The sequence below is a fragment of the Pseudorasbora parva genome, chromosome 2 (assembly GCF_024679245.1).
Source record: "Pseudorasbora parva isolate DD20220531a chromosome 2, ASM2467924v1, whole genome shotgun sequence".
NCBI classification, from domain to species: Eukaryota; Metazoa; Chordata; class Actinopteri; order Cypriniformes; family Gobionidae; genus Pseudorasbora; species Pseudorasbora parva.
The window spans coordinates 45,176,443-45,320,621 of record NC_090173.1 but is presented as its reverse complement, the minus strand read 5'-3'; the positions used below and the strand labels follow the sequence as shown (position 1 = coordinate 45,320,621).

The 144,179-nt window shown below is 38.3% G+C and overlaps 5 protein-coding genes across 10 annotated transcripts in view; 3 read left to right on the top strand and 2 right to left on the bottom strand.

Annotated features, from left to right (window-relative positions):
* pbx4 (pre-B-cell leukemia transcription factor 4) overlaps window positions 1-23,153 on the top strand; it is a 49,595-nt gene extending 26,442 nt beyond the window's left edge. For 2 of the 3 annotated variants that reach the window (XM_067421666.1, XM_067421674.1), the window contains 6 exons: window positions 5,384-5,628; window positions 6,261-6,451; window positions 6,593-6,728; window positions 13,335-13,491; window positions 17,780-17,866; window positions 20,184-23,153. In XM_067421666.1, the coding sequence (XP_067277767.1) occupies window positions 5,384-5,628; window positions 6,261-6,451; window positions 6,593-6,728; window positions 13,335-13,491; window positions 17,780-17,823 (773 nt within the window). In that variant the 3' untranslated portion in view covers window positions 17,824-17,866; window positions 20,184-23,153. Of the gene's footprint in view, window positions 1-5,383; window positions 5,629-6,260; window positions 6,452-6,592; window positions 6,729-13,334; window positions 13,492-15,712; window positions 15,820-17,779; window positions 17,867-20,183 lie in introns of all 3 variants that reach the window. The other variant, XM_067421681.1, reaches the window with a different exon arrangement.
* Window positions 23,154-32,767: 9,614 nt separating this feature from the next.
* lpar2a (lysophosphatidic acid receptor 2a) lies at window positions 32,768-36,094 on the bottom strand. Its single transcript, XM_067429013.1, has 3 exons — window positions 35,937-36,094; window positions 34,595-35,503; window positions 32,768-33,197 (listed from the first exon to the last, which is right to left on the bottom strand). Exons 2-3 carry the CDS (start codon window positions 35,346-35,348, stop codon window positions 32,866-32,868), a joined length of 1,086 nt encoding a protein of 361 aa, XP_067285114.1. The 5' UTR covers window positions 35,349-35,503; window positions 35,937-36,094; the 3' UTR covers window positions 32,768-32,865.
* A 6,221-nt stretch (window positions 36,095-42,315) lies between these two features.
* On the bottom strand, window positions 42,316-81,604 carry LOC137049017 (epoxide hydrolase 4). Its single transcript, XM_067427416.1, is given in 13 exon segments — window positions 42,316-42,533; window positions 42,600-42,716; window positions 42,719-42,768; window positions 43,225-43,279; window positions 43,282-43,339; window positions 43,460-43,469; window positions 44,432-44,528; window positions 44,613-44,735; window positions 44,738-44,760; window positions 46,987-47,220; window positions 77,288-77,398; window positions 81,054-81,268; window positions 81,581-81,604. Coding segments are annotated over 13 exon segments (1,335 nt in total).
* On the top strand, window positions 49,102-138,568 carry brd4 (bromodomain containing 4). 4 transcript variants are annotated; one of them, XM_067421654.1, is made up of 20 exons: window positions 49,102-49,225; window positions 77,273-77,418; window positions 123,454-123,823; window positions 126,521-126,658; window positions 126,750-126,885; window positions 127,515-127,897; window positions 127,994-128,362; window positions 128,452-128,580; window positions 129,696-129,917; window positions 130,101-130,327; window positions 130,483-130,862; window positions 131,682-131,792; window positions 131,904-132,290; window positions 133,222-133,950; window positions 134,291-134,385; window positions 134,483-134,639; window positions 135,002-135,138; window positions 135,246-135,451; window positions 135,541-135,802; window positions 136,129-138,568. In XM_067421654.1, exons 3-20 carry the CDS (start codon window positions 123,584-123,586, stop codon window positions 136,195-136,197), a joined length of 4,377 nt encoding a protein of 1,458 aa, XP_067277755.1. In that variant the 5' UTR covers window positions 49,102-49,225; window positions 77,273-77,418; window positions 123,454-123,583; the 3' UTR covers window positions 136,198-138,568. The 4 variants fall into 4 exon arrangements, with proteins under 4 accessions (XP_067277755.1, XP_067277740.1, XP_067277747.1 ...); XM_067421639.1 differs by lacking the exons at window positions 49,102-49,225; window positions 77,273-77,418 and adding an exon at window positions 90,227-90,866 and having other exon boundaries at window positions 127,997-128,362; XM_067421646.1 differs by lacking the exons at window positions 49,102-49,225; window positions 77,273-77,418 and adding an exon at window positions 90,227-90,866 and having other exon boundaries at window positions 135,002-135,132.
* A 1,540-nt stretch (window positions 138,569-140,108) lies between these two features.
* Window positions 140,109-142,017, top strand: pet100 (PET100 cytochrome c oxidase chaperone). The gene is made up of 4 exons (XM_067429012.1): window positions 140,109-140,263; window positions 140,462-140,548; window positions 140,638-140,670; window positions 141,625-142,017. The coding sequence occupies exons 1-4, from the start codon at window positions 140,237-140,239 to the stop codon at window positions 141,712-141,714; spliced, it is 237 nt and encodes a 78-aa protein (XP_067285113.1). The 5' UTR covers window positions 140,109-140,236; the 3' UTR covers window positions 141,715-142,017.
* Window positions 142,018-144,179: the final 2,162 nt, after the last annotated feature.

Sequence of the window (144,179 nt, the reverse complement as noted above, 5' to 3'; positions counted from 1 at the left end):
AGTGTCGCCCCGCACTCGTGTGCAGCCCACCGCGATCATCTTCAACTCTTCCAAACCCTTCCTTTCCCGTTTTCTCTCTTTCTCGGCCTCCCTGCCCCCTCTATTTTTCCATCTCCTGCTCGTTCTGTCTGCTCTCCTCCTCGCTATTTTATCTCCTCCTGTGACTCCCTTTTGCTGTTTTCCCCCCACAATTCTCCTCTTTTCTCTCCTTACCTTCTCTTCCCCCCTTCTGCTCCCTCGCGCTCTCCCAGTGAAAGGCTGAGAATACCCAAGGGAGCTGATGCAATTAAAATGCTAATCCTGTCTGTCTACAGAGAGCGGTAGAGGGGGGGCTGACAGCATGAGGGATTGCGGCTCACATGGAGAACTCGACTGAAATGGAGAACAGAGGATGGGGGGAGGTGGCTGGGGGCACGGAGAGAAAAGGAGGCGGGGTATGACGGGAGAGCGGCCCAAGCCAAAGGAGGAGGGAGGGTGAACGAGAGAGAGAGAGAGAGAGAGAGAGAGAGAGAGAGAGAGAGAGAGAGAGAGAATGCGTTAAGAGGTACAGAGAAAAAGACAGACGAGGCCCGAGCAAAGGCAGCCAACACAGCCTTGATGGACTGTTTCTCTAGTAATGCAAAGAAAATGGCAGCATTAATGCACTGCTTCCAGCAGCGAACACAATACCTTTTCCTGCGCTTAACTCATCACCTGTGCCGTACCTGGCCACGTTCTGTGCCTGATTATGTATGCAGTCGAACCCAGCTGGGCACCCTGAATATTTCATACGACTCGCCAGCTCTGTCTGCTAACGCCTGGACGTCTGCTGGCTTTTTCCACTCGGCCCCTTTGCGTTTTTCCCCGCCTGCACGTTTTCACCGATCCTTCACAAATGAGGGAATTCCTCCCCGCGTAAGGGAGGGGCGTGCATCGGCGTCGATCATTCATAAATTTAATGGAAGGATATTAGTGCAACTTGGACAGATGCAGCGCATTAAAATGTACATTATCTCATTAGCATGGCGGTGTGTTTGTATTAATGAAGTGTGCTAATTGAAAGATTTAACAGGCTGGCTTTATTAATCTTCTTAAAGCCGTACAAACATTGAGCTGCAGTGGCTTTTCTGGTTAATATGGTCAGGATTCAGAATGTAGCTGTAAGCGTTTACCACCAAGCTATTATAAAACGTATCCAGCCGTGGCGAAATCCCCACTTTATTCATGGATACATTATTATGGGTTTCAAAATCAAGGTTGGTAATAAATTGAAATATAAAGGGGTGTTAGAAATTTAAAGGGGTCCATATCATCTTGTGTCGAATGCTGTGGGTTATTTGTGTAATTATCAGTAATCATAGCTTAATTGAGATAATTAGGCTGAAGAAAAGGCTGTATGCTTGAGGGATTCGGCTGGAGGCAGAGCTCGTAATGGATATTGTGGGTGATACTCTTTGGGGAGGTGGTAAATTTCACTCTATTGATTGTGGGGCTGCGGTCGTAAAAACAACGACCCTCCCCTCACCCATCAGAGTACACGCGCACGCACACACACAGACACACACACACACAAACACACACGCATGCATGCACGCACGTTGAGTCTGGGTCACAATTCAGGACAACAGAGGTCCATTTTGAGTTTAGGCCAGACACACTACATAATTTTAAGCGTACATTTTGTCAGTGCACTAAAAAACCTCGGCAGCACTTCATAACAGTGATGTCATACATGTAGAAATAAACCCGATGTGCAATTTAGTTAGCTAGCTATAAACATGTCAACAGTTTAACTAGGTTTCTCTGCATTAGTTTTTTTAAATTGTTGCTCCAACTCAAAATTGTAGATGTGAAAGGGAAAACTGAGAGGGAGAGCACTATAGCGCTCTTTGTGGCAATGCTGAAAATGCCTTAATTCAAATAATTATATTATTTTTTCACGTTTGTTAAATAATAATAATTATAATGTAAATAATAATAATAAAAAAAAGTAAATAGTATAAAAAGTAAAAAAACAGATTTGCCTTTCTCTCTTTTGTTTTACTATAATCATTTAAATACTTAATTAAATAATTCACCACAAGAATGAACAACTGAAGATTTGTTTTTCTCTTGTTTTATTACGTTTAAATATTTATTTAAATTTGAAACTGCAACTAGAATGAAACTGCAGTTTGATTTTTTTAAAATAAAAATAAAATATAACTCATATTTCAAATGTAATTTGTCTTTTGTTTTAAAGCCTAACCAGGGAGAGTCAAATGAATGCATGAAATCTTATAAAACAGTGTTTTTCTCTATTGTCCCTGTGAAATAAATAATAAATAAATAGTGCGCCTTCATAGTGTACACAACAGTTTGCTCACACTGTTTGTGTTAGTCACAGAAATATTGTATCATGAGTTCACGTTGAGTCATGATACTTTAGAAAAGAGTTCTTCCTTTTTGTTTGACTTTGGGGAGTTTTGCTGGCTGAAAAAGAGAGAGGTAAAGAGAGGGAAAGAGGGAGGGATGGTGAATCGGGGTCATTAGTTCAGGCGGCTGGGTCTGCTGCATTCCTGAGCTCGGAGAGGGGGAGAAATGAAAGATGGAATGTAACTTGGAGAGAAAGAAAGAGGGAGGACCTGAGTGGAGGGACCCTGAAGGGGCAAGAGAGAACAAGAAGAAGAAGAAAAAAAGAGCGCTTGCCAAGGGAAAGAAAGTTTTCAAAAAGTACGAGGGGGAAAAAAAGAGGGAGAGTTGGAAAAAAATTCTGTGCCGTTATTGGGGGAGGGTAAGAGCTGAAGTCATTAAATGTGTTATCAGTTAAAGGGAGGATGGGAAATACAGCTTTGATTTCAGTGGGGATGGTACAGTCAGAACAGCCACAGACGTAACGCTAAACGTTTCCAAAAGATGGCCTTTTATTTACACTCTTTGTGAAAGTTTCTCACTCTTTCAGTTCACAAACAGAGCGAACCAAATGCACTAATGGATTCTAGGCACCTTAGATCTACTCAAAGTTGAAGCTCAACTAGAGCAGACAGGAAACCCTAAATATCTACTCGAAATGCACATTGAGATATTCCCCTGAGTAATGGTAAATGATTTATTTACTCATGTTGTTCCAAATGCCTGTGACTTTTCTTGCGTGAAGTTCAAAATGAAACATTTAGCAGAATGTTTTTTTGGGGGGTGAACTATCCCTTTATCCTCTCGGAAAGGACAATGAACATCTTTACGTGGTCTCTTTTGAAATACTTATTATTATTTTTTACAGCTAAATAAAAAAAATTACGTATAGGACCTGTTTACACCTGGTATTAGATGTGTTTCGGTTGATCAGATCACAAGTGGACGACGCTAAATAAAGTTTTGAGCTTTCGACCAGAGTGCTGGAGACCTAAATGTACAAAGCGCAATGTTCTCACCATTCCTGATTTCTAACAATGTGTTCGCCATTGTCTTGTGGCTGGTTTTCTCCGATTGTGTTCATATGAAAATTGTGCGAGCTTAATTCGTCCATTAGATGGAAAGATCTGAAAAAACCCAATAGCCCATAGACCAGGGGTCGCCAAGTATATTTGGTCATGGGCCAAAATAAAATTTGGGCACTAGATGGCGGGTCAGAATATAGTCGAGGGATAATTTAATAAATAAATAAATAAATAAAAATAACTTTAAAAAAAAAGATAATTTGAATGAGCCCATTATTGGCATGTTTGAGTGCTCTTAAAGAACTATGTTTTATTATTTCCACTTTCCATATTGTGAATTATAAATGTATTTTAATTTACATGTTACACATGGAACCTATTGTAATAATTATTTGACGTCTCATTTCATACTTCTACGCTCATAATTATTCCTTGGCATCCTCACGTAGTAAACTGCATTTTTTTCAATCATTTGTGTTGGAGGTAGGCTAAACGATTATTATTACATCGAGTGCAGAGTGATGTTAACATTTAAGATGTTAAAGCACTAACAGCGAACTAACAGGGCATACAAAGAAGAATGGGAAGACATCTGTGCATGCATCCTACCTGGTTTTGTGAATGCAAAGTTGGTGCATCTAATCTGCAACAAAGCTGTCCCAAAGAATATAATATCAGACGGCACCACAAGTCGAAGCATGGCACTTTTTTACTGGTTCTTGTCAATATTTTTTGATAAAAAAGAAGCTGAATTTGAGTTGTTATTGTTCACATGTTGGTGCTGATGCCCCGCGATATAGGCAAACGTTTCAATATTTCACTGTTCGTTTTATCATCATAACCAGACATTTCATGACGGCTCTTTTAGCCGTGTCTAGCTGTCTTGTTTTTTCGTGTCTAGCGATCTATTCCACAGACTCTTGAATGTCTTTCAAAGCTTTTCAAATTGCAAGCTCTGAATTTATCCCAAAATAAAACATTGCTGCTAAAACGTTGCTGTATTTTTTTGAAGGCAAAATCACTTAAGACAAAATTGATTCAATGTTGATATAACTAGATTCGCACTGCCCACTCTGAGCGGGGCTCGAACTCCGGTCTTTTCTGCACGGTAGTCTGACGCTCTAACGATGAGGCTAAATGCTCAAAATTCTCTTGAAATGAAGGCAGTTTACCTGCACAGTTCTCATTAGCTTGCCTCCGTTACACTGACAGATATATTTCAGAACCAGCCGCTATCAAAACAATCTGCCAGATTCGGCAGATGCGGGCACGGGCCAGATATTATCGCCAGCGGGCCTCTTTCGGCCCGCGGGCCACCGGTTGCGGACCACAGCCATAGACCCTCCCATCGAAGAAATCAGGACAGAAGTGGTTTAAAGTGGACAAAAGAGATTAAAACGCCAGGTGTATGTCTCATGTCTACTTTTGATCAGATTGACCGAACACATCTTAATACCAAGTGTAACCAGGGCCCTTTACCTTTTATTTTAATTAATGTGGCATTGGCATTTCTCGCAAACCATTAAGAGTTCGTAAAACTGGTTTAGAGGAAAGACAAAGACCCTCTGGCTCATGTATTTCTGTCCCTTACCTTTATTACACTTTGCACTGGCCGATCCTACGTGTGCATATCTACAGGAGTGTAGACTGTGTGTGAGCGATAGGCCCATAGCAGGAAGTTGACAGAGGTCTTGTTTTAATTCAGTGCCTGAGAGGTGTGTACATATGGCTGCTTGAGCTTATAGTGACAGCACATGCTCTCCTATTATTGGGCCCGTGCCTCGTGCTCCAGCCTGCCACTGAGGTACCATGCTGCCCTCTGCTGGCTGAGACACAAATTGCATACTTAGTTTAGAAGTACTTTCAGTCTCTGGCATAGGGCAATAAATGCTATTAATTCTACATAGTGTGACGTAACCAGTTACTACTGTTAGCTTATTTTGAACTTCTCCAACTGACCTGTTTGTTTATCTTTTTTTCTTCTGCAGTGCTGAGCATCAGAGGCGTACAGGAAGAGGACCCCCCAGACCCCCAGATCATGCGTCTGGATAACATGCTGCTGGCCGAGGGGGTGTCTGGGCCTGAGAAGGGTGGCGGTTCAGCGGCAGCGGCCGCAGCTGCAGCGGCAGCTGGAGGATCACCCAATGACGGCAGCATCGAGCACTCCGACTACAGAGCCAAACTTGCACAGATCCGCCAGATCTACCACTCCGAACTAGAGAAATATGAACAGGTGAGAATCAGCACTTATGAATTGATTTCAGGAAATATTTGTAAGTTTGTGCATATTTTTATTTCACTGGTGGAGTGATCATGAATGGGAAGTCGTTTTTTTTAGAAATGTTCTTTCATATACGTATCTTTCCCTTCAAAATTTTGAGTCAGTAAGAAATTTGTACTTTTATTTGGCAAGGATGCATTAAATGTATCAAAATTGACAGGGATGACAATTATAATGTTACAAAGATTTCAAGTAAATGCTACTTTTGAACTTGATGCATCACGGTCAAGGTTTCCTCAAAAATATAAAGCAACGTTTTCAACATTGACAATAATAAGAAATATTTCTTGACCAGCGAATCCGCATATTAGTATTGATTTCTGAAGGGTCATGTGACTGAAGTAATGATGCTAAAAATACAGCTGTGTGTCACAGAAATAAATTGCATTTCAAAATATATTAAAATAGAAAACAGTTATTCTAAATTGTAATCTTTCACAATATTACTGTTTTTACTGTATTTTTGATCAAATTAATGCAGCCTTAGTGAGCATAATATACTTTTTTAACAAATAATAACAAACACCGAACATTTGAATGGCACTGTGCATCTGTGATGATCTTCAATTCTATTTATTTAACAGGCCTGCAGTGAGTTCACCAATCATGTGATGAACCTGCTGAGGGAACAATCTCGCACGCGGCCTATCTCACCCAAAGAGATCGAGCGCATGGTGGCCATCATCCACCGCAAGTTCAGCTCTATCCAGATGCAGCTCAAGCAGAGCACCTGTGAGGCTGTCATGATCCTCCGCTCTCGCTTCCTCGATGCCAGGTGCGTGGCTGTGCGCTTGTGCCTCTTTAGGATGTTGAAGTTCATTTTGTTGTGTTTTCCTGGTCTGTGGACTATTCCGCTAATTATTAACCTAGTATAAATGAAACTCTTACCTGATTTCTCCACTTACTGTGTCCTCAGACGTAAGAGACGCAACTTCAATAAGCAAGCCACAGAGGTGCTGAATGAGTACTTCTACTCTCACCTGTCCAACCCTTACCCCAGTGAGGAAGCCAAGGAGGAGTTGGCCAAGAAATGTGGGATCACTGTCTCTCAGGTAAGGGCACGCATGGTCTACAGCAAACCTGGAATTTTGTAATCCAGTTTTCCAATAATGAAGCATAAGAAAAATACCTAAATTTACCTAGTTTTCCTGCTCCATTTTTATTTGTGAAATTTTATTCATGGAAAGCCCCTTGAGATGCAACATCTCGTTTTCAAGGGGGACCAAGAACATACAACAGATACAGTACACTCAATACAATACAAAACAAACAAAACATTACAAGACAAATCTGCTCAAAAATCCCCCCTACCCTCCCGGAACCATTTCAGAGTCTGCAGGGTATACAAATGTTTATAAAGACAGCTGTTACAGGAACCATAACAATTACAAAAACTGACAATCAGTTTTCAAAACAAGATATTTCAAGGAACCATTACAATTAAAAGCATTTACAATCAGTTTTCAAATAGTTTAACAAAGAAGTTCTGAAGGAGCCTAAAGTAGTTTTAGATCTCACAGATGGAGGCAGATTATTCCAGTCTGAAGGAGCATTATAACAAAAGGACCTCCGACCGACTACTTTGCACATAACAGGGACTGTAAAAGTCAGGCATTGAGAATGTCGAAGAAAATAAGTTGGAGTATATTGTACAAAAAATTTTTTCAGATATGGTGGTAAGTTCAAATAGATGCATTTAAAAATAAATTGAAACCAGTGATACTGTCGTCTTTTATCAGGCAGCAACCAGTTAAGCTGAATATATAATTGGCAATGATGAGTTCTATATGGGCACTTTAAAATGAACCTACACAGATTATTAAATAGAACTTCTAATGGTTTAAGATATACATTGTACGTGTTTTGATAAACTATATCTGCATAATCAATAATTGGTAAAATTAATTGGGTAATTATCTTTTTTCGTACTCTAAATGTAAAACAATTTGATGACCTGTATAGAGGCATTAAACAAGAATATGTTCGTTTTATTATGTAATCAATATGTGGTTTGAAATTTAATTCTGCATCAAGCCAAATTCCCAAATATTTAACAGAGGTCTCTTTTGTCACTGGAGTACCATTATCAAAATACAAGTTAAGTTCAGCAGATTTAAGAGAATGATGAGTACCAAAGAGCATACATAATGATTTTTTCATATTGAGTTTTAAGAGGTTACCTTTAAGCCAATTTTGAACTGATTTAAGGTCTGTCTGTAATTTGTTCTGAAGAAGAAATGAGTTGGAACTTGAAAAATAGACAACAGTATCATCTGCATATAAATGTACTTGACAATTATTACACACTTCCGGGAGATCATTAACAAAAATTGAAAAAAGAAGGGGGCCAAGGATAGAACCCTGTGGCACACCTTTTTCCATAATACATTCGTCAGACTGTGCATCTTTAAATTGAACAAACTGCCGTCTGTTATGGAGATAAGCATTAAACCATAAGAGAGCATTTCTATCAAATCCTATGGATTCAAGCTTGTCCAGAAGCAAGTAGTGATCTACCAAGTCAAAAGCCTTGGAGAGGTCAAGAAATATAGCACCTGTACATTGGTTCTTGTCACAGGAAGAGAATACATCGTTAGTGAATTTAAGTAAGGCAGTTGTTGTAGAGTACCCAGAACGAAAACCTGATTGATAAGGAGATAATATGTTTAATTGATTAAGATATTTATATAATTGTTGATAAATAATCTTTTCAAATATTTTGGTAACTGTACAAATAATAGAAATTGGACGGTAATTACCTAAGTCTGTATTGTCACCTCCCTTAAATATTGGAGTTACTCTTGCTGTTTTCCAAACAATTGGAATGGAACTCATATCTAAAGACATATTGTACAAATTAGAAAGTGGATGTATTAATATACTGGATCCAAGTTTAAGAAATTTGGTTTCCAACCCATCAGGTCCAACACTACCATTTTTTAATTCAGAGATGGCTTGAAATACTTGAGATGGCTGAATTCTAGAAAATGAAAAGGATCCATTTGTTTGATTTGATAAACTAGAGGAAACTAAATAGTCAGAATATAGTGAACTACTAATTTGAGAAAAATGTGCATTAAATGCCTGAGCAATCATAAGAGGATCAGAAATAACATTATCATTTACAATAACGCCATTAATAGAGTCATTATTTGATTTATTAAGGAGGTGATCTAGATGTTTCCAAAACTGTTTGGGATTATTCCAATTTTGACTAAAGGCATCCTTATAATAATTAGATTTTGCATTCCGAGTTTGTGTTTTGCAGTGGTTCCTAAGTTGTCGATATTCTTCCCGATCAGTTGGGTCTCTAGATTGTTTACATTTTACCCACGCTCGATCACGTTTTTTAAAAAGGCATATTAAATCAGGACTAATCCATGGGAGATGTCGACCCTTCACACGAATCGTTTTAAATGGAGCATGTTGATTAATTACATTGTTAACTTCAGAATAGAAGAAATCCCATGCATTCTCAACAGAAGGAATTAAATCAAATCTAGTCCAATTAATATTAGCTAGGTCATTTATAAATTGTTCAGTATTTATGTTTTTGGATTGTCTGACTTTAATGTATTTAGGTGGTAGTTTGGGTATTTTGATTTTCCACACACAGAAAACAATTGAGTGGTCACTAAAGCTGTCAGACAATATGCCCGATGTACTTATCCTATCTGGATTTGTAACTAGTATCCAGTCGAGCAAAGATGACGAATAGCGACCAATTCTGGTTGGTTCTTTTATTAACTGAGTGAAATTAGCACCTGCAATCATATTTCTGTCACTCGAGGAGGAGCGGTGAAGCCAATTGCAGTTAAAATCACCAAGAACCACCATTTCACTGTTTTTTCTGAGAGAATTAATTGTATTAATAATTAACTTAATTGAATCAGATGAAGCAGATGGTGGTTTATAGATATTAGTTATAATTATATGTTTATTTTCATGGAATATTATTTTTACAACAAGTGATTCAAAATTAACCGGCTCAACAGTTGGAATGAGAAGTTCACCTGTTAAATTTGTAGAGACATATGTTACTAACCCACCTCCCCTGGAGCCTCTGTCAGCTCTAAAAAGAGCATAACCATCCATCTTAATTTCAACATCTGATATTTTATTATGTAACCATGTTTCAGAAAGGGTGATAATATGAGGCTTATGATAGGAAACCCAAACTCTCAGAAGATCAATTTTTGGTACTAGACTTCTTATGTTAAGATGGATTATTTTTAGACCCTTGAACGATTCTATTCCTCAAATTTAATAAATATGAAATGGGGCATAGGAGAGAAAGAGGACATAAAGCAGAAGACATACATTGACAAACACACAGACAAACAGGACATGACATACATAAAAGTGAGAAATAGGAGGCTCACTGCAATATTGCAGATAACAGGTAACAGGTACAGCCTGCTGCGTCTCAAATACTTTAATTAATTGTAGGGGTAATAATATAATAAGAAAAATCAAATAGACACATAAAAATGTGTATTAAATCGCCAGAGAAGATAAACTCAAAATAGCAAACACATAAAAATCACAATTTGCTCACTAAGTATTTCAGTGAATTACACTCACCGAGATCTTACGCCATTAGCATAGTAATGTGCGACAGAACACCGCAGAATACGGCAAACAAAACATGCTTATAGAGTCATTAGTATACAAAAAAAAAAAAACGTAAAGAAGTGTTTGCAGGGACATGACCAGGCATGTACAGTACTTAAATGAGAAGTTTAAAGTATTTACCGCATATGGTGTATCTTTCGTAATGTCAAACATTATTCAGCCGTTAGAAGAATTACCAGGGTTATGAGTTACATCATGGAGAAGAGACGAAATCCCGAAAAAAGTCATGCGCTTCCCCGGGAGTGCGAAAAAGCTTAGGTTTGCCATCGATAATGACTTTCAGAGTAGCAGGGTAAAGTAAAGAGTAACTGTTGCCTGCTTCACGCAGCTTTTTCTTGATGTCATCATATTGGCGGCGTCTTTTAAGCAGATCCATGCTGAAATCGGGATTGATGTATATGCGTCTACCTTGGAAACTAAGCTCTTTTTTCTCTCTGGCCAAACGCAAGATTTTGACTTTATCCTGGAAGTATAAAAACTTTACAAGGATAGGCCGTGAAGATCTCGCATTACTTGTGGAACTGTATGTGGGAGAACGATGAGCCTTTTCAATCACTGGCGGTGTGGGAAAGTTGTCACTGCCGAAAAGGTGGCATAGAAGCTGAACTATAAAGCCCGCTGTGTCGGTGCCTTCACTGTGCTCCGAGACATTAGTGAAGCGAAGATTGTTAATCCTGCTCCTGTTCTCGGCATCATCGGCTTTTTCCCTCAGGTATGTGTTCTCCTTTCCAAGCGCAGCAACTCGCTTGGTCAAATCTTCAATGTTACATTCAGTAGCACTTACACGATGCTCCAACTCTGTAATTTGGTCACATAGTGTAGATAGTGACCCTTGTATATTGTTTAAAGTAGTCTGCACAGGTAGAATCATATTGTCAATATGGGCAGTCGTTTCCATTTTGCTTTGTTGTATGGCACCCAAGATTGTTTGGAGGGAAAACTCACGTTGATCCATATTCTCCATTATGACACCGTTTGATAAAAATTCTTTCAATTGTTGATAGAACAGACTTTTAGGTTTAACTTTAGGTCACATGAATTTTATAGCACCTACTCAAGAAGTCAAGTTATTCGCAGCAGGCTGAGACCTTTTGTCACTCAATCAGTAGCGGCCATTTTTCTGTAAATCATGGACTTATTTGACAAGGTTTCCATAAAATATAGAAGTAATGTCATTAAAGTTAATGGTGCATAATTTACATAAGGCTGCTGATGAGTATCAGAAAACAACAAGAAAGTGTCAAATCACAAATCTCTCTCACAAATCTCTTCTTCAGCATCATTTCTGTTCCAATGAGTGGTTATTGATGGTAATTATTGATGTTGCACATATTGCAAAGATGAGCACTTTTTGCACACCATCATTTACTCCCACTCATATCATTCCAAACCATTTATCTTCAAAAAAAAAAATTAACATATTTTTAATAAAAACCTAAATTCTGTTTCTCTATTGGAAGTCTAAAACCCAGACGTCATAGAGAAATCTTAAAAGTAATCAAAATGATTTATTTGTGCGTTAATCCATCTTTTAATGAGAGACAATAGCTTTATACGATGCACATATAGGAATGGGCAAGAGTACTCGAACGTGACTGACGATTTATCATAAATGATGATTTCCCTGACTTTGAAAGATGTATCTCTCTTTTTGTGAAACTGAATTTGAAAGTGCGCACTGCAGTGATGCCTGGAATCACTTTGATCATGAAATGCAGTTAAGTGCAAGATGTGCAGCGCCACTCTGTCATATACATAGCATTATAATGAGCACAAGTCATTTTCCTATTTTTTTTCTTTTTTTGTGAACTAACCATTTAACTAAGCACAACTGCCGAATTGAGTTATGAACTTGTGCTGTGTTCTCATCAAGTCAGACTCACCGTAATTACAAGTTGGAAACATTTTATGACAGCTCTGTCTCCTCCCACATGACTGTTGTGAAGTCAAAACAACTAAACCAGCTACAGCTTTAAAAGTTTGAGTTAACAACTTCTACACTTTCCTGTTTGATTTGGGATTAGTGTAGAGATTCTTTTACTAACAAAAGAAGAAACAATCAGGAAACACTGCATCTAACGTTAGCTATAATTTGTGTGATCAGACACGCTGAATTAGATCTATAGATAGCTAGCTACATAATGGCACAATTAAATATTTTGATGAAACTAGCTAATAAATTATGGGTTTATTACGTAATATCACACAAAAGTTTACATAAAAGGAGTCGTAATAGAAATTTGGTGTCAAACTGTTCCCTGTGTATGCAGATATGATGGAAATAAGGCACAAGAAGCACAGATACAGGGAACATTGCAAAAATACAGTGGAATCCAAAAATATGAATAAAAACTAATAGTTTACTTAAATTATAATTTTACATTACTGTTTTCAAGTTTGGGGAAACATGTCAAAAGGTTTTAACATGTTTCTATTTTTGCTCACCAGGACTTTATTTAATCAAAAATACTGTAAAACAGTAATATTGTGAAATTAAAATAACAATTTTCTATGTTAATATATTTTGAAATGTAATTATTCTTCAGCATCATTGCGCCAGTCTTCGGTATCACATGATCCTTCAGAAATCATTCTAATATGATGGAAAAAACATTTATGATTATTATCAATGTTATAAACTGTTTCTTTAAATAGAAATGTCAAAAGAATAGCATTTATCTGAAATAGAAAGCTTAAAAATACATGTATACAGCAAGGATGCATTAAATTGACAGTAAAGACATTTATAGTGTAACACAAGATTCTAATGAAAATAAATACTGTTCTTTTGAACTTTCTATTCATCAATGGATCCGGAAAAACCTTTTTAACACAACTTTTCTTGAGCAGCAAATCATCATATCAAAATTGAATTCTGAAGGATCATGTGACACTGAAGACTGCAGTAATGATGCTGAAGAATAAATGACATTTATTAAAATATATTACAATAGAAAACTGGGTAGTGTTTTATTACATTGCTGTGATGAAAATGTTGTCTAATTGGAGTGGTTTCACCTCAGGTCTCGAATTGGTTTGGCAACAAGAGAATTCGGTACAAGAAGAACATTGGTAAGTTCCAGGAGGAAGCAAACCTGTACGCCGTTAAAACAGCCGTGGACGCTGCCAATGTGTCGGCACAGGCCAGCCAGGCAAACTCTCCAGCAACACCCAACTCAGGTAAAGTGCACAGCAGCCCCATCCCATCATCTCTAGCAGAGAGTAAATCCACACTGAGCACACTGCTTACCACAATCACACTCCTACATTTTATCAGACTATTATCTCAGACTACAACTCTCATTTTCACTTCTGTTATTTTTCTGTTGTCAAGTCTGTTCTTGTCTGTCCACCATAAGATCTCCCTTTACTTTCCAGTCATACAGATAATGCTTGTTTGTTGGTATTTGCACTATGCACTTGCCGGGAAAATCGGGTTTAGATGTTGTTTTTCTGGGTTGCACTGTAAAGTCAACCTGATTGTATCCAGGCAACAAATGTTTTGTAAACATCTGCAGGATAAAGCCGTCACGGTTCCATTCTGTCCAGACCGGGGCGGTATGACAGTCCACATCACGCAGCAGCAATGTTCATGAAGGGGTGTTGTTAGACACAACATGATGCAATGCTTAGTTTACGCTATCAAACAACGCCGGCACACTAATATAGAATTGTATAGATGGCAGTCGATGTGCGTTCACAGGTGTGTTTGTGTATTACAGACGCTTCAAATGAGACTGATTCAGGCAGAATTCATGCCAAAAGCGTTAATTTGTTATGAGTAATCTTTTCTTTTGTTTTTGCATTCATCATGTTACAAAGAAAAAAAGCAGGGTTGCAATCAAAATAAAAAAGCTTATTAAAAAGTTTACCTGCATATTAGAGAACCGTAAACAAATGGATGTGTGATTAAATTACTAAAATGTTAACTTAAAGGGATGGTTCACCCAAAAGTGGAAATTCTCTAATCATTTATTCAACCTAATGTTTAGGAAAATAATCGATTTCTTTAGGTCAATTGAATTGGTGCTGCTCATTTGATGCTTGAAAAAGCACACACGCCAATCGTGACGGTAATCCATACGCCCCCAGTGGGTGAATCAGTGTCTTCTGAAGCCAAACATATGGCGTGTGTGAAAGAAAAATGAACAAAAGTAATTGCTTACAGTGTAGTGTCATACAAGCTTTCACAAGGGAGACGTCACGATGCGTGATGCAAGTGTGTTGTGAAGTTTGGGCGAGAAATGGCGGTCCTCTGTTTCCACTTTACTTCTCACGTGAACTTCACTACACACTTGCAACATGTGTCAGAAGGTCTCTCATTCATTTTTGTATGACAGTAGACCGAAAGCAATGATTTGCTTCAGAAAAAGTTTTGCTTCAGAAGTCATTGATTCATCCAGTGTGTTCGTATGGGTTACCGTCATGATCACTATGTGGATTTTTAAGCATCAAACAAGCGGCACCCATTCACTTGCTTCATATGTACCTCACAGAAGATGGGTTTTTTCCCCTAATATTTTGTTTATCCGATACATCTGGGGTGGCATTAGGGCAGATAAAGGATTAAAGAATTAAAGCTTTTTGAGTTTCTCAAGCTATCTCTCAGAGGACACTTGTTTTAGGTCAAAAAAATGTTTTATCACAATTGGATTGTGAAAATAGACATGACCAAATTTCCAGCACACTATATAAAGTAACTAACCATACCCTGGTGATTTCGATCATACCGCCCACTCTAGCCTCTGACCATGTCAACATTCACTTTCATTTCTGGTTTTGCATGATTGTTTCCCTCTGAAGCTTTGGCAATAACCTCCAGGTATTTGTCTTTCCGTTGATAACTAACATAGCCTCTTTTCCTGGCTTTGCCTGAGTTATTGATGCTATGTTGGCTTCATGTTTGTCGTTTTATTTTCATATTCACATGTGACACATCCACACACACTTGGTTAGTGTAGTTGAACCTCTATTTGCTCAGGAAGCAGAATGGAGAAGGTAGGTGATTTAACTTGGTATTGTCACTTTTAACAATACTCCGTCCACCACATACATTTTTAAACCTCACCTCCACATTTCCTGTTTTACATCCTGCGGCCAGCTTACCAACAATGCTTTACGTCACTTAGAGGAAGTAGGATGTTGAATTGTATACCTTCATGAAAAGGACCAGTCCACAGAGCATATTCTTGATTGTTGCTTCCCATTGTTCACCTGTTTTGTTCTGTCGTCTCTAGTCTACGGAAACAGTTGAACTGATTATCATGGCTGTCTTGAATTTCGGAATGTGGCTTGTCCTGATTTTCATGCCCATCTCAGCCACACATGCACCACTGTAGGCTTTTCCAAAACCAACCCGGGCAAAGTTGCGTGCCTGATCGGCTGCATATATTGCCTGCAGGGTCATCTGGGTCGTACACCCTTTCTCACGCAGGAGATGCCTACCTCGGGCTGCGATCACTCAACGGGGATGGCGTCAGCGTCACTCCCAATGTGCAGCAGCAGCAGGTAGGCACTGAGGACGCCCCCTCAATGCCCTTCCTCTTCCGTACCTGCTCACAGTGTAGTGCTCTCTTCCCCTTTCCTCAAAGCTACAGCCCCAACCCATGACATCCACCTTAGCTCCCACCCCAGAGCGCCTCGGCTCAGTTGGACTCGTGGAGTCCTGAGCGTAGAGCTTTATCCTCCGCCATCTTCCCTGTGAGCGCCGCTCCGTTTCATTTCTTCATCAGTCATCCACAGCCACATCCTTATCCAATCCTTTATCTGTTTCCTATTAAATGAATTATTTTCATCAAGACCCCATCAGGGCTCAACAGTAAGGATGTACCGGAGCCACTAAGAGTGTTTCAGGTCACTCGTCCCATCACACCAGTATTCCATGTGCCTCACAAAGTCAAACTTTTGATGTTCTGTTATGCATAAATAAAAAAAAAAAAAATATGCAAATTGAAATAACACAGAGATGGATTAGGTGTAAGGTTTTTTTTTTTTTTAAGTGTTAAATCAGCTAAATAATTACCTTTTGGCATAAATATATATATATATATATTTTTAACACCAAATTTAAAACTGTAATTATCCTCTCTTTTTTTGGGTGGGGCGAGTACAAATAAAAAATACAAATAAATCCTTAATTTTGAGTCCTGTATATATTCTGTTGTTTTAGGGGCCGTTCACACAGAACACATTTTTGCATTTTAATGTACTTATGCCAGTTTTTCTGTGTAAATGTGTTTGACTGTTGCATTATTTTACAGCATTCGAAAAATGAGGCGCTCAAGTTAAGAGTAGTTCAACCTAAAAAATACATCTCATGGCCTTGCTCTTTTTTTCATTACACTGCCCTGCATCTCGCAAAAACATATTTTGTGTGAATGGCCCCTTAGACCACATTTACTCTTTCAGCAAGTTGTTTTTTATCAGAGGTGGACAGTAGTGAAGTGTCTTTACGTTGTACTCAAGGACATTTTTCAAGTGTCTATACTTTTATCAGTGGTTTTTCTTTGGAAAACTTACTTCACTACATTCCAAAGCGTAATGTTGTACATTTTACTGCACTGATAAAAGCATCTCTTTTTTACCTTTAATACTTAAGTACATAAAAAATTGAAACTTTGAATTAGTTTTTCTGAAGTAAAAAAAAAAGAGTGCAGTTAAAAAGTACAACCAAAGAAAAACACTGATAAAGTAGACACTTGAAAATGTACTTAAGCAGAGTAAATATACTTCACTACTATCCGCCTATGGTTTTTATAGTAGTTCTTATTTTTTATGTGGAAAGGATCGGACCTCCTCATGTTTAAATCTGATTTTGGCCACTTTCAAATGTGCGTATACCATTAATCCTTATCTGATACATGGTAATGTTGTTTACATCTGTTTCTGATTCTCCTGTTAATTCTTGATTTATTTTTTTCCCCTATCATTGCTGTGACACATTGTCCAGGTCTGGTTTTAGAATCAAAAGAGGCACGAATTTGCTAAGAGTGGATCGGTTTACATGATATTGCAGCGCAGATCAGATTAGACTAAAAGAGAGTTCACTCAAAAAAGGACAATTCTGTCATCATACTCACCCTCGTGTTGTTTTAAACCCATAAGACTTTCATTCATCTTTGAAACACAATCCATTGAAAGTCCATGTAACAACCTTCATGCTTCAAAAGGTCATAAAGACAACATAATCCACGTTTAACCCAAGTCTTCTGAACCGAGACTAATGCTTTATATGAAGTGAGGCTTGTGTTTACATAAATGAACATTTTGACAGAATTTTCGTTTTTGGGTGAACTATTGTTATCTGATGTCAGAAGATCAGATGTTTGCATTAAGCCTTGCAGTGTAAAAGTGTTTGGTGTAAGAAATATTAGAAAATGATGTAGATGAGGCTGCATTGATACATATATATATATATGTGTGTGTTTGTTTGACCTTTTGAGACTTATGTGAAGTATGTGTGCTACAGGTGGATATCCTGCACCGTGCTACACACCTGACGGCAGGCTATGAAGATCTGTCAGGAAGTCCTCTTTACACCCCACACCATTTAGACGTGAGTGCAGCTCTTACAAACATGCAACAAAACTTTTGAGAAATGAGAAGGAAACCATCTGGGGATGTTGAGTCGGAGTTAGGTATAGAGATTGTTTAAAGGCCTGCAAACTGTGGCTTGTGTGTTTCCTGTTTCAACATTTATGACTGCTATATGAAACTTCTAGTGGTGAATGCTTAACATTTAGCTGCATCTAAATGCTTTGTGTTTATACAGTAAAACAGTTTTAAATTATTTCCGTGATCTAAGCTGAATTTTCACCATCATTACACCAGTCTTTGGTCACTTGATCCTTCAGAAATTATTCTAATATGATGATTTGCTGCTTAAGAAACATTTCTGATTATTATTAATGTTGAAAAGCAGAAGAGTTGTGCTGCTTTATATTTTTGTGGAAACTGTAAAGTCACCTTTATTTAAAGAAAACTTCATACAATATTGTTTTAAAAGCAGGTTTACAGTGATAACAGAAATTATTAAAAGAAGAAAATAGTTTATTTTGACTGTACGGCAGCGCTAAAGAAAACAGTCATTGTTCAGCTTAAGTCAGTTCACTGTGTTGATTAATTTCCATTGTAAAGATCATCAATCATTAAATTAGTTCATTTCATCTATAAAGCGGTTCTTTTGAACATTTCAGAATGTCTCACTTAAATTCATCCTTGCATTTAAAAAGTTAATTTCTTTAATAAAAAAAAACCCTTTTGAACCATGGTGTATAATTTAAGTATAAATAAGCATATGATGCATATCACCATTTCCATATGGTCGCCGTGCCAAGTAAGATGCAACATATTTCGTTGATGCTGCAGCAATATTAATGTCGGAAACTTAAAGGGGGGGGTGAAACACTCAGTTTCAGTCAATCTTATGTCAATCTTGAGTACCTATAGAGTAGTATTGCATCCTTCATATCTCCGAAAAGTCTTTAGTTTTATCATATTTATAAAAGAAATATGGGCTGTACCGAGTCTTTCCGGAAAAAACCGAGCGCCTGGAGGCGTATCGTGTGGGCGGAGCTAAAGAATGACGATCGCGAACAAAGCGGTGACGTCCTCAAGCGTGGAGAAACCCTTGCTATGGATTTTAGCTAATAGATATGATCCAGAATCTAATTCGGAGACTGAATTGGAAACGGCAACAGCAGGACGTCCGTCTCTGTGGTATGTACTGTATTTACTCTCAGTTTATGGGGACATGATTCGGTTTATGGACTATTGTATGCGACCAAACCTTAGTAGCAAGCAGAACGGTTTTGCACGTCCGACTAGTGTAACGTTATAACTTGCATAGAACAGCAATGGAGTCCGTTAGCGCATTTGAATGACGAAGCACGCAATCGTGTCGTTTACTGATGTTTACATACGCGACGATAAGCAACAGCACAGACATTTGAAGCAGTTTTACTCACCAGCTGCTTCCAAAGCAGGACCGAACCTTTATCGCTGGGACGGCTCCGTCAAAAACACACTTCTTGGAGTGTGGAGATCCACTTTGCGATGCGACTGAAGCATTTCTGCGTTCGGTTCAAATGCAGCGGTGCCTTCCTGGAATGCTGTGCTGAAGCGTTGAAGTCGCTTAATGTCAAAGTGGAGGAATGAAGTGGAGCGCGGCGCGGACTGTAACCGACATAAGTGTTCACGGATGACTGGATCTGCACCTGAGAGACTGTTTACGGCGTGCATTTCCTCTCTCGCTCTAGTCACGCGCACACGCACCCTACCGGGAGAAGAGCCCGTACGGCCCATACAAGGACCTTCCGATCTATTAACGTCAAGTAGACCCATGCTCGAAAAAAACTCTGAAACTTGTGAGAAACCGGAAGGAGTATTTTTGACACAGAAATCCTCTATCAAACGTCCAACATTAGTTTTTGAAACTTTGTCTATGTTTAGGATGGGAATCCAAGTCTTTAATAGTGTAAAAAGAAGTATGCATGAAACAGCATTTCACCCCCCCTTTAAGTCCTAACCATAGTCCTAACTCAAACCAACCAGTCAGATGGAAATGCTAGGTGAATAACACTGATGTAGAAGCACCTAACCCTGGTTGTAAGCCTAAATTTGATGTAAACTTCTGATCTGGTTGATTGAATTGTTATTCCAAGAACAACAAAGATGTTGATCCAGGTACATGTTGTATATGATGAAGTCATGTTCTTCTTATCCAAGTGTTCTTGAGATAGTATATCAATTTTATAGTATTAAAAACCTGCTAAAAATAAAAATATATATATTTTTTTAAATTCATGTAAAAAATCCTTCAGTGTCATTGCATGTAACCTTACCTCATACTGTCATTGTGACTCTCTCCGCAGGCTAACAACAGCTGGCAAGACAACACCAACCCTTCCTCCATCACCTCTCCACCAGGACCACCTGGCAGCATCCACTCGGACACCTCCAGCTAATGTAGCTCACGCTACGCCACACATACTGACACATGCGCGCGCGCACACACACACACACAGCATCTCATCATTCAGTCTCGCCCTTTCACTCCTTTCGTCCCTCATTCTAGCAGATGTCAAAGGTCTTCCATAGTCCTCGTTCCACTTTCTTCATGGTGTGCCAGGGTTCTTACGTTGAACCAGACTGTCTGTAACACACACACACACACACACACACTCACTTTGAGCTGGTGCTCCTCTCGAGCAAACGACGCAGAACGTCACATCTGCTGAAGATCTTCAGCAGTCTTTGTGTGGAAAACACAAAGTCTGGACAGTCGACGCCCAACTCCACGTTACCCTTCCTGTTTCAATCTGTCGTGATGTGGATTACGCAACCACTCCCTCCTTGCTTGTACCAAAGTGCTGTCAACGGTTGTCGCACCTGCTTCCGCTCGTCGAAGAACAACCTCAGACAACTGAACCATGAGAACGCCATTTAATCTGCTTTTTAATATGGTTTCCGATCAATCGGTTGCATCGCTGCTTCAGTAAGCAAACCGACTTTGCGAAGCGTTTCTCACTAAACAATCTGTCCTGCATCGTTCAACGTTGTGTTAAGCACAAATCCTTACAATCTCACTTTGAGCTGGTGGTTGGATGGAGAGGAATCCATCTGTGTTAAAAGGTACGCCGGATATTTGAACACTAACTAACTGATCGCAGAAGAGTTCGCAGTGAAACGTGAAAGACCTTCAGCGGAGGAGTTCAGTGACGGGCGATTGACGTGTGGTCGGCGACTTCATGTTTCCTCACTACTTTCTCAACTGATGTAAAAGAGATGTTGACATTTGACCTTGTTTTTAATAGTTTAGCCACAGTATTTTTGTTTCCCTGCAGTTTTTTCGCCCCCCTACAAAGATGCACCAGCCACCAAATAAAAAGACTCGACGGGAACTTGTTTTGGGAAAGGGGTTGGACGGATAGCTGGAGTATTCGTTTGGATTGGGGCAAGGGTGGGTATTTAGAAATATTTTTAAAGGGAAAGAAAAAAAAAAAGATATTCCACTGTCTTCCATGCATGTAGGGTGTTGAGATGTTTAGTGATTCCATTTAGCCTAACGTTTCTTTTTTTTCTTTTTTTAACAAAAAAAACAAAATATACTATAAAAGGAGGGGGTGTAAGTAACAGACCAAATAAACAAGCGAACAACTCCGACACTTCATACTGCCCAATCCAGCATTTCCAGCTGGTGTTTGGTTTCTCTAGGACTTCTGTGGTATTTTCTCAATCGCACGATTTCATAACAGGCATCCGTGACACACTGACAACGTTACTCGAAAACCTTTCTGAGGAGGCCATAGCTAGCAGTTCTTTCTGACTAGGTAAAGCGTTACAGCGGATGTGAAATGTGCTTGTTACAGATATCAAGGAGTTATTTTGATTAGCCGTGTGTGCTATGGCCACTCATGTTACTGTGTTTGTGTGAACGGGTGTCTGTTTTATAAGGGTTGGGTTGTCTCGTCACTCACTCGTGCTTTTGAACTGATTGTATTGTACGTGCAATTGAAAGCACCTGTTCCTTGGTAAAGCATGCTGTCTTTTTTTTTGTTGTTGTTGTTGCCTACAGTTTCACTAAACAAAGGAACTCTTCTTTTTTTATTATCAGTTAACAGCCAAGCAACAAGGGCTTTTCTCCTTTCAAATTTAACCAAAAATGAGCACTGGATGTGTCGTGATTTGAAACCGATGGACTAAAGCAAGTAGAGGAACATCAAATGAATTTCTATTTACTTTTTCCAGACAAGTTGTTTTTTATTCCCGGGACTTGTGTTGTTGGTTGTTTTGTTTTTTTTCTCCTCTCCCCCCCAAGTTTACCTTTAGTCACGGAAGCACCAGGGCGTTTTGATATATGAATGGAAATTCTATATATTACACAAAGGACTAAATAACATTGAAATGTAAATTGGGGTTTTGTTTATATGTACACATGGAAAAACAAACTCTGAGGAGCTTTTCAAGCTATTATTCCCATCATTGTGTCCTCTATAGATTACTGTTAGTTATAAACATTTCATATGGGATATCTCCAACTAATGCTATTACTACACCAAATTTCTTTGTTTTTTTTTTCTATCAGTCATCTATGGATGTCACTGTACAGATTGTGGAATGTTTCAGTGTATTTTCTCTTTTTTGTACGCTTTTATTTTTTCGTTTTTGTTTTTTTATCGCTGGGGGTTTTGGATTCGCTCACGAGCAAGAGTAATATTTGTTAGTCTTTGTAATATTCATTTTAGCGTTTCAGTTACATTTTATTTGGATCGGGAGTCTTGAGTGTAATTCTTTTTGTGTGTGTGTGTGTGGTTTTGTCAGAGCTGGTAGCATTTGTTTGAGGTGCTGTGAAAATTCCCTCGCTCTACTAACTGACAGCTACAAAATGAACGGATGTTTTATTGGATGAAGGGATTAATGATCATTTTGAACACTACATATATGGTAGATCTGGCCATTGGCATTCCCAAATGTCTTTTTCCTAAAAGCGCACCCATGACCTGTTTGTCTATTTGGGCTTATGATCTGAGGTCAATTCCACAGCACCTAATCAAATGCCATCAGTGGGTTTTTTTTCTTTCTATTTTTATCATTATTTTACTAGAATTGTAGTACACACTTCCTTCTGTATTTACCATTCTCTCCCTCCTCTCTACCTCTCCTCTCTCCATTTCACTTGTATATAAACCCCACCATTTTCAGACTTGGTAGTCTGTATAAACTCCTTTTATACCTCAACTTTAGAACTGTTCTAGTGAGAGAGAAAAAAAGAAATATGAGAAAATTGTAGTGTTCCTTATTAGAAAAACAAAAACTAATAAAATAATCTAGTGTGCTTTTGAGCCTGTAGTTTTTCCTTGTTGCTGTTCATTAAGGGTCTATTTGCATGTTGCAATCTGTAAAATGATGTCGTTACAGTGGTTATGAATGAGTCTGCCATTTTCCAGCGTGCTAGCCGACTGTCTCGCCCTGCCTGAATATTTATGCGGCATAAGGACAATAACACGAGGATCACAATAAATCAGACCTTTATCCTCAACTCAACTTGATTATGTGCTCTGTAACAATTCGGTCTAGTGAAATGAAACAAAGCCCACATTCTGCATGAAGTAACATTTAGAAATGGCTAAACAAAACACCAGAAATCAAGATCATTGTTTTAGTTGGGGCCTTCTATATCAATATATCAGCAAGTCAGTAATTTATGTCCATTAGAACCGCAGTTTAGTATTACATTCAAGTTTCATCAAGAAAACAAGTAGTGCTAGCCTGTCACTTCCACAATGCCTGGGCATTTATATGTGGTTGCTAAGATTGTTGTTAGAAAGTTACTAGGCTTTTACACATTTGCATAATGCTTGCCTACTGGCTGCTTTGGCTCATCCGAGTGGGGTATTCTCCTGCAATACAGGAGGCTGCCATTTGCATTTCTTGGACCCAAGGTTTGTTGTTTATATTATTTTATAGCTCTTACTATTCAATTCAGGAATTACTTAGCTGTTTAATTGTATAGATTTAATTGATATATTGTCCAAAAACTTAGCCCTAAACATACCTGTTAGTAATTTACCTAATATGTTTTGCTGTATGACCCTCTATATTCTAGTTTTAAATTCCCTTCTCTTGTAAAAAGACGAAAGCTTTGCACATTTAAGTATAAAAATGGCCTCACCCATTCTTTGCATCTGTTTGAAGTTTGGATCTGGTGTTCTCTGTTGGAGTAGAATTAGATAGGTGGTGCTCTCTCACAAAAAAAACAAAATATAGGGTCCTAGGCTGAGTCTAATTTCATACATGCAATCAGGGGCATCGGACTGGGGGGATAAAGGGTACCGAGTACCCAGGGCCCGAGGCTAGGGGGGCCCTTTAGAAGTCAGTAAATCAGTAGTTTTCTATACATTAATCAGAGTGTGGCTTATTTTGTTGTATTTGGTACGGGGGACCAGCAAAATGGTTTGTACCCAGGGCCCACAACTTGGTGCTACGCCGCTGCATGCAATACATGTGAAATACACAGTACACCAACAGCGTAGGCCTATGTCCGAAAACATAATTCCCGGAAAAACAGTAACTGTAGCCAAAAAAATTCCCCAGATGACCTAGTTCTGGACCTACGAGATTCTGAAGTGCGCAATTGATGGACACTTTACTATCCCATGAGGTTACGGGAGAGGATTTATGAATGGAGGTAAAGCGACGCAACTGACGCCGGTAGGTCACATGATAATGACAACATGGCGAATGTGGTACATCAGGATTACATTCTTAGGCTAATGCACGCATTCATAATAGAACATACTTTTTTAATGGTCAAGAAGTAAGTTGAAATCTAGTTCCTTCTCAGACTTCACACAATTTTGGACGCAGCTCGCAAATTTCCCAAAGCACTTTATTCTATTTATTTAACCAGAAAAGAGTAGACAAATCTCTTTCACAGGAGTGTCCAGGCCAAAATGGGCAGCAAAACATTCATCACAATATATAACACAAACAGACTAAAAAACACTAAAAATAGTTACATCATGAAATCTGTGTCCATTTGTCGTTTTTTTTTTTTTAATTATCCAATGACAGCAAATTGTCATTTTAATTTTAATTTTGATTGCAGAAGATTCCAGTCAGTAGAAACTGTATACAAGCCTTTTTTCTTAATTCAGATCAAACAAAATGAACGGAGAATAAATGCCAAGATATTTATTTACTGATAATCACTGAACTTTGTAGGGTCTACGAGTGAGTAAATTAAAAAAATTTAACCCGAGTACAACATTATAGCCTACTTAAGTTTTAAATAGTAAATCTGTGACTGAATAACATCAAATGCTGACTGGAGTTTATAAACAGCTTGTTGTCCAGAAGAAGCACTAGAAGTATGACAGTCCTCTGCAAAGAAATAAAGGTTGGCATCATAAAATTTTATAATCAAGATTGTTTATGTAATGTAATATGTTTATGTAAATGGTGAAGAAAATGGGACCCAGCACTGATCCCTGGGAAACACCTTTAGTAATCACATATTAATCAGACAGTTTACCGTCAGCTTGTACACACATGTTCTTTCACTTAAATAGTTCTTAAACCCCTTGGGGGAATCCCCACCGTCATTATTAAGTGCGTTTAACATCATCAAGTGGGCGAATGAAATTTATTTGGACAGACCCTCGGCTCGACCCCTAGATTTTGACAGTGAGCGTGAGTTTACTTAAAATGTACACTGCAGGCAGATTCATAGCCCACAAGGCAACATGATTGTGAAGTCACGGCAGATCCCACTTAGTGTGTGATATTGGAGTTATTTTGACATGTAGCCACATTTAATCTTTTATGCTTGCGGTTTTACACAATCTTTTATTGTTAGTTGTGTCTTTTTTAAATTTTTAATATAAAAATATATTAATTTAATTTGTTTAATTCATGCTTTTCAATTATTTAACAGCCCAAGCGTAGGGTAGACCGAGTACAGTTGGTACACTTTTTGCTTTTTCAGTTACCACACCAAAACTAAGGGCTGAAAAGAAGTGATTTCTTCATATGACATTCCTTTAATTGTCTACTTAAATATTAATAATTATTAATATCCATAAGTAGGTCATATTTCCCACAATTAGCTCATAAACACAAGAAGCTTTTTCGTTCCAACTGTACCCATGTCGGGTACAGTTGAAACAGTACCCGAGTACAGTTGAGACACCCATCCGTAATGCAGTAAAACTGCCTAACCAATTCATTGAATTTGTAAAATACCTTTAAAAATGAGAATTCAACAGTTTTTATTTCCATTCAGTATTTTATTTCATTATTTGTTTAGTTAAAAGTAGTTAATTAGTAAAACATTGAACAGTATTTAACAATAGTATTCAACAATATTTAATTTCAGTTTAGCATTTAATAGCAGGCTAACAGTTTGTTTGAGTGACAGTAAAACACATTGAACAATTGCAAACAATCAAATGCAAACAATAACATATTAAACATAATAACAATAAACATAATAAATAAAACATAATAAAGATAGCCCAATAAACCAAAACCAAAACCAAAACAAAGGTATTTCAGTCACCTAGGCTATGCAATCACTCATGGTCACCTGTCACTTACAGTGGTGGCAAATGTAATGTTGGCTGTCATCAATGCATTCAACATGCGACCACATGCCACAGATGGAGCAAGATATCCAATGCTCCCCTGGCCGGGATTTGGAAAACCATTCCCCACAGACAAGACATTGAGTGTCCTCTGTGTTTTGCTTTTTTTGCTTTTTCCCACCCTCTTTTTGTTGCAATACAATTTTTCTTTTGACTGCTTGGGCACACTTTTTTTTTTCCTCTTCAAGGAGATTCTTTATGGGTGTGTCAGTGAGTATGTCACTGGCCCTTGTCCTCCGCCGTTGGCCACTGGCCTTTCGGGGACCAGCTTTGGGGAATGGCCTTACAGTCTCAGGCAAGAATTCTGGAACTTGCTCCTGCTGAACATCAAACAGACATACATGTATGAATATTTTATTTTCTAAATTTGTTTGGCATAAACTAGAAGTTAAATTAATTAATTTATCTTACTTCAGTGGTGATTTCCTCCTCTTGTAAAGAAAGAGAAACTAAAGTGAGAGTAAATTCCTCTAAACCCTCTGAGTTAAGGGTCACTATTGGCATAGGAATATCCAGGCATGGGACAGGATACTGTGTAGCAGTGGATGGCCCAGGGAGAGATGGAGGTGCAGCAGTGGATGGCCCAGGGAGAGATGGAGGTGCAGCAGTGGATGGCCCAGGGAGAGATGGAACCGGAGGGGGTCTGTCAGTCACTGATGCTGGGAGAAAGTTGACTTCACTGAAGATGTTCTTGTTGTATGGCCAGATCCCAGTGCACTGAAATCCTTTCTTGACATTCTGAGGTGATGCTGCCAGGAGCAAGATTTTTTCGACCATCTCTGGTAGGTCATAGATGGTGAATGTTGTTCCAGGATGCCTCCGGTGCCACTTGTGCATCTCACTGTTTAGGTGTTTCTTTAGTGGCCCTTAAACAGTTCTATCCAGTGGTTGCAGTTGGTGGGTGCAGTGTGGAGGGAAAGACAATAGAACCACGCCATTTGCTCGACAGAAATTGACAGCTGCAATTGATACGTGAGAGGAGTGGTTGTCCAACAGGAGCAAAACTTTGTTGTCTTCTGTTTCCCTGGTATACTGAACAAAATGCTGGAGGAAGACAACAAAGTCCTGCTCCTGCATCCAGCCACTACCATTGGCTGTGCCAATTGAGCCCTCTGGACCACCTCTGATGAAATGTGGGAGATACTTTTTCCTTGGAAATACGAAATGGGGGGGGGGGTTATGTTACCCAGGGCATTTCCTGCCAAGGATGGTAACAAGGACCCCCCTCTCTGCAGATGTTACACTCCCAACTCTTCTCTCTCCCTTAGTTGCAACAATTCGTGCAGGATTCTGGACTGTTGTTAGGCCGGTCTCATCCATATTCCAAATGTCTTTGGCTGTGAATCCATCCCTCGACAGAACTGTGGCTAGCTTATCGAAGAATGTTGCCACATTTGTGGGATTGAAACTGGTGGCCCTGCTTAAACTTGTGGCCTGAGGCCTCCTAATGGAAAGGTGTTGGTGCCTTCTCATGAAATTTGAGAACCAGCTCTCACTTGCCATGCCATTTTTAGCCCACATTGCTGGAAAGGACAACCCATAAAAACTGGCTAATTCAAAAGCCAATTTGCGTATCTGAAACAATAAAAAATAAATGAAAAATGCAGTTGCACTAGTATAATTAAAGTAGTTTCATTTTATGATTTAATAATTTCATATTTGACCTAGAAGTTTAAGACAGTAATAGTTTATTTAACAGTGCATTTAAATGCATAATTTCTCTTTGTGTCTTTGTATGTGTATGTTATGTGTCTTGCTGGCTCATTTCAGTATTAACATTGTGCTTAACCTGAACTTTTCCTATTGATGGTTTAACTTTTACTCTCCAGTGTATTCCTACCTCTTTTGGGGGGAGCCCAAAGTATAAAGCTGCTGCTTTCCTCACGTAAGAAACTAGTTTGATTTCTTGATCAGCAGTAAAAACTGCATTGCAGCCCTTAAAACCGACTGAGGGCATCAAACTTGAGCCCTGCTCAATAAGATCTCTTCTTTTCTTCACATATCGGGCCAGGGAAGCAACAGGAATGCTTAACTCCTGTGCTGCACTCCTAATTGACCTCCCTTCCTCGACACTTTTTGAGGCCCTCTCTAAAAGATCTGCAGCAACTCCCCTATCCGTACTCCTAACTCTGAAGCGGGGCATCCTGCAACAGGCATAGCACACACATAAACAAAACTCTACAGATATATTTTGTCTTGTTTCTAGTCCAAAAATATAGCAGTTCTTAAATCAAGAAATATTTACTAGACAAGTACAAATTGTCTTGTTTTTGGAAAAAAATAATTAAGATAATTGGCAGATTATTTTGCTTATTTTAAGCAAAAACTAATAAAATAAATAAATAACAAAAAAAGACAATGATTTTTACTTTTTACTTCTTACTTTAATTATTAATATTATTTTTATATTTTTATGTTTGGACTTGAAACAAGACAAAAATAATAAGAAAAGCATTTTTTTGCAGTGTATCAACTGTACCCATTTACCACCTTGCATATCTTACAACATGCCCTTATATCCTTATGTCCTTCATGTCAGAAAATATGTCAATTAGGACTACACAGTTCAAATATCACAAACATCAAAATCTGTTTTAATTTGCTTTGTGCATTGTCTAAATATGACTATTATGAATGCGATCTTACATCGTGCAACTAAACTGCATGTGCCGCAATAGGATTCTAGTGCGGGTACAATTGATACGCTGCGTCTCAACTGTACCCCGCTGACCACCGCGCGCATTTCTCCTGATTTTACGATGGCCTTGCATGACACACAGTCATGCAATATGCCAGTTTTCAGAGCACAGATTAAGATTTACGAAAATGTAAGTTAACTTTAACAGTCATGTAAGGATGAGAAGCTATTCAATGTGGAAGGGATGTGGTGAAATGAAAAACTTACCTTAGAAAAAAAAACTTTCACAGATATCTTCGGACTGGAGAAGCGCACGGACTTCAAATTTCCCACGATCAAAGAGGACGCTAATACGCATGTGCGAAGCAAATATGACAGATCAGACTTGTTGCGCACGCAAGTTATTTGAGGTGTCTCAAATGTACCCCTGTACCAACTGTACTCGGTCTACCCTACATATGCCTAAAGCATTGACGTACATCCGACTGAACGAGACGGAGGAAAGTTAGCGAGGGCATAAAAATTGGACTTAAACGCAACCTCTGAAATGATGCCCTAAAACTGCAACATCCGCTATATTGCAGGAACATAGTGGCTAAGCCACAAAGAACAGTTGGGTAAGTGATTTCACCATGTTGAGTGGACACTTAATTGCGTTTAACTCCACTTTCAGACATACACTCGGGAATTTTCCTTCTTCTTTCCATTTCTCCTTGGAGGATCTCCACTGCCATTTTGAAGTGCGTTCCACTTCGGCGAGTGGATAATGGATAAAAAGTTTATTTGGACACACTCGATTCTGACATAGGAGCAAGTTTACTCAACACGTACAATTCAGGCACATACATAGACAGCGGGCCCTGGGTACAAACCATCTTGCTGGGCCCCCGTACCATGTATGTGTATGTATAGAAAACTGACCTCTAAGGGCACTTACTAACTCTGGTCTTCGAGAGCCACTTTTCTGCAGTTTAGCACCAACCTTAAAACTCACCTGCCTGTCGCTTTCTAGTAATCCTGAAGAGCTTAATTAGGTACAGGTGTGTTTAATTAGGGTTGGTGGCGCTAAAATCTGCAGGAAAGTGTTTCAGTCAATCTCATGTCAATCTTGAGTACCTATAGAGTAGTATTGCATCCTTCATATCTCCGAAAAGTCTTTAGTTTTATTATATTTATTAAAAAAAAAGGGCTGTACCGAGTCTTTCTGGAAAAAACCGAGCGCCTGGAGGCGTATCGTGTGGGCGGAGCTAAAGAATGACAAGCGCACACAAAGCGGTGATGTCCTCAAGCGTGGAGAAACCCTTGCTATCGATCTCAGCTAATAGATAGATGATCCAGAATCTAATTCGGAGGCTGAAATAGAAACGGCAACAGCAGGACGTCCGTCTCTGTGGTATGTACTGTATTTAGGTGCCTGTCAACATTTGTGTGTCTTTACTCGCAGTTTATGAGGACATGATTCGGTTTATGGACTATTGTAAGCGACTAAACATTAGCAGTAGCAAGCAAAACATATGCGTTATACAGAGAACAACAATGGAGTAACCGTTAGCGCATTTGAATGACGAAGCACGCGATTGTGTCGTTTACTGATGTTTACGCACACAACGATAGCCAACAGCACAGACATTTGAAGCAGTTTTACTCACCGGCTGCTCCCAAAGCAGGACCGAACCTTTATCGCTGGGACCGCTCTGTCAAAAACACACTTCTTGGAGTGTGGAGATCCACTTTGCGGCGCGACTGAAGCGATGTTGTGAAGCTTCCCGTCATTTCTGCGTTCAAATCGGTTCAAATGCAGCAGTGCCGTCCTGAATTGCTGTGCTGAAGCGTTGAAGTCGCTTAATGTCAGAGTGGAGGAATGAAGTGGAGCGCGGCGCGGACCGACATAAGTGTTCACGGACGACTAGATCTGCACCTGAGAGCAGTGTTTACGGCCGTGCATTTCCTCTCTCGCTCTAGTCACGTGTGTGCGCACCCTACTGGGAGAAGAGCCCGTACGGCCCGTACAAGGACCTTCCGCTCTATTAACGTCAAGTCGACCCATACTCGAAAAAAACTCTCCGAAACTTGTGAGAAACCGGAAGGAGTATTTTTAACACAGAAATACTCCATCAAACGTCCAACATTAGTTTTTGAAACTTTGTCTATGTTTAGGATGGGAATCCAAGTCTTTAACAGTGTAAAAAGCTCAGTATGCATGAAACCGCATTAGTCAGTTAAGCGTGACTTAAAAAATGGTTTTCTGAAACATATTAAGCACAGATTACTAACACCTGGACTATGGAAAATAAACCTTATTAATTTAAAACCAACTGAATTAAACATGACAGAGGTTGCCTATAAAACATGGAATGGGTCTAGAAAAGCTTAAAATTGCATGGAACTGAGAAGCAAATATTAAAAAGAAAAAGACAATGACAGCAGAAAAGAAGAGCGAACAAGGGCTCTTAAACCAAATAGCAAAGAAAAACGGCACACAAGATGTGGAATGTACAAAGCCCTTAAAAGGACATGGTGAAGGATAACTAATATGAAATGGGACACAAATAATTTGTCAATGGTCACAAATGTTTTGAGTTTCCTTTATGTTTACAAAAATATTGTGGGCGAACGCACCGTTTCCACCTCTCCCCTTTCCTAGCAGGAGTTGAAGGACGCTAGTCTTGTGTTGCTCGCAAATGTGCCTCTTGAGGCCAGGGAAGTGAACTTTAAACACACAGCTCTTACTAGCTTGCCTCTGTTACACACACACATTATATACACGTGTATATATTGATCTTCACAGATAAATCCCAAGTAATACATGTCTTCTTTGAAACACGTTAATCTGAAGTTAAATCTGCCTCCTCTTGGTAGGTTTAATTTAAGACTCCTTGAGTAGCTCCAGTCGTCCTCCAGGAAATCAGTTTATTAACCTCAGAATTAGAGTAAATCTAGGACTATTTAAAACCATGAAAGAAAGCAGATTTCTGTTTAACAGGCCATTTTAGTCCATGACTAGGTTCATGACTAGGAAACCAGCCCTAACTCCTTTAAATGTATTCTAGCAGACCACTAAAATAAAATGACCAACTTGTTAATGAGCATATGATGGGCACTTTAAAATAAGAGTATGAAAGTCTAATTTGTTAGAAAATGTTTTAACTTTACAGTAAGGTAATATTTGTTAACATTAACCAACATGAACTAACCATTTGTTACTGTATTTATTTGTTAATCTTTTTTAACATTATTTGTTAACATTGTTTGTTCATGTTAGCTCACAGTGCATTACTGTTAAAACAAACCACTTTTCATTTAATAATTATTAGTATTAGTAAATGTTGAAATTACCATTAACAAATATTAGTAAAATGCTGTAGGGGTGCAGGTCATTGTTAGTTCATGTTAACTAATGTAGTTCTCTAATGCAAACTAACGAAACTTTATTGTAAACTGTTACCGAAAAAAATAACAGCAGCAAATTGTTGGTTCTAGACCTTGTGTTTTTCCTGACGCCTCAGATCTCATTCCCAACAAAACAAAATGGTCCAAAAAGGGCCTTTTTATGAATGTTAATGCTTGTGCTTTGGGGAAAGATTTCCTGTGGGCAGCAGAGCAACTAACTGACACAAAAGACCCCTAATACAGCTATTGTTAAAGAGAGACAAAAACACGTACCAAAACAAGCTATCAAAAATGAAGTATTATTTACTCTTTGTACACACTGTGATCATTTCACTAAGCAAATACAAAGACATTTATTTACAAAGAGAAAATCTTTTTCTATTAAGACAATAGGCTTTGTGCAGAAATGGGCTCTAAACTGGTGTCGGTATAGTTGTTTTTCTCAGAGGGTGCCCCTGTTTTCACAGACTTAAAGCGGATGTCAGAAGGCCCCTCATGTTGGCGCATTCTTCTCCAAGGGAAGCAGAGAATGCGTTTGAAGGTGTTCCTCATGTCCTTGTCCCGAAACGAGTAGATGATAGGGTTCACTAGAGAGTTACACTCAGCCAGAACCAAGCAGTACTTTTCATATTTAAGAACCTCACATTTACTGCAACTGAGACCATCCAGCAAGAGAATCACTAGACCCGGCGTCCAACAGATCACAAAGGCACCTGTAGAGAGAGAAAAAAGAAAGTGTTGAGTGCACCACAAGGTAAAAACCACTGCAGAACACAAAAGAAATGCAACATCTTGCAAAACGCTTTATACAGTAAATGCTGACTCATATTGTGAAGAATTAACATTTTGCATATTTCTTTTTGGGTAATGAAATAACATAAGGTGAAATTCCCAAACACACAGACAAACATGTGCCTAGTGTTTACATAGCTATAAAATAATAATAATACATTTTATTTAGAATTTAGCTTTTCCTAAACCCAAAGCGCTAAAAAAATGATAGCTATCAATGCAGTTTCAATTTTATGACTCAAAGGTAATCAAAAAAATGAACTGTAACACTTTGCAATAAAGGTCAATTGGTTAGGTAATGCATTAAGTGTCACAAAGTAACAATGACACATTTTTGCCAACATTTTATTTTTATTAATAAATACACAACAGGTGAATACTTTTATTCAGCAGTGGCGCATTAAAGATGACCAAAAGTGATGGTAAAGACTATTATGATGTTACAATTTTTTTTTCATTTAGCTTTGCCAAAGGAATAAATTACATTTAAAAATATTAAATTATAGAATGGTTGTTTTAAATTATCAATATTTATAATGCTGCTGCTTTACAGTATTTCTAATCAAATAAATGCTTGGTGAGCATAAGAACCTTCTTTCAAAAACATAAATATACCCTTTATGACTTTATTTCTCACTCATTCATTCATTATATATATATATATATATATATATATATATATATATATATATATATATATATATATATATATATATATATATATATATATTATTTACTTTGAATGTGTGCCTGTACACATCTTAAGAAAAATATGTACATTTTTATAATATTCATAAAATGATTACAATTATTATTAATGAATAAATGTGTCACAATGTGATGTTTGACAGCCTGAACTAATCTTTCCTAGTCATAAAAGTTAAAACCTAATTTTAAGGAATTTATTTTTAACTTTTACTTTTTTTTAATATAATTTCAATGTGTCATGTTCACTCCCATTTCAATATACTCTTTAGAATACTGTATTCAAATTATTCTTCAGGATAAGTGTGTAAATCACTACTATAAAATAAGGTTTACTCACAAACTCAAGGTTTACTTCGAATCAGAAATCAGAAGTCTCAGGCTACAGCTTAAGGGTAAACTTAAATAACTGATTCCGGTTTGAGATACAAAACAAGCAAATCTGTGCCAAACCAGTTTGGTAACTTGTTTTGGGGTTGACAGTTCTTGTTTTTCCTAAAAACAAGTTAAGTGTCCTTATACAGTTGGAGATACAGAAAGTTTTCAGGAGAGTTTCACACAGACGGCGTAATCTCTCAAACGCCTGGAGTCTACATAAGAGTCAAGGCCTTACCCAGAATCATGGACATGGTCTTCATGAGGCTGATAACAGTCTGATTGTGCGAGGGCTGATCCGTGTGAGGGGACATCATTTGACTCCGGCGACGAACATAGATGAAGATGTGTGTGTAGACGGCCACCATGATGAAGAAGGCCAGGAGGTTGAGGACCGCCCAGAACACTAGGAAGCTGCGGGAGTATAGCGGCGCTACCGTGCAGCAGGTTTTCAGGTCACAAACGCAGTTCCAGCCCATAGTGGGCACCAGACCCATGATGACGGCCACCAACCAGATGAAGACTATCAGCATCACCACACGCCACTTGGTCATGGTGCTGTGCAGCTGCATGGTGAAGATGGTCTGATGGCGCTCCACTGCCACGGCCAGCAGGTTGACCACAGAGGCGGTCAGGCTCATATTGATCAAAGCTCCACGGACGAACCACTCTTTAATGGTCAGAGTGATGGTAAATGGCCCTGTGTGGAACACAAGGTAGAGATACGAGATGCCGGCAAAGAGGTCCGCTGCCGCCATGTTCCCAAGTAAGTAATAAATTGGAAAGTGGAACTGTCGGTTTATGATGATGGCCACTATGACCAACATATTCGCCAGAATAATAAAGACACAAATTGGGAGCCCAAGACCAACCACCACATAATCATGCGTGCGCCAGTCACCAGTGATGTACTTTCCAGTCTTGTTGTAGAAGTAGCGCACCGAATTGTCATAAGCCTCGCATGTAGAATTGAATAACATTATTAGAGACATTCATGTAAATCCCTTGAGCTGTTCAGTTGGTGCCAGTTTTCTCTGTAATCCCAATGATGCGACCAGCCACCATTTGAAATGATGGCTTTTACATATCAAAAGTGTGCCAAGGTTGCTGCTTACAAGGCGTGCCGGTCTTTTATTGTTTTCCAACCCTAAAACACAGGAAGCATGAGGACAGCAACGTTACTTGTCTGTATAAGTCCAAGACAACTGAATAAGTTAATCTTTAACAAGAGAATACAGAGAAAAGATACTAACTAATCATCATAGTCCACACGACACGCTAGATCTGATTAGACGTAAATTAAAAACTGACCACAAAGTAAGTTAAACGGAAAAAAAAAGTTTTGCCTCATTGCAATCCCAACTGCATACTTTATAACTTAACATATCAGTTTTTAGAGGTAACCTTAACAGAACAGGAAATAAACTAGTTGTGGTTAATGAAACCTTGACGCAACAAATCTACTGCAGAAACACAAGGAATTTATTAGCCCCTGCAGGGTTACACTACAGTTTGGCTCGGTTGTCAGCACTAACACAACAGCCACAGTCTTCTAAAATAACACTAGGAAACACACTTACCTTTGCCAGAGCTTCAAAGCAAACAAAGAAAACGCATATAACCGCAGCTCGGAGTTGGCCGTGTATCGATGTTTTGGCACTCGGGCGCTCGCCGGAAACGCTCATCTGGCGGAGGGACAAATCTTCGCGTGAAGAACAAGAGAGAGCTGAGATCCGCCGAGATCCGCTGATCCCACCTTCCTGAAACCTGATTCGATATAATTCACTTGCCCGAAGATCCAATGAACACGAGAAAATTGTATAAAACATTTGACGACAGTTTAAGAAAGTTTTAGAAAGTTTAATTCAAATTCATCATTTCCCAGAAACTAGCAGAGATTGTATGGCAAGCCGTTTTCATATTATTCTTTAATCCTAGTGAGTGATTCAACACTAGATTTCATGTCACAGTTCCTAGTTATTTCATAACTATCCCATGTTGTATTAGGGTACAACGGGACTAAAAGCACAACTTAAGAGAAATTTGATTTCTCATAGTGTATGACTGCAGGAAAAACATTGAACAGTAATGGAGCACCAGGTTTTGTGTGAAAAATGTGGTTCATTTTGTTAAAAAATCCTATAAATGTATGAAGTTAATACTTGTTCAAAACAATTCATTTAGCAAAGTTTGCACTATTTTTGGTTTAATTTGATCAATAAAATAATACATTTTGTTCAATAAATATAGCTACTGTCATCAAAATATGTTGATATAAAAAAGGCAGCAGCTATTTGCGTAGTGTACAAAGCAACTAGATGTGTAAAATAATAGTTAGATGCTATTTTTACTGCAGATACTATTTTCACCGTAGTGTTGTTGTACATTAAACAGTATAATAATATAACATAGTGGTGTAATATCATGTACATTTATTATATTTATTTCAATTATTAAATGGATGCCACCTGGTTTGTACAAGCTACACCTAAATGTCAGTTTATTTCCACTTTTCGAACATTTTCTTAATTTTTATAATTTTAAAATTAATATTGACAATAAATGCCTTTCTGATAAGTGATGGGATAAGTGTGTAGAGCAACTTCGGCAAAAGGCAGATCACAACTTTCTGTCACGCACCTTACTCCTATACACTATGCTACAATTTTTCTTAATTTTGTCTGGCTCAACCAGACATCAATGGTTGGAATTAGTGTAAATAACCATTCTGTATAAAGAAATAAAATAAATAAAAAAGACTGAAACTAAATTATAAAAACAAAATAAAAAAAAAGATTCTGAAAGCATTGAAAGAGATCCCCGAATTTACATACAGTGTGGATCGACAGTTTGGGCACCCCAGGTAAAAAAAATTATAATGTGCATAAAGAAGCCAAGAAAAGATGGAAACATCTCCAAAAGACATTAAATGACAGATTAGACATTCTTATAATAAGTCCAAAAAAAAAAGTCACATTTTATTTCCATCATTTACACTTTCAAAATAACAGAAAACAAATAAAATTGTGTCTGCAAAAGTTTGGGCACCCTGCAGAGTTAATACTTTGTATTGCCCCCTTTGGCAAGTATCACAGCTTTTAAATGTTTTTAAACGCTTACGCCGGCTTCACACTGCACGCGTAAGCAGGGTGTGTGTACATTCTATTTACCGATCCATTTTTAGTTGTTCGTTCGTGAGACAACGAAAGATTGTCAAAAACACTTTAAAATGACTTACCATTAGCACCAAGAGCCGCTCACACTCACCAACTTCCTCCCATGCTTTTTCATTCACTTGCAAGTCTTTATAAAGCAAATTGTGTGGATCATAGAGAACTGTGTGCTTCTCAACCTCCACGATGAGACGAGTGTCGTCCATTGCTGTCTTTCCAGGAGCACTCTGAAGAACACTGCCTGTGACACCACGTGCTTTTGTTTATCGTTTCTGTTTTTATGCCAGCATATAGTTATAATAATTACATATTTTAATTCATATTTAATTCAAGCTAAACTGGCATACACTATTTAAAATTAGTTTTGTATCAGGCAAAAACTTATGGCAGTGACTTCGGTTTTTGTGTAGAACTTTTTTTTCCCCACAGTGCCGGATGTCATATGGTGACCGAGAAACACATGGAACACACGTCAAAAATAGAGCCGGCGCCGAAACGATCGCGGCACTGACGCTTCTGCTCTACTCCTGCTACCCTCCGCTGCGCTGCCTCTGCTGCCGGTGTGAATGCACTCATCTGTTAACATGAGCGCCGAAAAAAACACGCGCTGCTTACGCCCTGCTTACGCGTGCAGTGTGAAGCCGGCGTTACACATGGGGGTGAATCAATCATGTTTTGGGTTGTATTGCAGCCAGTGGCAAAGGGAACATTTCACGAGTAGAAGGAAAAATGGATTCAATAAAATTTCTGCAAATGTTTTTTTTTTGTCACATGTTTTTGGATGTTAACTTGATGCAATCTGTGAAAAAGCTGAAGTTAAAGAGAGGATGGATTCTACAAATGGATAATGATCCTAAACACACCTCAAAATCCACGGTGGATTACATCAAGAGGCATAAACTGAAGGTTTTGCCATGGCCTTCACAATCTCCTGACCTCAACATAATTGAAAATCTATGGATAGACCTTAAAAGAGCTGTGCGTGACAGAGCTAACAGTTGGACAGAGGTTCTTTTCATTAAATTCTGTGCCCTTTCTTCTCCAAACATACCTTTGCTCATTCCGGCCAAAAAGTTCTATTTTAACCTCATCGGTCCACAGAAATTGTTTCCAAAATGCATCATGTTTGTCTATATGTACATTTGCAAACTTCAAACACTGATTTTTGTGTTGAGGACGTAGAAGAAGGACGTTTTCTTCTGATGACTCTTCCATGAAGAGCATATTTGTACAAGTATCTCTTTATGGTGGAATAGTGTACCACAACTCCAGTGTCTGCCAGATCTTTCTGGAGGGATCGTGCAGTCAAACGTGGGTTTTGACTTGCTTTTCTCAACAATCCTGCGAGCCGTTCTGTCTGATATTTTTCTTGGTCTTCCACATCTTGCTTTAACTTCCACTCTTCCTGGTGACTGCCATTTCTTAATTACATCCCGAACAGAGGATATTGGCATCAGAAACCCTTTACTATCTTTTTATAGCCGTCTCCTGCTTTGTGAGCATCCACTATTTTCAGTTTCAGTTTTCTAGACAACTGCTTAGAAGAACCCATGGTGCTGATTGTTAGGGCAAGGTCAGATGAGTCTGGGCATTTAAAACCTTTGAGATGGACATCACCTGGTCTATCCAGACGGTGATTGAGAACAATCCATGACACTGTCAGGTCACAGCTTGCCAAAGGGGGCAGTACACGGTATTAACTCTGCAGGGTACCCAAACTTTTGAAACACCATTTTTTGTTTTCTGTTATTTTGAAAGTGTAAATGATGGAAATAAAATCTAACTTTTTTAAATATATTATAAGAATGTCTAATCTGTCATTTGATGCCTTTTGGAGATTTTTCCATCTTTTCTTGGCTTCTTATGCACATTAATACAATTTTTTACTTGGGGTGCCCAAACTTTCAATCCCCACTGTATATAGATGATAATAGATTTACAGTAGTAAAATTAATGGTATTTTATATGTTTAATGTATTTTTTTTAATTTATTTTGTATATGATGGTTTCATTATAAATTTGGTCTCTGAGGTGGACACCCAACTTAATATAATTATACGTGACTCTTGCCCCAACCGCAGAGGCGCCTTTTACTTAGCCTGGCTGCGGCCTCCTACTTCCACTCAATTTTCATTTTCTTTCTAGCCTGGGAAAACCCAGACAACTTCCAGCTAATTTAGATTTGCACTGCAAGTAGTCATTTAAACCCATTTCTAATTCGTCGAAATCACGGCACCAATTAGAAACGTTGGGACAGGCTTTACACGATGACGACAGTGCGTCCGTTTTAGGCGATTTAAACATTTCCTTTTCGTTAAAACCCAAGCAAAGAACAACACTCGTCTACCAGATGTGGATTACACCAGCTACTTTGATAAGGAGGATGGGGAGTGTGATCATGTGCTAACACACACAGCAGCTCTATATAGCTGGCCTTTCTGTGCTTATTTCCTCAGACTAGGTCTGGTAATCATATAAAAAATGTAAATAATTGTAAATAAATAACTAGAGTATCTATGTTCTAACTCATCTGAAATTACTGATTTTGAATAAAGTTTGTGAGACACAATTTTCCAACGACTCCTCAATATTATTTTATTTTCAAAATATTGCAAAACGCATTCTAATCGTAATTCAAATGCCTTACAATGGGGGCGAATGCAATCGACCGTAAAATCTGAGATGCTGATAGGTTTTCCTAATTTTGCAAAAATGTTGATGGAGTGGCGGTGGTTACCAGCTATTATAATATTTATTTTATAAGAACGGCAAAAGTTGTCAGAAGCCATTGCAACATCTTTCTCAAAATCACAAACAGAGAATGTCTCAGATGATTCTCCGTCGCTCTGCATAGTCCGTTGGGGACACCCCTTTGGAAATGATTTGTCTCTGACTCTGAAGCTTTGCCACACCATAACTCAGTTACTACTGAGAATGGTCTGGTTTTAACCAGGCTATTTTCCCTCAGTACTCCGTCTGGGATTGTAGTATATTCTCTGGTTTTCCCGGTCAAATTTTAACTCATCGAACAGAGGCCACTCCCTGAGATAGTTTGAGATGATATACATCACGACCAAACATTAGCAACTGGTTATGGCAGATCCAGAGTGGCTCTGGGCAGATCCAATAGTTTTAAACCTCAACAGAGTTCCTGCCTTCAAGGAAGTTAACACTTGTCAATGGAGAGTGGCCAGACTCTGTACAAATGAAACATACGAGTCTGGTAGAACCAGGCTCTAGAACCTTTTACCTCAAATACCATACCTTTACTTATTTTTCCATTACTGAAAAACTGTTGCTTTAATTAACTTAATCACTGCCCCATATCACGCGCTTCAAGCGTAAGGCCAAATTTCCACCCAATTCCCTACTAATCAACTATTTATTAGACAGTATAATTTATTTGAAATGAAAATGTCACTAGTTATATTTAAATTAAATTATAACAAGTATACATTCTGACATAATGACAAGTAAAATGGCACAAGACAGGTAAACAAAATTATTATGAGCAACAACATGGAAAGATTATGTCTCCTAATGAAACGTTAATATAAATCAGATCATCATTTGGAATAAGTGGACAAATGTTAATAGGTGATATCTGAACCACAGGCCTTCACAATTCAATTGCAAAAAATTAGCACTAATTGCTACCAGTAAAATCTATATATTACCTATAAATATTTGGATAGGGATTTCTTGAATATCATAACTATTGGAATTAGTCCTAATAACATTAAAATAGATGACAGTAAAGAAACATTTGTTAAGTAGCTTGCCATATGAGGTGAACACATAATGAAAGTGAAAAAACAAAACTATTTAAAAAGGGGACTGTACAGGTCTTATTAAAGAGTTCACAAGAAAATGTATAAATATATTTTCATTAAAACATTTTTTTATTTTTTTACACAAACGATATAACACAAAATATACATTTAGCAGAATGTCCTGTTCAGACTGTCTGGCTCCAAAATAGTCATAAAAACATCATTAAAGTATCATATAAGTACCATAAAAGTATTACAAAAGTAGTCTGTATGACTCATGCACTATATTCAATGTTTTCCCAACAACATTTTATGAGTGATAAAGACTTAAAGTTTGAGCTACTTTTATAAATAAATGTTAGCAATGACAGACTTAAAAGGGCCTTGAAAGAATGCTAATTGTAATGTGTGACAAATGTTTCTGTTATTAACTATGACTTATCATTATCATATGTTCAGTATGCATCATCCTCAATAAGCTTTGCTGTCACTAATGCTGGAATAATTCAACACACTGAGCAGTTAACATGCGATCCAATACTTACAGGAATACTAAGCCAAAAAAAAAGGAACAGGCATATCAAGCATTTTGATGTAGTTTAGTCACACTAATTTTAAACAGATTGTAAGAAGTAACAGGCTGCACATGTTTGATAATTATGTTGGATTTTCAGTTAAACAGCTCGCAGGAAGGACACCGTATAGCACAGTTATGATATTTAGCAAAGTGTCTTGAACTGAAGATCTCCTAAATGGCATTATTATTTACAAGGAATATATATGTAAAAGCTGATCTGAAACTTAAAAACTTTGCATAGTTTCAAATATTTACTGACATAAATTGTACAACGCACACATTTTCTCTCTCACGTTTGTGAGACATGGTGTAATGAACAGATCTTAATCCAGTCAGATTTTACGTTTGCTTGTTTTTAATTAATATAAGACAAATCAGACAAAATGCAAGTAGATGTTTTTGAGTGAAAACATTGTGCCAAATGAACAAAAGGCAATCAATGATTGAGTTTTATGATGTCTTTATCTAGAACAAAGTTCCATATGAGTTTGTTGACTATCTCTTGTTCCTGCTGAACCCAGTGGCTGCATTTGGGAATAGTGTGAATGATGACCGGACCCCTTACATAAGGCTCCGTTCCGCCAGACATGCCCTCTATATTGTCTGCCTCACCCCAAATTAACATGCAGGGCACACCAATATCCTGATGCTTGTGTTACTGTAGAAAGAGAGGTACATAGTAACCAATTTAAGCAATTCACTTCAGTTTAAGGCCATGATAAATGGAAGAATGATCTGTTTTTATCCCGAGGAGAGAGCAGAAGTAGTTCAGAGGGGCTGTGAGACCTCCGGGCTGGGACAGCCAGTACAGGTAACCCTCCAGCTGGGACTTGGTGCCCAGTTGTTCTTGATGCCCAGATTGTTGCCACAAAACAGACTTCGAAACCAGCTAGCACATGACCAGTATTGGGGAAAGTTACTTTTAAAAGTAATGCGTTAATATTGCATCACTCTCTTAAAAAGTAACTATTTGTGTTAGTTACTTTTTATGGAAAGCAATGTGTTACAGTACTCTTGCATTACATTTTCCTACCTGCTAGGTTTGCTTGTTTGTTTTTATTAATATCAAGGCATTAGACCAAAAGTTAAATTAAATGTAAAGTTCAAAAGCAATGTGTTACTTAGCTATTTGAAAAAAGTAATCTAATGATAATGTAACTCACATTATTTTCCCCCCAGCACTGCACATGACAGAAACCAGCTGTAACTAAGGGCAGTAAGTTAACCATAACTATTCTGGGTTTCCTGTTACAGTGAAAATAAAATATCAGTAAGCAGAAACTGTAAACCACAGTGTCGGACAGTGGGGGCTGTTAAAAGATCTGAAGTTTAAAAATGTTGGAACGATACCTTAAAATCTTCAAGAGACAAGGGCAGCAGCGAAAACTGAAAGAAACATGTCCTGAGCGCAACAGCTGATAGGGTCTTCTCAAACGGCATCTGGGTTTTACAGAAATAGGCTAAGCATGAATTGAGTTCCAATTATAACATGATCAGTCTGCCAATTCAGAATAAGAGAAGTGTCTAGAAACGGTAGTGAAACAATGCCCTGTCAGACAGAAAGCAGTAGAAACTCTCACTCTCACCCAGCTATGAAGCGGGGTGAGGGGTGTAGTGATATCTAATTAGTGAGATCGCTACTGATCTCATACCCCGTTCACACTGCAAGTCTTAATGCTCAATTCTGATTTTTTGTTCAGATCCGATTTTTTTTTTTGTTTGGCTGTTCACATTACCTTTTAAAATGTGGCCTATATCTGATTCCAGTGTGAACTGTTTGAGGTTTCAAACTAAACCGCATGTGCAAAAGAACAATATCAATGACATCAGACGCAGCACGATGTTGCACTAAAACTCGGGAGGTTATGGAGGAAGTATTTTTGCTTTTATTTAAAAACGTTTGTGTAATAAAAGCCATAAGAATTTGAGCAGGTGCTGAAGAGGAGAAGAACGAAAATAAAGAGAGCAAAATTGATTATTTTGGCCTTTTGTCTGGGCACTGAAGCCACGCTCTTCTGTGTTCCCGTTCTTTCATTTTGTGTGCTATTTTTTCAAAAATGGAGCGGTTACGGTAGGATCCTTCTAGTTTAGCTTGAATTAAAGTATCTCCCCATATACTAATTAGGTCTAACACCTCACTTTCCCTCCATTGACCCACTTTTGAGGCTATGTCTAGGGCTAACTCGCTGGCGCATTGTGACAAATGTCGACATAGATTGACGTAAAAGTCGCATCAAATCCGCCTTGGTTCACCAATGTTGTTCACAAATTTACCAGCATTGATAAAAATCAGATCTGGGTCTGATTCAGGACCACATATGTATGTGGTCTAAATCTGATTTTAAAAAATCAGATCTGGGCTAGATTTGAGTGTTCACACTACCTCTGAAAAAGTCTGACCTGGTCACTTGACCCCCAAAAAATCAGACTTGGGTCACTTTTGCCTGCAGTGTAAACGGTGCCAATGAGAAGCTGTACCATGCCAGGCTAAGGCCAATGAGAAGCTGTACCATGCCAGGCTAAGGCCAATGAGAAGCTGTACCATGCCAGGCTAAGGCCAATGAGAAGCTGTACCCGGTCGCCCCAGTGCAAAATGCCATGCCAGCAACACATCCCAGTCATGGCCCACCAATATACAACTTTTGTGACCTGTAATTAAACAAACGTCATTCAGTGCTTTTAGTGTCTAAGGCAGTCATGTCTCACACTGATATATTCAGTAAGCAGGTCTACCCAATTCATCGATGGTGTCATATAAGAGTGTCTCCAGTGAATATTCCTCCAGCTGGACGGGTGCATCAGAATCTCCACAGCCACGCAGATCTAGCGCCACCGTGTGGTAATGACTACTGAATTAATTTAATGGTATCGCCAGGAGTACCTGCAGGTCATAATTTATTAAAGGGATAGTTCAACCAAAAATGAAAGTTATATCATAATGTAATAATGTACTCACCCTCAAGTCATCCTAGATGTATATGACTTTCTTCTTTCAGACGAATACGATCAGTTATATTAAAAAATATTCTGGCTCTTTCCAGCTTTATAATGGCAGTGAATGGCTAGAAGCTATATATTTAACTTTATAACATGTTAAATATGGATAATTTTCTTACACAAACGCATTGTTTTTTTTCAAAAGGTCTTTATTAAAAACCTAGAGTCATGTGGATTACGTTTATAATGTATGTATACACTTTTTTTGGCTGCCATTTACTGCCATCATAATGATTATATTAAAACTTTAGAGCATGATGAAAATGTCCAAATGTTTCTTCTTATTTTGTTTAAATATCAGGTTTTTTTTCTTCCATTTAGCACTGCCTTTCAGAATCAACAGAAGACACATACATGTTTCCCAGAAGATAAATTAAGCACAGTTTAACTTAATCTTCATGTGTTTCCTTAATGAGGATCAGTGAATGTTTGAACCTTAGTTGTGTTTGAGTCCCTCAATGTCAGTAAAGATGGATCTCAAAATCATACTGCTGGAGAGGGTTCAAATATGCAAAAGAAGCTGGAAAACCGAAACATTTTTGGGACCTGAAGGATTTTTTTGAAGAACATTGGGCAGTTTAACTGCTTAGGACAAACAAGGGGCTCAAGAACAACCATAAAAACACAGAAAACACAGAAACAGTTGTGGATCATCCAGGGAATGACAGTATTAAGAATCAAGGATACTTAAACTTTTGACAAGCAGTCATTTTTATAAAGTCAGCTATTTATGAGACTTGTAGATGAGTCTCGATTTCTGTTGAGACATTCAGATGATAGAGTCAGAATTTGGCGTAAACAGAAGGAGAACATGGACCCATCATGCCTTGTTACCACTGTGCAGGCTGGTGGGGGTGGTGGTGGTGTAATGGTGTGGGGGATGTTTTCTTGGCACACCTTACCCTAACGAAACAAAAATATATTGCAGTATATTGGAAAATATCATGTAATAAATTAGGCAATATATTCACATATATGGGATTTAATATTTATATTCGCCAATATATTGCAATATATGAAAGCGGCAATCATTTGTATATTTTGCAATATATTACAGGAATATATAATATATTGTATAATACCATCAATATATTATTCCATATATTTACAATATATTATGATATATTTTGAAGAAATATATTGGTAAATATATATTTTCGGGTAGGCCCCTAAGTGCTAATTGGCCTACCTGAGCATTGTTTCTGACCATGTCCATCCCTTTATGACCACCATGTACCCATCCTCTGATGGCTACTTCCAGCAGGATAATGCACCATGTCACAAAGCTTGAATCATTTCAAATTGGTTTCTTGAACATGACAATGAGTTCACTGTACTAAAATGGCCCCCACAGTCACCAGATCTCAACCCAATAGAGCATCTTTGGGATGTGGTGGAACTTGTTGAATCAATGCCTCGTAGAATTAAGGCAGTTCTTTTTGAATTTGGAATGGTTATATAAGGTATGGGTAAATAACAAGCTTTTTGCTTCATCCCGCTCCTTTTCGGACACATGTAATTTAATTTTTAGATATTGTTGTGTTTGTTATGTGGTAACATAGTTATTGTATGTTCATATTTTGTACTTTATTTTTTATTAGTTGTTTGAAATAAAAATAGAAAGAAAGAAAGAAAGAAAGAAAGAAAGAAAGAAAGAAAGAAAGAAAGAAAGAAAGAAAGAAAGATGTAATAATGACAAAATAATTGGTAAAATGATCTGAAATTACTATATATTTTAACCTATAAGAAAACTATTTTTCCATTTACTGCTACATACTAATTTACCATTTTAAATAAAAATAAAAAGACGGAGAGGAAGTCACCAGTTCACAAAACAGTCACATTAGCCTACTGGATACAGTAATGATAGAAAGAAAGGCCATCATTTTCAGCAATACTATATGGGCTATATGTGACACGGGGGCATTATAAACAATAGATTGCGAACGCCGTGTGTTGTTTTTAAACACAGGTGGCGCAAGAACACCATTATTTGGCCGTTCATTCACCTTCTTTACAAAAAACAGAACATTAACGACCTCGTACATATTACTTTGTTTAATGTTTTTAAAGACATTGTTAGTATTTTTTTCATTATGAATCCTCTCACCATGCCCTTAGATATGCATGGTGACAAAGAGCAGGCCGGGCATTGGAGGCAGTCTGGGGGTTTCTTACGGATATGGTCCATTGAAAAGTTCTATATGGATCCCTAAATACAGTTCAGGAAATTCGGATGAAAGCCAAACCAGCAGTGATTCCTGCTGTGCCATACACAAGAAGGTATACCAAAGAGAGAATACATACACTTGATGGTGATAAAAGCAAGTGCATCAAATAATTTCTGATGATTATTGTAATGTTAATGAGAGATGTGTCAAAACACTCGGCAACTGTCCCTCGTCATTGGTTCACCTTTTAAAATACACCCCATGTGACTGTGTGGAAACAACAGCCGCTGAGTTATTTTTGAACCACAATTAAATTGTCTGGGAGCTTGGCTTAAAGTCATCGTGAACCGGATGTTGCGACCGACTTCAGTAGGCTACTATGATATTTCAGAGTCAAACGGAATATAATGAGAAAATAGAGAGCGCTGCCTGTTTTCGTGTTTTTTTTCTCCTGCTGGGAATTGAATGGACTTATAAATGTTCCAAATGTTCCATCCCGTTCCATAAAACTCTGTCAAAGCTCGGCGCAGACTGACAGTCGGGAATGTTCTACTACACAAGCCGTCACACTGACGTCATCAGAGAAGAAATGCCATTATCCAGTGAAAGGACATTTTCTGATTTTGATCAAAGATTAAAAATACTATTTTGTGTGTGCGTGTGTGTGTGTGTGCGTGTGTGCGTGCGTGTGTGTGTGTGTGTGTGTGTGTGTGTGTGTGTGTGTGTGTGTGTGTGTGTGTGTGTGTGTGTGTGTGTGTGAATCAACTTGTATGGATACATTTTTCACCACAAGTAGGCCTAATGTGCACCAACAAAGTAAAAGTGGCATATTTAAAAGTAAATTCCTTGTGATTAAAGTGCTAACTTTAATGGCAAGGGATTATAATTATGTACCAATAGAACACAACACTTATAGTCCCATCTTTGTACCAATAACTGTAGGCTTTTTTTTTTGTTTTTTGTTTTTTAACATAAGCTCAACTTCTCCTTATAAAAATAATCGTGGGTGTTATTTTCTGTAGCCTACATGTTCATTTATAAATATACTTAATATTGTTACTTTTGAACTAAACGGCAAACATGATTCAGTGGACAACGAATAAACTGACAGTGCAAACAATCCTAAACTAACTTTTCTTCGCTAAGTATTAAAAAAGTATTCTTATTTGGTTCATGATGTGTTCACTTGTGTTTGAAGGCTCAGTGGCTTTTTTCTTAATCAATTCTAGACATTTATGCTATATTCTTGTTCCTTACATTCAATAAATTCACGTCCTTAAAGGGATAGCCCCCCCCCCAAAAAAAATAAAAAAATAAATATCATATATTTAAGAATAGGTGGGTAACCAACCAGTTGATGATAACCATAGTAGGGGAAAACAATACAGTGGAAGCCAATAGGGACCATCAACTGCTTGGGCATAGCGACATTCTTCAAAATTTCTTCTTTTGTGTTCAGCAGAAGAAAGACATTCATCCAGGTTTGCAACAACTTGAGGGTGAGTAAATTATGACATTTGATTTTTTGGGTGAACTATCCCTTTAAATAATCAGGGTTTTCTAGTGTATGCCTAGCTGCTCAGGTAAAGTCAATGTCATGAGTCATTTCAGGGGTTGCCAAAATTATTATTTAAATTACGATTTTAAATGAAATAAGCTGTACAGATATTTATATTTCTTATAGGTATATTTTAATAGGTCAGACCTCCTTCACATCCTTGATTTAACAGACAGACAGACAGACAGACAGACAGACAGACAGACAGATAGATAGATAGATAGATAGATAGATAGATAGATAGATAGATAGATAGATAGATAGATAGATAGATAGATAGATAGATAGATAGATAGAACATTAATTTGAGACTTTATTTCATACTTACACACACATAATAAAGGTAATTTTGAGTGGATGAGTTTTTTAATTTCAATATTTAATCACACCACGTTTTATTGTTCTGTTACTTTCCGATATTGTTTAAATGACACCGATTAAAAACGGAAGAGCTCAGAGTTGAGCGGTTTTAAGTGATCTTTCACACGTGTGACAGCAGCGCTCGCTGTCCTCACGTCCTGTGCGTCCTCCGCGCGCATGACGTCATCGACGTCTCGAGCTGTTTGTTCTGGATTGTGGGAGAGAAAGAGCCCGCGCGCCCTCACAACAAAATAAAGAAGGTAAATAAACAAGCAGGCTTTACACTTATGCAAACCGATTATTTCTTGTTAACGGTCCCGGCATGTGCTGCGTCTTTTTGTGTAACGGTCAAGAGCGCTAATTAGCGCTGAAATGATTGTCTGGTGCGCGCGGTGAAAGCGGCCTGTGTGTCGCCGAGTGCTAACGCTAGCTGTTAGGAAAGACAAACTCACTCATGATAACGGGTCAGTCTGGATATTATTTTAATCTTGGGCTCGTTGCATTTGTGTTTTAGTGCTGAATTATGACATCTTCATCGCGTGTGCGTCAAAGAAAGCGAGTAATGTAGGACCCTGGGGTTGTTTATTAGCATTAGGCCGTTTGCTGTTCAATGCTAGCACAGCATCGCATCCCTGCTCTGCGCAGCTTCGCATAAAATCTCACGTTTCCCTGTGTGGGAATGCTTGTGGATTTGACGTAGATTTGTACGAGAATGTGCGTACACTAACGCACGGTCAGATTAATTAGCTCGAGTTTATTTGATCTGTGCTCGTTTCAAGCGTCTGACATTGACAGATGTGTATTAATGTGGGCCGTGGTTGTTTCACGCTTTTGGTCTTGGGTGAGAGTGTGTGTTTTGATCGTGTGCGCGCACACACACATAGAGATACGTGCACGACGCCGGACGAGTCCGTGTCACACCGCTAGCATTGGTAGCGGGTCGGAGGAAATGTGTGGCTCATTTTCTCGCTCTTGGGGCCTATCACAGTGCCCCAACCTCATAAAATCCCCTAGTCAATGTTTTGATCATACACGCACTCGTTTAACGTCAATGTGACAGCATGGCCTTGGTGTTCAGCGACTTTTCGTGTAAGGACTCAACCGAGCTGCCCGCAGTCGCCATTTTGTCTCCGTGTAACGGTGATACGCGCAACCTTTACGTTTTCATAAAAATGTGAGAGTCAATTGGCATATTTTAATTCTCCTTTTCCGTGGTTAGTAGTATTACTATTGTTCACATTAAAGTGTATTTTGTTGAGATCTGTCAGTTTAGAGCTCTTGCCAGTTTCGTTATTAGCCTCGCAGCGCTTTCGGTTTGCGCTCAGATTTCCTCGAGTAAATCCTCAGATTTTGTGGCAGAAATATCAGCTATATGATTATTGGGTGGTTTAGATATTTAGAATATTAAAAAAGTAAGTAAAATCTTTGTTATACACCTAAACTCGTGCGAGGAGCAGGTCTTAAAGCAATGTGTTTATCTGACATCATAGCTCTGTGATTGACAGCTGATTGGTGACTGACAGGTTTCCTTTTCTGATTTACTTATGTCTAGGAGTGATTTTTATTTACTTAGCAGTTTCACTCGCCTATTTAAGTCACCATGAAATCGAAATTGTATTTTTTATTTAATATATATTTTGTGTGTGTGTGTGTGTATGTATGTATGTATATAAAATATGGTTTATCTTCAGTTTTTATATCATAGTTTCAATAACAAATTTATACTCCAGTTTGTTGTTGAAATATAAACTTTGAACTGACAATAAACTATAACAACTTGCTTCCATGACTTTAACATACATTAAATAATGAAGACACCACTAACTTGTTAAGTAAAAAAAAAAAAAAAAAAAAAAGAATCTAAACAATTAAAATTACACTTTAAATATTTTTTTTCACAAAGTTAGTTCATGTCATTGAAGGCAGTTATCATCACAATGATTTCATTTTTAAGTGAATGCTATAAGGGGGGGGGTGACGTCATGATTGACAGAGAGATCGACGTCTACTCTGAGTGAAGTTGTCACTGAGGCACTAACAGACTTTTTTGGGAGCAGATTGTTTAATTTAATTTAATTTCTACATTTCCATAACTGTTTATTTCACACCAATATAATTAATTGTTCTGCATCTGTGAGAGTATGGGCGGGCTTTTGATATCGCCGTTGTTCTTTCTACTCTCTACTGCGCAACTCCGGTCCCAAACTTTTTTTATATTTACTGTTGCACTAAAATCCAAAAGTGAAGAATTTGTTATTTATTACTTGATTGTTCAAGCTACCTCACAGAAGTGCTCTGTTTGTTAACATAGTTGTTGAATGTGAATTAAATAAAAATAAGAAACATCCTGGATTGTTTTTTTGCTCTTTTTTTATTCTTTTTTTTATGTATTATAGAAGTATCGGATCAGGACTCGGTATCGGCAGATACTAGAGTGCGGATAGGGCCGCATTTTTCTGTCCAAGCCCGGCCCGCATCCGACAGAGCAGTAACCGAACCCAACACGAGCCCGACAGTCATTAAGATATTTTTCTGACCCGAGCCTGACAGTTAAAATCATTTTATTTTTTCTCATGTACTAATGACACATGTAACTACGTTTGTTTGTGTGTAAAGCCCGCTTTTATTAAGCAACTGTAGGAAGCCATTCTTAAATGCCTTAAGGTTAGGTATTGTTGGTTTATACTGTTATACAGGGTTTTTCCTGCATAGAGAATAACGAGACGGCCGCCTCTGTCTGTCGATAAAACTCAGACAGGCAGACAATTGCTCAGATTCAGCCTGTCGTGATAATCAGAATATATATCATCACATGATCCTTCAGCAAAGCAATCACTCTTATACTATGATTTGCTGGTACAAAGTCATCTAAAGCCATCCCATAGCTGAATGTGCAGGACAAGTATATTATATTAATTTTATTTCCATCGTTAAATTAAAGTTGACGGAAACCCGTCTTCCCTCCGCTGCATCTGTCAATCATCATCTCCGTTCAGCATTTAAACTGCGCGTCACATTCGGTTACAACAGTCAGCAGGTAAAACTCTCTCGAAGATCATATTCCCATTAGCCTATAATAGCTACTTGATCTGTAAATAAAGGGCGGCGGTTCATCTCACATCTGATGAGGCATCTTTAAAATGGGTTAACTTGAAAATAATGCTTTATGTATGTTTCTGTCGATGGATACAAGTGCTGGCTCCTCAGTGATACACTAAAACTACAGCCATAATAAAAGAAAAACGTGGGCAAAACGGCCTCTCTTTGTAAACTGTTCAGTGCATGCGAGTGCTGCCATATGACCAGTTATTTTTGCCGTCATCATCATCACCCGCGTATATTCGCCAGAAGACTTGCGTGAGAACTCAAGCGCGCTGAGAAGATCTATCTCTGTACACTCATCTGAGAGATTCTTATTCAAAAGATGATTCCTATAATATTTAGTCCTATTTGTTTTACTTGAAAGAAAAAACTAATGGAGTACTTTCATTTTAACTTATATCAACTAATATAATGTTTTTCACTGGAAAGTTTTAAGTTCATAACCATTAATATTTTGTGACTTGAAGTGCAGTGTTATGTGGCATCATGCAGTATTTGTCCTGAAAAGTAAATGTTATGTTTGTTACCTCAATAAATTTAAGGTCATTCCTTTGTTTTTTTGTTCTATTATATTAATATTAAAAGCACACTCTTTTCTACGACAAAAATGACAAAAAAGGGTAAAAAAACATTTAAATGGAAAAAAAGGAATTCTCAATTTTAAACAGAAAAAACGGAATTTGCAAAAATTAAAACGGAAAGAACGGAATTTGGGGAAAAATAAAACAGATTCTATAGGGCCCTAGGGATGTGCACACACAAGACTTCTCACACAGCGTGGGAATAGCGAATGAAGTTCTTTGTTTTTTGGAGGATACAGAGGATAGGACTAGATGGAGGCAGATGATTCGCTGTGGCGACCCCTGAAGGGAACAGTCGAAAGTATTAGTCGTAAAAGTGCGTGCAAATGATACATTTTTGTAGCACTGGCCCGATCAAGCAAGTGACAGTTCCGACAGCTCTGTCCTTATGCTGCGTTCACACCGCACGCGAATGACGCGATTCGCGCGAGTGATTTACATGTTAAGTCAATGCAGAGACGCGAATAGGCTTTCTGCGGCGCGATTCGCGCGAATGAGGCGGCGCGAATGGCGCGATTCGCGCGAATGAAGCGGCAATGATCACGCGAATTGAGCGTTTTGAACGCGTGATTCGCGCGAACCGCGCGAAACACGCGAATCGCTCAAGTTGAAAAATCTGAACTTTGGCGGATATTCGCGCCGCGTTAACCAATGAGGAGCCTGCTTACTGCTGTCACGTGGTGAAGTGACGGATGGGAAACCCATAGGGGAACCCCGAGGCCAGAGTAATTTAAAAATACTACTCTATTGTGTCACAAAATGTACTTTTAATAGTTTTTCAGGCGAGAATGTAGTTGTTTAAAGCTCAAAAATGTGATTTATTTATTAAGAGAGCTCCTATTTGAAAATTTGATCTGGTGTTTTCGGAGGTGTGAGACCCAGGCGAACACCGGAGCTCAGCGCTCATCAACCCCGGTGAGAGCAGCCTTAACTCGGCTAGTCTTTCTGCCGACTGCCGCTGCCTGGCAGAACCCACTCCCATGACGCGAATTTGCGTCTGTTGTGTAGTGAATGTCACACGCGAATGAGCACTTTTTGTATAAAAAAAACACAGATTTGAGCATTAAACAACAATATTATCGCCTGAAAAAGTCTTCAAACTACGTTTTGTCACACATTAACAGTAGTATTTTTTACAGAAAAGAAGTCAAGTGACCCAGTCAAAATGACTAGCAGAACCCCCTCCCATGACGCGAATTCGCGTCTGTTGTGTAGTGAATGTCACACGCGAATGAAGCGAATTGGACGCGCGAATGAAGCGAATGGATTCAAAATGTTCACGCGTCCAACTTCGCGCGAATAGCGCGATTTATTCGCGTCATTCGCGTGCGGTGTGAACGCAGCATTACTGTTGAGCCCTGCATAGACTTTGGGTGGTACTCAGCAGGAATCAGGGTCTAAATGAAGTCTCCCTCAGGAAGTTTTCAAAGTTCAAGAACTTTTGGGGGTGGAACTTGAGGTGCTTAGCATGCTGATTGGTTAAATTCATGCACAATTTTGATTGGTTGACTCCACAAATTTTCCACACATTTTATTTCAATCATCATTTTTAAAAGCAACCCACTATGCCACCTTCGCAATACAATCGCCATTTGCTAGTCAGTTTTTATTTTTTATTTTACTCGCCAGAATGATATACCATGGGCGTAGGTTTAGGGGGGGGGAAGCTAGGTACTAGTCCCAGTCAATATTTTAAGATGGCAAAATTGTCCCCACATTTTAGCGTGCTGCTTAGTGTTGTCATGATACCAAAATTATGACTTCAATACGATGCCAGACTAAAATACCTCGATAATGATACTAAATCGATACCACAGTAAAAAAAAAAAAAGATAATATAATATGACAACAGAACTTGTTATTATTCATTGTTTTATTTTTTTTTACTAAAAATTCACGTGGACAGCATGTTCCTTAGGGTTGGGCATCGTTTTGATTTGAACAATTATTGATCAATTACTATTAAAATAATCTCACACAAATATTTGCTAACACAATGTATTTTTTACAACGGGGTAATTGTGTTGCAATAGCTTACACACAGCACAAGGAATCTTAAAGGGTCATGAAACCCCCCTGCTGCAGCGGTGTTTTTTCACACCTTCGATTTGAAAAAGCTTGTTAAAAGGGGAGTGGTCGACTGTGAAAAGGTGGGATGGTATTGTGTGGAAAGAGGCAATGTTTGCAGAAATAGGGGAGTGTCAGTAGGTGCATTAAGATTAGCGATACCAACAGCAGCAGTTACAGCGGTTCTGAGACATGTTCTTGGTTCACGTTGGCATTGTTTACCACAGTGAGATTAAATGAGGGATGAGTACAGCGAATGAGAGAGCTATGAGTGGCGTGCAGCAGAGATCGCAAATCATTCAGCTCTTCATATTCAAACCAGCATAATTCAGTGAGAAATGAAAATAAATGTTATTCTGCATGATGAAATATTTTGCAAACGTGATAAAACTATATTTGTCCAAATATGCACGCTGTTTGGCAAGATGAACAACGCGCCGACGTGATAAGAGAACGTGAACCACCCAACATGCGATGTGACAGAGATGTGTAATTCTAGATCGGGGTAAAAGCGAAGGGGTTTGAGGCTAGTCTCGACCGCGCATCTGAAGCAGAGCGACGCGCGCTGGGTTAACGTGACGATCCGCGCTGTCTAACTCGGCAGCTAAATCTATATTTGTCCAAATATGCAGCACGCTGTTTCACTAAGAGCCCGAACACATGCGGTTTAGTGCATGGCTGTGACGACAAATAAAACGGAGAGGACGTGGCTTTTGTTCATTAGCCTACAGATTACAGATTGGTTATTTTGCACTCCTGACATAGATAGTCAACGCTTGCAGGTTCGGCGTGCGATTCCTCAGGTGAATTTTACTTTACCGAGCCTTTGTAGCAAAGGCTTCCACAGACGGCGCCGGTTACAGCTCGCTCGGCGCCCTTTACGTTATTTCGTATCAGCACAACGCCTAGCTTTCCTCCGTGACTTTTCCGCACGCTGCTTCCACAGGGTGTCCGCGGGGTTTTAAAAAGTATTAAAAAGTGATAAATCAAAATTGTCAAATTTAAGGCCATTAAAAGTGTTAAATGTGGTCTCATAGGTATTATTTTTTTTCCAAATTAGGTATTATTTTTTCAGACTATCAGGTGTCCTATTCTGATTGAAATTCTATCTCCGTTCGCGTTAGTTCGTTTAGATATGGGCTTCAGCATATCTGGGCACATAATCAAAGATCTTTCGTCTCCGTCTCGACGTATGTTTGATGCTGACGTCATATTCAGTGGTCGTTCGGCATCATCTCAGAACACTGCGCGCTCAACAGAAGGGGCTGCATGGCTTACGTTTTATTTTAAACTTGCTTCAAGGCATATCTTCAACGACTGTCCCCATAAGAGCAATCTTAAACGATTTATATAAAGTCTAAAATGAACAAAAAGAGTTGTGAGAGAATGAGGCGCGATCCATAGACAGTGAGATCCGCGTGTCTGTCTGCTCTTAAAGGGGCAGCAGCCAATAAAGCTTCCTGTCAGGGAACAGAGAAAATGACTCGCTGCTCTTGACTAAATAACTTTTGTAGCTTTAATAAGGATTAACTATTTAATTTATAGTTTATGCAGTGCAGACTGCATATAACTTTGATAACTGTATTAAATTTCTGTATATTTCCTAACTGTTAAGACAGGAAGGGCAGGAATAAACATGACATTTATTATGGGTTTATGTTAGCATTGTTTTAAGTTTACTTAAATTAAAAACTGTTATATTTTTGAAGCCTAATAATGAATGTAAAAAAAAAAAAAAATCAGTAGCTGTATTAATATCAGTAATACTGGCCTTCATTCAGAAAAAGATGCCATTTAAACAAGTATTTAAAATATACTGTCTTTATGTTGTTTCTACATTAATTTGATTAACTGTGAAATTATTATATTAAAAAATGTATTAAAAACGTACAAAAACTTTTTTTTAATTGCGATTAATCACAGAAAAAATGTGTGATTAATCTAGTTAAAGTTTTTAATCGATTGACAGCACTAGTTTTTAGTATTTTGTTTAATTCAACAACTTATCACAGTTATAGAAATGTAATATTTGGCTCAGGTTTTGTTGCTGGAAAAAAACACTAAATCATTTAATTGCTGAATTACCAATTATTAATGTAAATCAAATGTGTATGCAGTAATGCTTCTCCTGAACCAACCTTTGTGAATGTTGAGATGTATTTTACTGTGTCTGAATGATAACTTATAACAGATTTCCTCCTGCTGTCGATTCTAAATCTATTCTTTTTTGTATGTTATATATGTCAAAATCTGTGTAAATAATAGAAAGGTCGCTGATTAACACTTGCAATTCAGTGTCGTGATGGTTTTAAAAAATATTCTGAAGGTAGTAAAAAAGGTATTAAAAAGTAGTAAATTTAACTTAAGGATTGCTGTATATACCCTGTTCCAAAACTTCCCCACCATATCTCTACAATAATGATGGAAGACGAGCCTGACAGAAGTGACTGTCTCATGCATATTAACTAAATTATCTTGTATGCATACTACAGCGCAGGGATTGGACTGAATGAGCTTTATGTCATGAATATATATCGAGAATCGCTCGGAGCGGTCGACGTCAGCATGTGCCCAGCAGCCCATACATGGACCGAAAAGGCCGCGCCGACGTCAGCATTTGTGACGTTGCTCCGACTAAGCTTTTCAAACCGGAAGACAGAAATCGCTCTGAAAAATGCAAAAATAACTATTTTCACATATGAATACCATTAATGAGTACCCTTAGTGTTTTCAATGATGTGCAGCCTATACATATCTGTTTACATCTCAAAAAAAGTGTTTTGGGGTTTCATGACCCTTTAATGTCGAATGGTAAATTAAATTTAAAAAGACGAGTAAACAGTATTAAAACAAGAAGAAACAAACAGATTACAAACAACATCACAAATAAATACAATAGAATAAAAGATACAAATGAAATAGACTGCTTTATTTTTTCATGTATGTCATTACATACATTCAAATAAGAAACTGAATTTAAAAAAATGCAAAGTAATTACATTTAAAATGTTCTTTGTAAAAAATTAAATAACCTACAGATAAAACCATTTAAAGTTACACAAGTTGATCAGTCAAGAGCAGAGTGATTGTTTGTCATTTTGTAGTTTGAATAATAAATAACTGCTGTCCCTTCAAGACCTGACGCCTGTATGGATCCTAAACAATGTCCCTGTTACTCATTCCTAATGAACTGTTTATAACTGTGTTTACATTAATACTCTTCCAGATGTGCACTGATCTTTTTTTTGTGTATTTAATCAATAAAACGCTGGGAAAAAAAGCATTTTATTGTTTTTTCAAAATAATAATATATTTATGTAAAACATTATCAAAGCTTGCAGACGTATTTTTTTAGACATTAGACTGGTTAAATAATAGATTATAGCCTAATTAAAGGGGGGGGGGGGAATGCTGTTTCATGCATCCTGAGCTTTTTACACTGTTAAAGACTTGGATTCCCATCCTAAACATAGACAAAGTTTAAAAATCTAATGTTGGATGTTTGATGGAGTATTTCTGGGTCAAAAAAACTCCTTCCGGATTCTCACAAGTTTCGGAGAGTTTTTTTCGAGTTTGGGTCGGCTTGACGTCGACAGAGCGGAAGGTCCTTGTACGGGCTCTTCAGTTACCCAAGAACTGTTTTTGACGGAGCGGTCCCAGCGATAAAGGTTCGGTCCTGCTTTGGGAGCAGGCAGTGAGTAAACCTGCTTCAAATGTCTGTTGTTGGCTATCATCGTGTAAGTAAACATCAGTAAACAACACAATCGTGTATAACGTTAGTTCATTTATCAATGGAGCATGCGATCTATGGTGTGTGTTTAAATACATTTGTTTAGCTGACCAATATAGGTATCAGTTTGATTATTGTAAAATCCCCCAAACATAAACCTAGCGTTCTCACAAAGCGTGCTTTGTCATTCAAATGCGCTAACGGTTACTCCATTGTTGTTCTATGTATAACGTTACACTAGTCTGATGTGCAAAACCGTTTTGCTTGCTACTGCTAAGGTTTAGTCGCATACAATAGTCCATAAACAGAATCGTGTCCTCATAAACTGCGAGTAAAGACACACAAATGTTGACAGGACACTAAATACAGTACATACCACAGAGACGGACGTCCTGCTGTTGCTGTTTCTCCTGTTCAATTTATTTCAGCCTCCAGATCTGATTCTGGATCATTATCTATATTAGCTGAATCTGATTGATAGCCAAGGGTTTCTCCACGCTTGAGGACGTCACCACTTTGTGTGCGCTCGTCATTCTTTAGCTCCGCCCACACGATACGCCTCCAGGCACTCGTTTTTTTCCCAAAAAAGACTCGATACAGCCTATATTTCTTTTATAAATATAATAAAACTAAAGACTTTTCGGAGATATGAAGGATGCAATACTTCTCTATAGTTACTCAAGATTGACATGAGATTGACTGAAACTGAATGTTTCACCCCCCCTTTAATGTTATTAATTTATCATTTAGCTATAGTCAGACTATATTAATAATAAATAATCCTGTCATAAAAAGTTTGACATATGATAAAAATGGGACAAATACATAATAATATAGTCATAATAGTAAATTAATAAAGAAAAGTAAACATTTTTGAATTTTAGAATTGTCAGTAAAAGGGTTACTGCAGGGCTCTACGTAGCGGCCATGTTGGGCGCATTTGCGTCTGAAAATTACTGCGTGCGACTGTGAAAACATATTTAGGCGCACCGGTGCGAGTGACCCGATCGATTCTCATGAATGGATATGTAATACAATCAGAATAAAAACTACAACTCCCAAAGTCCATAAACACTGAGAAACTGTTACGCCGACTTCACACTGCACGCGCACTTTTTGCTTTCACACAGGCAGCGTTTGTCGCGCACAGTTGTGTACAGAGTAGGGATGGGCAACAGTGGTCGAGTATTCGATTACTCGAACGTGACAGCGACGATCGATCATGAAAACGATGATCGCCCTGACTTATATAAAAAAATATATTTGTATATTTCTCGGATTGGTTATTGCGGCATTTTGGATGGTAACTGAGGTCTGATTGGTTAGCATTAGACAGCACGCCTTCCAGACCGCGAAATAAAGTGAAACTAAAGCGTGCAGTGATGCCTGACACACTGTGAATGATCATGAAATACAGGGCAATATGTGTGACGCCAGTCTGTCACATACACAGCATTATAATGAGAACACGTTTGTCATATAATGTTGTATTCTCCGTGCTTTAGTTCCCCGTGGATCAGCGCGTGCTGTTAATAAAGGAAATCCCCAAGCAAAGCGCGGTCAAGTTCATCTGCGCATCCGCGTCCTTTTCCACAGATGCAAGTTGTAAGATTAATCAGTTATAGACAACATATAATCAAGTATAAAACAAGTAATCTCATATAGGACGGCGTTTGGTTGAGTTGAATAACCAGCTTGCAAAGTGCTGCCGTTTCGGCTGGTGTTCATTCTCTTCAGCTTCAGCTCAAATGCAAACAGCCCGACATTATCGACTCTGGGTTATTTGAGACGGTCATATTATTTTTAGATAGGCTATTTCTTTTTCAAAATCATTGATGATATTAATAATGCAGCAGTGTTGCTCATTTTTTTGAACAGTCGATCTGTTTTAATGTTTCTCATGGATTCAAAAACGCGCAGTGATGCTGTTCTCACTTTGATCATGAAAAATAAAATGATGTGCAGTGCCAATCTGTCATGTAGGCTACACAGAATTATAATAAGAACCCGATTAAAATGTTGTAAATTATTTGTGGTTTCATTGCCCGTGTTTTAGCGTTGAAGACCGCATTCAAAAAGGAGTTTCATTTTCAAGCCTTGTAAGAGGCATATCTGATTATTCTCATATAGGATGCGTTTGACGGAGTTTATTAATTCTCTAGCAAAGTTCTGCGGGATGGTGTATTCACAGTTTCAGCTCAAATACAATGCCCAATATCATTGACTGGGTTATTTGAGACAGTTATTTAGTGCATCATAATCTAATAGTTATTTTTTTATAGTCATATGTTCATATTTGCATAGACATCTCATGTCTTAAAATAGTTTCATATCTCCATAACGGAGACGCCCCGCCCCCCACACAAGCCCTGCCCATGGTTAATCGATTACTCGTTTTTGAGATCTATCGATGATCGAAATGAAAAATGGACAAAAATGCCCATCCCTAGTACAGAGTACTCTATAATGGATAAGTTTGCATTTCTCTTTAATGTATTTGATATGGAAATAAAGCAAAGATTTATCATGGAGCTAATTTTATTTTAAAAAATCGTTTCACTTGTTTCTGATGTTTTTTATTTCGTTTAGTGCAAGTTTTTGATAGAAGAAAGGCCATCGCACTATGTCCATTAAAAGCACACTGCTAAAAAGAGAAACTTCAGGAAATTGTCTTGAAATATTGGATAGGCATCAAATTTACATGCATTACCCATCATAAACCTCTTAAAGATAATTCATAAATGACTGTACTAACTAAGAGGAAACTTCTTAATTATAAATTGTAGGCTAAATAAGCAAATTATCTAAAAACGTTTTTAAAAAAATTACAAAATAATGCACATAGTCTATCTACATGTCTATACTGTATGTGTGCTATATTAATGTGTGTATATTCTATTTACCTATCCATATTTAGTTGTTCGTTCGTGAGACAATGAAAGATTGTCAAAAATGCTTTAAAATGACTTACCATTAGGGCTGGGCGATATGGTCAAAATTTCATATCCCGATTACGATATACATAACGATATAGCAATTTTTCTGTTAATTCAGTTTATGAATAGTCTATACAAAATTGCATTGTGGAAATGCAGTTTGAAATGATATACAAAACAAATAAAGGTAGTATGGACTACATTTTTATTTTATTTAGAACCTTTTTTTCAAGCAAGTCTGTTGGTAAAGTTAACACCTGCCTAGGGATGTTAACCGATGACCGTTTGACCGATGGTTGACCGTATCAACATTAACCGATCAAAGTTGTCGGTTAAAAAAAAAAGAAATGATTTCTAGATTAGGCTATTATACAGTGGACTAAAGGCTACTACAATTAGCCATCTCATTCCAAAATCTTTTTGTGTGAAGTGAACATATCCCTCGCACTCAATTTTTCATAATTTGCCTGTTTGTACTTTATAAAACAATAAAAACATTTGGCGCAAGGTCACAGCGTTTGGGTTTGCGCACTCACAAGGTTTGCAAAAAGTACACAGACTTAAACACTCGAGGTTAGAGCCAGGGCAGACGACAGTATGAAGCGTCATTCCGCATAAGATGCTTATGTGGAATGATCTTACATTTGGAAATATATTATTACATCTACATTTCAGTGGTAACACATAAGGTGTTGATCATCATCTTTCTTTATTATTGTTAGCACTACCTCAAACTAAAGCGGCGTCTCTTCGGAGCTGTCATTTTCTTAAATGAGCCGCGGCAATGTTTCAAATGGGCTTCTAACGCTAGACAAATGCCTTTATTTTCAACGCGATCACCTTGACCAAACCATTTCGAAACTAAGGAGCCATTGTCCTCAGATTACAAACAAGCTCCATCGGCGGCGCGTTTGCGGGACTCATGTTTCGTGCTGTGGGGGATTTAAAAAAAGTGACGTGAGTGGAAGGGAGGCGGCAGCCCTGGGACTGTGTGTGTGTGTGTGTGTGTGAGAGAGAGAGAGAGTGCGGCTCGCGGCTGCTATTTCAAATGCATTTTAAACTAATCGGTTAACCGGTTTCAACCGGCTAATGAGGCTCGGTGGTCGGTCAAAAAAATGTTTAGTTTTCGCCATGCCATTAAAATATTTCAATATATGGTGTGCCACGCGTAAGAGCCCGTTGCAGCGTCTGTGTCTGAAGTTTGTTTTGAGCGCTTATGCCACCACGCTGGCATAATTACTCTGAGAATTACCCATGTCTGAACCGCGTCTACTACCGTCTTCCTCCATGTTTGTTTATGTATTGCAGCGTGCATGGGCATGCCGTGGCGTGAGGTGCATCTTGACGTAAAATTCTGCAGTAAACGCCTTATCGTGGCGTAAGCGATAGAGCCTTCTATAAAACGATAGACATTTTCTATCGTCCAGACGATATATTTCGTCATATCGCCCAGCCCTACTTACCATCAGCACCAAGAGCTCACCAACTTCCTCCCATGCTTTCATTCACTTGCAAGTCTTTATAAAGCAAATTGTGTGGATCATAGAGAACTGTGTGCTTCTCAACCTCCACGATGAGACGAGTGTCGTCCATTGCTGTCTTTCCAGGAGCACTCTGAAGAACACTGCCTGTGACACCACGTGCTTTTGTTTATCGTTTCTGTTTTTATGCCAGCGTATAGTTATAATATATACATAATTTAATTCATATTTAATTTAAGATAAACTGGCATACACTATTTAAAATTAGTTTTATAGTTCAGACAAAAACTTATGGCAGTGACTTTGGTTTTTGTGTAGAACTTTTTTTTCTCCCACAGTGCTGGATGTCATATGGTGACTGACAAACACACGGAACGCTTCACGAAATTATTTCATGGTTAAATGTGTTATTTTTCATGTTAACCAGGTTAATTTTGATCAGAACAATGTACTGTGGCTTTCATTTATCGTGAGCAGCGCGTCAAAAATAGAGCTGGCGCCGAAACGATCGCGGCACTGACGCTTCTGCTCTGCGCCGCTGTGCTGCCTCTGCTGCCGGTGTGAATGCACTCATCTGTTAACATGAGCAGCAAAAAAATTTGCCCTGCTTACGCGTGCAGTGTGAAGCCGGCGTTAGGCTACGTTTCCTACTTCAATCCACTGCTTTTCAGTCAGCAGAATTGAGTGAAAAAAGTGAAAAAACATGTGCGACGCACAGACTACACTTCAAAAAACGATTGTTTACAAAGTGAAACAGGTGTGATGACACAGCCCAACGTCCTGCAACGGGTCATAAAAGTGGCTAAAACGGGTGGATTGTGACATGTATAAAATTCACGGGCGGGCGGATAATTAACTCGGATGAAAAATGTGCAATATTTCTGTGGCGAGGTGAACGAGAGAGAGAGAGCAAGCGAGACCGGGGCGTGATTGTGAATGAGTGTCACCTGCGAGCCACACCGGTCTCGAGTCCTCTGAGGGAGCTCGGAGGCATATAAGGACGAGAGCTCACCAGACCTGGATTTGACGTTGAGTTGTGTTTATGTAACCCAGAAGGAGCAAGCGTTGCAGGAGTAGCAATGGATGAAGTAAAAGTAAAGTGGGTGAGTGGAGTATATGAAATTGTTAACAACGAGTCTTTTAATGCACCTTTGCCTGTTTCATTAGCCCATTCGTGACGCTGTTGTGATGTTGAGAGAGGTGCAGGATAAAAAAATAAAGCATTTTAATTTGAATTATTTTTGCGTGTGTGATTTATCGCGGGCACGGGTCGGGAAACGGGCCAAATATTGACGGGTCTTTGCGGGTGTGGATTTAATTTTGATGTATATTTTCACGGGTCACGGGTCGGATCTGGTACTAAACCTTGCAGGTACGGGCGAGGGGCGGGTCTCCAAAAATGGACCCATGCAGGACTCTGACACAGCCATGCACACTTAAGCTACCAGATGCCTCGTGCTGATGATTTACAGCCAAATCAAAATTAACTGGAAATACCACATTTGGATTACCATAAACAAGCTCAGAAATGAACGGATGCTTGGGGCAAACACGGGCGCATAGGCTAATTGCAGGCTATATAGACCACAAACAAATTGAAATATTTGTCAAAAACATGTTTATTGCATAAATTTTAGGTGCATTTATTAAGAAAAGGTTCCAACCACCAGCTAGCTGTCATTGACTCATAGCGGTCAACCCTCCCTTTTTTTCCAGGTTTCTCACGTATTTTAGCTTTTTTCCCGCTGTCTTCCCGTTTTAGTATTTTCCCTGATATGTTCCCGTGATATGTCTCTGAAGTGGCTTGCACTTGTTGCTAGATCAACGTAGGGCTGGACAATAATTCAATATCAATATAATCGCGATATAATTTTTTTCAATAACGGTGATATGATTTTTAAACACATTTCTGATATTTCGATATGACTGACGTTCAGGGCGCAGCCATCAGAAAGAGCAGAACACGATTGGCTTCTTGCGTGATGACGTACACCACAGACACGCAGCCAGTGCTCAGCAGTAGTAGGCTGATAGATCCAACGCGGCACGTTTTAGCTACAAAAAGAGTTTCCCTGACCGCAACACAAATGTGACTGAACGAGCTTCTACTCCCTACTCTTTACTGGTAAATATTACAGTAAACAAACATCTAGGGCTGCAGCTATCGATTCTTTTTGTAATCGATTAATCTACCACTTAATCGATCGATTAATCGATTAATCGGGTAATAATTACTTTTTCTTTATTAAAGAGCAATAAGAGACAATAAGACGGGTATCTTAAAATTAACATCTAATTTGTTTTCTTTTTAGAAAAATTTAGTTTTATTGCTGAAATTGCATGCATTAATAACTGTGAAACTAAACAATTTTAATGCATACAATTGCCATATTATATTAAATACAAATCTATTTCAAATTACTTTAAAAAGGTAAACATGGTTCAATCTAAAACTAAACCTACAACCAATAAATCTAAATAGTAGTAATATAAATAACAATAATGCCAATATAAATAATATAAATATTCTATAAATTCTATATAATATAAATATTCTAATATTCTAGGCCTATAAATATTCTATAAATAATATAAATAACTAAACATTGTATTTATGTTGTGCAACTTAACTTTCATGTTTCAGCTTCAGCTCAGGCATGACATAAGCATTTACTGTCTTATTTACTCCTTTACTGGAGCAACATATTGGACAGGTTAACTTGGAAGAAGAGATGTGCGGATCAGCTCTACCGTCACCGAATCAGCTGTTAGAAGCAAACCATCCACCCTCACCCGATCGTCACAACTTCAAATCCTCCGTGTTAAGCGCGATGCTATCGTCACATATTAGCTACACTGAAGAAGGTTGCTAAACAAAACAAAAACACTTATTTACATAAACCAGGGTCGACAACCTATACATCACACAGAGGAATAACCGCTAGAACGTGATCAAACGCGAGATATGTTTAATTCCGTTAAAGTACATCACGCATGCTGATCTTTTGAGCTAATCATTCATCATTGTAACAGAGCTTGTTTTAAGTTAGTAGCTATAAATATGATTAAAGTGTGATATTTAAATTACACAAATCAATGAAAGCACGCAGCTCTGAGCTCTGAAAGCACGAGCGCTGCTCATCACACACACACACACACACGCGCGTTACAGTTTGTTCTGATGTTGCGCCTAGTATTGAGAACATAATGGTGCATTTTTTCGAAGATATTATCAAGTAGGATATATAAAGTCTCATTAAAGATTTCACACACATCACAATGACGGTGATCCATGTGCAAAGCTGCAAACTCCATCGAGTTCGTGTGTTTGAAGTTGCTCGTATCTCCTCAGCTGACGCGTGAACTGCCGCAAATGAAACTTAAATGTTCAGCGTCGGATCCTGAAGCTCAACACACAGTTTTCTTCATTTAAAAACAGCGATATTAAATGATATTACCAGTGCTGATGCCCGGCCACTCTCTCTCTCTCTCCAAATTGCGGTCTTTGATCTCGACATGAGCTGAAAACGAAAGTTAAAGAACGACACGCATTCATTGCGTTTTAGCGTGATATGAGAGTTCTGCGTCTTTATTAAAATCAACATATTAACGATTTCTCTCATCCACCTGCAATGTTTGGGATGTTTGCGCACCTGAACCGCGGATATAACCGCAATCCGCTCATACTCCGAGTCCTTACACAAAAAATGTCTTTCTGCAATATGTGTGTGTAGTTAAATGGACTAAGCGAAGCATCGAGGCAGATGATTTTGCCTCGAGGATTTTTTTGATTCGATTAACTCGAGTTACTCGATGAATCGTTGCAGCCCTACAAACATCACAGACAATGGCAGACCATTTTTTTCCCCAGACGTTATATTATATTTTTAATATTATGTATTTTCTCAGTTTTTTTGAAGAGACACTGCCCCTCTTTCCTCCTCCTTGACAGCCTATATTTAGAATAATAGCTTTGATTAACGTTAATGATGAAAAAGGTTTAAAAATGGTGATTGTTTGGATTGTTTTTCCTGCCATCGAACCACAGCTGTTCACTAAATCAGTGTTTGCCAACCTTTTTTCAGTCATGGCACCCCCATAAATATGTTACGCTAGGGGTGTAACGGTACAGATTGCTCACGGTTCGGTCTGTATCACGGTTTTAGGTTCACGGTTTCAGTACGGTTTGGTATTTGCCATGCTCAAGAAAAGAAAGAACTACTGTCAAATAAAAATAAAGAAAATAAGAACAAAAAAATTAAATACAAGCAGCAGAACAAATAAATACTATTGAGCAAAGATACTTATAAAATAAACAATGCTTTTCAGATTTTTCAGGTGGGTCTAATGTTAGTTTTTAGGTAGAGAAATTTAATAAATTAATCAAATGTAAAATAACTGCACATTTAAAAATGAATCCTTATTAAAAGCTATTCAATCAAGAGCAGTGAATGATGTCCTTATCTTTTGTTTGACATTAAACAGACAGCAGTAAAGGCTACTGCCCCTTTAAGACCTAATACAGGGATATGCTCGTCTTTCTCGACTATAAAGTTCACTTAAGGCATATTCAGACTATGTCTGCTTGGATACTCATTAAGATCAACATGTTGACATACTTTTTGTGTTAGTTTGTCCATTCAAGTGGAAGACTTGAAAGAGAACTCCATATTTGCGCGCTGTGAGACGTGTGCACGCTTTTGGATGAGCGCAGAGACAGATCTTCACACTGCAGAGGGTTCTCATTCGCCTCTTCTGGCGAATATACTGAGTGATGATGGCGAAAATGACTGGTCATATGGCAGCACTCGCGTGCATTGAACACAGTTTACAAAGAGTTACAAAGAGTACACCGTTTTGCCCACGTTTTTCTTTTATTATGGCTGTTGTAGTGTAGCCTATCACTGAGGAGCCAGCACGAGTATCCATCGACAGAACCATATAAAGCATTATTTTTCAAGTTACAACCAGTGATTTGTCATGACACCACCGCTCCGACCACGCGCTGCGCGTAGTCAAGCAAAACACGCTACCCATAGCAACGCGTTATGACAACGACATTTCAGACTGACAGATACAAGATAAACTTTTTTTCCGCCATTTTTTTACTGTTTTGTACACGTTGTTATATTAATTATAATTCAAATTCTGTTTTATTGGCCACAATATAGTAATGATGAATGTTGAGAGGGGGAATTAAATCATTTTCAAAAAGGGCAGGTGCTCAAACCCCCAAAGCCCTCCCCTCTGCAGTGCACTTCCTGGTGTGTGTAACGTGTCCATGGTCCTGACTCCTGTCACAAAATGCAGCGAAATCTGCGACAGGGCTTTAATAGTCTAACGTTACAGTGAATGAGAGTATGAGCCAAAACGAACGAACAGGCCATAGTGTGACATCCGTTAACCTTAGTGTAAACATAGATGACGTCACCGTTTTTTTCTATAAAAGAAAGAACGCAGCCTTCGTTTGTATGTAGGCCCAGGCAATTCATTCTCAATTATTTATAATACTTACTAAAATATAATTCATATTATTTTATTACTTTTGTATTAGTTGTTTGAAGAGTAAAAAAAGAAATCGGTCGGTCTTAAAGCAAATTTACAACTGGCAAGTCGGTCGGACTAAAAGGAAAAGAAGAAGAAAAAATTGAGTCGGCCCTAAATTGATGGGGTCAGTAGGGTTACGGCAAACAAGAATATTTTTAAGGATGGCCTCACTGGTACACATAAGTGTTTATATTCCCGCTGCGGATTAGCACAGTATCTGCGCGACTCGCCATAGAAACAAACAGAGAGAAGTAGATCCGGCTGAAATTTTCTTCCGCAAGACGCATGCGGTTCTGTTTATAGAGCGCCAAAAGTCACGGTTTAATTGCTATTGCTCCGAGTATTGGCATGATTGCATATGTGATACCGATCTTGTACAAAAGTCCAATAGACAAGTTGATATTAAGTGACAACATTTTAGCCACAACAATGCCTATTTGGTGAAAATCAAAGCCACACCAGTCCAGAACTGATTCGCATCTCCAAGCGATTCGATTCAAATGAACCTGTGTTTTAAACTATTGACTGAATGATTTCCCACCACCTACTGGCGCTTTTATTTTCATATTTATACTTTGCATGGACTTTTTATTTAAAATATTAAACTTTTTATATCTCATATTAAAGTTTAATATGTACATATTTCTAATGTAAATATGTAAATGTGTCTAAATCCCACTTCAGATAGAGCTTCTGTGCCACTTCTGCTGTGCAAAGACGGATCTTTTGATGCATATCTCATTTGATTGGAAACAGTCTGATTGTGTCTAATTGTTCTAACTGAAATTATTGTTTAAATTAACATTTTAAAAACAACTTTTCTATTTTAATAAGAACGACATCTGATGACATCTGATGCGGTAGACAAACTGAAAGCTGTGATGATAGTGGCACTTCATATGGATCAAGTTGATAACCTGCCGTTTTAAACATTAACAATTTATTTTTCCATACAGGCTGTGGCCTGAGTCCTGTTTATGACTGTCAGACTGTTAATGCATTTTTTATTCAAGTTGTCCTATAACAGATGAACATTACCTAAACCCCCCCACCCCCGTTATGACGACGGTTATGTTACGAACCGCCACATTTGACTCTCATCATAACCGTCATCACCAATTCTGAAACCGGCACACCCCTAAGTATAACAACACCTTTTGCAACATATTTCAATGCCGTGATAATACTGTATACAGTGATTAAAAGCTTCAGAAATTAATCAATTTGTGAAATTGTGACAGGCCTAGTTGGAGCTGAACTCTGCAGCGCTGTGGCCCTCCATGAACTCTTGAGACCATTGTGTCTTAATTCTATATCTGAAGCATGTTTATTACATTGTGCTTGCCTTAACCCTGTGAGAATCCTGAAATGCTTTGGAAGGAAGTTTCCTACAGATTATAGTTTGAGTTAAGCAAAAATAGATTTTAAAAAAGATGATATATAATCTGATATGTCGTTTTACTCACCACATAAACTGGCATTGTGTTAACACACAAACAAACTCTTTATTTAAAGAATCAAAACATCAAGTTAAAGCACTTGCATTATAGATTGCTTTTTTGTGATTAACGCCCCATCATAGACTGAATTTCTTGGCTTCTGCATTGTATCCGTTTTGAACATGCAAAGTGCAGAGAACATCTTATTTCTTAGGAGAGTTTTGTTTGGGTTTATGTAATGGGTTTAATTGACTGACTTCTTCAACTTCAGTATCACTAACACTTTAACCTCTATACCTTTCGTACTCTTGCTGTGAGTACATCGCCCTGAGGCAGCATAAAGTGCACAGAGATAGCAGTGAAAAGGTCAGTCTAGGTGCTGGAGGTTACACACAATGGCATTAGATGTGTCCTCTTAATGTACAGATGACTAGGTCTGTTTTCTGCTCGGTTGTAATTTAACAGTAATCTTGTAGATTTTTTTTGAGTGCTGTTGTTGGGTGGAGCTCCTCTATGTGTGTGCATGTCTGGTTGTTTTCTCTCCTCACTGTTTTTGTTGCCATAGCAACTCCATCATTGGCCTCATTTAGAATGTGACCTCTGAATGAAGGGAGCAGAAGTAAAGGGATAGGAGAAGAATTAAACAGAAATGTTCTTTTTTTGCACAGTGTACATTAGAAATGGCAAATTATCCAGTATTTGATGATGGTTATAAATCTTTTTGGGAGGATGTAGTTGTAACAGTGTTATTTTATTATCACTGAATAAGGTTGGGTACCAGTACCTGAAATTTGCTACCCAATGATGTCCTTTTTTTTTATTGCTTTAGGGATGTTTTCATCAATAGCTAGCTTTTGAGAAAATGATGTTATTGACATTATGCCTTAAGGTGACTGGGTCTCTATCTGCCGTTGTCTGTGATGTCTGTTCATTGTAATATATACTAGTGTTGTCACGATACCAAAATTTAGACTTCGATACGATACCAAATCAAAATACCTCGATACCGATACTAAACCGATACCACGGTAAAAAAACAAACAAACAGATATGACAACAGATCTTTATTATTCATTGTTTTATTTTAATTTTACTAAAAATTAACTTGGCCAGCATGTTCCTGCCCTGGTTTTTGCCCATTCCTTCTTTTTATTGCTATAATAACTACATGCCATTGTGAACATCCTCACAGAGATCACATTATCAGTCATGTTATCATTCACTAACCTTTCACTTCTCAACAGGTTGAGATGACCAAAATCTTACTTCATGATATGAGTAATTTAATATTTTTTTAAGTGTAATTTTATAATTATAATATAGATTTTAAATTGTTTTTTTTTGTGAAAAAGCAAAAATGCTAATTACAAACAATATGACAAAAACAGTGCTTTATTTTTCAGCTTCATTAGGTCTAAAAAAGTCACAAAAAAAAGTCAAAAAAAGAAATTAAACAATCAAAGATAAAACTGCTTACTTAGTCTTCACTCTATAATTTAACTATACACTGATTCTTAATAAATATATTTTAGTTATTTAGCCAAACGTGGTGGTTTTCTATTTTTCATTGTTTGCTTAACATTAATCACAGAATATTAGGTCTAGCTTAAGACCTGCACTGATCTAATTACCTCAGTTGTAGGCTACACATTCACTAAAGACATATCCGATTGTGTTTACCTCAATACTTGCCAGACCGTGCATTTTTACATATGTTTGACCATTCAAACCCAAATAATAATCCGCGAAAGAACTGAATCGCGACCGCATGTTGTCTGAAAGGTGTGTGTGTGTGGGCGCGCGCTTCAGTTCAGAGTAACTTCTCAGTTCAGAGGATTCTCCTCATGCGCGCATATTTCTGTTGCTTTCTTTATCATGCGCTGCGCGTATATATTTAACTCTTCTACTTCCCATGTTTAGTGAACGGTGAAAGCAGAGTTCCGCACATGTGTCCTGACCATAGACCGTAAAAAAATATGGACGACTCGACATCATCCGTTTCCGCTTGTCATATTTGAAGCTTTCAGGCAGCCTTGCACGGCGCGGACATCTTGGGACCGAGTCTGCGCAGTAGCGATTTCGGGACCGGAGTTGCGCAGTAGAGCGCAGGAAGTAGAGCAGGAAGTACAGTCGCGATATCAAAAGCCCGCCCACACTCTCGCAGATGCAGAACAATTAATTATGTTGGTGTGAAATAAACAGTTATGGAAATGTAGAAATTAAAGCTAAAGCTCTAATCTGCTCCCAAAAATTTCGAAAAAAGTCCGTTAGTGCCTTCACTCAGAGAAGCTGTCAGTCTCAGCTGTCAATCATGACGTCACACACCCCGTTTTTATAGCATCATATAACTAACTCAAACTAAACTTATTTTTAAAACGAACACCTGAAATGAAATCATCGTGATGATAACTGCCTTCAGTGACATAAACTAACTTTGGGGGAAATTTTTTGAAGTGTAATTTTATTATTTAGTTTGCCTCGCGTCCATTAGAAATCACAGAGGGGCGGCTATACTGGGACCGGTCACCGGGGGGCGATAGAGGCGCGAAAGCTTCAGTAAATGAGAGGGAGACTGCAGGCTTGGTCCTGACACCTGCTGTCACACTTCCATGCAAATTAAGAATAAAGTTCATATTAGCGCTGTCCTCCTTAAAGTACCGGTACTAATAAAAGTCCATATCGTACCGTTTGTAGTAGCAAGGTATCGCAATACTTTTCTAGTACTGGTATATCGTGCAACACTAATATATATACTAGTAAATAGTGGTTGGTACTAGCTACTTAATTAACTGAAATTGTAAAAATAACCATAATAATTCAAACATTTAAAAAAAAAATTTTTATTTCTATGAAATTATTTCCCACAAATTCTGTGTTGTGTATTTTCTGGTAATCAATTGAAGACATACAATATGAATTTAATATATCTTTTAATTAAACAAACTTTTGTTGTCAATCAAAGTGCTACATAGCTAAACTTTATACTGTTAAATTTAAAACATCGATTTGTTGTTGTTGTTGTTGATTTTATTACTTAAAGTTTTGATCATATTTTTACATTTAGAGTAGGATTATCTAAATTATCGAAATAGCGCAATATGAATATCGCAACGCCACATGACATCTGAATGAATTTAATAGGCTACTTCAACATTGTGAAAAGTGTACGTTTTAGGTTGACACTAGGGATGCACGATATTGGATTTTTTTCTCTATATGCCAATATTTTTCGGCTCATTTTGGCCGATACCAATGCCGATTTATGTTTATTTTTACCTTTTAATTTTTTTTTTTTTTTATATATGTTTGGAAACAACACCATTTTGAGCAAATTTGATTATTTTATTCTGGTTTCAGATTTCTAAGGTCTCCTTGCTAATAGGATTCTTGTTGAAGATAAATCAATATTAATAGAGTTCTTTTTATGATAAAAGTATATTATAAACCCTGAAAATAACAATAATAAAGCCAGTCATTTTTCACTCCAGGTGTAACCTAAATATTGTATTTTTGGATTTAACGTTTGTGCACATGAATTGAGGGTGGCATGACATCCGTCGATGCTGTCTTTCAATTCTACAATTATTGTAGAGCTCCTTGGATTATTTTCCTCCATGGCTCCTTGGACAAAACTATGGCAAGTTTTTTTTCCTGTTTTTATGTTTTTATGAGCAAGGACCAATCCGGTTTGTTTTTTTTCTTCTATAGACTGTACTCATAATAGGGCTGTCAGCGAATATTCTAAATTCGAATATATATTTTAATGGTTTTTAAAAAACAAATTTCGAAGGTGAAAACTAATATTCGAATTAAAAAAAATAAAAGCGGAAAAAAACCCAGCCGCGGTAGTAGAGGCGTGGCTGTCTGCTTTGCGAGTGAGCGCGCACCTGAGGGTTCAGGGACAGGTCACAGGAGTCGCTGCTGAAAGTGAACGCGTCTTGTAGTCAAGATGCCAGAAAGTGCAGAGCCCAACTCGACCGCAGCAGAGGAAGAGATTTTAACCCTCCAAAATCTAAAAAGCCATGTCTGGAAGTACTTTGGATTTTGGTCGGTAGGAGTTTAAATTGTTGAGCCGCGAGATAGTTATATGCAAGCTATGTAAGATACAGTTAGCATACCATGCCTCATTTTATTTAATGGTAAACAGAAACATTACTAAAGTGTAGGCTACTGTACTGACTTAAGAGATATTGCATGAATAAAGGATAAATACACTAGTGTTGTCACGAAACCAAAATTATGACTTCGATGCGATACCAGACTAAAATATCGATATATCGATACTAAATTGATACCACAGTAAAAAAAAAAAAAGATAAGATGCTTAATATGACAACAGAACTTGTTATTATTCATTGTTATTTTTTTACTAAAAATTCATGTGGCCAGCATGTTCCTTAGGGTTTGGCATCATTTTGATTTGAACAATTATTGATCAATTACTATTAAAATTATCTCAAAGTATTTTTTACAATGGGGTAATTGTGTTGCAATAGCTTACACACAGCACAAGAAAGCTTGATTTCGAATGGTAAATTGAATTTATAAAGACGAGTAAACAGTAATAAAATAAGAACAAATAAACAGATTACAAACAATAGCACAAATAAATGCAATAGAATAGAAAATACAAATTAAACAGACTGCTTTATTTTTTCAGGTAGGTCTAACATTCAGATAAGAAACTGAATAAAAAAATGCATAGTTATTACATTTAAAACAACATTGGATAATGTTCTTTGTAAAAAATTCAATAGCGTACAGATGAAACTATTAAAGTTACACAAGTTGGTCAGTCAAGAGCAGTTGATCGTTTGTCTTTTTGTAGTTTGAATAACAAATGACTGCGGTCCCGTTAAGACTACCGGACGCATGGATCCTAAACACTGTTCCTGTTACTCGTTCTTCCTGAACTGTTTGCGACTGTGTTTACGTTAATACTCTTCCAGATGTGCACTGATAATTCTTTGAGTGTATTTAACCAATAATAAGCTGGAAAAAGAAGCAAATGTTTGCACTTGTATCATGTCAGAGGCGGCTTTATTACGGTAGGCTATGTATGTGCGCTTCAGATGTGAGCACGAAATCTGCAGGGATTAGTAGAATTAATTTATGTGCAATCCCGTGCGAAATTCAGACTGATCACACACTAACAGTAACACACTGTCATGAGGAAAAAGTCCAGCAGAACGCGCGTTCGCCGTGCTCAGAGGTTAACCGGGCTGAGTGAGAATATGCTGGTGTGTGTCAACTTGCTTTCGGTCGGAGAGGAGAGCGCAGCTGGTATCGATACTGTAAAAACTAAGAATCGTATCGTTTCAGATATTCCAGTATCGATAAATATCGAAATATCGATATTTTTGACAACACTAAAATACACTGCTTTCACTTGATTATTCACAGTTTCATCTCAAGGTAAAGTTCCATGTTTACCACAGCAGAGCTCACTCAGAGCTTTCAAAATGCTGTAAAACTTCAATTAATATTAATAATATTTGTTTCAATCACTGAATGAAGCCTGCTATATTTGGGACGAGTCTCGCGACCTTAAATCGCTTGCACAAAACTCTTGATCAGCACTCAAAGTTTGTTCATTTAAACCGTCATCTGCAGAGAGCGTGAGGGAGAGAGAGGTCTGCGCTCTGCGGTCTTGACCATTAGTTGATTTACTTGTTTTTGTGAAGGGTTAGGTAATATGTTGGTAATATGAAGGTAATATGTTGTCAAATATGCATAAACTTAAATAGACAAACTATACAAGTAATTGTCTCTTTGTATTAATGTGTGTCATTGACACAATGCGCACCTAGATGTTCGAATATTCGTGTTTGTTTTAGAGGGAATATTCAAACGTCATTTTTGAGCAATTTTGACAGCCCTAACTCACAGATATAATGATCAAGATAAACTTAAAAATTCACCGGAGTTGTCCTTAAAGATCACAGACATTCACTGCAATTATTACAAATCACCAGAGGTCCCCAGATAATACTAGTCCTGTGAGAATAGGGCTATAGACTATAGCATTTAAAACAGCATATATGCATATGCTGTTATATATAGTTATACTCTCAATTTAATTTGCAGAGCAATCCCAAATTTTTTAACCTTTTAGTTTAACTACAGAAGAGGATTAGTGTTTGTTGCACTCACTAATCTCGCAGACTCACAACGGAGGTATGCCATCACAATGTTGGCGCTTCATCAAGTTAATTCATAATACACACCCAATTGTCAAAATGTGTGTCAATAATGTGTATCAAACTAAATGTGTGTATATATATATATATATATATATATATATATATATATATATATATATATATATATATATATATATATATATATATATATATATGTGTGTATATATATGTGTATATATATGTGTATATATATGTGTATATATATATATGTATGTGTATATATATGTATGTGTGTATATATATATATATATATATATATATATATATATATATATATATATATATATATATATATATATATATATATATATATATATATATATATATATATATATATATATGTATGTGTATATATATATAATATATATATATATATTTAAATCTTTATTAAGAACATTAACCTGTTAATAAACCATTGCACCTAAAAAAACCTTTTTGTTTTTTTTAAAACTTATTTTTAATAACAGAAGTGAATCTAATTCAACCTAAAATGAAATTTATAGTTTATTCTCCCTTATAATGTTCCAAACCTGTTTGTCTTTCGTTGGAGGGAGGTATCTTTTTTGCAATGCAAGGAAAGTCAATGTTGTTTTGTACCCTATGGAATTTCATTGCATTTACAAAAATAGATGCAATTTTGTGTTCTGGGACAACAACAAAAAGCAGCAACATGAGTGTAAATGATGGCAGAATCCGAAATCGCCCCTATACCTTCAAATAGGGCACACAACCATAGTGGACGTTATCGCAGTCGTTATATTCAGTCCCACATTGCACCGCATTAACGAGTGTACAGCCGACTCTTTATTCACTTCTTTAAGTGAACTGTATTAGTGGACTAATGTAAGGAATAGTAAATGAGGGTTTTTTGAGGTGATTTCGGATTGAGCTGATGATATTTTTTCTAGATGGACAATGAAGAAAAATATCCCTTTAAAACCATTTAGTTGATTAGTCATTGGTGACCCACCAACTAGTCAACTTTTGAAAATGTAGTTTTGCACACCCCTTTGTGATTTGTAAGACACATCTTTGAATTTACTATCAGAGCTAAAGTTGCCTTTTTGTAATAAGTGATTTCAATTTTATTAATAAAAGGCATGATAGAAGCTGTAGCCAGTTTGATAGTGTGTATCAGTGAGTGAGAGTTTGAGGTGAAGAGTGCTTACTGAAAGCGAATCAATCAAGTCACTTATCCCTGTCTCTCTTATGTCTCTACAGTAGTGGCCCTCGTACCGCGTGGTCAGCTTTGCCTGCATCTGAGCTGGTGACTTCTCTCTGGACCGCGTGAAATCAGCTCTTCTGCTGAGTGCTTTTGGGAAGATGTGTGCGCTCAGATAAGAGACTCTTCACACAAGACAAAAAATGTGAGTCAATAACCTGACAGCTTCTTCCATTCAGTCCTGTCATAATTCCTTCCGGGTAATAAAAGCTTAATGTCTAAATAATATCTTCCAAATAGGCTTACAGCTTTTTGTTAGATCATGATCATGTCTCTGTAAAAAAAACACACACAAAAAAGCACAGCAAGAGTATTTCCTTTGAGAGGAGGTACTTAAATTAAAATGTGGTGATTTTGTGTCACAAGATTGTCACAATGCATCAACAATATATTAAATTTATAAATGTATTAAAACATTGACAATGATATAAAGTGAAAAAATGCACAAACAATAATGCAAAATAAATCTGCATAAATTGTTGTATTTATATTTTACATTATTATTATATTTTATTGTGCATGCATTTTATTTGGCTGTCCTCACATCAAGATGTAACTTAATTTGTTTGACTGTTACTAAATCAACATTCAAGTAATTTCGAAGATCCAACATTATCTATGTTCTCCCTTTTCTAACAAACATATTTTATCGGTTTTAAATTTCACGTTTTTATTTAGTAAGCTTACTTGAGGTCTTAAAGAGCTTACCAGAAAAAAATGTATTTGTACATTTTGTGTATAGCAATTTACAATTTTTGTGTATATATAATAAAAAAGTGTGTGTATATGCCTTTTTATTTTTTGTTACTCGTGTATGACTTGTAATTGTTAACTTGGTACCAATACCAAACTATGGGAAGTTTTAACATCTATATTTTTTAGAACAATGTTTTCCTATATGATATCAAGGAACGTTTCTGGCTGTGTCTCGTTCCTGCCTTGCTGCACATCTTTCTGAGCATTCCCAGCTCTAGAAACAAGTAGCAGAAGTTTATTTTTAACTGTGCCCCTAATCTTTTCAGACTGATCTTAATCATTTGTGTTTCACATTTCAGCAAGGATTTTTTTTTGATGGGTCGTGTTACAAATATTTTATAAATAAGCTCTTTTAGAAGTTGAAAAGATGCATTTTAAATGACAGTGAATTTGCAGCTTGGTGTGTGTCAGCGATGAGCTCTAAATCTGCTCAGCTTAAATCTTAAGGATCAGAGAGAGGGTCCAAAATGGTTGGAAAAAAAACTAAAATCTCACTCTTTTTAGAGCCAAAATACTTACATAAGAGGGATAAAAACGGTATTATAATGAATTTAAAAGCTTCAGCATGCGAGGACCAACACTTAAAGATCAAACTTGAAAACATCACAATTTGTGCATGTCAGAATCTTAATTTAGCACAGTAGAAAATAAATGTATTCGTCAGTGTCTCTGTGTATAATGTGGATCAGTGGTATGTTTGTTTGATACACAGTAACTCTTCAGTTTCAGAACTTTGCTGCTATTGAGTAAAACTCTTTCCATCTTTTCAAATCCTTTGATCCCCCTCTTGTTTTAGAGGCTTTAGTCTGTTTGGTTAATGTATCCTCAGTTAACAAAAGTGCACTTTTAAATTGTATGGCAAATAAAAAAGGTGTATTCCCATTACAAAATAGTAATCATGCTTCAAAGGGACACTCGTTCTGTTATTATCTTAGGCGGATGATCTCTAGGTTAATGCTTGGTAAAATTCACAGATAAACAGTAGGGCTGAATGATATATCGTTATCGTATCTATATCTAGATATGAACTTTCAAGATATTACTATCGAAAAAAGCAACGATATAGATTTCCCCTCTCCGTGCTTGCCCTGCATATACAACTCTGGCAGTCGCAACAAATATCAGTTTTACGAGTGCCCTTGAATACACCACTAAAGCCAGCACGCACACACTACCAGGATGTGGGAACTATATTGTTAGAGGGGGGGCGGCATTTCCATGGTGACACGTCATTGCTTGTCACGTGACACACCGCAGCAGCAACAGCGCTGAATGAATGATGATCTGCTTTTGTCATTTTTCCTTTTTTATTCAGAATATTCACAAATGTGTTCGCTATGGCATGAAATATCTGATATTCCGATTGTCAAATACATGCAAGTGGAAGTATATTGTTGTTTAAACACCTTTATAACAATCGCGTTAGTTGAGCGGTATACGCGATGGGCGCCACCGTGTTAGTTTGTGACGCAGTTCAGAGAATCGGATATGTTGGATTTACAACCTCTGTTTACAACACGTGAATTCATCCTCCGGAAATACTTAAAAGTAAGTGGCTGGTAAACTGGGAATAAAATAAAGTAAACATTGAAGTTACTTACACAATGTGTATCTGATATGAATATAACGTGTCGAATTATAATGGAAAGGATTATTATTCCCTCTTCCATAGACATCAGTGTATATTTTACAAACTCTAAATATATTGTTTTTTTTAGTACGTATGTGAATTTATGTGTTTAAAACCTAAAATAAACACTGAAAAGTTGTGATGTGACAGCTCTGAGCGTGCCTGTCTTTGGCTAAATTCAACATTTGAATTTAGCAGTCGATCATGTGATGCACTTGATCATTCGCTCCAGGGACCAGCCTAAACTGATTAAACCTGTGTGATCGTATGCGCGAAAGGCTTAAAAACAATACATTTTCTGACACAAATTTTTGAAATGTAGGCTTAAATCTTTTTATTTTTCTGAGAAATGCTTGGTTTTCACCGAACACGTAGTCATATCGTATTGTATCTATCGAGATAGGAAATGTTGCCCAGCCAGTAATTGATGTGTGCCAAAGACTGTTATTGGTATCACCTTTTGGAGTTTTCTCTCTTTTGCACCTTGCTTTTAAATTGTTAATTCGCAAAGCAAAAGTAAAATGTGTGCAGGCATTCACAAGTGTTTTCAATTAATTTCATTGGAAGTTGAGCTTCCATATGAATGAACTAAAAATGCTCGTTTTACTCCATGCCAGTAAACACTCTTTCGGCTCACACTGCATTTAAAGCAGACACGTTGAGTTTTTAACTGTCTTTGCTCACTAACTAAACCAAATGATTTTTAGTACTATAAAAAATTCAATACAACAGTGGGGGTGGTTCTGGGTAAGCGACGTAACCGGTGTTGCGGCTGAACACTGTCAACACCAGCTATAGCAGCAAGCCTAGTCTAAACTATCGCGTCTGTTGTGTGAATTCAGATGTTATGGGATCTTGTGCTCTGGTTGTTTGCCATAAAACACACCCTTCCTTTTGGGTTTTGGGCTCAGTAAGAGATCTTTTTTTTAAATTATTATATATATCATTTTTGTATTAATAATTTTTTAACTATAATCATTGGGCAAACTTAGGGGAGAGTAGATGCCTCTTGCAGTTCATACAAATGGCAACAAATTCAAGCTCCTGACATTTCTCTTTAAAGTTTCTCGTTTTAGACCTTTGTTAATAAATTACATTTTAAAATAAAATACAAAACCCTTATTTTAAATTATAATACCCAAGTAACCCCAAGCTTTTGAATTATATATTAGTATATTTCAAATCAAAAATAAAATCTTTAAAATGCCATAAGAAATTAAGGTAATAAAAAAGAAATTCTCCCTTTAAAAATAAGACAGGACTTTATGTTGAACATTGATTTATCTTATGGATACATTTACAAAACTACATCAGGCAGCAAACATTTTCATTTAGGCTTTAGGCTGTGTGCATGAGTGTTTGTTTGTATCACTGTCATAAATAGTTGACTTCACCTTGTGCCCTTTTTGAAGATGATCTGTCCTCCAGAGGACATGTCTGCTGCTGTGAGCGTGTACAAGTTGTGACTGCGTGCAGCACAGAGGCTGTATGACAGGAGGCAGAGAAGGGTCAAGGTGTCTGCTGGCGCTCTTTTGTGCCATCGTATGGCTACTGTGTCAGCACAGGGCACACTGCCGCAAACGACAGATGTCCCGTGTGCCACAGGAGGCTTACGTTAGGAGCAGATGGGGAGAGACGAGAGTTCTTTTTGAGTGTGTGCTCCCTCTTCATTTCACTCTGTGGGTCACATGAAAGCCTTTCATTGTCCTGTTTTTGTGTATCCTGTACTTCCCTCTTTTCTTCATGAGCTCACTCTCAACTGCTTTACCCTTTATACTCCTCCCTGTTACAGACACACGCGCACACACCTGCAGGCAGAGCAGATTACTTGTCCCTGTTCTCTCCAGCCAGGTCCCTGTTGGCTCTGCTTCTCAAATGTTCAGATGATTAATGGGCTCAGAAGTCTGAAGGCGCTCTCTACCGCCTTCTCATCCATTCCTCCCATCCCCCTTGTTCTCCTCTTCTCCTCTCCCCAACCCCATCTATGTTTGAATGCAGGAACACACACATGCAGGGAGAGAGAGAGGGAGAGAAACAGAAACAGTCACCAAATGCTGCTGAGGGTCGTCCCAGCCTCTCAGAGTTGTGCTTTGTCACTCAGGCAGCTGCTGTATTGTCTCAGGCGGTGTTTGGAAAGGCACGTGCTCTCTGGGTGGGGGGAAATGCCACTGGTTGGCCAGGCTCTACTGCTCTGCTGCAGAGGGCTTTCTGACAGAATGTGAAATTGGAGGATGTCTCTTCCTCCCCCCAACAATATACACAGCCTAAAGACACGGAAAACGTACAGATCTCACACACACACACACAGAGGACTGGTTGAGTCTTGTGATGGGGCAGTAAAAGTGAGTGCAGATGGTCGGTCTGGATAGGTTTACCTGGAATGTGAGTGATTGAGGTCAAAGGTTAGGGTTCCTGTCCCCTTTGGTGGTCAGGAGACAGTTTAAGTGTGTGTGTGTAGGTTTTGCTATACTTGAGGGACAAATGTCCTCCGTAATATAGAGAAGTACCTTGATAATCAGTTTGTGAGAACATTTTGTCTCTTCACTAGTTAAAATGCTTAGAAATCAGCCAAATATTTTGATGTCTAGGTTTCTTTGACGTAAACTTTAGGAGATTAGGGTTAAGACAGAAAATATTGTTAACCCTGATATAAAAACATTGGAAGGCTAATGTGTCCTCACTAATATAGTAAAACAAACCTGTCTGTAGGGCTGCCTGATAAATCGAAATAAAACCGTGATTGCGATTTGTGGCTTGGCACAGTTATCGATTGCTAAAGCTGCAATTTAATTACTGTTCTAGATCTGCATGATTCTGGATACATTTAGATCATTTTATTTTTTTAAATCGAGATCACTATTCTCCCCAAATTCTCAATGAACATTATTTATTATAGGTTCTGACAAAATGTTCATCACACATCACACTCTTGAAAGTCATTTATTTCAATAAAATGAAGAAAATATTAGAAAAGTGGAAATAAGCCCCCCTTGTCCCACCCACATGCAATGGTTCTGCCTAGAGGTATTCACGGCTCCAAAAATTCGTACCCGAACCCGAAGAGATCCGTAATATGCTACACAGAACCGACCTGGACCTGTCTGCTATTTCAAAAGCTGGACCCGGACACGTGCAGATCCGAGAAATGCCAAAAATGTATTTTATTTGATAGCTGGAACCAAAGCTGGTGAGAAGACACAGACCCGACTGGACCCGATTGTCTCATATTCCACAATAAACTGTCAATGAAGTCAATGAACAAGCTGCGAAAAAACAAAAAAAAACAAGTTCAAGTTCCTTGTACCTGATTGTGATGTATTACAATATATTCTCTCTTGTTGTTCCAAGCATGTTTAATTCACCGATCATTTCAGCTGTAAAAGTCCACTTTGTCACGGTGACGGATTTACAGATCTTTGCAGATTAGCATTTCAACTCGAGTTAACTCGCATAATAACTGATTATTTACCCGTTTGAACAACTAACTATTGCTCGTTCAGTGCCATGGCCGCTGACGTTAGCATTATTTATTGTGAGCCGAGTCTGACCACCAAAACTTAAGTTTAAACAAGACTGTTCGTTCGTATTATTTTTACAGTCACTGCAGAAGCTTGGTAGCCTGACAAGCCAGACCCCCATCAAGATGTTTGGTCTGGAAACTCACCATTGACAGCTCAATCTGACGGGCGGGATAAACGGTTGTCTTTCAAACTCCCTCTGCACGCGATAGGAAGGCGCTACAACCAACCAGAGCAACGAAGGTGAAGCAGAGCTTGTTGATAGATTAAACATTCGCCATATCCGGTCGGCAAAAAACTGAACACATCTTCCCTTTTTAAGAATGACTTCAGTGCCGTTCTTTTCTCAGAGAAAAGCTTAACTCTTCCAGAGTCGTGTGTGTGTGTGTGTGTATGTGTGTGTGTTTGTGATGAGCAGCGCTCGTGCTTTTAGAGCTGTGCTTTCATCATTGATTTGTGTAATTTAAATATCACATTTTAATCCTATTTATAGCCAACTTAATAAAATAAGCTTTGTTACAATGATGAAGGATTTGCTCAAAATGTACATCTGTATGTGCTATGTAGTTTATCGGAATTAAATACAAACACATCTCTCGCATTTGCTCACGTTCTTGCGAAGATTGTATAGGATGTCGACCCTGGTTTAGGTTAAAAAATGTAATTTTGCCAAATACGTTTTTTTTAAAGCAACATACTTCAGTGTTAATCAAACAACAAAATAAAATAGAAAATCACCGCATGCTTGACTTTTATTAAGAATCAGTGTCTCACTAAGAATCAGTTGTCTGACAATGCAGATAATGCTTTTTTTTTTTTTTCTTTATTGAATGCTTATTTTGGCTTATTTAAAGGTGCAATATGGAGGGCGCCTATTCAAAACAAATCGTAGTTTGATGACGCAAAGTGTGAACGCAGCATCTTGGGAGATGTGGTCTTCTCATCACAGCCGGTGGAAAATAGGACTCGGGCAGAAATCACGTTCATGCATGCGGTTATTAACGTTACTGTAGTATAAAGCAGAGCAGGACCGAGTGTTATGGACCTGAGCACAGCTGCTGGAGCGATTGTTAAACAAATACCCGCCTCGCGAATACCGGGACTTTTATTATGACGGGACGGGACACATTCGCCGGGCGCCTGCACAGAATCCGCTCTTCCAATAAAAATTATTTAATAATAATAAAATGTTTCAGTACGACTGGTAAACTAAAGCCGCACCGCGTCTCTACAGTCACTATTTGAATGAAGGCAACAGCACTAGTACGGGGCATGAACATCGATGAATTTCGAGGCGGTCCTTCTTGGTGCTTTCTTTTTACGAAAAGACGTAATCTCTCCATACGCAAACGAACTACCGTCTCGCAGCAACTGCCAAAAGATTACCAAGGCTGGGAGATATTAATTATGCATATCAACGTTTGAACAACGTTACCATGGGAGTGAATGGAGTTGTCAGAAAGCTTAATAAAGTTTGACTTAAGCCCTATTCGCATGGCATTAGTATCTGGGACTTCAATGATTTAGAAATTTCTCCCCCACATCTGAGTTTTGCGTGGCAGTGGCACATTCGCACGTGATAAGCAAACCCTGTGATTTTACTCGAATTTACTGACTTCTCCCGGATATGATGTCAGGACTTGTAAATGTTTTTTCGTTAAAGCTGTATTAAATCATAAACAGTCGTATCGTTATCGTCAATTAAAAACTGAACTGAGCACAGACCAGCGGCAGGAGTCAGATTTCATTCATGACGAGTGAGAAGTTGACTATACGGCGGAAGATTGAGTTTCAAAGCTAAATGTAAAAGCGCCCATTTAAGCGAGCTTGTCATTGTACTGTTCTATTATGTTTTTCATTAAGAATAGTATTGATGTTAATATTAAACACACCATTCAATCAATTTGCTCCCAAATTGGTACTCATTCAAAAGTGAAAGTATAATCCGTGCGGGAATTCATAACGGTGCGCATAATGAATGCAGCCTCCATTCTTCTATAACTCAAAGAGAGAATTATGCCAAAATGTCCTTTTTGTATTAACGTATCAAATAACGTCTTAAACGAACTTAGAGTTGTGAGAGAGCGTGTCAGTTCTGCAGCAGCAGATCTTAGTGACAGCAGCCGTTAATGTTAATCACTAACTGATCTTGACTAAAGAACTTTTGAGCTTTAATAAGGATTAATCTATATTTAATTGATAATTTATATTGTTTGACTGTTTGATAACTTTGTTCAATTTTAGGAACGCAATATGCGTCATCCGTCTTCCCATACATGTAATATTGCCTTATAAACCGGCTGATAATTAAAAAAAAAATCTAATTCAATTGATTACATGTAATGTGTATGCATTAGTTTTAATTTTAATGTAATTATAGTGTAAAATGAAATTATGTAATTTATTTTACAGTGAAATATTGCAAATATTAATAGTATATCTAATTTTGTAATTTTATAATTTTAGTATTAGATTTTTTGTTAATTATTATTCTCAATTTATATTACACTGAAATATTACAAATATTAAGAGTAATGGCTTATTTTGTTTGTCTTTATTTTTAGTATTCATTATATGTGTGTGTGTGTGTGTGTATATATGGAGATTCGTATCGCGATTTGAAGTTGTTGAAACTATTTAAGGAGCATATTGGTTCATTTAGAACGATATGATCCGAAACGACTCAGTGACTTGAAATCAATTCAGTAACTTTTTAGCCAAAAATTTAAATCAGTGTGACTTTTATTTCAATCGAATCGTTGTTAAAACGAATCGTTACACCCCTAATATATATATATATATATATATATATATATATATATATATATATATATATATATATATAAGCAAATATTATGCAGTTCAAATCCTAATTCTGTGTATTCAAATTTGTCACAACATTCTATGCAAGATGCTATAGCATCTTGCATAGCATGTTGTGACAAATTTGAATACACAGAATTAGGATTTTAACTGCATAATATTTGCTTTTGCAAACACCGGTAATTAGCAAGTTTTAGAAGCTACATTGCATAATGGTTAAACGTAATATTGAGCTGTGCTCATATCGTGTGATTTTGAACCTAACTTGCAATTTCCCACCACTGTACAAAAATGAATGAAAGTAGCAAACAATGTAAGAGACAAAGGTGACTGAATGTGCTTTTATTTTTCTTGGCAGAAGGCGAGTAGGGGTTTAGAAAGAAGCTTACACGGGATTCTCTCTGTCACATCTGTTCTTCGACATTGTATCTGCTGTTGTGACCTCATCTCTTTAGAGATCTGTCACTCTCACATGGCCAACATGACACCTTTTTTTTATTCTCACTGGTATTCAATATGTGATAATTGCTCATTAGCTTTTGATATAAACTATTCTAACCCAAAAGGAAGATGGATTTATTAAGTGTCCTTAAATGAGGCAGAATAAGACTTTGAAGGATATAACGATAGTCTTTTCAAAAGGTCCTAGGAAAATATATATATATTTTTTTCAGGGTTTAAAATATTAATACATATGTAATACAAGAATATTAAAATGTATGTTTTGACCAAAAAAGGCTTATACATATTGACATGTGGGTCTATAAACCCTATTTGTAGATGATCAACTGTTGACTTGAGAGTATTCAGATTTGACAGTCCCTAGAGTGCCCATTCATTTTGGCATCATTTTTTTCCCTCAGTGACCTTCTACCAGTTACAGGAGCTCACAAACCTTTGCTTTTCCGTTACACTGTTCTTCTCTCTCTTCCAATAGTTTCCACTCCACCGTGTGCTGACTGTCAGCATGTGTGACTGTGACCACTGTGTAACTGGGTGGTCCTAAACTGAAAATGATAGAAAGTGAGGTAAAGGTGGCAGAGAGGGAAGACGGGTGAACGGAAATTAGCCTGAGTCATCATGATGATGATGAGGTGTGTGGACAGATGGTGGGTTGATGCCATCAAGGGAGGAGACAGTTGAGTCTGTAGGTCTTTAGGGGAATGAGAGCTTGTCTCACTCTGTCACACAAACATTGTGTAATTCTGTTCTTGTGTAAAACTGAACATTGTCATATTTACTCTCCCTCCTGTCCTTTCAAACTCCTAATTTTCCAAACAGTGGAAGCCTGCAGTAACGCTGTGCACTGTATATAAATAAAAATAAAGTGGTCTTAACTTAAAATCCCAAGGCAACTTGCTATACAGAAACCAGCAGCATAAACTTTTTACATGAGATAGGAACAATGTGAAACACCACAACCATACTTCTTAACTATAAAATTAATACACACAAAATCATAAGTACTCAAAGTTCAAAGCAAAGAGTTTAACAAGGGTAAGAAACTACATTTTAAATGTCTAAAGCATCTAATCTTTTAACACAATAGCAAAGTTTGTGACATTAGGCAGTGACGCAGTGTGCTAGGTACGTCATCTAAAGTTAAAACAAGAATCTGTTCCTCTGGTCTTTCTGTCATAAAGTGTCATAAAGAAACAAATGAAATGCCAAAGCGCTTTGATAAATCTATATTTTAGAGTTAACTTTGCAGCATGACTGTCATTAATAGTTTACCTTTTGATCAAGCTTAAGGAGATCTTCCATGTCTTGTCAAAAAAGATCCATAGAATGTTGGTATGTTGTCGTGTGTTGAAGTTGCTGCACATCTGAAGATAAAAAGGTTTTGGCTGTACAGTTGTTGTGTCAGGTGTATTTCTATAGGTTTGTCATAGTTCATCTTGAATACCAAGTCATATATTCAAACTTATTTATTATAGACAGGGGTGTGTGATAATCACGTTTTTTTTTTTTTAATTGTGAATGGTTAAATGTAAATGTCTCAATAAAAAATTTAAATAAAAAAATATATATTGTAGTATTGAGCTGCAGTGCAAATATGTGCAGTTTTGGCACCTCCTTCCCAATACTGTACAATGTGGCATACATTTGCATCACATAAACGCAGAGGAACCAGTAGGGTTACGCTCCTGTGACATTGCAGTTAATCACAATCATGGAAGTTTATTATTTTTGTGAGTTTTAAAGACTTGCCGGTTAAGCATTTTATTTGCACGCTATTCTGACACATGTTTTTCTGAGTGTGCACACTAAAAGCTTGTCAAATAGCGCGTGAGTACTTAAACAAAGTTAACTTTCATGTCTTATTGTGCTTAAACTTTCAAATACACACAAAGTTAACAAACGCTGTCAGTTCTCTCAAGTGAATGTAAACAGTTTGGGGGGATGCATCATACACTTTGCATGAGGTCTTAAAGTGACAGCAGCCTAATAAATCTGCTGCCACTTGTCATTTAATGTTAATCAAACAACAAAAGACAATGGCTGAATCCGAAATCACTATTCCATATACTATATATATGTTAGTCCACTAATACAGTTCACTTGAAATAGTGAATGAAAATGAGCAAAGTGAATTTGGACAGCCGTTGTGTGTGCATCAGTTATTGCAGTTCAATGTGGGATTGAATGAGTACCCTCGATTATGTCCACTACAAATTGATGTCCCCTCAAATAATGCCATATTTAAGGGGACATCATACATCATAACACTACAACAATGCTGATATGTTACAAGCTTTTAAACAAACAACTTCATTATAAATGTTCTTTAAAAATATATAATTTTGCTGACTTCTGAATCACAACATTGTGCATGCTCCAACTTCCAAACCAGCCTGTATCCTTTTCAAGTTGCATTTTCAAATCTAGTTAACAATTAAAAATAAGTTGGTACAATTTTTATTTTTGAAAATGATACCGCAGTCTATATTCCAAGTCTTCTGAAGTTTTACAATAAAGTGACACTTTACAATGAGGTATGTGAACAATTACCATTTACTAGTGTAGTTAACTAATGCTAATGCATAACACAATGTAAGGTGTTATCTACAATAGCTTTGTGTGATATAGACTGAATTAAATTGCATCTTTTCTGAAAATCTTCTCAAATGTAATTTGCAGTTGCGCATGTTCAAACATCAGTGAGATCAACAGCCTTTAGTTCTCATGGGTCTCGTTTGAATATGCAAACCAGTTGCAGTGAATTACAAATGAGAAATGAGAGCTTTGGAAAAAGGAAATATTTTTAGTGAATAATGACTTTCTCTCACAAATCTACTGCATGGCTGCAGGCGACTTGTAATATAGCACAAGTCATATGAATGGCTTATGCTTTTCCATGTTTCATGGAAGACATCGTCATTCAGACATGATGACAAAAATGTTAAGAAACACGCAGAACAGTGAGGAGTTTTTATTTTGGGTGAACTAACCCTTTAATAAGACAAAATGGCTGAAACTGCTCCGGTCTAGACTCAACATGAACTCTGATGCAAAAAAAAACAACAAAACTCATAATTTCCACACCAAACTTGAGGCTGTCTGTATTAAAGTTTGTGAACCATTCACCACTATGGGAAAGCGATGGCATAAATACTCTCCTCAGTTTTGACACTTCCAAAATCAACATCCTCTCTCACTGAATGGTGTCCAAGGAGGATTTTAATGTGCTTTATGGAGGTGTATTCCTGTGTTGTCCTCTAATTCATCATCCCGTGGGTCTACTCACTCACTGTTTCCTTGTACTCTCTGTAAACCCTCCCATCTGAGCTTCAGCGTCTCGAGCATCCGTGTAGTTTGGCACGGAGGGCCGTTTCTGCACGCTGGTTGGGCAGCCCCAGTGTGGCTTGTTTTTTGTGCCCGTGCAGTCTAGACATGTGTGAATGTGTGCGGCGTGTGGAGAGGCAGCAGATAAGGCGGCCTTCAGTGCAGTGGGGGAGGCATGCAGGAGATCGGTCTGAAAAGAATGAGTGGGGGAGGGTGAAATGGAGGGAGGAAGGGGGTGGGTAGCTAAAGGTGTGTGTGTGTGTGTGTGTGTGTGTGTGTGCTGAGGAGAGTGAAAGAGGCAGGCAGGAAGAGCGAAAGAGAGAGAGAGGGAGGGTGGAGAGTGCTCGAGCTATTGAAGGGGAAAGAAGGGAGGGGTTAGAGAATGAGCAAGCGCCTGAGAGAGCCGAGGGAGGGGTGTGTGGGTAGAGCCTCTTCTCAATGAGGAAGCGCCAGAGCCATTTTCACTGTTGAGTAAGAGCACGCTGCTCTCTGCGAACGAGTGAGAGAAAGAAAGTGCGCATTCTGGCTTTTACTTCGCTCGTTCTTGCTCTCCCCCGCTTTCTGGCGCCCCGCTGGAGGTGGTTTGTGTGAGTGAGTGAGGCCTCGGGTGGACACAATGGGGCGAAGTGCCTGTGGCAACTGGGCCGTTGTGCTGCCGACGGGGGGAGGGTGTAGAGAGCCGACCGGCGCACAGAGCTAACAGATCCAGCCGGCCTCAGGCCTCTGCGCCTCTCTCTGACTCGCCAGCGAGACTCCGATTAGAGGCTTCTCAGGAACCACGAAACCTTTCTCTCAGGACTATGGTGGACTAACTATGGATTAACATGTATTTGGCGCAGTGGATTTTGGGAAACATACGTCACAACTGGAGATTTGAGAGCGAGAAGTTGCTGTGTTTTGGTATCGAATGACGAACTTTTCTTGCCTTTTAGTTCCCTTTCTGTTTTGATTTTGCTTTTGGTCTGAGAGGAACTCATAAATGGATTACAAAATGCATTCCAAGTCCAATGATTTGCTGGATTTTCAGACGCTGGATGCCCTTTTGGAAAAAATTGCTCATTGCTCCGTCCCTGTTAAAAGGTAAAACTGATAAGCTTTTTGTGAATTAGCTTTTCTAAACATTACACAACTAATCACCATTGTTGTTTGCTTGTGCAGTATATATTTTAGTTGCTTGCTAGCTTGTAGTTTCCTCCTGATTAAGTTAATATTCATAGATTCTCAAATCTCATGGTAGTCTTTCGGTTTGAATGGCTCTTTTTAGATTATTCCATAATTATTGTTTAACTTTGTCACATCAGTAATATTATTTTATATATTGTCCTTTTACTGGGAGTTTTCCCCAGAATTACTTCAAAATAGTGTTTTAAAGGGTGGCATTGTTTGTAAGAAAGCTAAAAGCTCCGAATAGGCAGCCTCCCGGAGGGAGAGAGGGGGTGTGTGAGTAAGCAGGGGGAGGGGGTGGGTTTTTCAGAGGAAGAAGGGGGTGGTGTATTTGTTGTGGCAGAAGATGGTTCAGTCTGCTATGATTTAGCAACTTTAGTGAATGCTCATCTTAGCCTCGCTGTAAATAAGCATGTGTAAACGATGATTACGTTATTTGACTTTAAATTTCATTGCGGATATTTCACTGAAACATCTGTGGGGCAGCTTGTAGATGTTTCCCAATGCTGGAAATATATAGTTTTTAGTGGGCTACATTTCAAATGGTCCGCATTTAATATAAGGCTACTTTTCTCTTTTGTCCTCAAGTTTGTCCTTGTTTATTTAATCTATTTCTGTGCTGTTCTTAGAATCGACTGTTAAAGTTCCCAATGTCCTTCGCTTGTTTAAACAGACACAGTCCTTCAGGTGTACTTAGAAAAGCAACTCAACTTGCTTAATATTGTTTAAATGGACAATCTAGCTTGGGTTTGCTTATCAATGTTGCATTTTGGTAAATGAAAGCGACTCAAAGCTCGCATGAAACTGTACCCGCTGAATATTCTGAATTCACCTACTAAACCTCTTAGCATAACAAACAGACTTGACACTTGTCAATGTATGTCACATGCGAGCTGGACATTCGCACCCTGAAGTTTGAGTCGTGAGAGGCATGTGGAACAGTTGCAGTCTGAGAGCTGCTGCAGTGGAAAAAAAGTTCTCCAGTCACATTGCGCACATGCCTTCCGTGTGCTGCGCTGCCAGTGCGCTCCTGGCTCCGTTCTCCAATAGACATTTGTTAGACCCTGTTCGGAGTCGTTGTAGGTCACTGATCAAAGCGCTAGAACAAACACAACATGGCACAGCAAATGTTCAAGCAAGGAAAAAAACACTTCTGTTTTGCTTGTCAGAGGTGCCCATGGAGTCCTTGCTGATGTTTGTACAGATTAGTTCCCTCCACGTCGAGAACAGTTTGTAATACACAAACACAACAAGTTTGACTTATTTCTACTAGCAGTTGAAGCTGCTATGAAGCCTGAGATGTAGGGAAGAACATCTCCCAGGAGTGCTGGCAAGACAAAAGTGTGAAAGAGGAGAAGGGAGAGGGATGAGGGAGGTGGGACTCTTGGCCTGAGCAACTGACTCTGTACAGATTCATTTATTATTTATTCATATGCTTTCAAGCAAATAAACCTGCTGCCCCGGGTCCTGTACCTAGACCTCCACTGGGAGCCTGGAGCTTTCTGTCCTGAGAAACTCCCAATAAGCATAAATGATTAATTGTTTACTTTCGTTATGGACGCAGCCATTTTGTTTGCTGTTGGTTTTTACACCCTCCCTTTCATGCGTCACGTTTGAGCTTGGCCTGCCTGTAGAACCAGATTTCCTGGTGTGTGTGTGCGCTCTCAGGTTCACAGTAACCAGAGCTACTTCCTTGCTCGCACGCATTCCATAGTGGTGTGTAATGGTCTGTGTCCAGTTCAGAGGTCAACTTTTATTCCACAGGGTGTTTGGGGCAGGAAGTTTAACGCGCCAGGACTGACACTGCTGCAGTTATTAGGTGTGTTAGACTCAAAGTGGCGCTGCACAGACTTATTGGTGTATGACATCAAATTACAGCGAGAGCGATTTACAGCACCGTTTCATGTCAAACACTTCTAATAACCCTCTGTGAACACCTTGGCAATAGAATCGCTATTGGCCTGTACATTTTATTTGGTTTACTGACCAGACTGATATACTATTATTTATTAGGGGTGTGACGAGATCTCGCAAGACTAAACTATGACGAGATTTCTCATTGAGGTGAAAAGCTGTCTAGTCATATTCTCATGACCTGGTCATAAGAGTGTGAGTGTGAAGTTTATATTACGCCTTCACTCTAGTTTAGTTTTTTTATAGAAATAAATACAATTAAATTCAGGTGGATAATCAACAGCCGTTTCAATTCGATTAGCTCATCTAGAATGAGTCGTTCATAGCACTGATCACAATGAGAAGATGAGTGTTACGTATTATTAAAGCCCTCGCATTGAATGTTTGTTACGAGTGTGTTACATGTTAGTGCACCACCGCTTCCTAATCACAGAATATATGTACGATTGCGAAATTGAAAGTAAAAGGGAAACCACATTTAAATGTGATTTCAATACGTTACCGCTGTTTGAAAGCAGCTCCCTGGGGCATGTGAATATCTCCCCAATATGAAAACTATCTAGTTATTACAATCTATTAGCTCTATATCATTCTTAAAGAAAAAAGTCTCCACTTGCACTTTTAATGTTGTGTACTTTGATTGTTTGCACTTAATAACTATGTTCAATTTGTAAGAAGGAGTTCAGATAGGAGGTCAAAAGAAGCTCATGTGCATTTCTTAGGTCTGAAGCATAGACCGTAAAAAAAATATGGACGACTCGACATCATCCCTTTCCGCTTGGCAGATTTGAAGCTTTTAGGACGCCTGCACGGCGCGGACATCTTGGGACCGAGTCTGCGCAGTAGCGATTTCGGGACCGGAGTTGCGCAGGAAGTACAGTCGCGATATCAAAAGCCCGCCCACACTCTCGCAGATGCAGAACAATGAATTATGTTGGTTTGAAATAAACAGTTATGGAAATGTAGAAATTAAAGCTAAAGCTCCAATCTGCTCCCAAAAATTTCGAAAAAAGTCAGTTAGTGCCTCAGTGACAACTTTACTCAGAGAAGCTGTCAGTCTCAGCTGTCAATCATGACGTCACACCCCCGTTTTTATAGCATCAAATAACTAACTCAAACTAAACTTATTTTAAAAAACGAACACCTGAAATGAAATCATCGTGATGATAACTGTCTTCAGTGACATAAACTAACTCTGGGGGAAAAATATTTGAAGTGTAATTTTATTATTTAGTTTGCCTCGCGTCCATTAGAAAACACAGAGGGGCGGCTATACTGGGACCGGTCACCAGGGGGCGATCGAGGCGCGAAAGCTTCAGTAAATGAGAGGGAGACTGCAGGCTTGGTCTGAAGAGACAATCATACAGGAAAGAATACAGTACTGTCTTTTACTGTATATGAATTCATACTCCGATAGTAGAAATTAAATGACATTCATTACAAGATGATTAGTTAAAACATTTTAAATGAAACCTGCAGACAATTTTTAATTTCTGGTCATGTGGATTTCTTAAAAATACTATGTAAAAATCTTGTCTCGTCTTGTTCTCAATGACCCGATCTTGTGTCTTGTCTCATCCTGTGAGATTAGTGTCTCGTCACACTGTGTATATTATATACAGTGAAGAAAGGAAGTATTTGAACACCCTGCTATTTTGCAAGTTCTCCCACTTGGAAATCATGGAGTGGTCTGAAATTGTCAATGTAGGTGCATGTCCACTGTGAGACATAATCAACAACAAAAATCCAGAAGTCACAATATATGATTTTTTTAAACTATTTATTTGTACGATACAGCTGCAAATAAGTATTTGAACACCTGTCTATTAGCTAGAATTCTGACCCTCACTGACCTGTTAGTCTGCCTTTAAAATGTCCACCTCCACTCCATTTATTATCCTAAATTAGACGCACCTGTTTGAGGTTGTTAGATGCATAAAAGACACCTGTCCTCCCAAAACGATCAGTAAGAATCCAACTACTAACATGGCCAAGACCAAAGAGCTGTCCAAAGACACTAGAAATAAAATTGTACACCTCCACAAGGCTGGAAAGGGCAACGGGGAAATTGCCAAGCAGCTTGGTGAAAAAGGTCCACTGTTGGAGCAATCATTAGAAAATGGAAGAAGCTAAATATGACTGTCAGTCTCCCTCGGACTGGGGCTCCATGCAAGATCTCACCTCGTGGGGCCTCAATGATCCTAAGAAAGGTGAGAAATCAGCCCACAACTACACGGAAGGAGCTGGTCAATGACCTGAAAAGAGCTGTGACCGCCGTTTCCAAGGTTACTGTTGGTAATACACTAAGACGTCATGGTTTAAAATCATGCATGGCACGGAAGGTTCCCCTGCTTAAACCACCACATGTCCAGGCCCGTCTTAAGTTTGCCAATGACCATTTGGATGATCCAGAGGAGTCATGGGAGAAAGTCATGTGGTCAAAATATTACTTTTTGGTCATAATTCCACTAAACATGTTTGGAGTAAGAAGAATGATGAGTACAATCTCAAGAACACTATCCCTACTGTGAAGCATGGGGGTGGTAGCATCATAGCAAACCCAATAGAGAATCTTTGGAGGGAGCTCAAACTCTGTTTTTCAGCAACAGGCCAGAAACCTGACTGATCTAGGGAAGATCTGTGTGGACGAGTGGGCCAAAATCCCTCCTGCAGTGTGTGCAAACCTATTGAAAAACTACAGGAAACGTTTGACCTCTGTAATTGCAAACAATGGCTACTGTACCAAATATTAACCTTGATTTTCTCAGGTGTTTAAATACTTATTTGAAGCTGTATCATACAAATAAATAGTTTTAAAATCATATGTTGTGATTTCTGGATTTTTTATTTAGATTATGTCTCAGTGGACACCTACGATGAAAATTTCAGACCCCTCCATGATTTCTAAGTGGGAGAACTTGCAAAATAGTAGGGTGTTCAAATAATTTTCCTCACTGTATGTATAGACGGTTTCAACGGTAACAACATAAACAAACACTACTGCGCATGCGCGCTTTTGTGGCCCAAACTTAACTTCCGGTAGACATCAATAACACCAGAGGATGCGTTATCTTTCTTATGCGTTAGCATCTTTAATTTTGATTGTGCACCATTATCTTAATGTATAGATTTTTTTTTGTTTCAGCATGTTTATTACAAATAATCTCCCATTTATGTCTTTAATATAGAGTGGGAAAACACCCCACTTAAAGGGTAGGTCACCCAAAACTAAAAATCCTGTCAATCATTACTCACCGTCACGTTGATCCCAGAGTTTCCGCTAGAAAAAAATGGAGCCGGTCAAAGTGACCGGCAGAGGTTTCGTTTTCCGGACATTTTGATGATATATGCCGGTCAAAAACTCCTGAAAGCAGTTTATGTAACTTATTAAAAAAAATTACCATGTTTATTAGCCGAACTTTCAAATAGACGGAAAAAAAACATGAACGTCCGATTGGCGTCAATCAACCAATTTTTTTAACTTATAGGCGTAATTTGCGGGTGGGACAGGTGGGACATGTCCCTACCACTTTTTTAAAACATCTTGCTTCACGGATTAACCTAACTAATACAAACAATGCAGTTCAATGCAGGAAACGCGGCTCATGCAGTCTTCACACAGACGAGCGCTTTAATCTAACGCTTAACGCCGTTGCAGAGACTTTCTGTTTGTTCCGGTCAGATCGCGAAACAAAATGCACAAAAACTGTTCCTGCTCTTGATGTACAACCACTGATGGTATTCAGTTTTGATGAGAGAAAAAATAGACCACGAGGGCAGATTAGAAACGAGAACTTCTGACAAGTTTAACAGACTAGACCAGTGATTAAGCAAAGTGTGCAAATCTATTTGCCTTTATTCACGTGAAAAATCTTTAGATGCAATAATTAAACGCAATTAATAAATTTAATTATAAACTCAGTATGTCTCATTTAGTTGGTAACATTTAAATTGGCCACAGTGTGAAATGACAAAATCATATAATAGAATATAACAGTATACTGATAACTGTAAGCAGGTAAGCACTACAAGATGTTTTTGAAATCATTAGAGAAAACGACAAAATTACTTATTCACAAAATTACGTGTGTGAATAAGTGCTACCTGTTTAAAATGTGCTTGCACCCGATCAGATTCAGTAGAAGGTAAAAAAAAAAATCCCTTAAACTTTAACATCCCGCTCATGCCCATCGCCGTGATCATCTGTATCCAGCTGGTTGTTTACCGTGTGAGTTCTGAACACTGCACCATGTGCTTATTTAAATCTTTTCGTTTCTACACATATTAGGCTACATATTCCTCATGTCTGTGAGGCAAGCCTGCTGAGTTTCAGTTTGAGACGCGCTTCGGTTCATGATGAAAGCGATGGCTTCCGCGACCTAGTCTATTTATTTATTTCTTATTAATTAAATACATGCAATTAACCGAAGAACCCTTTATTAAAATTAAGAGACAATTTGTACAAAACGAAAGAGAGGCTTTTTACAAAACAAAACTTAATATTAAACTAAATATAACCACCAAAATCATTTCTGACCCACTCGCATCTTTGCACTTATAGCCTATCATAATCAGATGAGATCTAAAAATAATATTATAATAAACATAAATATGAAGAAAAAAAAACATTGTTTAATGGCTACAACAAGTATAGTAAGCTACAGATTTATGTCATGCCTGAGCTGGATTTGAACGAACATCATTTTACCGGTGGGTTCACAGTAGCCTATATAAATGCATGCGCACTCGCCTTTCATTTATGCAATGCGTCGGCATAACATGTTTCTTTGTTTCATAATATAAGAATAATGTTGGGAAACTTGTGTCATGTGCTCTCTGTTTGATTTTTAATATTTATATCATGTTAACCAAGAATAGTACTTTAAAATGTATTTCTACTGAGTAGTGCGCCATACAAACAGACACAGACCGGAAGTTAACTTCGGGCCAGGCGCGTAACCGTAGCAACGCGCGTGCGTTCGATGAAACCGTCTATATACAGGTCCTTCTCAAAAAATTATCATACGTGGTAAAAGTTCATTCTTTTCCATAATGTAATGATAAAAAGTGTTTTTAATACATAAGTCAACCTATAAATAATTATGTTCAGTTATGTACTCAATACTTGGTCGGGAATCCTTTTGCAGAAATGACTGCTTCAATGCGGCGTGGCATGGAGGCCCAGGATGTTTCGATAGCGGCCTTAAGCTCATCCAGAGTGTTGGGTTTTGAGTTTTTTTTTTTTTTTAAATGTAAGATTAAGTGCTCCTGGAAGAGATGAGTTTTTACCTGTCTTTTGAATGAAGTGGTTTTCATGAGGTATATGCCAAAATCATCAGTATTAAAACAATAAAAGACCTGAAATATTTCAGTTGGTGTGCAATGAATCTAAAATATATGAAAGTTTATTTTTTATCATTACATTATGGAAAATAATAAACTTTTATCACATATGCTAATTTTTTAAGAAGGACCTGTATAAGTGATTCACATTGTAGAGGGCTGCCTTGCCACTCCAAGGTTCATTAGGTTCGTATTCTTTAATAGTACTGCAATCAACCTGGTTTCTGTGATGTTTCAAGCCTGTAAAGCACACTGGCACTTGTATAATAGGTTTGACAGAAATATTTGCCATATTCACTTGCGCTTGGTAGTAAATGATTTTGAGCAGAGCCTAAGAGCAATGAACAATTTCATAACACTGTGTATTTACAAACTGCTGTCAAGTTGTCCATGGGTAAAATCATTGTTAGGTTATTTCAGCACATTTATTGATTTTATTGTTTGGTGTGGATTTAAAAATGTACAAATTCAGGCTTTTGATAATGCTGGACTTTACAGATCAGGCAATTCTTTGTTGAGTTGGGTAGTAGATAGATACACCGTTTAGTTACTAGGGAATTTCAAAAGCCATTGAACACAGTTTGCATAAATATTAACAAATTAAATGAATGGAATGATAGTTTCGTTTGACTCACGATGCTTCTCATTTAGAATTTAGACTTAGAGTTAAAGTGACCACGGATGTCAAGGCTAGCAAAATAGTTATGAAATCAATTGAAACTTAGACAAACCTAAACTGAAAGTTTTTACAAAAGTTATGATGCTTCATCATAACTTTCGCACTAAAAATGATTCTATATGAAAAAATTATGTGAGAACAAATGAAACCATAGATATGCAGAAATTGCTGTTTGTGGTCTTCTAAACATGTTATGTTGAATTTTTTGCGTGGAATTTTTTTTTTTATCTCAACCTATTTCATGAAAGAGAAATAAATGTGCTTGAGCTGTGAGGTTACTCTTATTGGCAGAGTGAGCTGCTGTGGGGAAAGTGCGTCATCTAATTTGTCTTAAACATGAGCCATGCTTTTGTATTAAGAGCTTTAAAATAACTGGCAAGATATTAAGTTTAAAGCAGCTTGAGCTTCTGTCAGATGCTCTGATGGATACATGTGCTGACTGACTGATGGATAGCCTACTTGCACTGTTTTTAATGCGTTTGAGAGGCCTAGTACTTTCATCAATACATAACTTATTTTCACAGGTATATTCTCCATCTGTAAATACTAGATACTACTAAATACATACCTTTCCATTTTACTGTCAAGTAAATCTCCCCTAAACTCCGCTTACTACAACTTTCTCCCATCTCCCGACTGCATCTCTGGAGCTCATCCACTGATACCCCTTTTCCACCAAGGCAGTGCTGGTGCTAGTTCGGAGCCAGAGCCTAGTTTCAAATCGGTTCGTTGTCTTTCCACACCCAAAGCACCAGCTCCGAATCAGGAAAAGACAAACACAAACTTGTGACCGCCATTTTTTAAAATAGCAGCTCATCAAGCTAGCAGCTGCTCGATTGTAATCTCCGTCTATACAAATCATGGAGAGCGGCACGAATGTGTTGGATTCGCGTCCTTTTGATGCAGATGTAGGATCATAAAGCCATAAGCCATTGTTAATGGAAGGCTTGTTCGAGATGCATCGGCATGCACTGTGAAGACCGATTGCCTTATGACATCAAAGTACAGCGAGCACAAACGACTCCTTATGCTTTTGAACCTGGTGTGTTTGTTTCTCCCACTGCCTTGCTAGCATTATTGAGAAAGATGAGATGTATACAGTGACGTAAGACCTAGCTCTGTTGTTGCTCTCTAGCCTGTGGAAAGCTTAACCGGTTCTTAAAGGCTCCTCAGTTGAACCAACTTAGAACTGACAGTAACACTGGCTCTGAACTAGTGCTCGGTTCATTCTGGTGGAAAAGGGGTATGTGATCTTTGGGTCATTCTTTACCTCTCTCACCAAGGCTCTTCTCCCCGCTAGCTCACTTTGCCCGGACGCACAGCTCTAGAAAGGGTTCTGGTCATCCCAAATGTCTTCTATTTAAGGTTTATGGAGGCCACTGTGCTCTTAGGAACCTTGTGCAGCAGAATTTTTTTTTGTAAGCTTTGCCAGATCTATGCCTTGCCACAATTCTGTCTCTGAGCTCTTCAGGCAGTTCCTTTGACCTCATGATTCTCATTTGCTCGTACATACACTGTGAGCTGTAAGGTCTTATATAGACAGGTGTGTGGCTTTCCTAATCAAGTCAGATCAGTATAATCAAACACAACTGGACTCAAATGAAAGTGTAAAATCATCTCAAGGATGATCAGAAGAAATGGACAGCACCTGAGTTAAATATATGAGTATCACAGCAAAGGGTTTGAATACTTGGGACCATGTGATATTTTAGTTTTTCTTTTTCTTTTTTAAATCTGCAAAAATGTCAACAATTCAGTTTGTGTACATTAATGAGAGAAAAAAAAAACTGATTTTAGCAAATGTGGCAACAATATAACTAGGGTTGGGCATCGTTTTGATTTGAACGATTCCGATTCCGATTCTTACTTTCGATTCCGATTCTTTGAGGGGTGGAGTCAAAACATGTCACATCAATATTCAATGCTATTTTCAATACAACGGGGGGAAAATGCTGCATATACTGTCAATTAGATATTTTTTATATAATTTTTTTTTTGTCTGTCTTTTGAAAGTCTAGGCAATCAAACATTTCTTCTGAAGAGATCACTTTATATGATAAAGCTTTTAAGCTTTTTCTCATATATAAAAATTGATCAATTACTATTAAAATTCTCACAAATATTTGTTAACTCAATGTATTTTTTTACAACGGGGTAATTGTGTTGCAATAGTTTACACACAGCACAAGTAAGCTTGATTTTGAATGGTAAATTGAATAAACAAAGATACATATTAAAAAAAATAGCACAAATACAATAGAATAAAAGATAAAAATGAAATAGACTGCTTTATTTTTTTTAGGTAGGTCTAACATTCAGGTAAGAAACTGAATAAAAAAAACGCAAAATGGCTAAATAAATTTAAAATAACATTGGATAATGTTTTTGCAAAAAATTAAATAGTTTCATATAAAACCATTAAAGTTAGACAAGTTGATCAGTCAAGAGCAGTGTGATCGTTTGTCATTTTGTAGTGAATAACAAATGACTGCTGTCCCTTTAAGAGCTGCCGCCCTCATGAATCCTGAACACTGTTCCTGTTACTCATTCTTCATTTCTTCCTGAATTGTTTAAGACTGTGTTTACATACTGTTCAAAATGTGCACTGAGAATTTGTTTGAGTGTATTTGACCAATAATAAGCTGTAAAAAGAAGCGAATATTTGCACTTGTATGTCAGGGGCGGCTTTATTACGGTAGGCTATGTGTGTGTGCGCTTCAGATGTGAGGTTGAAATCTGCGGGGATTCGTAGAATTATGTGCAATCCCGCGCGAAATTCAGACCGATCTCACACACACTAACACTAACACGCTGTCGTAAGGAAAAGTCCAGCAGAACGCGCGTCCGTCGTGTTCAGAGGTTAACCGGGCTGAATGAGAATTATGCGGCTGCGCGTCAACTCGCTGTCGGTCAGAGAGGAGAGGAGAGCAGCTGGGATCGATTGTGTAGGCTGAGCAGGCTATCGTATCTTTTCAGATATTTCAGTATCGATATTTTTGACAACACTAGTTGCACTGTGCCGACCCAGGCTTTTAAAAGTGAAATAAATCCACACTTCAGAGCCGCTTACCGGGCTTCCATGACTAAAAGGACAAGCGGGCACGCAAGCACCGGAAATCAGGTGGCCATGGAAACCAAAACTTGCGCGCTTGGAACCGAAGATCGGAACCGAAAATACATTTTCTAAACGATTCCAATGGAATCGTTATTTTTTTTAAACGGTTCCAAGTTAGAACCGGTTCTCGATGCCCAACCCTAAATATAACAGAGTGAACAATTTAAGGGGGTCTGAATACTTTCTGTACCCACTGTATTTCAAAGATTGAAATGAAGCCTTATTTTCTTGTGTAAACTCTTGAGCAACAAAATAGCTTCATTGTAAAAACACATACTAGTGAGTAAACATTTTTGTGATATGACTTTTTTTTTTTTTATGTCCAAAAAATGCACCCGACTCCCACTTCAAATTAAAAATCCCCCATAAGAATTACCTAAGTGGTGAATTTCCCTCATTTCCAAAATGAAATTCAGGGCCTGTATTAGTGTATTATGCGCAGCTAAAATTGCTTCTCTGCGTTCACTGTTCTGGCAGTTCTGCCAGGTGTCTGAAAAGGACAATAAATTTGTCCTTGCAGAGAGTGGAGACGTTGTACAGCCACCCTACAGCAATGACAAAAATAACCTGGAGCGGTGCGTTTTTAGTGTATTTCTTTCCTTCACTGCTCTTCATTGGCTGCCTGTGTCTACTTTGACCCGCCCTCGCCTCAAATACTGTAGCTGTTTAATGTCGAGAAGACATTGTTTTCTGCATTGCAAAAATAAATTATCTTTTGTATACACTTCCAAAGGATGAGGATGTGAATAGTCGGTGGTTAATTACCACAACGATACAACAGCATTATAACCTTTTGTTGTGTTCATTTTACTGATGATTTTGACAGCCTGCACAACTTTTTTGTTTCCTTTTTATGTCATGTCAAACTAGCATATAACAATTAAGCTTGCTTATATGCTTGTTATACTGCTGGTTATGAGGGACGGCAATGGTGTATAACATTTTATAGCACTTTTAAGGAGAAATATGAATGAAACTTACTTGATATCTGAACAGTTGCTATGCTAACATTCTAATGAGGAGAATAAACTTAATGTCAAAAAGGCTATTTTATATCCTAGTTGAGCCGCTCTCCTGATTAGTGGATATAACCACAAACTGTGCATCAACTAACACACACACAGGGCTAACATTTTTCTTGCGGAGCACTTGTGATCAATAACACACATCCCAGTAATAACTTTCCCATTACAGGACGATATTTATCCCTTTAAATTAATGTCCAGGGGTATTTTTACCATTTATAAGAGGTATACAAACACATGTACATAGTGTTTAATGCAGCTAATGGGTAAATAATGCTGTAAGAATGTTTTAAATATATATATATATATATATATATATATATATATATATTTTTAAATTTAGAAATAGACCTATGTGCAAATTAAACTTTAAAAGCTGGATATTTTAAATAAAAATTCCATACAAAGTATAAATATGAAAATAAAACCCCCAAGTAGGCAAGTCTTAATTTGTGAGTCATTCATCGTTCAAAACAATGAATGACTTTTGCGACCCCTGGTCCATAGGCTACATGTCTGAGTCTGCTCAGTGATCATGAATCGTAGCACAACACTTCAAATAAAGGATTCTCCAGCCTGTGACAGCATGCTAAGTTATGTTCAGTTCGATCAAACAATCTGTATTAATGCAATACTATCACGTATAAAAAAAATACGTTTTACTCATAAGTGTGTTGCTTCATTCATTCATGTAATCTCATCCTGTCTGCAAATCCAGTCTCGCTTAAATGAATCCGTAGTGAAATGAAGGAACGCACAATTTCTTCCCCAATGTGAGCTTGGATATTCATTAAAAATAGTCATCCATGCGTTTATAATAATACTGGAATCTGAATGAAGCTTATGCAGCATGTTTATTGCTTGGAAGTTTGATCTGGTTTAGCTCTATGTAGGCCTATGTCAAGTCACGAGTTGGTGGGCGGGGCTAGAGAATCAGGCGTTGTTCCTCTTCTGTTGATGCAGCGTTTCACCACACTCTGATGTCACTGTTTGGCATGTACTGAGATCTTGTTTGCTGGGCCTGGTGTCAATAAGCGCTTTTCTTTGACTAACAAGGACGTTTTCAGCTCTAAAACTTACTAGATATCACAACCTTTTATATCTCAAAAGTTCAAGGGAAAGTTGATTTCTCAAAGTGAATCCTCAAAGTTTTTTATTTTTGCCCAGTAGTATAAATAAATGCACTCACCGGGTTGCTGAAGTGCCTCCGCTATCATTTGCCAGTATTTACCTTTTTTCACTCAAAGGCAGGAGTACTGCCATAGTTCCATGAATCTTCAGTGTACCAATACTATAGTTTCTCTTTTGTTTCTGCACTACATTCAGTCATAAATGAACATGTAATATGCAATGCAATAAAAACAAAAGGTAGATGAATAATGGCTAGGGGTGTGACGATTCGGTTTAACTTCGATTCGTATCACGACTTGAGGTTGTTGATACGATTCAAGGACGATATTGGTTCATTTAGAATGATACAATGCGAAACGATTCAGTGACTTGAAATCGATTCAGTAACTTTTTAGCCAAAAATTCAACCAGTGTGACTGAAATAATTACCTGGATAAGGGTCAGTGCAGCTGAAGATTCCTAGATTCCTGTTGTTTCTTGTAAGGTAATCCGGTATCAATTAAATTCGGATTTAAAAAAACAAAGTTTGCCGTATAATGCATGTCATTGTCAATGTTTTTTTTGTTTTTGTTTTTTTTTTTAAATATGAGAGCCATTATGAGTGTCCAAATCCATATTAAACCTTGTGGCTCATGATGATATATTGATGTCTTAAAACACAAAATGATCGGTTTCTGCACGATCATAGAAATATGTACATATATACCTCATTTGACCGATCCGCGCATGCACCGAGACATCTATGTACACATTTATATGATCACGCCATGTTTTGACCTTCTTCGACGGAAGTAATGACGAATGGCAACACTAGATAAGATTTGTCTGCTATGAGGTAAAAAAATAACACATACTGTTCAGTTTCTTGCAGAAACCGCTCGTTTTGTATTTTAAGACATCAATGTTTCATCATGAGCCACAGGGTTTAATATGTATTTGAATCCATGTTTTTTACTCTCATAGTGGCTCTCATATAAAAAAAAAACATTGACATGCATTATACGGCAACGGTTGGAGTTAAAAATCTTCATTTGTGTTCTACTGAAGAAACAGACACCTACATGTTGGATACACGGGGTAAGCAGATAAACATAACATTTTCATTTTTGGGTGAACTAACCTTTTAAGAGCTGTAAAAGGCAGCCACAACTGGCAGCTGTGCTCATGGACATAAGGGCAGAGCAATATACATTTCTAGTGTATATTTCCATCCTGTAATGCTGCTGTTTTTTTTTGTTTTGTTTTTGTAATAGACCAGACATTTTGAGTTTTTAATGGGGTATGTTGTAGCCCTGCTTGTTTTTATGAAATCTATGTATTGACTGCATGATCATTTCACCATATTATTGACTAAGCGAGCCGCAAATTAAGCTGGGATAGTCGGGCGATGAATAACACTGATCTAGACCATTGGACAGAGCCATTTTATTCAGATATTTCTGTCTTGAGGGGGTTTGATATAGTGGTTTACTGGAATTGAGCTAATCGTTTAGCTCTACTCTTGCATTTCTAAACCTTTGACTTTTTAACTTTGTGTAATGGCTCACTTACGTCTACAAACGCAAAGATGACTCAAGTGGTCAGAAGAGCTTGACTATTTACTACTGAACTGATCTTGCCCAACATTTTCCCATACTATATTGCTCATTGCCTTTTACGACCAAGATTTGTTCCTGAATTTGTATTTGTTAACTTTAATTTTGGTTTTCATATATGTCGTTTGTGATGTTTAAGCCTGTCTGAATCAAACATGTCTGTTTCTGTTGTACAACAGGTGTATAATCTATAGCAATTTGATTCTCATTTAAAGCTAAATTCATTACATAGCTTGAGAACCAGTGACATACATCTGGTGGTGATCTGGTGATCTATACCACTTGCTATTTTTGTTTTTAGATAGATAAATAAAAAAATCCTCCAATTTTCCATCAGCTTTGTCCATACTGTTTGTCAGTCACTTGCTTTCTATTTCTGATGCCCCTCATGTGTAGGGCTATCAACGAATATTCTAAATTCGAATATATATTCGAATAGATTTTTTAAAACGAATTTCGAAGGTGAAAATTAATATTCAAATTTTTTTTTTTTCAATTGGAAAAAATCCCCCGCCGCGGTAGTAGAGGCGTGGCTGTCTGCTTTGTGAGCGCGCGCCTGAGGGTTCAGGGACAGGTCGCAGGAGTCGCACTGTCACTGCTGAAAGTTGACGGGAAGATGCCAGAAAGTGCAGAGCCCAACTCGACTGCGGCAGAGAAAGAGATTTTAACTCCATAATCTAAAAAGCCATGTCTGGAAGTACATTGGATTTTGGTCGGTAGGAGTTAAAATTGTTGAGCCGTGAGATAGTTATATGCAAGCTATGTAAGATACAGTTAGCATACCATGCCTCATTTTATTTAACGGTAAACAGAAACATTACTAAAGTGTAGGCTACTGTACTGACTGAAGAGATATTGCATGAATAAAGGATAAATGCACTGCTTTCACTGGTGTGATTATTTACCATGTCAAGGAAAAAGCTTCATGTTTACCTCAGCACAGCTCGCTCGGAGCGCTCAATATGCTGTAAAACTTCAATTAATATTAATAATATTTGTTTCAAACACTGAATGAAGCCTGCTATATTTGGGGCGAGTTGCGAGTCTCGTGACCTTAAATTGCTTGCACAAAACTCTTGCAAAGTTTGTTCATTTAAAACCATTACCCGCAGTGAGGGCGAGAGAGAGAGAGAGAGGTCTGCGCTCTGCCGTCTTGGCCATTAGTTAATTTATATATAATAATTAATTAATTTATAATAACAATCTACTTGTTTTTGTGCAAGTAATACATTGTTAAATATGTATAAACTTAAATAGACAAACTATACAAGTTATGTCTCTTTGTATTAATTTGTCCTGTTATTGACGTAATGCGTGTCATTGACAAAATGCACGCCCAGATGTTCGAATAGTTCGAATATTCGTGTTTGTTTTAGAGGGAATATTCAAATGTCTCATTCAAATGTCAAATGTGTATGTATATGTCAGATATTATTTTCCAAATCCCTCAAGCTACACAATGAGTACCATTTTAAAAAGCATGTTGTAAGGTGAAGATTCAGAATTCAAGGTATGCATTTACTGTGCATTACATTACGAGAAAGTAAACTCCTGAACTGTTTTAGTGTTCAGGAATCTTGTTGTGTCTGGTCGAAACTGTTATGAATATAATTAAAGGTCCCGTTCTTCGCGTGTTTTCGAAGCTTTGATTATGTTTACAGTGTGCAATATAACATGAGTTCATGTTTCGCGTGTAAAAAAACTTATCTGTACAGCGCTGTTTCCTCTGTCCTAAAAACGGCCTGATGATTTCCTTGTTCTATGAAGTCCCTCCTTCAGAAACACGTAACAAGTTCTGATTGGGCCAGCGCTTCCAGTGTTGTGATTGGACAGCAGCTTAGTGAACTTTACCCAGAAAGGTCCCGCCTCTTACCATAACGGGGAGATGCAAGCGCTGAATGTGCGCTCTTCTCCTCGTGGGAGAGCAACAAGACCACGGCTCCTATTTTGCATGTTCTTGTAGTCAATAAACGGTTCTAATGATGTCATTCCTGAAGGAAGTGTAGGGCTGTAGTCCAAACCGGCCGTTCGCTGTAGGCTTTGAAAGGGAACTTCTGTTAATTAAAATATCTCGCTTGGCATTAAACTTTGAGCTTTATAATTTTACAGGTATTATTTATGCTCTAACAGCAACATTACACACTAACTAAAGTTTGAAAGATGGAATCGCGAAGAACGGGACCTTTAAGGATGCAGCAATTACTTTTACTAAGGCGTGTGTGTGTGTTAAAAATGATGTGAAAAAGTAAGTTTTTGATGTTTATTTTCATAAATTATAAAAAGGTTTAGTTTCACTTTGTAATCTTTTTTTTTTTTAATCTTTTTTTTTTTTTTACAAATATTTTTGGTTATTGGAAAGTCCAGTCAAAGTGGTCAGTTCTTTTTTTGACCGTCACCGGAAAATAAGATCCTGATTGTCTTGCCCGGATTTGCATATTCAGTTTAGCTCTGTAAAAAAAGTTACTTTTGTGTAATTTCACATCAACACATCACAGAAACATTAGAGGCCTGAGACCCATGGTTTTCTTTTTGTCTGTTTCGGTGCATAATTTTAGAAAAATGTTCTTGTCAAATTTTAGAAAGATGTCAAATTTTAGCACTTGAGTTGAGAAATTGCATAATAGAGATGTCCAGTTTGCTTGTATGAAAGAAGAGTAATGTGTGTAACAAGTGACTGAAACTATCACTGCTGTGAGGGGACTTTACACAAGAGGAAGTTTTCCCTTTGTTTATTAAAATAAGAACATTCAGAGCCTGAACTGCATTTGTCTAGGTTTTTTTCTTTTTCTTATCAACACTTTACACAGGCACAGTTGTCATTTTGATGAGTCTAATAGTCTGACTTATTCTAAACCTCTGCAGAGCGAGTTAAATAAGTTGTTGAGTTGTTAATGAAGCAACATGTCCCCATTGTGTTTGAATGAATTATTTGTCTGTTGATTTTTATAAGCGTATTGAATGACGTTCCAGCACCACACAGATTTGGCGGTTATTAGCCATCTGTGTGCGCGTTCATGCTACACCAGCTGGACTAAACTCATGGTGGGGTCATGTAGTGCTTTCAGCTCCAGTCTGTCACTTAAATGTGATCTCTTCCTGTATTTCTGATGTGTTTTCCATACAGCCTGTGTGTGTGAGATCATTACACTTTCACTGCAGTCACAACAGCTCATTTGCATGTTGCTGGTACAAGACAGTTGGAGTGCGTTTTTGTCTCGCATTGGCTTGTGAATTTCCCAATGTGTTTGTTCAGTTTGAGAGCACTTCCGTGTCTAACCATTTGATGTGGTGAATTACTAGGTGAATTCAAGAGGCCTCTTGGGCTTTAAAGGAAAGTTCTGGGCAAATACTAGTTGAGCTCTATCAACATCCATGACATAATTTTGTAAGCATCAACCACATTTAATTGCAGTAATGTGCAGATTACAGGACTCGCTCCCAAACCCAGTGTTTGACATGATGATAATCTCTACTGTAAACACACTGGTGCAATAACAGCCTGTGCTTTTTGATGGAAGATACATTAGCAACTGTAGGCACATTAACAGCCAACGGTTGTTAGTAAACTAACATTGACAGTTATGTGCATCAAAGATCATATACAAAGTTAAGCTAAATACTTCTCTTTTGATTCGTCTGTTTTTTAAAGCAGAAATTGTGTGTAGTATAATTAGGTCTCATAAAGGCACAATATATGTAAGATATTTTTTGGATAAAATATCCATAAACTAATTGTTGTATAGCTCAACACAGTTAGCATTATTTGTCTTGTCTGAGGCATAATAAAAGCTCCCCAAAATCCAGGTTTCAAGCTACACTTTTGGTTCGAATAATTAACCTCTAGCAGCAAAAAATTACATTGGCTTTAAATCCCAATAATCAATCTTTCAGTCTATGCTGCTTTCAGTTGATGAATGAACAAAAGATTGTAGCGCACCTTAGGGGTGTCAACAATAATCGATTCGGCGATGCATCGCGATGCGGGGCATGAACGATTCAGCATCGATGCGGCAAAGTGCCATAATCGATTATGTCACTGTTTATTTTCTGGCGGACAATAAAGTTGTGAAGTTTCAAATACTTCCGGTTCCGAGAGAATAACAACAACAACAAGGAAGATGGCTGAGGCGGAGGGAGATGACCGCAATAGACGGGTTATTAAAAACGCGCTAACGACCCGAGGTGTTTAGGATTTTACGTATATTTTTTTTGCACAATAATCAATGAATCTATAATGAGGAAAAACGCCGCAATTCCCCTTTATTCCACAAGGTGGCAATGTCTGATATGCAATGATGAAGTGACGTTTCACTCATAGTTACCTCTGACAGAAAACGAAACAATAATTATAATCTGCAAAACTTGAAATGTCTTAGTGATTTACTTCAGAGAGCAAGTACTAAACAGAATCAAATGTTAGTGTCACTGTCTCTTGATGATGGATGTGGTCAAGAAGCTGTCAGTGATCAAAATATTGATTTTGAAGACATTGAAAATGAGTTTGGAGAATATGCTGGAGATCGCGAATATGAGGCAAATGCTGAATATACTAGTAAACGAGCTCTGACGAGGACATATGATGATGGTATTAAACATCTGCTCACACTGAATCCTTCCAAGCTCCAAAAGGGAACGAAATAGGTTTTATTTTATTCTTCTGTAGCTGTTACTCTAAAATCAGGAGTTTTAAATATTATCACGACAGGTAGAGGTCTATCCATGTTAAATATAGATCTGGGTCGCTAACGACCTGAATATGTGAGAATGTTTGGTGAAACAGTCATGCATTTAAGGGCTAATCGCATTTTATTTAATTACATTTTATTTTATTTAATAACTTTTATGTCAAAGATACAGGAGACACATAGCAGCCAATACAATCTGTTGTTTAATATCTGCTTGCATTGCCTCATGACTGATGAAACATTTGCTTTGTGTGCAGTAGAATTTTGATGCATCACAATGCATTGTAGAATCGAATCGAATCGAATCGTTACCTGGCGAATCGTAATCGAATCGTGAAGGAAGTGCCAATGCACACCCCTAGCGCACCTCTCATCCAATATATCGCAAGAAGCTACTTCTGATAAGAAAATAGTCTCTGCTTTTCAAATTCTGTCAATTTTATAATTGAATTCAAACAATAAATACCATTTTGGTGCTGTTTAATGTGCCATGACAGATTGTACAGTGCCTTCTGTTCAAATAATGCATCAATAATGCGCCTTGAATGCAATGCAAGTCGATTTGAATAAAAGCGTCTGCCAAATGCCTAAATGTAAATAAGGCGGCAGTGCAGGGTGTCTGTGAACTGATTGTCTACGCTTGACTAGTTACAACACAAAATAAACATAGATGAACACCAGAAGGTATGTTGAAAGATACAGTACAGTTTACCAAAATCTGTATCATACACATTGCTGTTGTAGTCGTGAAAGAAAGCAGAAACAAAACGGCTTGTAAACAATGTTACATTTTACTTCAGAAATGACATTCAATGTCCAAAAACTCTAGCCTAGAAATCTAGACGCACCCTAGAGGCAGCAAATTTAATCTGCCCGCAAGTGTCGTCTAGGAACTCTCAATACTCTTCTGAGCTGTATTCCCCTAACTCTTGCCGGATTAATCACATTGTGTATAGAGTCGGTGGGCGGGGCCATAATGACGACGGCCGAGTTGCGTTTGCGTGCTTCTAGTAAACACAGAAACTGGCGAACGGCGGCCTTTCGAATCAGCTTTGACCGCGATTCTGGAAGACAAATAATAGACACATAATTACTTGTATAGCTAGTCTATTTAGTTTAAACATATTTGACAACGTATTACTTACACAAAAACAAGTAAATCAACTAGATGAAGCTGTTATAAGCGGGTACATGAGCGATGAACGCCACTGACGGTCTGGAGCTCACATCATAATGGCCAAGACCGCAGACCTCACTCTCTCCCTCTCCCTCACGCTCTCTGCGCATAGCGCTTTAAATGAACAAACTTTGAGTGCTGAGCAAGAGTTTTGTGCAAGCAATTTAAGGTCACCAACTTTTTTGTGATTACTGTGACTGAGTTGGAGAAGACACTACAATTAAAAACTGAACGTGTGTGTTCAATATAATGAGTGAGTCATGGCGCGAGTATCACAGCACTGAGCACTAACTGCAGGAGTCAGATAAATGAGCTGAGCTCTCGTGATGAGAGCTGAGGTAATCGCGACTACACTCGCGGCATACATTCACAACGCGAGTTCAGTCGAGTTGGGCTCTGCACTTTCTGCCATCTTCACTGCAAGATGCGTCAACTTTCAGCAGTGACTCCTGTGACCTATCCCTGAACCCCATTAGCGCCCACTAGCAAAGCATACAGCAACGCCTCTACTAGCGCTGGCGTTTCCCCCTAATTTTTTTATTTATTTTTTATTCTAATATTTTCACCTTCGAAATTTGTTTTTTAAAAACTATTCAAATATATATTTGAATTTAGAATATTCGTTGACAGCATTACCCTAGTGTTGCACGATATACCGGTTCTAGAAAAGTATTACGATACCCTGCTATTACAAACGGTACGATATGGACTTTTATTAGTACCGGTACTTTAAGGAGGACAGCGCTAATATGAGCTGTATTTCTTAATGTGCGTGGATGTGTGACAGCAGGTGTCAGGACGTGTGTGCAGAGCACTACTTCCACTGTTCACTAAACATTGGAAGTAGTAGAAGCGTTAAATATATACGTGCAGCGCATGACCGAGAAAGCCACAGAAATATGTGCGCATGAGGAGAAAAAGCGTGGCGCGGGACGCGTAATTTAATAAATATATTTATTAAGAATCAGTGTAGAGTTAAATTATAGAGTGAAGACTAAGTAAGCAGTTTTATATTTGATTATTTAATTTCTTTCTTGATTTGCTTCTGTTAAATAGACCCAATGAAGCTGAAAAATAAAGCACTGTTTTTGTCATTGTCTGTAATTAGCATTTTTTTTTTCAATCTATATTATAATTATAAGATTACATTTAAAAAATATTAAATTACTCGTATCATGAGATAAGATTTTGGTCATCCCAACCTGTTGAGAAGTGAAAAGTTAGTGAAAGATAACATGATTGATAATGTGATCTCTGTAAAGAACTTCACACTGGCATGTAGTTATTATAGCAATAACAGAAGGATATGGTCAAAAATCAGGGCAGGAACATGCTGGCCAAGTGAATTTTTAGTTAAAAAAAATTAAACAATGGGTAATAAGTTCTGTTGTCATATTCATATTAACTGTTTTTTTTTTTTTTTTTTACAGTGGTATCGATTTAGTATCTGTATCGAGGTATTTTAGTCTGGTATCGTATCGAAGTTAAAAATTTGGTATCGCGACAACACTACCTTACCCTGTATAGTTACTCTAGTATGACTTTTACCAGAACAGGGATACCAGAAGTGGACTTGAAATTCGTAGCTTCATTGTTTTCCATTATTTATTCTGACAGACTGAGGAACGGGTCAAAATCATTCTGATAAATGAACAGCATGTTACAGGACACTATTCATACCACTGGAGTTGAAATGGTTGAACCTGAAACATTGACATATGCTTTTATTTTTTTTATTTTTTGGATTGAGTCTCATGTTCTCACCAAGGCTGAATTAGTTTGACCGTAAAAAACAGTGATATTGTGAATTATTTTTACAATTTAAAATAACGTTTTTCTCTTTGAATACATTGCATATTAGAAGGATTTCTAATATGCTGAATAACATAGATAATGATCAAAGTTGAAAATGTTTTATATGAATAGAAAGTTACAATAACAGCATGCATTTGAAATAAATCTTTTTAATGTTACTGATATGAAACTTGTGTCTGATAGTGTAATTAGGTCAGCTTTGTGTAATGTGTATTCATCTATATGAGCTCTAACTGGATTTTTTGGGAGGCCCCGATTGTTTCCCTGGAGCAGCTTATGGGTGAGCATTTACTGGTAACAGACAGTTTGGCATTCTTTCCCGAGTAGTCACACTGGCAGATCGTCAACTCCCTCTTTCTGAGTCTGAGCTCTAGGGTTGATATAGTGGTCATGTGATCTACCCACTTTTTCTCTCGTCACTATGTGAGTCATCAAGAATGCTGTTAGTCAGACATAAACAAGTGATTTGTGCATGTACAGATACTTTTAGACTCGGAAAAAAAGTTAAATGTGTGGCTACCTGAATATGTCACATCAGAGAACCTGCAGGGTATTTCATCTCACCCTCAGCCCACACTGTTTTGGTTGCATTTCCTCCATAGTTCGGGGTATTTTTAGCTGGGTCCACAACTTTTGTGTGTGTGCTCTTGGCCTTGAGCTAAAGATTATTCTAGTCCTCTTTGTGTGCCTATTTGGACATGATGTTCCCCCATTAAAGAGCTGAATGGAACAGTGAAGTTAACTCAGAGCTCCCACATCCAGAGATCCGCACCATAAAGGGGGTGGATGCTGGTCAACCCGCAGACCCTCACAGCAGCTACAGGCACTGCCAGATGTAAAATAAATATTTGCCCTCAAGCACTCACACTTGAACACTTTCTCTCACAAATCCTGTTCTGGAGTTACAGTCAGTCACAGACTTTTGCCCAATCTAAGGGATCTTCACTGCAGATGGGATGATTAGTATCTTGAAATCAATTAGTCTCTTGGAATGCTTCAGTACACCTGACTCTCCTTGTCTTTTTTGAGAGCTCTACATTAGAGAATAAAAATACAAAACCCTTATAGATTTATATTCTGTGTTCTACCCTTAGTGTCTGTGTTTAGTTTAGCCTTGGAGTATACGTAGCCCTTGCAGAATCTGTGTAAATGCGACAAAATAAGATCACATCAGATCAAACTCATATAAAATTATCCCAACCAACACCACTTTTTTCAGACCAAGTCTGGGTACTTGCTGATACAGAGTACCGATACGAATACTTAATACCATTACATTTCTTCTAACAATGTTTTCTTTTCATCAGATGTTTTTCACTTTCTTACTGTAACAAAGTAAATATACATCTTGATGCTGTTGCTGGCATTTTAACATTCAACTTGTTCATGTTTGCCCAAACAAACATGGCATTGCTGCCCATTTCACATAAATGTAACCTGTAACACATTCAGTGGATTTCAGTAGAACACAACATGGCAGCAGAACAACTGAAATTATCATATGTTAGTACAGTACTGTAGGCTACTAAAGACGAAGCCTTTTCTGGAAAAGTGAGAGGCAGGTTCTTTTTAATGAAAAAGATTCTCTGCATTATCAGCTATGAGCCTGTTTCTGTCGGAGTTCAATAGTAGGGATGTGGGAGACTAGCCTACTAGTTGATTAAATGTTAGTACTGGTGTTTGCCAACTTGTGTAAGTCACTTCTGCAGCTAAACAAAATCATATAATTTTACCTCTAATTTTAGGTTTTGCATGGGTTTATTTTCTCTGGCACTTCGCACACAGAGGCTTTAGAGAAATCTCCACTTGGAAGGTGACTGAGGGTTTTGAAGGCCTACACACAACTTTACTGTTTTCTTCCATGTCATGTTAAACTAGTATAACAATTAGGCTTCAAGGGACAATACAAAATTAATATTGGATTAAAGGTGAAAAATTATGAATGAAACTTGCTTTGCTCTTGAACAGTTGCTATAACAACATCCTAAATATGGAAATACGGTTAAATAATGTACACAACAAACTTTTCTTGTAATTTTGCAGCCCATGATGCAGACCTGCCAACATGTACGCATTTTTCGTACTCAGCACGCATTTTGACTCTTAAGTATGCTTGTACGATTCGCTGCTCTCTAGGTACGCATTTTGTTTCATCTCGCATTTCGCCGGTTTCAGTGCAATCCATGACGTTGATTCTGCTGCTGAGCCACAGTGTGTAAAGCTTTCGGCCAATCAGAGCGCTTCAGTTTAACCCTCCGCCCATCTGCCCCTCCTAGTCAAATGCTTCGCGCCCGCACGTGTTCAGGGACTCAAGCAGGCCGGCCGGATAACTGCCGGCTTGCATGCCACGGCTGAACCGCCTCATAGATGCGCGGTTGGCGGTAACAGCCGCGAATCGGGCCGATGACTTGACGGAATATTATATTTTATTTAAATTAAGGGCGGGTGGCAGTTGAACCAATCACATGAAAAATATATATACATTGTTAAATATTGTTACAGCGCCTGGTAACAATATTTGGCAAGCTATGAGCCCAGCTGGAGGCCTCTATCTCGTAGATGAGACTGCCTGGGTTATTTTGTTATGATATTAGTCTAGTTATATTTTAAAACAGCCAGTCATTGTAGCCATTCATTCGGGGAAAAGGCATTTAAAACATAGACAGATTATGGAGTTATATCAAATGACATCAGGCAATGGCAGCGCGAGATGTTAAGAAGAATGCAAGAGCTAAACTTCTATAAGCTCAGTAACATCCACAGCACACAAAAAAAGAAGGTAAGAAACATAGTCGGAAAACTTTGCCCATTAATTAGATGTGTAAGGCAAGCAGGAGAGTTTTGGGGCTGTTATGAACAATTAAAAATGTAAACATGCACATTGCACTGTTGTGCGGTGGATTTGCAGCGAATTTCAGTGAATAAATAGAGTAAGCGTTTTAATATCGTTGCTCCAGAGTTTGTTTATTGTATGATTGTTTGGCCTGCTGGTATAAAATAATTTGCACTATCTGCCTGAAAAAGACACGCTCTCTTTTCGATTCAGTCAAAATTACCGGTTTAATTTCTTCAGGCTCGTCCTAGTCGTCACCCTGACATGACAGCGCGTAGAGTTAAATAGCCTATAATGTCAATGACTTATTTTATTCAAGCTTTCTTTCTTTTTGCAATAGGCATTAATTAGCAGTGGGCTAAATAACAGCATGTTGAAATTGTGACAAATTACTTTTTTTATTACAATGATAAAATTGTACAGTAGCCTATTCAGGTAAGGTCAGGTTTGCTGATGTGCGTTTTATTTAGGCTATTTATTTATTTATTTTTGTCCCTGTGCGCCGATCGGAGACGGAGATTACTGCTGATATTCTGGGGACACAATGTTAGTCAGGTTTTTTGCGTTCATTTTTATTTCCTGTGCAGTACAGGCTCTTTCTTTTTTTTGTATATGACAGTGTAAATAGTTCAATAACTCTTATTTAAAGGCTTACTGTAGGCCATAACGTTAGTCAATTGCATTAGGCTACGTTTGCAAGAAGGATCAACTGTCAAAAAATGGGAGGTTTTTTTAAATGCATATCAGTAAATATTTTAATGTTTTTACTCTACAGTTGTTTAGTTGTGTTAAATTAAATTAATTTATTAATTTAAATTCATATTTTATTTGATTAAATATTAAATGAAATTTACATTGTACATTAGTAACAATATTTACTGTATATAATAGCAAAATGTTATGTCAAATTCTAATAAAAGAAAATCTACTTTTCTCAGTTTTCATAGTGAAAATATGAAATGTGCCATAGTTTAGTGGAAGTTTGCTGCCATCTACTGGAAAACAAACACTTTTGCTAGTGCTATAGTGAATAGTTTGTGCATGAATGCTAGATGTTATTATGTCTTGCGCTTTGTGTTTAGGCTGTCTTTGGTTCTATTTTTGTATGATGATTCGCCATCATCCTTTGTTTATAATATCATGAACATAATGATGGAATGGGTTGTGATGCAAGATTTGTTTTCAATTCGATGCTGGGAGTTATTGCAGTAATTGTATAACATTTATGGTCTACTTGTATTTGGTTATGGAGTAACTAATAAATCTTAATTGGTGAAAGTATATTATGTGCATATTATGTATTATGGAGTTCATAGATTTATCATAGATGAGGTATCATAGATTTCTCACTGGCGGGTGGGCAACAGTGAAGCGCACATTTAGTACTCATCAAATTTCTTCAAGGTTGGCAGGTCTGCATGATGTGTACAGATACTTTTCACTAGAAGCGCGTTCATACTTCTTACCGGACATGCAAGTAGTTGCCATGGTAACGAACAACAGTACCTTATGCCTGGTTCAGACTACACAATATTAGCCCGAATTTGGTACAATCCGTTTGACATAGTGTCCTAGGGATTCGTAAACGACAATGGACGTCGGGATGCAAAAATTGATTTTCATCTCATAGTGTGTCATAGTATACGACAACCGAATCCGCACCTGCGATAGTTCACGACGTTACGACAGAAAGACTAGGATGTTGATATTTTTTTTCAACTCTGTTGAAAATATTATATATTTTTGAGTGAGGTGAGTGAGTGAGAATTTATGCTTGGCTTTTTGTGAAATGCTTCATTTTATTGTTTCTTTTTTCATTCAGCAGATTTTTTTATCCCAGAAATCATTGAAATTCTCAGAGAATCAGAGAAATTCTCTTTCATTAGTTTGTTTGTTCCCTAGGAATTGATCCCTTGGTATTGTTTCTCTATTGGATGAGCTGGAGTATTTCTTTGCCACACAACTGAGAAATGGAGTGCATGTTATGTATACTCAAATTATGCGTCTATGTGTGCTTCATGAAACGCAAGTAGGGTGAATTTTGTTTAAATAGCTCTTAACCCATTCTTTTGTAAACTGTTATATGGAGTTTAGTGCAGCCAGGTTTTTATGAACAACTTGCAGGTGTTTTTTGTTTTGTTTGTTGCTTTGCTCTGGTTTCATGATTGAGACCTAACAATGAGTTTAACAAAAACTAAAAGAGAAGTGAAATGATTCTGAGCTGGCTCCAAGTAAGAGAGCACTTGGCAACTGCTGTGCTGTAAAATCATTATAACCCTATTGTTTTTATTACACCTGAAGCTTGTGTACATTTTAATGACAGAACACAAGTTCACTGCCTTTTTATTGTCTGGCCAGCAGTGGTTATTACCCCTAATTTGACTGCAGAAAAGTATACTGGAGGGCACTTTGAGACTGAATCCCTTTTGCGTCATACTAGTGTTGCAAATTCTGATTATTTTTGCTTGTTCTCAGTCATTTTGAGTGATTCAGGAATGGAAGTCACTGTGGACTCAGCCCGACTGAATACATATCACGTTTTATGAAGACTTGACAGGCGACTGCAACTGTGCCAATGAGTCACTAAAGCTCTTGTTGTGTGACTGAGATGCAGGCTGCAGGGGAATAGCAGTCTGTCCGCACACTTCATCAAGTGTCATAACATGTTCCTCTGATCCCGTTTTCTTATTTAAGCACAGTGACATCCAAGTTTTGCTCTGAATGTTCCCATTCTGATTATTTACGACTGTCTAAACCTGAAGTATCTTGCAGTTGACTCTTCTAAGTAATGCTTTCGGTGGTAGTGCTGCAGTTGTGATGTTTATAGGTTTAGAGATGTAGCGAGATATAAGGCTCTAGAGAGCAGTAAGAGGTGACATGAGGATTCATTAGCAGGAAATGTAGGTGTTGGGATTGCCAGATTACTGAGGCAGTGGTGGGAGTGTGACTACTAGTGAGGTAAAAACATTTAGGCCCTTCTTTGGTATCAATTACCAGGCTGACCTTTAACACGCTTCAATCGAAAAACAACTGATTGAAGAACAAGAATTGATTGTGAGGTCCGGGAGGGTCTGCTAGAGTGAAAGCGGTTTGTCTGCTGAGCTCTACATAAACTGTGATGAGGCTTCATTTGGTCGTGCGTTGTGTTGATGAGATCACACTTTGCTCTTCCTCTCTTTCCTCTGCTCAAGCACAATTATCTGATCATCTTGCCCAAGCAAAACACTCATCATTGCCCAGCCCATTTTTAATTTTAAGCATATGATGACTAGTAAAAGTCATCTAATGCAAGAAAGTCAACATTTAAGCTTTAGAAGGTCATCTAATGCAAATTTGCAAGCTGTATTTAACTCTTGCTGCCATGGCTACAGATTATGTATGGGTTTACTTAAGGGGTAATTAACAAAAATGCTTGTAAATTATGGCAGTAATTAATGTTATTTAGGTTAAATTTGCAGCATTGTATTAACTTATTTCTGCTCATTTCCACATTTTTAAAATGACAGATGAAAAAATGAGACAAATTTTTAAATGAAGAAATTTTAACAGGAGATTTAAATAATGAATCATTTTGTATTATTGAATTAAACATGATTTTATTCTTATTATTCCAAGCATTTGGCATTTTAACAGCAGACAATCATTCATTTGACCACGTGAGCAGCCGTTCCAGGTGCGAAGAATCACACAACTCGCTCCTCCACCGGGAATAAATCACTATCACAAATCTTATCACTGAGGTGACATGCAAATGTATTTTTATTAGGGCTGGGATAAACGATTATTTTTTAAACGATTAATCTAGCGATTATTTTTCGATGCATCGATTAATCTAACGATTAATTTTTCCTGTCCGATTCGGTTACGCTTTGATTCGATTACCGATTATCTCCCCATTAATTGCCTAATAGCAATTTATATTATTTATGTTGATTTAATTATCTGAATGAGAAAAACTAATTCCTTAACATTGCAATATATGTTTATTGCTCTTAAAATTCCAAAGCAAAAGACTATACAAGAACAATGCATTCAATAAAATCATAACAAAATACACACACACACACCCTATTTTGAAGTTACTGCACTCTGCCTTTGTATTGTCTGCAGAAAATGTGGAGTCATGCCAAGGCAAAAGGCAGTAACTTCCATATTATCAATATTTGGTTGCTGATCACCTTTTACAAAATCAATATAGTAACACCTGTATAAAATGTAATGATCATGGCATTTATTTTGGATGATTTACAATTAATTATAGCCATCTTCTTATTACCATCATGTGCTTTGGCTGCATTCTGATGCCATTATTAAGGACACAATACGTCTTGTAAAGAGTATCATTGCTGTGCAGCAAAACTTACAGGTTGATAGGTGACACTGAATTATATGAACAAGATTATTTCTAATGAGTAAACATTTGCATATATAATGCAAAGATATAAAAAATAGAACAAATAACAAATCATGTAAAAATGCATGTGATTGTAATAAGATAAATAGCAAATAGTGCCGCTGGTTAATCAAGGGTTAAGTTTGGCTATCACACTCTAATGACAGCACTGACTGGATCGGATTGCCCATTCATACGCTAAACAGAGAAATTATTTATTGCAATATGTTTTTAATGTTTTTATCTAGCAAAAAAATGATACAATAGGCTACATAGCAATTACTTTTACATCTTTGAATGAAAATCGCCTATAGCCTAAAAGGACAACTTTTAGATTGATGTGAACGACAAGTAGGAATAATTCTCAGAATGCTTGTGGATTAAACATCCCCGATGACATTCATTGCCATGGATTTTATCGGGTTTACAAGAAAAGCAAGGATATATGGATATAATTGCGAACTGTTACTACTGATTGTATGCGTGAGCGCACGCTGTCACGGCATTCGAGTGCACACACTCGTGCAGTGGGCAGCCCCAAACTGCCTGACAGCGTGCTGAGTGAATATTCTGCATTATGAAAACATGTAGGCTATGACAGTACACAGGCTACACCGTAACTTAAACGCGGCAGACTTTAATAGACAGTAAAACAAAGGCAGACACCATAACTGGATGTCGGTACCGTAACTTAATTTAAACATCTGTCTTCCTGTGTGCAGAAATTTGTTTATGTAGCCGTGACAACAAAACGCGTGCATGCGCACCTGTGTATAAGAGCGCTTGCTCCGTGCGCGCCGCGCGCCAACCCGCAAGCCTTGCACTTCTGAAAGTCTGAGGAGCCACTCGTGTTGCTACCATAGATATACATAATAAATAATAGACTTAATTACATAATATACTTTATTATGTATATCTATGGTTGCTACTACTCTCCGGCGCCACCATCTTTATTTTGGGTCCGACGAATCGACGCGCATATTTTGCGTCAACGTATTTTTTGCGTCGACGTCATCGATGACATCGACGCGTTGTCCCAGCCCTAATTTTTATGGCCATCTACATGAGAAACAATTAGCGTCCGAATAGGGCTTTAGACAGAAAGAGCAAGACTTATATTTACTGAATGCAGAACGAACCTCGCAAAAGACTTAAAAAAGCTGGTTGAAATAAAATGCTGTGTGAGCTCAACCAATCAGCATGTTCAGTGCCCAAGTCCCACCCTTGAAAGTTTCTGAACTTTGAAAAAGTACTACCTCGCGAGCAGGGCCGTTTGGAGAGGGAAAATTTACCCGGAAATTCATTTTAACCCTAGTTCCTGAGGTTGAAAAAGACAGAGTTACCCCAAAGTTCCTAGTTCCTGCAGTGGAAACAGAGCTAATGAAATTTAACATTTAATTTTTTGACCAATTATCAAAATGTGTAGTCCCACAAAGCTATTATCAGAGCATGTGAACTGATGGCAAGGAGTGAGTCAGTGAATGTAAGGGTAACATCATTATACCAGCGTTGCCCAACACACAGCACAGTAGAACTATTGCAAACAAATCAAGTCTACTACAGAGAAGTTTCATGCTGGCATGTTATTTGAGCAGACTTTGCTTTTCCAGTGAGCGTGAGTGGTACATGGAGCGTTCGCTTGGGTTGTGAGTGACTGAGCAGAGCAAACTGGGTGCCAGTACAGACTTACCTGCTCAGCCAGAGTCGCTTCAAAGTTGACACTGTGGGGCAGGGTGGCGCATAATATTTTTAGCCTTTTTTCTCTGTCAGCCAAAAATGTCAAAAAAACAAAAATGTCAATGGCTGCTGAAATTCTGGTACATGCCTAAAATAAACATTCACCCTATCTATTTTATAAATGCATGTTATTGCTCTTTATGAACGTCATAATTTTTAATCACTCTCATAGCTTATTCTTCCTGTGAAATGACAGACCTCTTTCTGGTGACATATTGAAGTTTTCCAATCACTTCCTCCACTTAAAATCTGTCCCTTTCTTACAATCGACTGCAAGCTCTCATTCAGATTTGGCTCCGTCCAGTCAACAACCTATGCAAAGAAGCACATCCCCACCCTACGTTTTTTACCCCAATAATTAATTTCACTAGAACAGATTGATACTTCTGTTTTATTGTGACTTCAATAAACTGGATCAAAAAGGCAGTAATTCCATGTAAAAAAGCTGTAAAAAAAAAAAAACTAAGCAACACTCAAAACATTGACGTGCTTGAATAAACCTTTCATCACTTACTATAGTCTTCATTTATGGACATTGAAAAGCTTGATGATGAAATGTATGACTTATTCAAGCTCCTACTGGTTACATGCTGCTTTTTCAGCGCATTAGTGAAAGTCTGAAATTAGTCATTTCATTGTACAGATTATAGTCTATTTTACGTTACTCACTGGCCAACTAAAAGGTTGCATATTTCTGTTATTCCTGCAGATTACAGTAATTTGTATCATATACACTAATGCCTGTGCCACAGCTGGAAAGACAGAGCCTACTTGGACATTGTACAGCATGCTGACAGCAGTGTCCTGCTTTAAAACCCAATATGAGTCCTTTGGAAGATGCTAATGATTCAGACCACATCGGGATAATTAGGGAATCCATGGGCAATTACTTAAGCAAACATGAACCATTTGAATAATGCTGTTTTGGAGGGGGGCAGAGAGGATGTGTGCGGATAGTTAAGTATAATTGGGATGATAGTGATGATTACAGTGATGGATCTGCTGCAGATGGCATAGATGTAAATTAAAGAACTAATGACTGTGATTTGCTTCCTTCACAGAGAGCCCAGCGAGGAGTGCAATGGAATTAGCGGTGCTCTCCCTGTGGAGCCCGCGCCTGGCTCGAGACTGAACGAGTGGTGTCCTGCCCCACCCCCTCCCGTCCCTCTGCCCGCGCTCCACCCCGCCATTATGGGAGACGGCCTGGACGCAGTGCAGATGTCGGGGAGCAGCAGCAGTCAGGGGCAGCCCTCGTCCCAGGCCCCTTCCCTCTTCAACCCCAACCCCCCAGAAATCGCCAACCCTACCCGGCCCAAGCGCCAGACCAACCAGCTGCAGTACCTGCTGAAGGTGGTGCTGAAGACTCTTTGGAAGCATCAGTTCGCTTGGCCTTTCCACTCTCCTGTTGACGCCGTTAAGCTAAATCTGCCTGTGAGTGATCCATGTCCATTTACAGTCCTGTCATGTCTGTGATGAGCAAGTCCTTTCAGACATTGTACCGGCACTGATGTTTATTCTTTTGCCAATTCTTTTGCAATTCTTTTGCCACTGAAACGGTGCTAGTTGTCATTCTGCTGCAGGTCATCTGTGATTTACTCCCTGAACCACCCCACATTTCCTCTGGTTATGTTGCTACATAACCTGCTCACAAATACACTGCAGCAGTTTACATCATCAAGCAGTTTTAATCAAGCTACTGTTGGTTTTTGGAGAGTAACGCTACAGTCTTTACGCTGTAAAGTCAGAAAAAAATCTATAATTTATTGAAGTTTTAAAAAAGTTTGCATTTGAGTTATTTATTTTGTATCTCATTAGGAGCATCAGGCACTTGACCATCCCAAAACAAGATCACATGCAAACGAATTGTCTGAATGGCAAGATTATTTAAGTAGAAAAATTAGTAACCAAAACAAAAACAATAGTAAAAATAAAAACATAGATCCAAGATTTTAATTAAATCATTAGTGCTTTTCAGGTGGATCTAACACCAGTTTTCAGAAACAGAAATTGAGTAAAGAAATCAAATGTGAAATAACACTGCATAGCCTGTACAAATTAAATATTGATTAATCCTTATTAAACTTTTTAAGCCTTATTAAACATGTTTGTTTTTTCTTTTTGTTGTTTGATTAACATTAAAAACCCGTAATGCAGCAGGAATATTAGGCTGCTGTCAGTTTTAAGACATAATGCATGGATATAATGTTTTCCAGGATATATTTGTTGCTATGACAGGCATTTTGACATCTGTTTTTGTTTATTCAAGCACAAGACATGAAAGAACTCAATTTAGTATTCGCACACGGACTGAGAAGTGCGCCTTTTTGTGGACGCTTTGGATGTGTGCGCAAAATAATAAATAAGAGTACTGAATTAAGTTTGCTTTTGCATCTCAAATGTTTAAATAGCAAGACTTAAAAACGTGCAAATAATAATCTTTTGTGGCCATGGTCCGATCGGGACAGGGACAGTTCCTTTAACTGTCCAGACCTTCTCACATTGAAGGGTGTACCTTCTTCCGCCATGTTAAGCACTAAAGGAAAGACATGTAACGTTGCGCAAGGTAAATCAGAAGATGACGTCTAGTGGATAAGACTAGTATTAATAAGATGTGCGTTAATCAGATTTTATTTTTTAATGTTTGTGGAAATACAGAAAAATTGTTTTGTCGCTTTTGACAATCAATATCGAATCGATCACATTTCAAAAAAAAAAAAAGAAGCTTATTTCTATGGCAAAGAAAGATAAAAATCTGCTTGTAATATAAATCAGTGAGATCTTTTTAGCAGTATAGAGGACTACTTGCATAAAATGCATATAAATAATTAGCACAAAATATAAACGTGTTTACATTACTTTATAAAATAGTATACAGCTTTGTAGGGTTAATCTGTCTGCCTACATGACACAATTCGTACTTGAATGATTGATACTGGTATATTGATATACTGATATGATATATTGGTTGTTATTGTCCAAAAGGCAGGTTCACAAAAACCGTGTATGCAGTACGTATATGGTATAGAAGCATCACAGGCTAACACAAAATGTATTCATTATTTTTACTGAACATGTTTTTAGAGCATTTTGATTCTTTGTACACAGTACAGTTATACAATATTTTATATACATATTAATGTTATAAAGCACTAAATTCAAACAACATATTCAATTCATGTTGATCTAGCAAGTGGCAAAACATTTGAACATTTATGTAAAAACCACAAACATTAAAAAAAAAAAAAAAAAACTACAATTCACCTTTCACCTGGAGTTTGCTAGACATACAATCTGACCTGTCATAATCTGCCATTTTTGTCCGACAAAGCAGCAAGAGAGTTTGTAGATTTGTTAAATTTGTGGTTAAATTTGAATAACGGTGTATACATTCATCTTTCTGTGGTTTAAACAACGTTCCTTTTGATGTCCATTCATGTCTGATACTATAAATTAACTAGAAGAAAGAGATGATCGGTTCACAAGCAGCTTTAACTGAGCCACTACAGCGATACATTATTTTATCTAATTGTGTGGTAAAGTGTAGTTTTCCTTGCTTTACCCTGGGCAAAAAGCCATGCATTGACTGTCTAACACAATTTGAGTTTTAAATAATTATATGCGTTTATGGTAAAATTGTCATGTCAATCCATGTTTATTTTAATACGAACAACAGTCACTTTAATTCAGAAAGACAATACAATTATAAAACATATATGGATCTTTTATATGAAATATATAATCTTGTACATAAAATCTTTAAGCCATATATATATATGTGGCTTAAAGATTTAAGCCATATATATAGATATAAAGATATATAGCAAAAATACAGTAATCGAATACATATGATAAATAACAGTATCACTGAAAGGTTTTAAATAAGCACTCGATCCCTCAGGCACTGTATTTCTTTTGGATTAACGTGTTTATGTGAAATACTTTTTTTTTTTAAAGCATTAGTTCCTTTGAATTCAAACTTCTAAAATGCATGTAAATGTACTTACTGTCAAAAATGTTCGCCGTGGAAAGTCTCAAAGCTGCTTGCTGTTATTATAACACAAGGCCATTAGGATGATGAAAGGTATGGATTGTGGTGACATGCTAACCTTTTGTAACCTCTCTCTCTAGGACTATTACAAGATAATCAAAAATCCTATGGACATGGGAACAATCAAGAAACGCCTAGAGAACAGTTTCTACGTCAATGCCCAAGAATGTATTCAAGACTTCAACACCATGTTTACTAACTGCTACATTTACAATAAGGTACTGGTTCACACTTTTACTACCGTCATTCACAGTGGATTGAAGTGGTGTGATGGGGCATGTGGTTAATGGTATGTGTCGCCCCCTGCAGCCTGGGGATGACATAGTCTTAATGGCAGAAGCACTGGAGAAAGTGTTCCTCCACAAGATTTCAGAGATGCCCCAGCAGGAGATAGAGATGTCGACCTCATCCGGCAAGGGTCGTGGCCGGGGCAGGAGGGATCCAGGTATAAATGTCTTACTCTCTTACTTGAGGGCCACTGACACAGCTGCTCTTTTACGGGCCAGGTCTTTTGGACTTCAATGTCTTAATGTCTCTGCACCTTTGCATTTAACTTTGTATCTCTAATGATATACCTCAGACCTCCAGCCTTTAATTGAAAATGAATGTCTCTGCTTTTTTGCTATGGACTTCTGTCAGGTCCTTTTATCCTGTGTATTGTGATAACTAAAACAGAAATGCTAGTTTTACAGGACTCAAATTATCATTTTAAAGGCCTATTCATGAGAAAAATAGCAATGAATATAAATCGATTCGAAATTGTTCTAAATAAAAAAGAATACCAGTCCATACTTTAACCGTAATGATAATGGCACAGAGAAACAATATCTTTGGAATCACTTTCAGAATGTTTTTTTTTTGTTGTTTTCCAGCTGATGAACAATCAAAACATTGATAGCCAATCAAACTCTATTCTGCTTTAAGATCTCAAGCATTTAAGGAGGCAGATGACAACTGCAGCGTGCACCTAAAATAAAAAAGAATGTCGCCAGCTGGTGTGGGCGCTAATATAGTCATTGTTCTCAGTGTGAGCGGGCCTTAATTCTTTTGTTTTCTCTTTCTTTGTATTATTAGACATAAACATGAAGATTGGGCCTGGCCTTGAGTCTTCACCCACAATCCCTCAAACACGTGGCCTTTCCAATCTTGCCCCTGGGCCACAAACAAGAGGACCACCACAGGGTCCGCCTACTTTACCTCCCCAATCTGCCATGCAAGCCTTGCCCCCTCGAGTGCCCCCTCCTCTCCCTTCGCTCCCTTCGCTTCCTTCGCTCCCTTCACTCCCTCCTCTTACGCCTCAATTAGGGCAACCTTTTTCTTTGGGCCCCACTGACTGCAACCCACCGGCCCCCATCATGACTGCTGTGCCTCCCCCGACCCAGACTGCCCTGCCGCCCGTGCACATGCAGCAGAGCACTGCTTCTATTCTACAAAGCCCCATACCTATGCCTCCCAAAGTAAGTTGGCCTGTAACATTCAAACATAGTGTCGGTCTTTGTTTATAAATTTGCGTCTTTCTCTCCTCGCGCGCTTAAATGTACATTTTTCATCAGCAGCAGAGAAAAAGTCAGAAAAGGAAAGCAGACACCACGACACCCACGGCAAATGACCAGCTGAGTGAGTCTTCTCCTGCCGAGTCTAAGTCAGGGAAGACTCTGCCACGCCGGGATAGTACACGACCAAGCAAACTACCCAAAAAGGAGGCACCAGACTCCCAGCACCATGGGACAGTCGCTACTGGGACCCACAGCCCTAAGCAACAAGAACAGTTACGCTACTGCTTGGGCATCGTAAAGGACATGTACGCTAAGAAGCATGCCGCATACGCTTGGCCCTTCTACAAGCCAGTGGATGTGGATGCATTAGGGCTGCACGATTACCATGACATCATCAAACATCCCATGGACCTCAGCACTATTAAGGTGAAAATACAGTTGCTGGATCTTAGTCGAAGGATGAGCCTTGTTTGCACTCAATGCTTATTAGTTCAGTTTTCTCATTGGTTGTGCAGGACAAGTTGGAAACCAGACAGTACAGAGATGCTCAGGAGTTTGCAGCAGATGTGCGGTTAATGTTCTCCAACTGCTACAAGTACAACCCTCCAGACCATGAAGTGGTGGCTATGGCACGCAAACTGCAGGTATGTGTACATCTGCAAAAGACTGTACATTAGGGCTTGCATAACAAATGCTGTTTGTTTTGTTTTTTAGTCAGACGTCTAGTCAGCTAGTCAACTTTTTACTCACAGTAGACCATGTCAAAAGTCATCTCTACAAGTGAAGTGTGGAAGTGGTTGAGAAATGTTCCACTTTTTTAATAGGAAAATTCAGGTGTTCAGTATAGAAACTGTATGTTGTTAGAATTTAAGAGTGTGACGAGATCTTGTGGGACTAAACTGTGAAGAGATTTCTCGTAGAGGTGAAAAGCTGTCTCGTCATGAGCGAGTGTGAGGTTGAAGTTAGGATGGAATATGCCAATGCTACGTTTACATTATGCCTTAAATGTAGTTTTGCTTTTTATAGAAATAAAAACAATTTAATTCAGGTGGATAACAGTTGCTTCAATTCCATCGGCTCATCCAAATAAAGCTGTTCGAGCCATACATGGCACGCAGCACTGATCACGTGACAAGACTCACTGTACCATGGTGGAGGAGTCGTTGCACAAAAGAAGCGTCAGAAAATTCTTATATTTTAAAATGCACGTTAGGCACCACCGCTCCTTATTCAGAAAATACACGATCGTGAAAGTAAACTGGAGCGCTCATTCAAACGCAATGTTACCGCTGTTTTAAAGAAGCTACCTAGGGCATGTGATCATCTCCCAGTATGAAAGCTATCTAGTTGTAACCATCTCTTAGCTTGGTCTCTATTTGCACTTTGAATATTCAGTATTTTGTATACGGTTTTTGGTTGCATTTAATATCTATGTTCAGTTTGTGGGAAGTTCAGTTAGGAGGTCAAAAGAAACTCATGTGCAGTTCTTAGGTCTGAAGATTATTATATAGGAAAGAAGCCAGTCAGTTGAGTTCTTGGCAAAACCTTTGCGGTGCTTGTTGTTTTTTACTGCATGATAATTCATACTCAGAAAGTAGAACTGTAATGACATTCATTGCAAGATGAATTTCCTAATTTCGTCTCGTCTCGTTTTCATGAACCCAATCTCGTCTCGTTAGATAAGTGATAGAATTTAAACTCAAGTGGACGTTTCTGAGAGTCTTGTACTAGATCCTCAAAAGGTTCTTTCTTTTTGTAGGATGTGTTTGAGATGCGTTTTGCTAAAATGCCTGATGAGCCAGAGGAAATGCTGGCACCCGCTCCTGCACCAGTGCTCCACCCAGCTCCTGTAAAGACACAGCCGCCCATGGGCACAGCCTCATCCTCAGACAGCTCCAGTGATTCCTCATCTGAATCTGACTCCTCCACGGATGACTCTGAAGAAGAGAGAGCCCAGAGACTAGCAGAGCTTCAGGAGCAGGTGAGTTAGATCTTTACTACTACATTTTTGCCAGCATGTCCCTAAGGAAGAGCTAGCCAGGAGATTGGCCACTAAAGAAGTTGTGGAAGTGTAAAAAAATAAATAAATACTTTACAAAGATTTGATACTCTCAAATGAGTGACTGTAATCTTCCTATTTTGTATCTTCTCCTTTGTGGCTCAGCTGAAAGCGGTTCATGAGCAGCTGGCTGCCTTGTCCCAGCCTCCGGCCAGCAAACCAAAGAAGAAAGAGAAGGAGAAGAAGGAGAAAAAGAAAGACAAGCACAAAAGAAAAGCAGCAGTCATGCCTACACTGGAGGAGATCCTGGAGCCGCCTCCTGCCCTCAAGGTCTTAGCTCAAGGAAAGCCTAAGAACAAGGATCCTCCTCCGAAGAAGCCCAAGAAGCTGAGGTGGGCTAAGACATTTGATTATGCAAACCAATTTTAGGCAAGAAAGTATCCAAAATTATAAATAAAATATTTGGTGAGCCTTAGAATTTTGCTCCCTACTTTTTAACTGTAGTGTTATGGAAAATTAGATGTTCTTCTCATCTTGTGCTCTACAGCAAAAAGGAGGGAGGTGGGAAGGGCAATCGCTCCATGGCTCCCCCAGGCGCTGCCCCACCAACCCTGCAGCCTGTGGCAGGCTTAGATTCTGAGGAGGATCTGGGTCTGACTGGAGGTGCCGCAATGGCAAGCATGGCTGCTGGAGAGAAGTGTAAGCCCATGTCCTATGAAGAGAAGAGACAACTGAGTCTGGACATTAACAAGCTCCCCGGAGACAAGCTGGGCCGTGTGGTCCACATAATCCAGTCCCGTGAGCCCTCGCTCAAGAACTCCAACCCGGACGAGATAGAGATCGACTTTGAGACGTTGAAGCCTTCTACGCTGCGGGAGCTGGAGAGATACGTGTCATCATGTCTTCGCAAGAAGAAGAAGCCTGCCGGTGAGTGATCTAGAGCATCACTTTACAAACTTTCTTTAACAATGAGGCCTTGTATTTACTTATTAATATTGGTCAATCATGGTCCAACCACATATACTCCATTGGATCAGATGATCGGCTGTACCTACCTAGGAAAAAAACAACAACCTTGTTTTGGCACGATTACATTTTGCATAAGTAGCTGGTCCTAGAACAGGGGTTTTCAATCCTGCCCTCAAATTAAGCTCCAACAGACCTCATTGAAGTCCAGAATTAGGGATAGAGGTAAACTGCTGGAAGGTGGCCCTCCAGGAGCAGAATTGGACACCCCTGTCCCAGAATGTAGTCTGGGACACATTAGCATTCATCTTTCAAATGTTATGTCCATATTGAGTTCCTCAACACCACAGATGATGTTCTGAATAATTGCAACACATAAGCTAAGTTTACATGCACCCAAATAATCTTTTAGTCATTGAATTTATTGTTCAATCGGTTTGAAAGGTATTTATGCAAACACATATTTCTAAATAAAATTTTGATCGAATTGTAAAGGCTAGTGTAGACTTGAAATAATCTGAACAGTAGGAAAAAATGAAGCATGTAAATGCCTGATTATAATCTGGTTCCAAAATGTATGCACATGTAAATTAATATGTAAATCAAACAGATTTAGGCAGCGAACACATTTAGTGCATGTAAACATTGTGTCTTTCGCACTCTAACAAAACATTGAATAAAGGTGTAAAAAGGTTTACACTTGTATTTAATGCTGTCCATGTTGCATCACATGATATTCAAATTCGTATGGGTCGTTGTTCATGGTTTAACTTCCTTCAGTTCCAGAGAAGTCCATGGAGGCAGTGAGTGCTCCAAAGGCAAAAGGCTCATCATCTGATTCGGGCAGCAGCAGCGAGTCCAGCTCCTCAGAAAGTGAAGACTCGGAGACAGGTGAGTCCTGAAGCTTGAGAACGTCTGACCAGCTGAATTTCGAATGCATTTGCTATGTTTACTGATCCAAAAAGCTGCTTTGCATAAAGAATCTCCTCTTCACAAACTCAGGGATGGCTTCTAAGCCGAAGAAGAGAGGGAGGGGTGAAGGAAAGAAAGCTCATCACCAGGCAGTGGTTCCGGGCATGCCTCAGCCACAGGTTCCCCATCAACCCCAGACCCCTGCTCTGCAGCCCAGCGTTCAGCTGAAACAGCAGCACCATCCCTCTCCCGCCACTTACATGCCTCCTCCCGTCACAGCTCTGGAGCCCTCGCAGCTCCTGGAAAACCCCTTTGACCCTCTGGCCCATTTTGGCCCGCCCCTCATGCACCTTCCCCACCACGCCAATGACTCGTCGTCCCCTGCGCCACCTCACCTTAACGCTCACCCTCCAGGAGGCCCAGTGTCGCCTGAGACCCACCCTTTCCTGAACCAGCACCCCATCCTCCCATCCCCAGGTGAGTGGAAACTTCCTGTTTATTATATCTGATTTGATGTAGCGTATTTTTACAAATGTACCAGATTAAAGTTACGTTGAGAGAAAGGAAAACTGATTAGTCACATTAGTGTGTACAAGTCACCTTTTATTACATTTAGAAAATAGTGTAAAATACTGGTAAATCAAAAAAAAATTATATTTTAGTTCCCCTTAAATTGATGGGTTGGTAGGAATAAGACAAAACCGCAACAACCGCAATATAAGGGTCTTATTTACAACATGATATTGTGCAGCTGCCACACACAGGGCTGCTGCGTCTTTTGAGGCAACTGCAGAACCGTGTGAGGCTGATGTGTGTGGCTTTATTCTGTGTTGTTGTTTCCGTCGGTTTCAAAACATGTCCCCGATAAATTGTCATTTTCTGCTCGACTGGCACTTTGCAGCAACACAACCTTGTTTCTGAAGCAGCTTTCAGCACGTTTGTCTATAAAGACTGGCTTTTACGTTTTACATGGCATGAGAAAGTCACAAAAAACACGCAAAATCCTATCAGAGAGCAGTTAGACTGAAGCGGATTTCCAGAAATGCGATTTGAATAGGATTTCAAAGCACATATGAATTTAGCTTGAAACAGATTTGCAAAAAACGGATTTGAACCGCCAGTCTGATGATGCAGATTTTTAACATCAGTCTGGCCCCAGATGTTAAAAAACACCTGTGTTCTGGAAAATGGTGAAAAAAATTGAAACATCTATTGTCATTTTAAGCAATTGTACTGTTGGTTAGACTACTATTGCCAGACTACACGTCATGTTGTCAAACTACCCACATCTCAAATGGTGCTCTGCAGGCTGCATGTTAAATGTTAGATATGTTCTGGTCATCTATATTGACGCCTTCCTCACACTGTTTTTTTTTGGTCTTCCTCTTTCTGTGTCATTGGTTTTCAGCCCTGCACAACGCAATGCCCCAGCAGCCTTCACGACCCAGTAATAGGGCAGCCCCACTACCTCCTAAACCTCCGCAGCAAAGCACGCCCCAGCAGCAGCAGCAACCCCAGCAGACCCTGCCGCAGCAGCTCCAGCCCCAGCAACCCCCTCCGCCCCAGCACCACCTCCCTCCTCACCTCCTGCATCCTCCACAGCAAATCCGCCAGCGGCCGCTCTCCCCTCCTACGCTCACCCCCCAGGGCCTGCTCTCCTCCCAGCCCCCACAGATGCTGCTAGAGGACGACGAGGAGCCCGTTCCCTCCATGCCCCTGCCCATGTACCTGCAGCACCTGCAGCCAAACCGTCTGCAGCAGCAGCAGCCACCGACATCATTAATGCAGTCTCTGCAGAGTAGGCAGCAGCAGCCAGGCCAGCCATCTCTGTTGCAGTCAGTGCAGGTTCAGTCTCAGCTGGGCCCGCAGACCTCCCTGCCCCCACCGCAGCTCCCCATTCAGACTCAAGCCCAGCCGCCGGCGTCGCACCAACCCTCCCCACAGCTCTCGCAGCATCAGGCCAGACACATGCCGCACTCACAGCTGAGCTTCTCTCAAGGCCCGGTGCAGACCACACAAACGCAGTCTAGTCAACACAAGGTCTCCATGTCCTCCACGAAAGCACAGCAGATCATCCAGCAACAGGCAACACAACATCACTCTCCACGTCAACACAAGTCTGACCCTTACAACTCAGGTAACACAACAGCCCTACAAAAAATAGCTGTTAAAAAATACTGAAATATATATTTTTAGATTCTTAATGGAGTAACTTTTCCAGCAACAATTTATTGTTGTTTTCGTTTTTGTGTGTATTGAATGATTGTTACAGTTTGTGATGTTTTTAGTTTGTTTTTGTAAAGTTGAATTTGCCTAAACTAATTTAAAAAGCTGCACAGTATAACCATTATATAACTATATATATAGCTTCCCTGACACTTTAGCACACACGCCTCCAAAGTTCAAAAAGGTATTTTTTTTATTTGTATTAGACAGCACTGCAAGTACATGTTTTAATTGTGTCTATATTTTGACAGCACACATGCGAGATAACTCCTCTCCGCTCATGATGCATTCCCCTCAAATCTCTCAGTATGCTTTAGTCCACCAGTCCCCTCCTCAGGCCAAAAAGGTCAGTGGTCAATATATATATATATATATTTGTGATGAATAGTTTGAGGTTTTATAGATGTTTGGTGGGGTGTAACTAATGCTTTGATTTTCTACAGGAAACGCAGCGAGGTCCTTCAGCTTTGGCTGGCATGAAAGAGGAGAAGCTGCCCCCGTCACCTGTGATGCGCGGTGAGCCCTTCAGTCCAGCCATGAGACAAGAGCCTCACAAACACCCTGAGAGCAAACCCATAATGCAAGGTCACAGCCAACAGAGTGAGTAAAACAGTCAAGTTTTCAAAGCATGCAATTGTTTATTTTAAGCACACTGTGCTGTAATGCTGAAATTCAGTATTGCATCAATCTTGTTTGATAATGATTTTTTTATTTATTTTTATAAACAATAAATTGTGACCCTAGAGGTAGTTTTTTTTATTTTTTTTATTTATACAATTATTTGCAAGCATTGCACAGACAGAAACCCCATGCAAAATCACTTCTCTTTGCCTCCATTACCCACGGCTCACATACTCTGGAAGAACGCCACAAACCAATTGAAACAGAAACATCCCAGTGCAGTTATACTAAATATTGACAATCTTGCGGAGCGGAACTAACTGTTTATCAACTCGTTTTAGGAGCAGATATGAAACCACTTGAAAGTTCCCGTCCTGTCATCCGCTCCTCTGAGCAGAGCGGTCCACCTCCTTCCATGCAGGACAAAGAGAAATTCAAAGGGGAGTCCAAGACACCTGTGGCACCCAAAAAGGTACAGGTGGGTGGAAGGGACAACTTTGTTTTATTTTTTTCATAAATACAACTGTAGCATTTCTAGTATGTTGTTTTCTTCACGCCTCATAATGTATCATTTTGTGACACCAGGATGTGAAACTAAAGAACATGGGTTCCTGGGCGAGCCTGGCACAGAAATCCACCTCCACTCCCTCGTCTGCCCTGAAGTCCTCCAGCGACAGCTTCGAACAGTTTCGACGTGTGGCCCGAGAGAAGGAAGAGCGAGAGAAGGCCTTGAAAGCCCAAGCCGAGCAAGCTGAGAAAGACCGTCAGCGCAGGGAACAAGAGAAACTTCGGTAAGAGAGGAGACAGTCTTAATCTAACGAGTCCATTTTAATCAACGGTCATTTTTAGCAGTTTCCTAACATTGTCTTGCTCTCTGAAGGGGACGAGATGAGGAGGACTCCATTGAGACGTCTCGAAGGCCCCAGGAGGAGCCCCGCAGGCGGACGGAGCAACAGCAGGTTCAGCCGCCGCCGCAGCAGCAGCACCAAACTCAGCCCCAAGCCCAGAACCCAGCCCAGCCACCCACGGCCCCTCAACCTTCCCAAGCCCCGCCCCACTCCCCTGCCGCCTCCCAGAGTGCACTTGACCAGCAGAGGGCGCTTGCACGTCGCCGGGAACAGGAGAGGAGGAGGAGAGAGGCGGTGAGTTATAGCTGCATCTCCCTTGTAACGCATTACCGTTCAAAAGTTTAGGATCTGCAAGATTTTACTAGAATGTATATCTGTGACAAAAAGGTTGTCCCTAAACATTTGAGTGGTATTGCCGCTCAGGATAGGCAGTAGCAGTTAAGCTGGAGTAGTATGCTAGTAATAAAGGCAAATGTGTAATTACGCCTTGTCCCGTATCTCTTTAATTGGTTTTCCATTCAAATATGGATATCATTTGAGATTACAACACCCAAAGTGTTGAGAGAATTGTAAATGTTACATGTGCCCACTTTTCATTTTGCTTTTCTCCATCTCTGCAGATGGCAGCTACTATTGACATGAATTTCCAAAGCGATTTGATGGCTATCTTTGAGGAGAACTTGTTCTGAAGTGCGAGAGGAAAAGATAAACTGCGAAACAAAAGCTCATGGATTCCTCTAGACAGACAGAATGAACTCAAAAAAGCAGTAAGGGAAAAAGACCCCATCTGACCACAAAGAAACACTGAAGAGGCTGAACTAGGGATGGATAAGCTGAGGCCCTGAGATAGAAGGGAGGGAGGCTGTAGCTCTCCTTTTGCCTTGGCAGAAAGAGGGACCCTCACACTGGGACGGCACCACCTCTCCGGCATTCCTCCTGGATTTGCCATTGTGACCACGGCGGGAAAGAGAGGACTTGTGTGTGTGACTCTTAATTCAGAATATGGGAGCAATGGACAATGTGATCGCCGGAGGAATATGTGAACGACAATAACATATACTGATTCTCTAGTTACGGCATCCATCGACTGCCAGATGTCTGTGGGGGAATGGAATACGTCTTTGTTTCCTGTTTGATTTGGTTTCACTCCCATCGTTTCGTTTTCGCTATATCCTTCCCCCCCTTTTACGCGAAAACACACAGGCAAATGGCAGGATGGGATCGGGGGCACTTAGATGACCTTCCTCAGGAGAGGAAGTACAGCTCGCCTTACACCTCTGACTCGTAAACACGAAAACACAAACAATATTCACCAGGGGCTGTGATAAATGACTAAACATGGTGTGTTTCACACTGTTATCATGTGCAGATTTTTCATTATGTAGGATCTACTGTAAAAAGGTATTTTCTTAATTACTGTTTTGGTTGATTGGTTGGTTGTATTTTTGTTTTTCTTTCTTTCTTTCTCTCTCTTTTTTTGTTTTGTTTTTGTTTTTTAAAATATTTTTAACACTCTTACCAACACCTTACCCTCTGATGTCTATGCCAAACACCCATATCCTTTTATGCTGATAGCCGAGACTCGAAACGCTTCACTTAACATGTCTTTCTAAATATATAAATATATTTTCTTGTTCTCCCCACTCGTCATTAAAAGTTTAGGTAGCCTTGTAGAAAATAAACCCTAATATATGCATTATTCTGACAAGTGTTAATTGAGGACAGAATCATGGAAGATATACTTTCATTGCTCATGGTTTTCATGTTAGCCTGGCGAGGATTCTCGCCACGGGCCGGAGCGTTGACCCATGTGGGGCGGTTTCTGAGTATCGTTTAGTTTGAATATAATTTAAAGAATACTATTTTAAGTGTATTATACATACAGAAGGAAAACATGCAACTCTGTGCAACTGGTAGACGTTCGTGCTGTCGCGTCGGAGAGCGTCACGCGAACACCAGGCCAACGCGACGGAGCTCTCAGCTGGTTACTGCATGACTCCTCTTTTCTTTTCACAGATCATTTTATTACAGCTGCACAGAGAGAACTCTGTATGCTGTGCTAGATATAATTGCAGAAAGTTTGAAAGAAAAAAAGTTACAAAAAAATCAAACCGTTCTGATTTATCATTGTTCTTGTTCGATTATAGTGGATATGTGTTCTAATTCTGTTATTTGACTCAGCAAGGGGGGCGGGGGGCACAATTCGAGACCTTGGCAGGTCCTCTGAGTTTTCTCTTATAGTGTTTTCTCCAGTGCCTGTATTGTATTGCGATTCTAGTTGGCATATATTACGTTCTGGGAGGGCGAGGGAGGGGGCACGGTTGGACGGGGAGGGGAAAATTGGGGATTTAGGTGCGAGAGCTTGTGTTTAAAAGACAAAAAAAGGAACGTAAACATTTTATATTTTACCCATTTACAATATTCAGGTTTAAATCTAGTTTTAGCTGGACTTCTTAAGTATACACCGAACAACTAGTTTTTCATTTTCTCGAAACTGCTATGAGGACATGTCCGATCATCATTGTTTGTGTGTGTGTGTGTGTGTGCGCGTGTGTGTGTGTGTGTGTGTCTGGATGTTTGGATATGTACGTCATGTGGCTGGGGAGGGTGCTCTAACCCAGAGGTTTAAATCACAACGACACTTCATTTAAATGATATTGCTTTGCAAACTTTTTTTTTTCTTCCTCATGAAGTCCACTTATATAAATATCTATTTTTTCTTTTTCTTTGGTTAATTTGGTCTGTACAAGTTAAAAGAGCAACACTTCATTCCTTCAAGCCTTTAAATGTATTTTCTTTTCCATGGTAACAGTTGGACATTATGTGCCATAGATTCGTATTCTCCGGAGAATGTGCTGACCTGCAGCTCAGCAGAGAGTTTGCTTTATTCAGGTATTTTGTTATTTTCTTTTGTTTTGTTTTTTTCTTTTGGGTTTGTTTAACATTTTCCTCGATTACTGTTTGGTATGTGCGTGGGCTATCGAGGTCAATGGTTCAATCTGTTATGATCATGAAATAAACTCATCTCTTTTATAGAAAATTAAAATGAAACAAAAATGAGTCTGTCTCCTTATTGTAATTCATCACAGTTCAGCTCTACACACAATGCATCTGTAATGTTTTCACTCTCCAACTTGAGTCGAGCGGGTGACTCAATGAAAACAATACAAAGAAATATGAGCCTTCATGTGCAACGTTTGTTGTACTGCTCAACATCTTATTGAAGCTCACAAGAGAATGTTGGGTCATTTTTTACCTGAACATCAAGAGAAAGTTTGTTTTTAAAAATTAAGAGTTCAATAGTAGCTTTAAAAAGGTAAAACAAAATGAGAATACTGTGGAATATTAGAACTTTATTCACCATCCTTTGGATGTGACGTTAAACCGAGATACTGAATCTCTGTGGTCATTAATAATTCCCTTGGCACTAAAAAAGAGTAGGGGTGTAACCCCGGTGTCCTGGCCAAATTCCCTCCATTGTCCCTTACCAATCATGGCCTCCTAATAATCCCCATTTACTGAATTGGTTCTATCACCCTCTCTCCTCTCCACCTATCGCTGGTGTGTGTTGAGCGCAGTGTGGCTGCCATTGCATCATCCAAGTGGATGCTGTACACTGGTGGTGGTTAAGGAGAGACCCTTGTCATGAGTGTAAAGCACTTCGGGTGTACAGTAGTACATTCATTTATTCATTCACTTATGTTGCACACAGTGTTCTATAAAATAAATGACTGAAAAATGTAATTCTGCCTCAAATGTGACTGGACCACAAAAGTCGTAAGGAAGTATTTCTGGCAATAGCCAGTATGGGTCTATAAGTCATTAGGATATTAAGAAAATATGAAGATATTTTGTAAATTCCTTACTGTAAATATATACAAATGTATTAATAGTAGTAATATGTATTGCTAGGGAGGGGACTTCATCTGGACAACTTTAAAAGGGATTTTCTCAATGTTTCGAATTTGTTTGCAGCCTCAGATTCCAGATATTCAAATAGTATCTTGGCCAAATATTGTATCTTGGCCTATCCTTACAAACCAAACATAAATGGAAAGCTTATCTATTCAGTTTTCAGATTATGTATGAATATGGTTTTGTGGTCCGTGGTCACATACAGCTCTGGAAAAAATTAAGAGACCACTTAACATTGATTTTTCCCTTAATTTTCTTAATTTTTTCCAGAGCTGTGTATTTTAAGACCTTGGGTGGTCCACAATAGAAAGTCATACAGCTTTGAAATAACATGGGTGAGTAAATGATAGCATTTTAATTTTTAGTATAACTATTTCATTTCCTTTTAAATGTCATTAGATGTGGTTAAGTAGAGACGAATAGCCTACGGGTCTTGCGTAGGGTCTTGTTGTTTTATAGAGCAACTGTAGTACAGTGTATCTGATGTAAATTTACTGCATGCTTACATCATCATGTTGATGTACCTGCATCCGGTCAACGATTGCATGCGCTTTCATAAGCCTGCAGCTGGCTTACGTAAGAGCTAGTCTGTTGGAAGAGGATTATTTTATTTTATTTTTACCAACATTTTTTTAACTGAACATCCCGAGATTTTTTTGTAAGTCCACGTACACAAAAATACACACCTCTCCAGAGAAGTATTTCCATTGTGCGTGAAACTGTAGCAGTGACTGTGCGTGTTTAGCAAGGACCTTTATTTTGACATCTTAAAAACAGGAAGTGCCTGAATGCGTGACTGTCAAGCTGTAGGACATGGGGGTTAAAATAGAGGTTTTTAGGGTAAGTTTGATTACGTTTGAGCTTGTAAGCATCCCGGTCTTTTTAAATAAACATACACAAACTAAACCAACTATGGGGAGATTATTATAATTTTTTTTTTAAACGCGCAGAAGCTTTAAACGTTCCTTTTAACTAAATATCACCGTCTGCCTATGTGAATAACAGATACAACAAGTGAATATATATATTTTTCTACAGATGATGGTGTATCTTTCGTTTCCAGTGGCGATGTTTTGGGTGTCGAACCAAGCAGAGTATTTTGAGGAATACATCGTGAAGCGAAAGGTTTATAATTGCCCTAAAATTCTAAGTCTGTTATTATAGTATTATTCATATAATAAGTAAATATTAATATTATATATTGTATTATACAGAGGGAGATTTTCCCACCTGATGAGAAAATGCATGTAAGTATTTCCTTCTACTGTAATCAAACAGCTTTCACTTTGGTTGTTGCAATGCTTAGGTTAGACTAGATATTTGGGTACGTTAGATAATAACTTTACTAGTCACAGCAACATCCCATTAGAATAATTCTGAAGTCATACACACTGGCCGGCCAAAAAAAAAAGTTGCTGTCTGGATTTAAATGGCCAAATACTTAAGATGGACTGATTGGATATTTTTTGCAGTAATTATTATGTTTCTAGCATGTTATATTGTTGGCAACAGTTCTTCTAACCCTCATTGATGGAGTGTGTAGCTTTTTTTATCTCTTAAAATTACATGTAAGAAGACACATCATGGCCATATTCCAGGATGACAATGTCAAGATGCATTGTGAACACCACAGTATTTATTTCCATCAAGAGGTGAGGTAATCAAGATCTTGTATCGACAATGCAAGATTCCAGCACTCTGTAAAGTCTCCTCCAGCAAATCTTAAAGACTTAATGAATTTAAGGTCTGGACTCAGAGGTGAAAATGATTCTTCATGCCTGATGAATCATGACGTTGTCATCCTGGAATATGGCCATGCAATGTACATGGTTTTTTAAAGCGATGGTTCACCCCAAAATTAAAAAATGCCCCCATGATTTTACTCACCCCCAAGTCATCCTAGGTGAATATGACATTCTTTTTTTCTGAAGATTACAATCAGGGTTAAAATTAAAATATGTTCTGGCTCTTCCAAGCTTTATAATGGTGTTAAATGGAGGAAATAACCCCCCCAACACATACACACACACTTAAGTTTGTTTTACCTCAATGATAGGTTAGATTTTTGTGAAAATATTTATTTTTACAGCCATATTTGATCATATTTACCAGGGGTGCCAATAATTCCGACCGCAACTGTATGATAACTAAGATGCACTGCCACATGCTCTTTACATGTGCCGTTTCTCATTCCTCAACAGAGGCAAGAACTGGAGGATTTCAAAGTGCGCATGAGAAACCGGAGAGAGCAGAAGATGCTGAAACAGATGGCCATGGAGTCTGAGGAATGACAATAAAACAACATCACATACTGTTGTGTCATAATGCACCTTTGGGCTCAAGCCTTCATGTGTGACAAGGAAACACTGTAATGCTTATCCCAAATTGTCAGACCATAATTAAAACTTTAATGTGAATAAACGGGTGGGAAAATGTATATATTTTTTGTAAATATGCAAGTCTTTAGCAAATACTGAGTGTTTTGGCTTTGTGTGTACCTTTACTTTCTTAATCAATAAATAAGAAGACTTCTTTTTGTTTTTACTGTTGTTTTTTTCCCCAATTGAAAATTAATAAAGGAATTTCTTTTTTCATTTAGCCTGCTGTGTCATATTTTTGATTCAATTATACATCTGGTCTTTATTTGGATTAAAACTACAATACGGTCAACAGAATGTTGGCTACCGCAACTCGCCCCTTCCAACCATCCCAAACAAGACCAGGAAATAATGAAGAAAAACGGAAGTGATCACCTGTGCCCCCGTGACCATTGCTAACCAATGAGAAATAACAATAATTAATGCACTTACAGGCACTAAAGACGTCGTTACAAAGCCCATCTCACAACAGTGATTATACAATAATTTTACGAAGAGACAGGCGAGAATGGTTTTTGTGCGTAAAAAAAATAATAATAACGACTTATATAGTGATGGGCTGATTTCAAAACAGTGTTTAGAACGGTTACGAATCAGCGTATTGATTCATGATTCGGACAGCCAATGTCACGTGATTTCAGCAGTTTGGCGGTTTGACACGCGATCCGAATCATGAATCAATCCGCTGATTCATAACCGTTAGAAACTGATTTGAATTCGGTCCCCCCATCACTAATATAAGTCATTATTTATTTATTTTGCGCACAAAAACTAATCACCTACGCTAAATTATAAATATACAATATATACAATTATAAAATCATTGTAGAAATGTAGTGAGATGGGCTTTGTAACGACGTCTTTAGTGCCTTTATGGGTCTTGAGAGAGGAAATGACATTGGTGTCAATGAAGGCCTTTCTGAGCCATCGGATTTCAACAGAAATATCTTCATTTGTGTTCAGAAGATGAACGGAGGTCTTACGGGCGTCGAACGACATGAGGGTAAGTAATTAATGACAGAATTTTCATTTTTGGTTGAACTAACCCTTAAAACAGAATAAGTTGGTTTTAAAGCTTCATCTCACTCTACAGCACTTGTGGCATAACGTTAATGCTGATTACCAGAAAAATCATTCAGACTCTGATGTCCTTGTATGTTAGTGAGACACATGAAAGTGAATGGAGGATTTAAATTCTTATGTTAAAACATGTATTTAAGCTGTAAAATCAGAATTTAAAACTTCCGAGTTGAATGAGTTTAATGACGAAACTAATGAGTTTATCATATGCAGGAATGCAGTCTGTTACACCATACAATACAATTCTGGGTGATGTCATTAATCTATGAAGATTAGGCCTATTATATAAATAAAAAAAATTCTGCCTGATGCAACACCTTTGAAAACGGTGAAAGAAAATTATGTGTGCCAATTGGAGAGTAAAGCGGTGGCCTGTAGGTGAAGCGAGTTTACCTGCCACAACTCAAAATCACCCGCAGGTGGCGGATGCTAATTTCCATCCCTGATCTAAACCATATATTTGTCATACAATTTATGAAGTAGACATCCTATTAAGAAGTAGTATGGGCAGTTTAACAGCATTTGATTTGAATTCAACCTCTAAAAAACACATAGGCTATGTGCATGTTAGCTCACTGCCACATTACAAATGAAGAATCTATACATTTTTCTTTATACTTAAATCATTTTCAAACCTTTTTTTCCTAATAAAACTGAATGCATGTCATCTTTTGAACACTTGGCATAAAAACAAAAAGGTTTCTTCCAATCTTTCATGATTTTTGATATTCATCGGAAAAAATAATAATTAAGTAATAAAGTATTGCCCCTCTGTAATATATTTTGGAAATCAGTCACCAAATATGAAAACTGTAAGCTTTCAAATTATATATGTTGTCAAGATTGCTTTAGGTTTAGCATAGGATAGTGTTTTAAATGTGTAATGGATTTGGGCCCAGCAGTGGGCCGGTAACACATAACGGGTTAATTAAGAAAATGAATTAAGAATTCAAAGTATGTTTACATACACACACACACACACACACACACACACACACACACACACACACACACACACACACACACACACACACACACACACACACACACACACACACACACACACACACACACACACACCAGGAATTTGTCTTGCTGACAGGAGCTTCCAGTGCAGAGTAATATTATTTGAATAATATAACGCAAGCAAACGTGTATGAAATGTGCGGTTATATTTAAGATTTCTTTTTAAAAATGCTATACAGTTCTGCAGGCATTATACATGCACCTAGACTAATAGAATTTACTCATCCTCAAGCCATCCTAGGTGTATATGACATTCTTCTTTAAGACGAATA

What these genes read in the sequence shown, in the direction of transcription:
- pet100 (XM_067429012.1), top strand. Translation starts at nt 140,237, where the DNA reads ATGGGGGTTAAAATAGAGGTTTTTAGG. An exon ending in TTAAAATAGAGGTTTTTAGG is followed by an intron (nt 140,264 to 140,461) that starts GTAAGTTTGATT and finishes ATTTTTCTACAG; the next exon opens with ATGATGGTGTATCTTTCGTT. An exon ending in AATACATCGTGAAGCGAAAG is followed by an intron (nt 140,549 to 140,637) that starts GTTTATAATTGC and finishes TGTATTATACAG; the next exon opens with AGGGAGATTTTCCCACCTGA.
- brd4 (XM_067421633.1), top strand. Translation starts at nt 90,766, where the DNA reads ATGGATTACAAAATGCATTCCAAGTCCAATGATTTGCTGGATTTTCAG. An exon ending in ACTGCTACATTTACAATAAG is followed by an intron (nt 126,659 to 126,749) that starts GTACTGGTTCAC and finishes CGCCCCCTGCAG; the next exon opens with CCTGGGGATGACATAGTCTT. An exon ending in CCCCTCCTCAGGCCAAAAAG is followed by an intron (nt 134,386 to 134,482) that starts GTCAGTGGTCAA and finishes GATTTTCTACAG; the next exon opens with GAAACGCAGCGAGGTCCTTC.
- lpar2a (XM_067429013.1), bottom strand. Translation starts at nt 35,348, where the DNA reads ATGTCTCTAATAATGTTATTCAATTCTACATGCGAGGCTTATGACAAT. An exon ending in GACCATGTCCATGATTCTGG is followed by an intron (nt 33,198 to 34,594) that starts GTAAGGCCTTGA and finishes CTCTCTCTACAG; the next exon opens with GTGCCTTTGTGATCTGTTGG.